Source organism: Cyprinodon tularosa, unplaced genomic scaffold, assembly GCF_016077235.1.
Source record: "Cyprinodon tularosa strain WSP-4 unplaced genomic scaffold, ASM1607723v1 ctg66, whole genome shotgun sequence".
NCBI lineage: Eukaryota > Metazoa > Chordata > Actinopteri > Cyprinodontiformes > Cyprinodontidae > Cyprinodon > Cyprinodon tularosa.
In genome coordinates, this window is record NW_024039407.1 from 3,113,862 (window position 1) to 3,256,939 (window position 143,078).

Consider the following 143,078-nt stretch of genomic DNA (forward strand, 5'->3'; position numbering starts at 1 on the left):
TTGCCACAGTTAAACTGTAGAGGCTCCATTATGCTGTGGGCATTCCGTCTCTTTAACAGTGACTGGGTGGTTGTTCAAAGTTGATAGAACAGATACAACCAAGATGTAGACTAAATGAACAGCAGTCCTCAAAGAAGCAGTTTTGAGGTTGTAGGTTTATTATCAAGCAGGACATACAGTTTGAGCTAAAATGAAGTGTTTAAGAACAAAGAACATCCATTATCTACCTAACTAGAAGTTCATACATTAATCTGGATGTGGAAACTGATTTTCACCATCCAGTCTGACTGATTTAGCTGTTTGTGAAGAAAAACTGGGTAACGCTTTCGGCCGTTAAAAATACCAACGTATCCCCCGCCTCCAAAACACAAACGTTTATCATCCCTGGCCACGTCACTGTTAGGCACTACTTTTTGCATAAATGACTAAATCTATCTGAAATGAATACATAAAAGTCTGATTCTAACGTTACAAAAAGTGTACAAGATATTAACATTATGGAGAGGTGGACTGGATGGAATTGAGTTGAATTGGACGAAGAGGATAAAACGTTAAAACAATGGTTTTAATCTGCGCCTGTGGCCTTCGATCAAATGAAGTGTCCGATTTTTGCGTTTCAAACAGGCCCGACTTAATTGTGTTCTTATAAATTGCAATATATTTGCTTTCGATATTATTATTATCAGGAAGTTTGGATAATATATGTATATTTTTAACATTCGCGTTGTGCGAGCAAAGCATTTCATTAGGAATCCCAGCCATTACGCGCTAGCTAAAGGCTAGCTGCAATGGCGGCTCAAGGGGAAACGTTTATAAGGATTTGCTTAGTTTTAACAAAGCAGATGTAATTTCCAAAGCCCGACGGTCATTTCAGGCATCAGTTAATAGTCTAATGTGATCATTGTAAGAAACCAGATATTTTTAGGGTCTCTTTGGTTAATTTAGCGGGAAAATCTTGTTGAAATATCGCTGTTGGGAAGCGGGAGGGTGCCCTCGGCGGAAGGATACACCTCGGTGTTTTGGGAGTCGGAGGGAGGGAGCGAAGGAGGACCGATCGGCGTGGGTAAGTTTAGCGTGTAGTTTTAAACACGTTTCACAACTTAAGGATTCATTTTTTGTCGTTAGAGGAAATCTTAGCATACGAACTAACAATCTAGCTTGGTAAGGGATGATGGTTGAACCTGCTTCATCGAAAGCGTTGACATCATCCTTTGGTTTAGTTCACTAAGCGTCCGTCCGTATAATAAACTACACATGGGTTAGCATCTCACAGAGTAAATGCTTAATTTACTGTCTTGGTGGTCTCGGGAAAAGCTCTTAAATAAATGCTTAAAGTGACAAACAAGAAAAATAATGTATTACCGATGTGCTACTGAGGTATTTTCGAAATCGTATTCTTAGAAAACGCTCGTTTTTATGTACGTAAATGTAATGGTGAATTGACAAGTTGATTAGGGAAGTTATTATTTTTTTAAGTCGTATAGTGAGCTTAGATAAAACTGGTGCTCATTTAACAATTCTTTCTTTTATTTGTGATCCTCGCCGTTGGTGTTTTAGGCCCTTTCGCAACTATAACGTTAGAATAGTTTAGTTTATCTAAGATTTGGATAGTTTAAAGCCGTGTGAGTGACGAAGGACAGTTGGGCTAACCCGTCATTGTTTAGTTTTGCATTGTTCTGCCCTGAACTCCCAGCTGTCCCATTTCTGTTCCTCTTCGGTTTAAAGCGCTTCATAGAAACGTATTTAAATTATTCGTCTTGGCTGAAAAGCGACCCTCTCCGATTTGATTGGTTGGTGAAAGAATGTGACGCAATTGACTTTTGACCAATCGGAAGCCGACAACCTAAGTACTGTCCTCCTATCCAACATGTCCTCTTATCCAACATAAACAACTTGGCTTGGAAAAGTAGGGATTATGGGTCGTGTATAGGTTTTTTTTTTACTAAACTAAGCTATATTTTTTAAATGGTTTACAAACTGCTGATGATAATTATAGAATAGAAAATCCCTTTATTGTCCCACAATGGGCAAAATCTGGCGTTAAAGCAGCAAAAATATTATAACAAAAGTGGTCATACAAGTGTGGACCTTAGAAAAGTGTATAAAAATATCATAATAGTGAAGAGTAAAAAAAAAAAAAATAAAATACTGTACTGTACAGTACAGTGTTTTACAATTAAAATACTGTGCACCTGGAGAGACATTTTTTTTTTTTACAGTAATGGGTATTTAAGAAATAGCAGCAACATCAGAGATGTGCAAAATGACCGCAGCATGTTATTTACCTGACTAAGACAGAAACTGCAAAAATCAGCATGCATGTAACAACTTATTGAGGTTGTTGGAAATGGTGATGGTTATATTGTCTTACAGCTGCTGGGAGGAAGGATCAGGAATAACGCTCCGTTGTGCATTTAAGGTTTAGCTTCTAATTAGATTAACTTTGCCATCTTTAGCTATCTATGTTTTTCTACTGTTTTAAGGTTTGCATGATGGCCCAGCTAAAAAAGAAGTTAATAAAAATATAAAATAAAAAAACGCAACATTGACTGTACTCTCTAGGTACGTTGCCATTGTTTCACTTAAGCATTTGCTAAATGTTGATGTTTTTACATTAGTTTAACAGTATTCCATTCTGTTAAATTGTCTCTTTGCTTTTTATTCAAAAATATAAATCCATATTTGGTAAATGTTTAAAAGCACTCTCGCAGTTGCACAATTCTTTAAAATTCTTTTATTCTTAATTATTGCCCTGCATTAAATAGTAATGGCCTCAGAACTCATGGGGATTACTTAGACATACATAAATGAAGTGAAATACAGTTTTAGGCATGGTTCTATGAAGAAAAAGCATCATAATATAGTTATAAGGTCAAAAAGTTAATATGTCATGACATAATCCCTTTATATGACTGGTTTTACTGGAAAGTAATGATTTGTTCATGAAGTTGCAGGATGCTCTTTGCATTTGTTTCCTGGACAGAGGTAATGCTGTTTGTGGTTTTAGAATCCATTGATGCCTGTTTTGTTTTTTGTTTTTTTATTATTTCAGGTTATGTTTTTACATCTAACCTGCTGTTGATTATGTCCGAGAAATTTTGGTCAAGTCTACCGATGCAACATTGAATTCATTCAGTAGGTAGTAACAGAGCTGAAAACGGTAACCCTCTGCAGAAACCAAATAAAAGTACAAATTATGTTCTAATAAGACAAAAAAACATCATGTTAGGGCAAAATTTGTATATTGTTAATTCATCACTTTAACAGAGTTGAATTATTGATTAAAAAACAATCCCCACCAAAATATAATAAAACAAACAACAACAAAACCTAGAACATAAATCAAATTTTCCAATCTCATTAGATTTATTACATTGCTTTATCTTTTTCATTCATCTGGGTTCATAGTGATGGCATTATTTGGAAACTCTTAACCTCTGACAAGGCCAACAACATAAAATAAACTGTTACATTTTTTACCATAATTAAAGAGCTGCCTGTTAACTGTCCTTTTATAAATATCATTACAGTCACCAGTTAGATCAATGCAGCTGAGCAGCCTCTTGCTGTTGGATCCTTTTTTATTGAATACCCGTGTAGCAGGTAGTGAATAAATTCTAGGTCACTTTGAATCTTAGCAGCGTTTCCTTCCAACTGAAAGGCGAATTTTAGGGAAACTTAAAAGTTTTGAAAAATAGATGAGGTGAAATTGCAGTTTAGTTTTCATTTGGTTTAAAGCAAATTAACCAAGTGACACAAAACGTAACGCAATCAGAGTACATTGTCCTGCGTGGCTGTAATAAACAGGAAGCAGGGGCCCCAATCTTGCCGCAACCACAGATTGGTGATGGAGGAAAGATTTAATAAATGAGATATTGCTTACAGCCATGTCTACACGCATAATAGGAACATCTCGGAAGCTGCCAACAGCAGAAACAGCTGATTAGTCCCACTTTAAGCCTCAATCCCTTTTTCTCAAAATCCAAAAAAACAGATCAAGTGAGGGTAAAAACCTTTGTAGGAATTTTTGGAAGTTCTTTTTTTTCCCCTGGATTTCAGCATTTTCATCAAGCTTTTCTGATGCAGTGCTTTAAAACTCACATTAGAAAAAAGCTAATGGAAACATGCCCACTGACTTTTAAGGCAGATACAGTGGCTCACTCTCTTTGGAAACTTTTGGGACTTTTTTTGCAAACTAAAATTAAATTTGCTTGTTTAGACTCCTTTGTGCAGGACTTTATAGTTACTGTGGTGTGGAAAGTGTGCAAACTAAAGGCTTGGAGAGAAACAGTAAATGAAACTTGATCAAATTTGAAGAAAGGATTTGAAATTTTTGTTTGCATCTCTTAAGCATCAACCAAACTTAAGAGCAATCCCCACTTCATCCTTTGTCAACATTATTTTCTCTTATCTTCAGTTTTGATTAAAAGAAGCTTGTCTCTGCTGCCTCCTTCACTTTAGCTCTCAGGAACATCTGGTCACTGACTAGATTTCACCGTGGCAATGCGAACAAATGTTCAGATTTTTCTGCTCATATTCAGCAAATAAGATGTAGTTTCACTGTATTCAACAGTCGTGCCATTTGCTTACTCAGGGTTCCCGCGGGTCCTTATGCTACGTTCAGACCGGACGCTGCAAAAGCAGCAAAATCGCGTCTGCTGCTTCATTTTTGTTGCTTGTACCAGTTAGTTCTGACGCGCGTCTGAAGCAGCTTTGCTGCTCTGGCTGCGCGGTGCAAAAGTGTGTCTGACGCGCGTTGGGCGGAGCTTCTCTATCCTTTCTCTGCCTTGCAGCTATATTTGCTGTGATCAGTGGGAGTAAAGTAGTTTTAATATGTTTTTAAGTGAGAAAATACACCTGAAAACTTAATCAGTGCAGTCAGTTCATCCAGATTACAATCCTGTCTCCCGATGTTATTTCTGTCGGAGCCGCTCAGACCCCCACATACCAGCGGTGCGCCGACAGAAGGAATCCCTTCATCAGCAGCCTCTGGCCGGGTCGCCTCCTCGCGGTTTACCGCGGCGGCTGGTAGGTGTTTTTCATCTAAATAATCCGATCTGCAGGCACCAGAATAATAAAAGCGAACATATTCTGCCGGCAGATGTATATATTTTAAGTTAATTATGCTTTAATAAACTGTTTAAGAGGAGTAATCAGAGCGGTCTGTGTCATCAGCGCTGTGTCTCTCTCCCAGCCAGCTCCCAGATCAGCTTCTCTGATTGGTTGACGCGGCGCGTCGAGCAGCAAAAATTCAATTTTTCCATCTCGAGCAGCAACGCGTTTGCGGCGCGTCACGCGCGTCAGATGCCAAAACGCGCCCGACGCGCTGCTTCAGCTGCTCAGACGCGCTGCGTCTGCAGCTCAAAACGTGCCGTGGGACCTTTTGCTGCGCCTTGACGCGCGTCAACCATTGACTTTGCATGTAAACTCGCTGCTTCTGTCGCGCCAGCTGCCCCCGGTGTGAACGCAGCATAAAAGTCTTAAAAGGCATTGAATTCTTCAAAATAAAACTGAGGCCTTAATTGGTATTAAAATGTCTTAAATCAGTCTTTCGTAGGACTTAATTTTTTAAAACCTCATAAATTATTTTTGTAATCTAAATAAAACATTAAAGTTTACAATTTTTTTAAATAAAAAAAAATAACGACTTGCCATTATTGGTTCTGCCCAATAATGGTGGAACCAATAAAAGCGTTGTTGCGGCCGGGACATTTGGGAGATGCGCCATTAACTTTTTGTCTGGAAAATATGAGCAAGTGTAAATGTAACCAAAATTGTCTCCAGCCAAGAGTTTTCTCCATGGCTAAACACAGGGGACATACATGAGGCACAGTGGATTTTGTGCAAGAAGCGATTCAAGCTCGAAACGATGGGAATTAAGGCAGTGGAGTCGCACATGCGAAGTGCGAAACACAAAGCGTCAAAATGGAGTTACGGAGAAACAGCCGGTATTTCTCAGTTTAGTTCCACCCTTGTCTCTGCAACGCCTCCACTTATCACCAAATCAAACATACTAACTACACTGGTTATGTTGTGGCTTTAAAACTGATTTTTTTTTTTTGTTCCCTGCTAAAACAAAGTTTGTGAATTTAGTTAAATAATTGTTAAAATATATCTGTCATTTGTGTGTTTTTAGCTTTCTTCCTGTATGGGAAGCTTTTCAAATTTTGAAACATTAATGCAGTGGTTAATGTTAAAATAAACCTTTAGGTTAAGTTGTTTCTTATGTTTCTTGTGAATTTTGTCTTAAATTTTTATTTCAAGTGGCAATAAAAAGTCTTAACTTGCCTTATGCTGTAGGAACCCTGTTACTATCTTCGCCTCACTGAGCTTTGCACCTGCTGCAAATTCGCCTTCGGTGTGAACGTACCACAACTGTTCTGCATTTATACACACCTCAAAACAGTCCTGTGTGTAGGTGGGAACTGAAATTCCATCTGACTTAAATAAACTAATTTTCTTAAATTCCAGAAATTCTCCTTTTATTTCCCATATGCCCCTAAAAATGATATTACATTTTATTATAAGTTGTATTAAAGGGTCTCAAAAAGTCTTAAATTTCTCCTAGTGAAACTTGTAGAAACCCTGCCATGATGTCGCTTAGCTATTGTTTAAATTAAAGGAAAATCCCTGATGGCCTCCGCTGTACTGTGTAAAAGATCTTTAAACCTTATAATTTAAGAGAAAGCATCTCCCATCTGCATGTCTGATGGTTTGATTATTTATTAGTTCACTGACTGACTTAAGGTTGTTTTTATTCACCTTTGTTTTCTCTGTATTTAGAACCCGGTGAGCGTTCATCCTGCCTCCTTCGCCTGGGAACAAATAGCTGAAAAGAAGTATGGATTTTGAAATGGCGGAAAAACAGAACAGCTCTACTGTGATCTGTTTAACATCTGATGATGAGGAGGAGGATGTGGTGTTTGTGTCAAACGAGCAGGGATCTCAACAGAGCGAGACGTCGATGAAGGAGATGGAAATCCAGATACAGGATATCCGGAGCTTGCAGTCAGAAGACGCTGCTATGGAGGAAAAGAGTCCTGGAAAGGATTTGGTGAATTTCATCAGAACTAACTTCGATCATGAAGTTTACTCTGCAGATCCACAGGATGTGATGCAGGCTGTAACAGACAGGCCTTACTCTGTGTACCTGTATGTAGGGGTGGAGCTGGGGGGAGGGAAGCGCGCTACCTTCCTGCTGATCGGCTACTTTAATGATTGCTCAGGTAGGAGTGTGGTGAAGCTGCTGCACACTCTGCACATGGGCATTGACGGCGCTCAAAACCGGGACATAGACGCCATGGTGCATGTTGTTTATTCTGACGCTTGGCTTCTAGTCGAAGTCTTGAGAAAGTATGAGCTTCCGCTGTACAACATTGCCGCTTTTTACTGCAACGTTCCACAGCCGTACCTAACCCGGGTGATTGTGACCAGGCTCCAGTCTTTCAGCCCAAAGTTATTGTCCCTCTGCAGCATCCCTGAGATAGCAGAGAGAGCCTGCCAAGCTGGAATCACGGCCTCCTTCAGCCAAGTTGTGGACCTGATTACAGACATCCATCGCCATTACACCAGATGCCCTTCCGTTAATGACAGTCTGAAAGAGGTGTTTGCTGACGCTGGGTCATATAACCCCCGTCTTCCACTCTCAGCACACTGTTTCTTCATCACATACAGCGTGCAGAAGATGGCCGCTCACTGGCAGGATTTGCAGGAATATTTTAAATCCCTGAAAGAGACAAAGCCCTTGAACCGAATCAAGATCCAGCTGATGGACGACGCATTCAGACTCCAGTTTTTGTTCCTTTCCCACTCGTTGGAGCCACTCAGAGCCCTCCAAGAGCTACAGCAGGCGGGCAAAGCAGATCTGAGCGGGGAGCTCCAGCTGGCTTTCATTTTGCTGCAGTCCTACATGGCCAGCATCTACAAGCCGTCAGTGTCCATTCCCTTCTTAAAGCAGGAGTTGACTTTGCCTCAAAGTGAGAATCTGCTTCCATTTTACGAGGTGAATATCGGCGTACAGGCTTTGGAACTGATGATGGTCTCTGGTTCCAATATCGAACAACAGGTCAAGATTAGTTTCCTAAAGAATGCCCAGACTTTCTACAAAGCAGCACTGTGGAGTCTGCTGGAGAGCATTCCAGCTCCACTGTGTGATGTCACAGTGAGGAAGATTGGGAACATGCTGAAAAATCCAGAAAGCATCAATGTAAGAACTGTTTTTCTTCCTGTTTTCCCTTTTCTGTCTATACAGGGACTTGGATCAAACCAAAACATTTTCCTTCTTTTCCCATTTGTCAAGTATTTGCAGCTGGAAGAAATATTTGTGAAAACATTTAGAGAAGAAGTAAAGAACCATTAATAGCTTAAAACATTTACCCAGAAAGTTCACCAGCCTTTAGGAGCAATCAGATATGGACATAATTCCCTGACAACAATGATGATATAAAGAATGTTAGTGTCGAGGTATGTCATCACATTTATTTCAAAATGGCCGCGAGCAAAATAAACATACTTGTAATTATGTTAAACAACTTTTGCACATGGTTTATCTACCACCGCTCAACAAAATCACACGTGTGAGAAACTGCCACTTGAAGAAAATCGCTTTCCGTATGCTAGCTCCTCCCATGCACGCTCGGGATCTCACCGCGCACTTGATTTTCTATCCCGGGGCCACGCTCGAGGGCGGCTACGCTCCCTAAAGCGCCTTTTTCCTTGGACTGATTTTCTCCTTGCATGAAGAAAAATGTGTTTTGACAGGTTATGTGGAGACAAACCTCTTCTGTAAGCCTCCTCCTGATTGGGCCTTGCAGAAACGATCAGACGGGAAGTAGTGTCAGGAAGCCTTTGACTGACACTAAAGGGCTGGTTATAATCCTGCAGCAGTGTGTCACAGGGTGGTTGACGCAGTGGTCTGCGCTATACGCGGTGGGTCTAGATACAGCCGAGGCGATGAGGAAGTGGGGGTGAGTTTAGTCCGACAACGGAGGGACATGACGGTGATCCAGGTGGAAAAAGGGTCCCAGCGTTATTGCGCACCTTGATCTTCTAGCTGGTCAAACTTCACGAGTTATTTTCCGCAATTTCAGTCATAAAAACAAAACAAGCCGGCCTCCTGTCTGCTGTCAGTTACAATTTGGGAGAGGTGCAGCAGAGTCTCTGCGGAGGGGGCGGGGACGGCTTTTTGTTTACTGCAACACCTACGCAGAGGACCTGGTTTCGAAGTATAAATCAGCCTTTACCCCTCCTACGGCAAACGTTGGAGAGGCCTCCGCCACTGTCCCACCTCCAGCCGATGCCTTCTCTTATGGATGACGAGCTGTCAGTCCAAGCCTGATTCTAAATGCTGCAAACCACACTTCTTACGAATCCCTCTGACCAGGGGAGATTTCCATCCAGCTGCAATTTAATGGTGAATTCAAGTGTTTTGTAATTAGTTGGAATTAGATAAAGAATAAAAATGGGATAAATTACATCACGTTAGACTGATATAATATGTAACTCAACCTTATGCAAATCCAAAAGCTCCGTCAAATGATGGAAAACCTGTCCAGTTCCTGATCCTCACTTGATATTTTGACAATCAGATTACACTAATGCTACATTAGTAGTTCTACAGCTCATGCCTTTTGGGGTCTATTCTAGGTATTTTTGCTCTATTTTAACAACCATATTAGATATGCACGAATCCAATCGAATATCTGTATGTTGAAGCAAATTGTAGATTACCGGTAACTGTATTCTAGTAAGAGGAACCTGATCAAGAAGAGCAAATCTATCCAGGAAAAAAAAATTTAAGTTGGTTAAAAATCTTTTGAACAGCAGGAAGGTTGAACCCTTCATGCGCATCAGTCTTTTTCAACCTTTTACAATTTTATATTTGTTTACAGGATGCAATTTACCATGCTAACACAATTTAAGCCTTTATGACTTCCTTTTATAACCTTTAACTAAGTAGAAACGTCCTGATCTAATATTGGTATTGGAAGTTGGCCTGATATCAGCTAAAAAATTCATAAGGATTATGGGCAGCATCTAAAATTGCTAATTAAAACATCCTGCTTATGTTAAGTTAAAAGGTTAATGAACCCATTGGTTAATTAACGGATCTACAGTTTTTTCATACCGATTGCTCTTGACTATCTTTCTCTGTTTGAGTAATTCTACTTCATAAACCTTTATGTGTCACATTGAGAAAAGATGAGTAGGTATGTATGATTTCTGCTGCTATCATATCAGATCAATATCTACTCTAAGCTGCAATATCAGTATCGTATCAAAAATAAAACATTTCAATCAGGCCCTGCTTAAAGTTAATCTGTACTTGCTTTTTCAGATGTACTAGTGTGCATTAATGTAAACATACTAGCTTGTAGAGAGGAGTTTATAACAGCAGCTTAAAAAAAATAACATTAAAGCAGCAGAGCTCTGCTATTGAAGAAGTGTCTTGCTGATTGGTAGATCTGTAATTATTACTTGTTTACATCATGTGGACCAAATCAGGGCGCACCTTCTGCTTTTGCCGCTCACACTGAGCCTGGTTCTGCGGGAGGTTTCTTCCTGTTAAAAGGGAGTTTTCCTCTCCACTGTTGCTACAAGCATTGCTGTCAAGTCCTTAGATAGAAAACGTTAAACCAGTCTGACTGGATGATCTGGTTGAATTATCTCTGTTAGGCTGGGCATACACTGTACGATTAATTTTTTATTTATTTTTGCTGTTTTTGGGCCAATAGGCTCTATGCACAGCTCCACTACTTCCTGAATTTAATGCAGCTCCTTTGTTTCCTGTCTTTCATGATTGGATGCACTGATTAATCCAGGTGTGTATGACCTAAGTAACTGGCCAGACACACCTGGATTAATCAGTTCGTCCAGTAATGAAAGACAGGAAACAAAGGAGCTGCATTAAATTCAGGAAGTAGTGGAGCTGTGCATAGAGCCCATTCTCCAGTCGTGCGAGAATTTTTCTATCAGGCTGAGTTTCATTGTGCCTCCTGCATCGTGCAGTCTATAGGGGTAATGAGTAGGGGTTTAAATCACATCCATCATGGCGATTTCCTGACCCAACAATTCGATTATTTTCGATACTCAAGAATACACCACGATTCGATTAATTGGTTCATTTTTTTCTTTTTTTTTTTACACCTTACAGGCTAGACAATGTTTCAAATTTGAAATAAATCAATGAAAGCTGTGATATTGTTATGCATTTTTTTTTTAGAAACAAAACAAATAACAGAAGTAGAGAAGTTGCATTCCACCTATTCCTATTAAAACCTAATTCGCTGAAAAATAATAATACCCCTGCGTTATAGATTCTGAAAGGCCTTGCATCAAAAAAATACTGCACAAAATCAGTGCAATGATTGCAATGCAATAACTCGGCTCCAGACGTCCCCGCACCCTCCACAGACGCTCCGCTGCTCCTCTCCCAAATTGTAGCTCACCGCAGACAGTGCTGCAGACAGGAGGCGGGCTTGTTTTGTTTTTATAACTGAAATTGCGGAAAACAACTCGTGAGCTAGAAGAGCTCTTTTTGGCCCTCATCTCCCTCCATCGTCGGACTAAACTCGCCCCCACTTCCTCATAGCCTCGACCGTATCTAGACCCACAGTGTAGTACAGACCATGCTTCAATATTGAGCATAAATCAAAAATGTCTGTGTCAAGCTTACTGCAACACACTGCTGTCAGAGTATAACCAGGAAGCGAGGTAGGAGGGCAAAATAGGTTTACTGCCACTGCAGCACGGGAGGGAGAATTACACCCAGGAGCAAATGGATAAAAATAAATGGGAGGGAAAAAAAGCATGAAGCGATTATCTTGCGATTAATTTCGATTCGATCTGTTTTTACATTAATGAAAGTGGTTCAACTGTGTTTCAAAATGCTCATGTATTTTGTTTTTCCTGTGACATTAAACACAAAGTGCAAACTTGTAAATCAGACAGTTTAAAAATGAGATGTGAACGAAACTGTCCCATAAGTGCAAACTTGTTTGTGAAAAGTGAAAAAGAGAAGGATCACTCAACCAGGCAGACGTGACACAGCAGACATGCATGAGCTGCATTATCTCCACTGCACAAACCATATTTGCAGCATTGTCTGTAACAAATGGGGGCTGACCAACAACCACCCTGTAGTTGTTAATGTCTTCAATCAACCTATTGGCTATATTTGCAGCTGTCTGGCTTGAAGTAATCCTTGGTGCACCTTTCCTGCTTATTTGAATGTGAACGTCACGCAGGTCACTATAAAATGAATCGATCTCAATCCCTAGACATCGATTTTGCAAAAATGTAAAGGAATCGATTCAAAATCTATTAAATCGATTGTTTTTTTGTTTTTTCTTTACCCAGCCCTACCTCTCACGACTACCTTCCATCATGAATCGTAAGGGCGGGACAAAATCAAACTTTGTGAAACCGTTTGAAATTCAGTCGGTCGTCTTGAGGTGTTTGTGGACAAATCCTGCTGTTTTACCAGAGCTACGAGCCAATTTACCAAAACCTCGAACAAGGGAGTTCTTTGTCTTTCAATTTGACAAGTGCGACCAGCGCCATCTCTTGGCACTCAGTCTAGCGTGAGTTGTTTTTTTTGGACTTGCAGTGTGAGTAGGTAGATGCATCAGAGCGTCGGGCTGCACAGTGTGAGAACATGCATTGTGAGCTGTGACCTTTTAAACCCTGTAGTTTCGTCGTACAGTTTGAGCTGTAGCTGAGTACAAAGATTGAAAATATCGCACAGTGTATGGCCGGCTTAAAGGGCCTTGAGATGACGTGTTTTGAATTGTTGGCGTATAAATAAACTGAATTGATTTCTGAAATGTTTCTCTATGGATTATTGTTCCACTTTTGGGAGCTGACTGTAGGGAATTCTGCTGTAAAGTACTAGGGGTAGTATTTTCTCATCAACACTGTCTCTCCTACAGAAAGATTTTCCTTGGGAAGGGTTGCCAATGATTGGTGCTCAGCTGGGTCTCTGCGCGGTCAGTGCTGCAGAGCAGGAACTGACAGAAGGCTGCAACATTTTAAAGAAGGAACAGAGAAAGCGTGAGGGATGTATTGGCTGGGTTACGGTAAGATTTCTAACTTTTGAACTCCTCTTTTAACTATACTTATGACCTGGAAATCAAAAGGTAAGTGTTCTTTGTAGTAAAGTCGGCGATTGGCCGAATAATCGACCGTCGACGATAGACTCAGCCCTTCAGTGATGTTTTTTTAAGAGCGCTTTTCTTTCCTTTTTGGACCTACATTGCAACACGCAGCAGTGATTTATCAACTTAAACTTGAGACGTAAAGAAAGAACAGATCCAAACCATAAATAAGCAGTTTTTTTTTTTTGATTCTTTTTTTAAAAGCTGAACCAGGACCTGAAAAAGGCATCTTTATTTTAAGCTTGTTTACAGACCGCTCTCTCTGTTACAGATCCGTTTTAATCACAACAAATGCAAAATTTAACAACAGAAAAAAGAAATGAGGAGAATTTTCTCCTCTATTGAAGAAAAAAGGAGAATCTCCACCACAGATTGCAGTCTGTGCTATTTTGTGTGTTCAGATAAACAAATGAATAAAGATCGAATAACTTCATTGTCAGAACAACTGCAAAAGAGGAAACTATTCCCACTGGACGGAGCTAATATATTTCTGACAAGAAAACAATCATGTTTATGGTATATATTGTGTGTTAGTGGTTAACAATTTTACCAGTGAGCAGAAGACACGCTCTGAAGGGGTGCTTGTCTTTGCCCACAGTCACCTGCACAAATATTTTTTGGACTGACGAATATTGGTTGGACATTTATTAGATATTGTTCAACCTTACTTTCTAGTTGTATTTTTTATTTATTTTATTTTTCTTTTGCTTTTGGTTATTGAAAGCTTGCTTGCCCAAAGCCCAATGTAACAGGATTTCAGTGTAACTATGGTGGGAAAAAGTGTTTACTTCCACTTGCATGCATGGATCTGCCTGCTAGATGCTACTCTCTCTACCATTCTGTGTGGCAACAAACCCACTTTAAGGGTTTACTAAGCACCCATAGGGCTGTTGGGAGAAATTCAGTGTCTTGCATGTTCAATATAGTGGGATTAAAAATCAGTGCCTCTGGGATTTGCGATTATATTGCAAATGCAGTTAATTGCCCAGCCCTATTCCTAATCAGGGCTCGATGTTAACCATTGCCCGATCTCCCGGGGCAATTAGTTTTTATTGTCAGGAGAGAACTAATTTCTTTGCATTTGCCCGCCGGGAAAGTGCAATGATCGCAAAAAATTTTTTTTATTTATCACTCAAGATCACTTTAAAATCACTTACATTCGCTGAAAGTGACCCACAAGCGTTGCTATCGCCATTTTTGTTGTTTTGTACACATTCTCGCGTGATTTGAAAAAGCCGCTAGATGGCGTGATTCAGCTCTTGGGGAGAGACTTCTGCAGAGCGGCAGCTGGATGATGAATTTAATCTATACTATAATACATGCTAGATTAAAAACTATCAGTCAGGGATTAGGAAAATAATAACTGTATGCGCACAGTGTAAATATTTCTATCATATGGCAAACTTCTGTACAGTGGTCATACACTAAAAAGTTTTCATAAATTTTTTTTCTCTTAGACATTGTAGTAGTGCATTTAAATGTTATAGAGCTAAACATGTTAAATTGGTGAGTAGTAGTAGTGTAAGTTTTTAACCTGTCAAGTTTTTTTTTTAGATTTTTAACATTACAATTTATATTTTTCCAAGCACACACCAGTTTAAAGCAAAGTTTACTTTGAAAAGAATGTGCAGGAAGGATTGAAAAGCATGTTAACACGGTAATGTAGGCTTGAGTTCATTATCTGACGCATGCATATACACACCAGGAACCTGGAAACTTACTGAATTACAATAAAACATTTAAAAAACAAACATGTTTCATTGATATATATACAAAAATGAATATTAGGAACTATATTTATCAAACATTATACTGGGCAAGTAAAACGAAAGAGCTCAGTTTATTTTGAGTGACGAGGTTTCACAGCTGCTGGTGATCATTAACCCAAAAAGTTTTTGTTTCTGTCTGTGCAGATTTTAGGCAAAGTGAAACGGTGGCCCACTTTGCACAAGCTGTTTCTGACCCTCTTGGCCCTGCCCAGCTCTCTCCACATGAGTCAGGTGTTTGCTCAGGTGAGTTGGAACAGCTGCTCTCATAGGCAGCTCTATAAAGCTCAGGAGATTCAGCTTTGATCACAGGACGGGTTGAAGATGTCCTGAAAGAACACCATGGTGTCATCTGCTCAGGTCGGACCGTCCAGCCTGGTTTTAGTGGGAGACAGACATTTTTTGACTCTTTTGCTGCGCAATCTTCGTTGCTTCAGAGCAGCGGGAGCTTTGAGACACTGGTGTTTCTCATTTTTCAGGAGAGTTTTGTTGCTTTATTAGCTGTAATAAAGAATCCCAGGGTTTCTTCTACCAAAAATTGAAATTGTTGAAAAATTAGATGATGAGCTATACCCCTAAAAGTGAAAAAGATATTTAAGAAGCTTGAAGATGAGAATAATCTCAGAAGTGGCAATGGACAACATTAAGATTAGCAAGCAGTAGCTACACAGAAGAGGTCTACTGCTGATGAATAAGAAATATTCACAGAATCACAACCAGTTTTCTCCTGCTGTGAAAAAGCTTATAGTTTTCTTCTCTTTTCATTTTTCACTTTTTATCTTTCTCTAGATAACCTAAAGCTTCCATCAAGACTTATGATAACTGAGTCTTCTGAGCCTGCTTTGGATAAATACAAAAAAAAAATGTCACTTAAAATTATGAAATGTTAAAGTTTAAAAAGAGACTAACTTATAGTACCCATAAAACTGGTAAGAAATTGTGCAGTCAGGATATAGAATTAAGAACCGTATTGGGGGAAATAAAGTTTTTGAAGAAGAAAACAAAATAGCTTTACCAAACTTCAAAAGTATTAGAAGGAATATGCTGATGAAGGTCCTCAGTCATCCAGGTCATAGTCATTCCTTAAAAATTCAAGAAATATCTCCAGGAAGCTTCCTGGAGAGGTGGCGAAACGTCTTCAAATCTTGGAAACCAAGTCCAAAATTGTGCAGAATGCCCTGATTTGTCTTATATATCAGTGGATATTTTTTGAATTTTTACGGAATATCAGAAGGAACCACTAAAAACACTATGCTGATCTGTTAAAGGAAAGGTCCGGTAAGCACGGAATAACCAATTAGTCATTATTTGTACCTAAAATGAATACGTTTGTGTTGATTTAATGAATTTAGCATTAATCAGTAAATATATAAAAGTTATAATTTTCGTGCCGATCACATAGTCCGAGACCGGACATTATAGTAACGCCTCCCTCTTTACATCTTCCGACAGTGATGTCACAGTGACGTGCGGTAAGCCTAGCGCCATATTACCCGCTTTACAAGCAAAATCAATGGGAACTACTAGACACATCTGCAATCAACAACAATTATTGAAGATTTCCAGAGGACTTCACCATTGAAATTCACCAGAGCTATAGTTAAACTGACAATGCCCACGTGCATGGCAGCTGGATGTTGGAATACATCGGATAAAAGTGAAGAAAAAAGAGTTAATCCACCTTTCTGATTCCTGATCCTCCACGGACGGGTTCGTCGTTGGATCGCCAACTTGAAGAGGGAGGATTTGCCATCGAACTTCTGGCCAGAGAAAAAACACGTAATATGTAGCCAACATTTGGAAGACGAATGTTTTCAAGATGACTTGGATAATAGAGCGTTGTGACAAACACCAGAGACACTACTGGGCCTTGATCAACAGCCGATACCGCACCGTGACGTCACAAACCAGTAGGTGGCAGTAGTGTTCTTTGACAAACATGGATGCCTCCAGTAAAACACATTTAGATGAAAATTACATCATTTATTGAACAGTATGTAATAATTCCTCAGAGAGATGCAATATTTTGCAAACCTTCAGGCGAAAACCTTGTCTGACCCAACAGAAAAGTCATCACTTTTAAAGATTTCCAGGCATCACAATTAAAGATTTCCAGAGGACTTCACCATTGAAATTCACCAGAGCTATAGTTAAACTGACAATGCCCACGTGCGTGGCAGCTGGATGTTGGAATACATCGGGTAAAGGTGAAAAAAAAATTTAGTTACTTCACCTTTCCGATTTATGATCCAACCACGGGTTCGTCGTTGGATTGCCAAAATGAAGAGGCAGGATTTGCCATCGAACTTCTCGCCAGAGAAAAAAAACGCGTTATTAATCCGATACTCTCTGCTTCACATAGTGCACTGGGTGTCGGCTTCATGGATAATAGCGCATTGTGACAAACACCAGATACAGCACATGACAGCCGATACCGCACCGTGACGTCACAAACCAGTAGGTAGCAGTAGTGCTGTTTGACAAACATGGATGTCTCCAGTAAAGCACATTCAAATGAAATTACTCTTAATTAAAAACACTTCTCATTTATTGAAAAGTATTTTATCATTTCATATTTAAAATACTTTCAGTAGTTTGTATTCTGAATGTGACTGGACTTTTCCTTTAAGCATAGTGGTGGAGGTGTTATGGTTTGGGCGTGTTCGGCTTTGCCCGGGAGGCTGATTGCTAATGAAATCAGATGCAGCTTTGTCATTCAAAGGAAAAACTAAACTTCTACCCGCTGTGACTAGAGAGGAAGCTCAGACCCCACCTCTGTCTGGATGCTGAAGCACAGAAACAAACAAGGCTGCTTCTGTACGCCCACCCTTACTTTCTATTGATGCATGTTTTTTTTTTTGCTTCAGAGCCACATTTTCGTAAATCTCTCCTACCTTCTATTTTTTCACTTTCTGACATCATTAGGTATTGATATTAGAGGAATTTTTGTTGTGTTGGTTTTAGCTTGAATTTAGCCAGAACCAGATTACTGTTTAATAACTTTTACAAAGCATCTATGGCTGCAGAGTGCTGGTCTTTGTGTTTTTTTTGTTTTGTTTTTATTAATGTAATGAAGAGAGATGAGACCTGATTTGGTTTTGTTCCTCTCACAAGGCATACAAGAACATCAAAATTAATCCAAATGTGGAGAAAACCCCCGCAGCCTCGCCGCAGGTTGAAAAATTGGGGCAGGACTCGGGCACGGACCGGAGGACGCCACTTTTGCCGGAAAACTCTAACTACCAGAAAAGAAAAGTGACAGTGGATCAGGAATCATCAGAGAAGGAGAGCAGTCCTACAGGGAAGCTTTTAACTCATAAAAAGCTGAAGCATGGAGGAAGCATGGAGAAAACGGACGAGACAGACAACTTCTCAGGTGCGTCTTTCAGGTTCCAGGAGCCTCCTACAGATTTCATAAAACCTACTGTAACTCAATTGGTTTGCACCAACCTATTGAATCATTTCCTGTTTTCTCAGATCTGGTGGATTTTACAGAAGAGTCTAGACAATCCTCTGCAGACCCGCCGATGACCTCAGAAAGTAAGACCAGTTAACTGGAATCAGGGGCGCTGCTAGCAATTTCTGGCAAAGTTGCTTAGGCTCAGTATGTAGTTAAAGGGATAGTTCGGGATTTTTGACATGAATCTGTATGGCATCCCCATCACCAGTGTCATGCAATCACACTGACTTACCCCTGGCAGCATCCTGTGAGCAGAGTTCTCGTCCAGCTTTGGTCAAGCCGAAAGTAGTCCGGCAGGTTTGCTAGACCCAGCGAAATAAAACGTTTCTCTTCCCAAAACATTATGTGTTCAAAAGAGTGATATTTTTGCATCCCAAAAACATTGTAGTGGAAAAAGTCACACGTCGTTATCACTTGGTCCTATTTTCTCTCTGTTCGTATCAGTGCGCGCGACACCATGACCTGACAGCTAGGGCCTACTAACCTGACAACAGCCAGATGCATGTCTCGCTCCGCCTAGCTCCTAGCTGGGCGGAGCGAGGCATGCATCTGGCTGTTGTCAGGTTAAGGGCCTACCTGTTTGATTCGTGATTGTTTACTACTGGGGAAGATGTCTGACTACGAGAGCGACGAGGAAAACATCGACTTCCACTTAGAGCCAAAGGGATATCTTTATGAACCCGAGTACACTGACGATGAACTTCGACAAATGGAGTTAGATCGGGCAGAAAGAGAGAGGGTGGACAGAGAAGTGATGGAAGCTGAAGCCGGAGCCGCAGGAGCCACAGCTGGAGCTGCGATATCCAGGGTGGCCGACAAATCATGGTGCACTTGTTTCAAGTGCGAATTAATGCAGACAGAGGTGGATGCTACTGTTGCCACGAGTGGGATTTAGTAATGCCCGAGATACAGAACCTTTTTGATGAGGATGTCGGAGTTGCAGCAGCTGCTGTCTGCATCACAAACAACAGCGACTTCCCTGCCCTCCTCAAAGTTGAGCTCGCTGTCAGAATAACGGCGCGCACTGATACGAACAGAGAGAAAATAGGACCAAGTGATAACGACGTGTGGCTTTTTCCACTACAATGTTTTTGGGATGCAAAAATATCACTCTTTTGAACACATAATGTTTTGGGAAGAGAAACGTTTTATTTCGCTGGGTCTAGCAAACCTGCCGGACTACTTTCGGCTTGACCAAAGCTGGACGAGAACTCTGCTCACAGGATGCTGCCAGGGGTAAGTCAGTGTGATTGCATGACACTGGTGATGGGGATGCCATACAGATTCATGTCAAAAATCCCGAACTATCCCTTTAAAGACACACAACAGGCTCAAAAAATGCTGGATTAATCCTGGTTTAATTTTTATTGAAAAAGAAAAAAGAAAACAAAATAATACAAAAACTTGCAATCATTTTCTGTTTAAGACGTACAACAGTGCCCGACCGGCTGACATCATGATTTCCCTCCTACCTTGAGTAGGATTAACTAAGTAATTGTTGTAGATAGCAAGCTTATTTTACTCAGCAGGTTAATAATCTACAGGTAATTTGAACTAATCGGGTAACAAACCTTTATTGAAAAACTGAGTCACGAATTTATCCTTGAAGAATGGCAGTCATCCTGCTCATGGGCAATGAGCTGCTTCATAAAACGCCTTTGTGGACAGTTTTTCAACACTGCTGCTTATTTACACATTTTATTAATTTGTTTTATTCATTGACCATTTCTCAATTTACAAGAACGCGAATACGGACTTGTGTCTTCGCCAAGTATGTTTTTGAGAAGAACACAGGAAAGTATGGACTTGGGAGAACGGGAGAACGTAGCATAAGTATCGGTCAATAGGAACAGAAGCGTACTCGTGACGTCGCCACATGCTCTGCTCATCTGGAGCTGCATTTCACCCCCTGGTATTAATAGTCTCTAGATATTAATACATTTTTACAGTTTTTTATTTAGTTGGGGAATAATATGAAAACAGTCAGATAAGCACAAATCCAATGAACATTTTGCCAAAAAACAAACAGGCAATCAGAGCCAGCAGTACTTCACACACGGCTATGCAGAGAGAAACTGCATAGCCGCAGACAGGAGGCATCTGATTGGTCAAATCTACATCTGCTCTACACTATCCGTATTTCCTGTTTGGTACCATACTGGCTTGTTTTGTTTGTATCACTGCCATTGCAGAAAAAAAACAGTTGAAGTTGGACCAGCTAAAAGAGCGAGGTGTGTGAGAACGCTGGGACCCTTTTTCCACTTGGATCCCTGTTCTTTTTTGCTAGGGGTGTGCATTGGCACTGCCCGCACGATTCGATTCGATTACGATTCACCAGGTAACGATTCGATTCAATTCGATTCTACGATGCATTGCGATGCATCAAAATCCCATTGACTTCGTAAAATCCGAAATGTGCCCAGATATCCGCTTTCCAAGCTTTTGGTGCGTTTTTAATTAGGCCTACCCGTCTATCGCGGTCATCTCCCTCCGCCTCAGCCATCTTGATTGTTGTTGGTATGCCCCCAGAAGTAATTGAAACTTGTCCATTTGAGGCCAGAAAATAAACAGTGACATAATAGATTATGGCACGTTGCCGCATCGATGCTGAATCGTGCATGCCCCGCATTGCAATGCATCGCTGAATCGATTATTGTTGACACCCCTATTTTTTGCCCTCATGTCCCTCCGTTGTCGCGCAAAACCACCCCCTTGCGTTTTTCCACTTCCTGACCGCCTCGGCCTATCTAGACCCACAGCTAGTTTGTGATTGTGCATAGAATAACATAGCGTGGTCATGCTTCAAAATTGGGTATAAATAAAAAATATCTGCATCATACCTACTACAAGCTCACTGCGACACACTGCTGCAGGAGTATAACCAACCCTTTAAAGCACTGGTACACACTGCTGCTGACAGACAGGGGACCTGATGCACAAATCAGCAAGAACACAAAGATAATTTATTTTACTGCTGGATGTTCTTATATTTGTAACACATATAGCTGAACGTGTCCTTTCTTATTTCACACACACAAACGAAAAAAACTCAGACTGTATCCACCCTTTTGAAGGAATTGTTCTGTCAACACTGTTTTCAGGAGATGGAATCCAACAAGGAGAGTTTATTTTCATTGTGACAAGTGATGAAGAGGAAGAGGGCTTGGATTCAACAACCATACTACCCGATTCTGAAGAATTTGCAGAAAAATCAGTTGTAAGTCTGTTTCTGGTGAACATGTTTGGGATTAGTGCTCCACATGCTGCATGTACATGTTTCTAAAGCTGAAATGACTGACAGAGCGGACACATAGATCGACAGCTCCTGTAGGAAAATCTCTTGACAGGTTTCAACTTTCACTTCTTATTCTTTGAAAAAGAGAAATAAAAATCCCTAAAGGCTTTAAGCCATAAGTGGACACGGCAAACGTGGAAGGAGGAACTCTGGTCAGAAGAGAATAAATTAAAAGCATTGGGACAAATGCAGTGTGTGGTTAAAAAAAAATCTAACTGTGGACATCCCTGGGAACACATGTTCCCCAGGGTGAAGCACAGTGATGGCAGCATCATGCTGTTTTTTTAGTTAATAAGCTAGATGGAGCAACATGTACAGGATAAATGTGTTAGAATGGCCTAGTCAAAGTCCAGCAACCGGTTGTTGCCTGAACCATAAATGAACTTACCTTTATTGTTCTATGTGTGACTAATGTTAAGCATTTTTTTTATATATATTAAAAAACATTAGAGCAGATCAACATCTTATTAGTTTTTCTATTAAAAAAGCAGAGCAGTTGTCTGCATCTGCAGGGCAATTTCCTCCTTGATTTCTCAGTCTGAGGCCTCTATCGAAGTCTCCAAGGTGGTTGGGCTGTTCAGTGATAGAGATACGAGTCAGAGAGGCATTTTTAAATGGGCCCGAGCAAATTCTAAGCCTATTTAAAAAAAAAAAAAACTCACAAAAAAACGTACGTACATGTGAAAAGCAATATATGCTAAGGATTCATCCTGCCAGTGTTTTCTTACAAATTTTTGAGGCTGAAAAAAATGTTTGCATCAGGCAAAGTAGAGTACATGAGAATAACCAAAGTTAAGGTTGAATATATGAGATGTGGGAAAGTTGTCTGTCTGTTTTCACCAACCCTACTTAACCCCCCTACCTTATGTGTAAAGGGGGACCTGGTCTGGGGTGAGATAGATGGCTTCTCCCCGTGGCCCGGCATCATCGTATCCTACAAAGCACAGAAGCAGTATCCACGCAAGAGGATGGTGGAATGGTACGGCCAGAGGATGTGCTCCCTGGTGAGTCAGTACTGGATCTAAACCTTGTTCTTAACTCACATTTTTTTTCCAAAAGATTTTCTTCCTTACAGTTTTTTCAAATAAGTTAAAGGAATAGTACACCCAAAACATGATTAGCCTTCATTTTCTACTCACCCCCATGCTGAACAACACTCTGGAGTACTTTTTTGATATCTCAAATGCATCTGGAGATCTGGGAGGCTTCTTGCTGTCTGCTGACATTCAAATACTGGAGGTCTATGGTGCCCGAGACAGAAAGGTCCATAAAAGTCCACAAAAAACGTGTCAATATTCCTCCATACTGCTCGTCCAATGTATTCCAAGTGTCCTGAGTGGGTAGCGTCCATAATTTACTCGAAACGAAGTCATTTAGAATGTTTTTAGAGCATAAACAGTAGTGTATAGGATTTCCTAAAAGCGCGTTCACGAGTCTACGGAAACCGCGGCAGACCAAACCAGACGAAAGTGCGCATTCAGCGTCTGCTCTGCCGATAATGCAAGCGTAGAAGAAGAAATGTGCTGTTTACCTGTGCAAAGAAAGAAACAACGAAAGAAAAAATGTCTGAGGACTTCAGTGTTGAGGAAGAGCATGAGTTCTTTGCTGAGCTGAATGCCGCGGTTTCCGTAGACTCGTGAACGCGCTTTTAGGAAATCCTATACACTACTGTTTATGCTCTAAAAACATTCTGAATGACTTAATTTCAAGTAAATTCTGGATGCTACCCACTCAGGACACTTGGAATACATTGGACGAGCAGTATGGAGGAATATTGACACGTTTTTTGTGGACTTTTATGGACCTTTCTGTCTGGGGCACAATAGACCTCCATTATTTGAATGTCAGCAGACAGCAAGAAGCCTCCCAGATCTCCAGATGCATTTGAGATATCAAGAAAGTACTCCAGAGTGTTGTTCAGCATGGGGGTGAGTAGAAAATGAAGGCTAATCATGTTTTGGATGTACTATTCCTTTAAGACATTTCTCTTATAGGTGAATTCTGTCTCTGATTGCAGGTTACTGTGGCGTCTCTGAAGCCATTCGCTGGATTCAGCCAGTACTTCTGTGCACACTCCTTTGCCACTCTGGTCACTTATCGGGAGGCCATCCTCTCATCATTGCAGGTTGGTATGTCAGCCTGTCCTAAAATTATGGAGCCAAATTGGCCTCATTATGCATGAACAGGATAAGCTTCACACACAGCACGATTCACACAAGCATACAAGATCCACACATGCACAGCTCATGATTCGCCAAAGTATTTTTGGCCCATAAACAATTATAAATAGAATGGCTTCAGATTGTACCAGTAGGTTGTTATCACCGAGTTAATCCTAACCCTAAATTATTCCTTTCCCCCGCCGGAATTTATTAATCTATTTATGTGTAATCTGAAAATAATTTCAGTAGTTCTTCATGTGCTGTAAAAATATATAAATAAAATGATCTGCATCTTGCTCATATTAAACAAACTATAAACAAATAAATCTCATATCCTGTCAACTGGGTTTTAGAATCCTCTCTCTGTAAATATTTAATTCTCTGTGAAAAAATGCAGATCATTCTTTAATAAGATCCTCATCTAACGGACAGGGAATGTTTGTTTTTAAAACTAACCTAGAGAATGATGTATTTTTTGTTTTATGCACAAACTACGACAAAAAACCTGAATAAATCGGGAAATAAAATGACATGCTTGGATGTAAGGAGAACGGAGACGGAGGAAACTCTATGTATTTCGTATTACTAAGGATATGCTGGCCTGACGCGAAACTGGACCGAGGCGGAGCAAATAGTCCTCCCACGTGGATTACTTTCTTGTGATTGGTTTATACAAGGGAGCTCTGTGACTGGTTGCAAACCATCCCCTGTATAACAAAATGCATTTGTGTATCGAGCTACGTCAGGAGAGTCTCAAGAAAATTGAGACCGATTTGCTCCATATAAATGCTCTAGATGTCCCAGAAGAAAACTTAGGGCCAAACCTCTGGTCAAACATCAGGGTAGAAAAGAGGAGTTGTTTAAGGTTTGCATGAAATATTAACACACTCTGTCCTTCAGGAGGCGGCACAGCGCTGTGGAAAGCAGTTTTCTGCTTTGCTTGACGACAGCGAAGAGCTCCTGAAGCAGATGCTGGACTGGGCATTCGGTGGCTTCCAACCATCTGGTCCAGCTGGACTCAAACCCAGAATAGGTGTGATCCTGCCTTCTTTCTTGAAGAAAACAATCTTTGCAGATCTTTTTTCAGTAGTAGAACTTTACTCCATCCTCCTCCCTCAAAGTTCACAGTAATTAGTTCAAAAGTACACCCTCTTGAGCTGAGGGCTCTTCATAAAAATTATTTAAACAATATGATCCAGTCTTTTCCAGCTGTTAAAAGATGTTAAACAAAGTGTAAAAAAAAAAAAAAAAAAGAAATGGTCCACACTGTTTTTTTTCTTCTTTTTCTTTTTTTTTTTCTTCATAAACATGATTCGAAAATGGCACAGCCATGCATGAAGAACAAAGTACATCCATGAATTAAAAGAGCTGTCTTTAGGCAGCCATTGTTTTGGCTTTCTTGCATCACTTTGTGCATTTCCACTGCATAAATCAGAACCACTTTAGATAAATTTGTGTAGAGACAACCCTAAAAACCACTGCTTAAAGTTGGAACCCCTTGATGGACCCAGGAGTAAAGCCTTGTGGTTGAAGGCTGGGAAATGTTTCTTATCAAAGGCATCTTAGCTCTGTCATCTAGTTTTCTGCTGGTTATATATGCTATCTTCAAATTCTTCTAGGAGTTCTGCTAGCCAGTTTTCCTTTCTTTTTCATTTTGAGAGGGTTAGGGCAGCTCGTTTTAACCCCCTCTTTTTTGCATTTCCAAACACCTTGGAGTTGCAGTTGGAATCTTTTAAATGGTAATCTGTTGTAGGGCTGCAACTTACCACACTTTTTCTATTTGATTGATCTGTGTGTTCGTTTTTCGATTAATCGATAATGAGATGGCAAAAGGTTCCTTAAAGAAGATTTCACACTGAATTTAAACCAAGTGAAGCTTGTGCCCTTTGTGGACTTCTGGATGAAGCATATTAATGGAAGAAAAAATGTATCTTGAATGCAAAATGTTTATGTATTTTCTTTACAATTTAGGTGTAATAACTGCTTTGAGTATGTTGCACTTTCAGCTCAAGACATGTTTTAGTCTCTATACTCAAACATTAAGCAAAAACTAAAGTATTATTAACAGATTAATCATGATTAATCCCATAACTTTTTTTTTTTTTTAGCCCTAATCTCTATGATATATTCTCATCAAAATCTGTGGATTCTCAGGCTGAAGCAGCAGGAGAAGGAGCGGCCACTCAACTTTTAGTCGTATTCTTAGTCATTTGGAAAAAAATGCTCATTAGTTTTTGTCACAACTACATACATACATAAAACATTTTGTCAACAAAAACTCAACATTTGTCTAGCTTTTGTTGACAAGTAAAGACAAAACGATTAAATGTCTCATTTCTTAAAAATCTTAAATATTAATTATGCACCTCCTTATTTGTTTAAGTAATCCAAATACTTTTATGTTTTTTAGTCATTTGACAGTTGGCAAAATGCATAAACTACTGTATTAGACAAAAAGAACTACAAAAAGGTACCCTGTGACCAAAATTCCAGGAACAGCGTTAATTTTAAGCAATGTTGCTACAAACCTGGGATCTGTTCATCCCTGTTCTTCGTCGTGGTGTTGAAAAAGTCATCAGTTTTTGATTTATCTCTCTCTGTTTCCCAGGCTTTGTTAAAACTTGCACTAAGCCAAAGGTGAAAAAGAAACTTTTTGGGAAATCCAACCAAGCTCTCTCCCCCTCCAAGTCAGCAGTTGCTATTTCAGACATCATCACTAAAGCATGTAGCGTGGTGGTCTCTGTCAACAAAATATCGTTCACTCCCGGAGATACTTCCTCCAGCTCCAAAACTAATGGGGATAATGAACAGAATTCTGCTGAAAAAAGCCTCAAAGAAGTGAATCCAGTGATGGGCAAGCAGGGAAATGGAGGATCCCAGGTGGAGACCGACAGGTTGGATGAAGAGTGGGAGAATGTGAATAGCAGAAAGGAAAGGGGAGTTTCAGAGAGGCAAAGAGCGGCAAAGAGTGTAAAGAAGAGCCACCGCTGGTTAAATGGATTAGACGACGACGACACGTCACCTGACTTTGTTCCATACAGGAAGAGAAGCTGCACCAAGTTGTACAATAAGGTCAACCAGCCAAGCAGCGAGTACACGCAGCCAGACCAGAAGCACAGAGGTAGGAAACGCAATCCGCTCAGTCTCTTCATCTGCTGTTTTAGTCTGCCTGCTCACTGCATCTCACTTCAACACGCATATATTCTTCCTTAAAGAGAGTTAACTGTGTAAAAGTGGTTAGAAATATCCATTTATATTGAATATATTGAACCAATACGTAGAGACAGAAGAGTTTACAGTAATGACTCTGAACCAAGCTCTGGAAATAACACCAATGAGGTTCTCACATTTTTTTACTTCAATTTTTCTTTTATTTACTTTCTCTTGACCAGCTAATGGATGGACCTCAGAAATACAGAGGAAAGGCTTAAATTAGCTGTCAATAGGTTCACAATTTCCCATTCAAACCTACTTCAAAGCTTACAGAGAAGATTTTGGTAAAAATCAGGATCTCTGATCACAATCACAACATTTGACAATTTTTTGCACAAGGATCGGATGCAAGTGGATTCCTTGATGAAAGCATGGTTCCAACGGGTCCTTAAAAAGTCTTAAAAGGCATTGAATTCTTCAAAATAAAACTAAGGCCTTAATTGGTATTAAAATGTCTTAGATCAGTCTTTCGTAGGTCTTAATTTTTTAAACGTCATAAATAGAATTTTTTTTATTAAGATTTAGTTTTGTAATCTAAATAAAACGTTAAAATTGACAATTTTTTTAAATAAAAAAAAAAAAAACGGCTCACCATTATTGGTTCTGTCCCGATAGCGGAACCAATAAAAGCGTTGTTGCGGCCGGGACATTTGGGAGATGCACCATTTACTTTTTGTCTGGAAAATATGAGCAAATGTAAATGTAACCAAAATTGTCTATCCAGCCAAGAGTTTTCTCCATGGCTAAAACCAGGGAACATACATGAGGCACAGTTTATTTTGTGCAAGAAGCGATTCAAGCTCAGAACGATGGAAATTAAGGCAGTGGAGTCGCACATGCGAAGCACCAAACACAAAGCGTCAAATGGAGTTACCGAGAACCAGCCGGTATTTCTCGGTTTTGTTCCACCCTTGTCTCTGCAACGCCTCCACTTATCACCAAATCAAACGTACTAAGAAAACGATACAAAGAAAAATAGCTGCAAAAAAGACTTAGCACTGGTTATGTTGTGGCTTTAAAGCTGATTTGTTTTGTTCCTTGCTAAAGCAAAGTTTGTGAATTACGTTAAATAATTATTAAAATATATATGTCATTTGTGTGTTTTTAGCTTTCTTCCTGTATGGGAAGTTTTTCAAAATTTGAAACATTAGTGCAGTGGTTTATGTTAAAATAAACCTTTGGGTTAAGTTGTCGCAAGCAGGTTTTTCTTGTTTCTTGTGAATTTGGTCTTAAATTTTTATTTCAAGTGGCATTAAAAGGTCTTAAAAAGTCTTGAATTTAACTTGCCTTATGCTGTAGGAACCCTGTGAAAGAGCCTTTTTTTTTTTTTTTTTTTTTTTTTTTTTTAACCAAAGAGTCAAAATAATTTCATGCAAAATTAGAACATAGAGCAAAGGATTGAGTATTTCTAACTGTGGTGTTAAGCTATGGAATGAGTTACTAGATAAAAGCGTACACAAACATAAAACAATTTGAATTTAAATATAAAACACCAACTTATGATGACAAAATAGGAAAAGATTTATGTTCTACGGCTTTATATAAGTGACATGAGTTTATTTAGTATTGAAATGCAGGAAACGGGTAAATAAGCACAGTATGCTCAGAAGATGGGTGGTATGTTTTAACCTCCCGCTCTTCTTGAAATGGTACTGCTGCTTTATTTGTGTCCAAGTGTGTATTTTATCTTTAAATTAAAACCACATTGTTCAATTATAAAGAACATAATAATGTACTTTTAACTCTCCCTGGATCACAGCTTCATGGTTAGCAGCTGTTTCATCTTACTCTTCAAAGGATCTTTGTGAAAAGATAACTGAGCTAAAGCTCTTGGTTAAAATTAACCCTTATTTGTTTTGTTGTTAATTTGGCATTAATGTGTTTTATTTGCACAGTTAATCAGAACTGTAAAGAACAAATCTGCAGAAAGAGTTGCTCTCCTGCTTTATAAACAAAGCGTTTTGTTTCAAATGAAGTAATAATGAATAAAGTTCTGGAGCTTTCCGATAGCCCCGAGCAGCTAACTGAGCTAAAACAGCCATCCAAACAGGGTCCTTTTTGCTGTGTTTTAAATTACTGCAAACCAAAAAAATTGCTGTCTGTTTTTATTCATTACTGACCAAACAAACTCTTTACAGAGATGGTTATCAAGATAATCATGGAATCACAACTCGACATTGAAGGTGAGACTTCTAAATGCAAATGTGCACATTTAGACTTGTCATTGTTCAGCTCGTCTTAATTTTTCAATTATTATTTTTTTTGTCTAAGTAAGATATACCTTAATAATTTTCGTCTCATCTTTTTCAACCTGCCATGCAGATTTCTGTTTGTGTTGTGGGACCAAGGACATCGATATTTTCCATCCCCTTTTCAAAGGCGGCCTCTGCTTGAAGTGTAAAGTAAGAAATGGGCCAACCTGTCTCTCTTTGTGTTGCAGTTGTGTGATTATTTTTCTATAAAAAAAAAAAAAAAAAAAAACGTATATTACATCTAGCTTTAGAGTATGAAGAGATTGCTAAAACAGCAAATCCCAGAATATATTGGAACAGCCGGTACTCTCAGGTCAGAGTAACGTTTGCTGAAGCTGACAAGAGAGAGCTTATCCTCCTCAATGATGTATGTAAAGCTACGATCTTAACCAGGAAGTGTGGAGGGTCCTGTAGCTCTTCAGGATTCACCGTGTTGCTACTGAAATTGGTCTCCTGTGTCATACAGTAGATATTACCACATAGATATGGTCAAACTGATTTTTCATTTTTGTGCGTAATTAGCAAAAATGCCAAATAGAGAACTATTTTCTAGCTGGAGAATTTTATGGTCAGTTTTTTGCTTTTTCAAACAAAGTGGAAGAAAAAGATAATTGGAAAGTGTGACTGACCTTCAGAAAGTCTGGAGATCAGCTGATCATTTTCATGGATTAAAAAAAGGTTTGATTTTAGGGAGGAACCTTCTAGATATGTGGAGTCTATATTTGACAATCAATAATTCTTTTTAAGAGGAAAAAGAAATTAATGCATGGTGAAACACCAGTCCCAATCAGTCCAGGCTAAATCTGTAACCCGTTACATGTCCTGTTGTTATCTCTTTCCGCCTGCAGGATAACTTCACAGAGACCCTGTATCGCTATGATGAAGACGGATACCAGTCCTACTGTACCATCTGTTGCTATGGGATGGAGGTCATACTATGTGGGCATGATGGCTGCCACAGGTTGGTTTGTATTCCTTCTTTCTTAAGCCTGTAGCCCATGGATAAAGGCTACGTTCACATGCTCAATTCCGATTTTTTTGCGAAATCCGATTTTTTTTTGCGTTGCTGTTCATATTTCCAAATGCGACTTGTATGTGATCTCCTGTGTGAACTGCAGTCATACAACGCAAGTGTCCCGCATGCGCAGTCGAGGACGCAATGACGTCACAGGCCAGCGTGCTCTGTGTTTACGGAAGTAAACATGGATGGTAGTGCCGGTGCGCATCTAGCGAACTTTTCCAACCATAAAAACTCAATCTTTTCAAGATGGTTTAACATAAATACTACTCCCTGCATCATCATCTGCCAGGGTTGTTGTTTTTCTTGCCACTTCTGCGTAGCAAGACGCATAATAGTATAATAGCATATTCAGGTCGGATGAATCCGACCTGGCCATTCATACACAGGTCGCATTTGAAAAGATCAGATTCGTATCATATTCAGGAACACATAGCCAAGTGGCCTGGGTCGGGTTGGAAAAAATCGGATCTGTGTTGTTCAGATAGCGATTAAAAGATAAGATCCTTGTCGCATATGGGCAAAAAGAATTGGATTTGGGTCACTTCAGGCTGCAGTGTGAACATAGCCTTAGTTTATTTCCCTTTACACATCTGGTTTATCTGCTGTTTGATTTTCAGGTCTTACTGTGAAGACTGTCTGAACATCCTTGCCGGCCCAGGGACCTTTGACTCACTTAAGGTCGTGGACCCATGGGTCTGCTACCTCTGTCAGCCTCACCAGCCACATGGTGCTCTGGTTCCCAGGGATGACTGGAGATTTCGTGTTCAAGAGTTATTCGCCAACACCAGCGCCATGGAGTTTGTGAGTATTCATCCAATCTTTAAACAGTTACAGCGCCCTCCTTATTTATTGAGAAATTCTTGTGGCATAGTGAGATGCAGACTGCAGCTCATTTTGCAAAGATTCCCTGCACTAACTTCAGAAATCAGCGTCCAAGGGATCGCTGAGTTGGAGAAAAACTTGCAGCTTGGAACTTCATATCGCAGATCAAGAGTGGCGAGCAGCGGTTTAAAGCCAGGCTTTACACCTGCAGCATATCCATCACTATGAACCATGTTACTGTATGATTGATGTCCTTATGCCACTTGGACGCTTTGTTGTTTTTATCACAAAGAAGGAAGCCCAGTTTAGCTAGTTTTGCCTGCTTTGTTTTAACAGAAGTTCCTGAAGATTCCTCCGTCGATGTTGAGCGGCTTACCCGATAAAACAAGTTGGTTGCGTTACCAGACTTTGTTTTTACTGGTTCCTTGCAAATTTTACAAAATCACTGTGGTTTGGTTTCTGTCTGACCTTCTAAAACCAAAATATTGCCTGCTGCGGTATCTTCACATTCTCTGTTTTGTGGTTTGAGAAGGTGGCGCTTTGTGACGGCGTGCCAGGGTCCACGATTGTGATTGGGTTGGAGGAAGTGGTGACTGTAGCATCAACCTTAGGGTTGCCAGCTCCCTGGGGAAAAAAAAAAAAAAAAAAAGGACACCTCATGTGCGTGCCAGCTGACCCGATTGCTTTTACCCCTCCTGGCATAGTGATTCTTTCTTTTTTTTACCATTTGACTCAAATCAGCATTGAATTAGTTACATATGAGCACATGGAAAACAAATTATCCAGCAATTCACTTTAATATTAATATAATAAACAAACTTTGCTGAATAAAATAGGTACCGTAAATTCCGGACTATAAGCCGCTACTTTTTTCCCACTGTTTGAACACTGCGGCCTATAATACACTGTCACAGCCTGATCTGCACGGTGTATCCACCGTGCAGATCAGGCTGAAGGCTAAAGAAATAGCCACCGACATGAAAATTCAAGATTTCAGAGGTGGGCCATCGTGGTGTTTCAGATTTATGAAACGAAAAGGCCTGGTGGTCCGGGCGCGCACGACATTGTGTCAGCAGCTCCCTCCCGACTATGAGGAAAAACTCGCTCTCTTCCGTACTTTCACCCAAACAAAGTTAGCGGAGCATTCCATCGGGCCAAATGAAATTATAAACATGGATGAAGTACCTTTGATTTATGACATGCCTCTCATGCGGACTGTAAATAAAAAAGGTGACCCGTCCATCTCAGTAAAAACCACGGGTCACGAGAGGACGCACTTCACCTGTGTTCTGAGCTGCACAGCATCCGGACTAAAGCTTCCACCCATGGTGATTTTTAAGCGGCTGACAATGCCAAAGGAAAAAATCCCAAAATAAATCGTGGTGAAAGTTAATAAGAAAGGCTGGATGGAAGAAAGCCTAATGAAGGAATGGCTTACGGAGTGCTATGGCAAGCGTCCGGGGGGATTTTTTTCATCAAAAAAAAAAAACACTGCTCGTGATGGACAGCATGAGGGCCCAGGAGGAAGAAGAAAATGATTAAGGACTTTTCCTGGTCGGCTGCAATGTTCTGTTCAATGCGTTGTTCATTCAAAGGTCCCGGCACATGCAGCGTTATTTGCGTGTTACCGACACATGTGTTTTAAAATGTGTTACAGGTAGTTTGAAAAAAAAAAAGCGTTCATAATATGTACCGTATTTGTTTTTTTTATCATATGGATTAAATCAAACGTTAAAAAATGCTCACGTGTAATATCTTTATTTGTAAATATCTCATACAATGTGGGAAACCTGCGGCTTAAAATCCGGTGCGGCTTATAAAAGTACAAAATTGATTTTCTTTCTAAAATTAGAGCGTGCGGCTTGTAATCAGGTGCGCTTTATAGTCCGTGATTTACGGTATTTTAAACTTAAGCCTGTCCTGCTTAACATTAAACTATAAAAATGAATATAAAACGATAAATAAATAGTGCCCATTTTTGGTGCAACAGCAAACTTGTACAAACTTGTAAACATATTTGTGCCTTATATGCAATGACTGTAGGCTGCAGTGGTAAAACAGTTAAAAAAAAAAATCATCATTAGCTCGTTTCCACATTATGTAGCAATAGCCAAATTTTTTTTTCCACTTGTATTTCCTCTGAGCTCTTGCAGCAGTAAGGAGTTGTTTGTCTTTGAGTGCTGCTGCTATGTTGTCTCCCGCTATCTTTTCTGTGAGCAACACTTGGCCTGACCAATGGGATGAGGGTATTCTGCATTACATCTATGTTGTCAGCTCCTCAAAGCAGGACGGAGCCCGGGAACCAGTTTACCGTAAGTTTTATATCTAACGTGTCCTTGTTCTTCATTTCCCCTTAGCTTTTTGTTGACTTTTTTTACTCTCACAGTAATACGGGACAAAGTGCGTTCCATTTTATCTAAATAAGGGACAGGTACTTCTATTTCTAAATAAGTTATTTTTCCTGGTGACTGGTCAAAATAAGTGGTTCTTCTAATTGTCAATCATTCTGGAGATATGTTTACATAAGGCTGTCCTACATGCTTGTCCCCATTTTTACTTACCGGTGGGAAGTTTGACATATTTGGTTAAGTGGCAGCCTAGTAGCTAGGGCATTGTGCTTAGACTCCACAGGTTCTGAGTTTGAGCCCCACTCCCACAGACTGCCACTCTGGGTCCCTGAGCAAGACTCCTAAACCTACACTGCTTCCCGGGCGCCGCACAATGGCAGTTAAATGCAGAGTGTTCATTTTTGGGGAGTGGTGGCCTAGTGATTAGGCCTTAGGGCTTTGAATCCTGCGGTTGTGAGTTCGATCCCCCACTCCCACTGTCCCCACTGCTCCCCAAGGGGATGGGTTAAATGCAGAGAAGTAATTTCCCTCTTGGGATTATTAGAGTATATATATAAAAAAAATAATAATAAAAAAAAATAATAATAATAATATTAAAAAATTGCAAATGTGCTTTTGGAAAGTAAGCTTGTATGAGTCATGCAAACGGCTACTTTTAAACAGTGTGCACGATGAGAAATGGGCTCAATCATGCTTTTGCATGTGTTTAATGTTCCGAATGCTGTTGCCCATCTGTATGCTGGGTTTTGCAGCTCTAAATAAGAACTGCATATGACTGCAGTGGATCATAATCATGATCAAATGACTGCACAGATGTTGCTTTGAGTTGGACTTTCTTGCTTACATTTTTTTTCTATTAATAAAATCATTTTTTTCCAACTCATCAAAGTCAATCAAGCCAAGCTGCTTTCTAGTTTGTAGCTACAGAACAGAGCAGATGAACAACTGGAGCACAGAGTGTCGAAGGGTCATGGCATTATAACCTGTGTTTGACGCAGTGTCAAACATTTCTGTCAGTGCACTATAAAGCTAAAATAAACATTAGTTAGTTCCTCTGTCGCCAGATGTGGTCCCTGTTGCTGTCATAAAATATGTGTGGTGGTCTCGAGGCTTTGCAGCATCACCAGTGAGGCGCTATGAATACTGTCTGTCGTAAAGCCTTTCTGTGCTCCATGCCGGCTTGGCTGGTGCTGCATGCTCCCCGCAGCGCCAGTCGTGTCCCTGGTTTAGTCTCCTTTCCTCATAGTGCCTCTAGTTCCTTTAATATATCCTGATTTTTTTTAGAGTCCATGATGTCAGGCACTTTAACAGGTTTCCCAGGGCCTCTGGGGGACAGGGGAAATAGGAGAGGGGAAATTAATGTTTTATTAACTCAGTGTTCTGTTGACTTAGGAGCCTCATCGTGTCTACCCATCCATTCCCACCAAACTCCGCAGACCTCTCCGAGTTCTGTCCCTGTTCGATGGCATCGGGACGGGTAAGAGTCCAGCTCCAAAGGCTTCTGCACGGTTGTTCTGTTTCTCTCAACTAGTTACTGTCTGTTAGGACTGCTGGTGTTTTTCTTCCACTCTTCACTCCATCCAAACTCTCCACAATCAAACATGCTTTCTGTGCTTTTCTTCTCTGTGCTCGACTGTCAAAGCACTCTTGGAAGAGAGATCAAAACTAAAACACATCCACTGAGTTTCAGTTTCCAAGTGTTGACTTGGGAATTAAGCTATGAATTTTATTTAGAGCTCTCTACTTATTTGTATTTTTCTGATTCATTGGAGCAAATATAAAGTTAGTTGCAGAGGAAATTATGCTGTTGGGTTGTTGTTGTTGTTGTTCAGGAGCTGTGCTTGGCTCTTTGGTCGCATTGAAAGGAGCTCTGAATGCTTCAGAATATGAACGTTTCCCTACTTTGTTTGGGCAGATTGTTGACTTCAACCCAATAGAACAGCTTTGGGATTAGCTAGAGCAGAGGTTTGTTCATCCAGCATCAGCATAAGACCTCTAAAGTGTGTATATATATATATATATATATATATATATATATATATATATATATATATATATATATATATATAAAAAAAATTTCCACTTACACCCTTCTAAACAGGAAGACAGCCTACTTTGGAAAGTTCAAGCTGTCGTAGCTACAACGTGCTAACTGTGTCCTTGTAATAGTTAATTCCATGGATTAGAAATGGAATGCCACTTACCGTATTTTCTGGAATATCAGCCACTACTTTTTCCCCCACACTTTAAAACCATTTAGCTTATAAGAAGGTGCAGCTTTTCTGTGGATTTTTCCTAACCGCCAGAGGGAGAAGTCAAAGTTGGAAATGAAAGAATAAGAGGCTAATTTCATTTAGAACAAGAACATGCTAACAGCAGGAACGAATGTCCCGAATTCCCACATTTGGACATATATTTGCCCCGAATAAAGCTGCGTCTGGCTTTTTCTATTGACTTCTGTATGCTTAACATCTTATTTACAGTAGCAGCCATTCAAAATGCCCCTTCCCAGTCAAACACCAGCCAAATGGAAGCTGACTCCCCTGCAACTCCCAGGAAAATCCCCTCCATTAACCCAGCATATTTTTTTTTTATCGTTACTCCACCCTTTCACTGAATTACAGGGTCTGACCAGGAGATGACGCTTCACGTTAGACCTTAATGTCCACAAATCATGACAGAAAGAATATTGTAGTGTAAAGTTTGATGTTTAAAAAGGGGAACCAGCCAAAGGCTCATCAAGGAAAGTGAGGAAATGTGAGATGTCATTAGATCTGCGAGAAATCAGGAAAAAAGTGCCAACTTTTCACCTTCACAGGCTACCTGGTGCTGAAAGATCTTGGCTTTAAGGTGGAAAAATACGTCGCCTCCGAGATTTGTGAGGATTCCATTGCTGTGGCAAGCATCAACCATGATGGGAAGATCATTCATGTTGGAGATGTTCGATTAATCTCAGATGATGTGGTTTGTTACACCTCCCTCTGCTTTCTTCCTGTTTCCTGAATATGACCAGCCTCATTTTAAAATGGGGATCAAGAAGTGTCTCATTTCACCTGCTTTGTTTATTCAGATCCAGAAGTGGGGTCCGTTTGACTTGCTGATAGGGGGGAGCCCGTGTAACGACCTCTCCATTGTAAATCCACTCAGGAAAGGCCTTTATGGTACGTAGCTGTGTTTTTTTTTGTTTTTTTTTAAGCCTGTAAGTAGGGGTGTAAATCACACCCATCATGGCGATTCGATTCAGTATCTTTATACACCTTACAGGCTAAACAAAGTTTCAAGTTTGAACTAAATCAATAAAAGCTGTAATATCGTTATGCATTTTATTTTTTTTTAGAAACAACAGCAAATAACAGAAGTAGAAAAGTTGCATCAAAAAATACTGCACATAATCGTGTAATGAGTGCGATGCAATTCCTCGGCTCCAGACGTCCCCGCCCCCTCCGCAGACGCTCCGATGCACCTCTCCCAAATTGTAGCTGTGCGCAAACAGTGCCACAGACAGGAGGCCGAAATTGCGGAAAACAACTCGTGAAGTTTGACCAGCTAGAAGAGTGAGGTGCGCTGGGACCCTTTTTCCACCTGGATCTCCGCCCTTTTTGGCCCTCATGTCCCTCTGTCGTCGGACTAAAATTGCCCCCACTTCCTCGCCGCCTCGGCCGTATCTAGACCCACAGCGTGTAGCACAGACCACGCTTCAATATTGAGCATAAATCAAAAATGTCTGTCAAGCTCACTGCAACACACTGCTGTAGGAGTATAACCAGGAAGCGAGGTAGGAGGGCAAAATAGGTTTAGCGCCACCGCAGCACGGGAGGGAGAATAACGCCCAGGAGCAAATGGATAAAAATAGACCGGAGGAAAAAAAAACATGAATCGATTCTCTTGCGGACGTATCGATGCATCGTATCGTCGACTGTTGGATCGATGCATCGGTACAAAACGATTATTATTTACACCCCTACCTGTAAGTAAAATATCCTGTTATATGGCATCACTTTCTTTGTGAATTTACAAGATTCAGTGCTAACAGTTTTTTTGCTGTATTTTTGCATTTTGTATCATGTATTTTAATTCAGTTTATTTCTATAGTGCTAATTCAAAGCAAACCTCAACTAGAGGCATTTTAAAGTCTGTTCAATCAAGTCACTCAGACACATTAATTCCAAAGGTTTTTATCTCACGTAAAATAACAGAAAAAGATTCCTTTCTTTAGTTCAATTCGACTTATTATAAAAAAAGATTATAAAAAGGTCCATTTATGAACAAGCAATAAGGCACCAGAAATCTTTCTCTCATCCGAATGATTTAGTTTTTTTGTCTTTCTGTATGACAGAAGGCACCGGCAGACTCTTTTTTGATTATTACCGCATCCTGCAGCTGCTAAAGCCCAAAGAGGACGACCCTCGGCCTTTCTTCTGGCTCTTTGAGAACGTCGTCTTCATGAACACACACGACAAAGTCAACATTTGCCGTTTCCTAGAGGTTGGCACCCACTTCACTTCTGAGATTAGTTTTTTACTCAAGTTGTTGAACCAGGTGGAACATTTAAGGCGCTGATTGCTGTTGTCTTGTGATTCTGTGCAACAGTGTAACCCTGTGCTGGTGGACGCAGTGAAAGTGAGCCCCGCAAACAGAGCTCGATACTTCTGGGGAAACATTCCTGGAATGAGCCGGTGAGACCTATTACTGTGTTATAACAATTTTCCTGTTATGTTTTGCTTTGATGTTTTTTACTAGTTTGCATTTCGTTCTTTTACTAGATGTTATTATTTATTTATTTTTAGTCAGATCTTCCTCTTAAAAATCCTCCAGAAATCTTTTGTGGCTTGATTGGGAATAATGGGGTGGGAATATTTAAAAATCCCAAGAAATAGCCGTGATCCCACAAGGCATTTTTATCACTTTCCATTTTTGATAAATGTCTCATAAAAAATGCACAAACTAATCTAACTTACATTATATAACTGTTATGTGTTAGAAGGACCTGAGTCTGCAGTGACATCGGGTGACGATCCATGTGGGCATGCATCCACAAATGTCTGCTTGGGGGCTGACACAATTAATCTGATTAATCATGATTAAGCGATCATTAAAATAATTTCATCTAATTTGGTAATCGATTATTAACTGGAGTATAGTGACTGTAAAACATGCCTTTAGTTGACAGAGCAACCCACTTAGAGCAGTAATTCTATCAAATATATATATATATATATATATATATATATATATATATATATATATATATATATATATATATATATATATACATACATACAAAAATTAGTATTAGGAACTATATTTATCAAACATTATACTGGGCAAGTAAAAATTGTTTCTGGGCAAATGAAATGTAAAAGCCACTTGCCCGAAGGGCAAAAAATCCTTAACGTCAACCCCTGGTTTGACTGTTTGTCCCGTATTGATATAAACTGATGCATCCACACATTTGCCTTCAGCAGCCATGACTTGGGATCATGTAGAGAGAATGCATTGCCTCTCCCCTACCTTTGCTTTAAATTGCTGATGTTTTGTTTGATTTAATACATCTTTGTTTTTTTGATTGAATTGAGATCTGTGTAGCATTTGTCTTTTTTTTTCTTTTATCATGTAGCTGGAGGAAGAGCAACCAATGCCAGCTCAAAATATTGGCCTGAGAATATCGGTACCACATAATGTATATTGCAATCGGCCTTGATAAACCTGTATCCGTCAATCTCTGCTGTAATCTCTATAATTACACAAATTGAACAAAAGTTTCCTTATTGTCTGATGGGTCACTGATACGTCTGCGTTTTTCTATTGGTGGGTAAACATCCTCAGACTCGCTGTCAGAATCTGAGCTTCTTCCTACCCACCTCATCGGTCTCTCCCTGTCCGCCCCGAATCTCTATCATCAATATTTTGAAGCTTTTCTAAAGCCTGTTTAGCTGTTAGATTTATACCGAAACGCATTTTTCTGCATTCAATCTTAGTGGGAAGAATTTACAATGGAACTTATAGAGCTGTCAAAATGACGGATGTGGGAGATTGAGGTTAAATGAACAATATTTATTTTTACTTGTTTATTTTATTAGAACAACTATGTGAAAATTAAACAAATATTGAGACAGGAAAAGTCAGTTAAAATGACCAACATATGATTAATGTAAATAAAGTTTTTTCTCTTTAAAATCTCAGAACCGTCAAAATGACGCTTTGGGAGTTCTAGTGTTAAAGCATTTAAGACACAAAAAATCTGTCTGTTGGGAAAATGCCACTTAGGACAGAGAAAAGTCAACATGTGTGTTCCACCCCCAGTTCAAGAATCTGTTAGTTTTAGCTGATGAGGCTTAAATTCTTCTTTTCCTTTGCCTGTCTGATTAAAAGGTTTTGCACTGTGGGACTCATTGAACAAAAGGAGGCCTTTGTTTTCTTCCTGTTTTGTTTGTCAAATTAAAAATGGGTGATTTAAAAAAAATAAAAATGTTCATATGTTCTGTGTCCTGCCTCATCAGGCCCATCACAGCCTCCCAGAAGGACAAGTTGAACCTCCAGGAGTGTTTAGAGCTTGGCAGGGAAGCCAGGGTGAGTAAATAAATCTGCTGCTCATATTTAATAGTGTGATCTCATCAGAAGCTGTGTGCCTGTTTAATACAGTGCAAAACTCACCACTGTTGGAAATGTTATTTCCAGGTAACCAAAGTGAGAACAATCACAACAAAATCAAACTCCCTGAAGCAGGGGAAAAATGTTTCTTTGCTGCCTGTCATGGATAAAGGAAAAGAAGACATCCTCTGGATCACTGAGGTGGAAAAGTACGTGTCTCAATACCTTTTCTTCCGGAGTCTCCAGAATTAGTTTTCCTTTCCCCTCGTATCAAATGATCAATATATTCCTATGAAACGATGGATTAAACAGTGGTGAGCAGAGGCAGATGTTTTTTGTTTGTTTTTTTTCTCCCCAGAATTTTTGGTTTCCCCAAACATTACACCGATGCAAGGAACATGAACCGACAGCAGAGACAGAAGCTGCTGGGCAAGGCGTGGAGCGTACCAGTTATCCGCCACCTCTTCGCCCCCCTTAAGGAGTACTTCGCCTGTGAGGAACTGCCTCCTGTAGCCATGCCGGATGTCTCCACCTCCAGCTCCTCCGCCACCTCCTCGTCTCCTAACTCCCCAGACCTGCAGCAGCTGAGATAAGGGAACTTGGATGGGATTGAGGGATTTCATAGGCACACAGCCTCCCATACGGAGGTCCTAGGGGGGCTTCCAACCTCACTGGTGTGGAGACAAGAGCCCAGACCGCGTAAATATATATATACGGGAGCAGGCAGTGGACAATAGACCTTACATGCATGATACTTCTTGCCCAAAGAGTGATTTCTGTGAAATTCCATTTTATTTTCCACATCACAAAAATCATATGGCCCTAAGCATCCCAACTGGTGCTACCTTTAACAACACTATCTGCTTATTTTGTGCAATGGATTGTTATGCTGCCTCTGATATGCAGCCATTTTACTCAGGAACCTCATTGGGAATTTTTATTAGTTTCTTAAAAATGATCCAGCATCCTGTGGTGTTACGTTATTCAGTGTGAACTTACTGAGATATTTTTAAATATTTTTTCGAAGATATGAATCTAAACTAGTTCAGTATTTTAATAGACTGTTGCTGCTGCTGCAGTTGTAGAAAACATTGAGTTTTATGATTGCTTTTTTTAGAATGTTTTGCCTATTTTAAAGGGGAGAACTTCAGAGTTTGGTTCATATTTTCGTTTAATCATGAAAAAAAAAATCTATTGAATCTGCAATCATGATAGTAAGGGACAACTATTGCCTGATTTTTAACCTGCTGCTGAGTCATCTAAACCTGCAGTGCCTTAAGCAATCTTTTAATCCTTAGTGGTCACCTTTGACAACCAGTTTCCTGTGTTTCGGTATTCGTGCCCACACCAGTTCATACATCAGTACTAATTCCTAAGTGTTTGAAGGGTTTTTTGTAACCACTGCCCAAAATATCCCAAAAATGTATCTACCTCCTTATTTCCTTCTGTTAGTTGTGCTACAAACAAAAACACTGGAATTTAAGGAATTTAAGCCTTAAGTGGATTTAATTCCCATTGGACCAAATATGTGGGCCAAACATGCAGTCTAATAGTTAGTATTCCTTAATACTGAATAATCAAGAGTAACTAATACTTTTTAATGTTACTTTTTTTTAAGAGTACATCCAGTAATTATAAAAAAACACAGCATTTTTAGTTCCTTTTTGTATTAAATATGTTTTTTTTTTAAGATGTCGTTATTGTAACAGTAAGAACTGGTCTGCTTTTAATAAAAGTGATATGATGGTACAAAGTTTACATTTCATACTTTTTTTTTTCTCTTTTTCCTTTTACGTTTACTTTGAAAATTCTTAATGTGACTGTGATTGTCGTCTTGCTGGATCTTTGAATGTTTTGTGAATCATGAGCGGAGTTCTTTTTACACTTTTGCACGTTACCTTAAAGGGATTAATGCATGTGGGTCTGCAATTGTTTCTGAAGGTTCAGCTATTTCTGTATTATAGGAGTTGTGTTCTGCTCTTTTTATCTACTGACCTTATTTTAATTACGTATGTCAAAAGTGATAGAATAAATATTAAAACAATGTATATCAAATTCACTGTTTTCCATTTCTCATTTATATTTCAGTAAACAAACATTTGAAGGTGTTTCACAAGGAAATTTACTAGTTTTGTTTGCATCATTAGACTTGACAGCTTTTACTGTCATTTTGTATACTGTGTATATAAAATGACAGTAAAAGTTGTCAGAAGTCTAATGAGTATAGAGAATAAAAAACCAAATTTTGTTTAGTACAGCTTTCCACACAGAAAATGAACATTTCCTAGCCATGAAGTTCAGAAGTGATCAAATGTGAAGTTTGGGAGAGCCAATATGGTGCAAGATGGAAATTCAGAACATTAATATTTATATATATATATATATATGGAGTATTTTTGCTTTGCTGTGATGCAGAGGTTGTGACATGATTTAGTTTTTTATTTTTTTTGTTCAGCGGTCTGGTGGCAGTGGGGAAGAAACTGTTGCAGAATCTGCTGGACCTGCATTGGATGCTGTGAAACCATTTCCCAGAGGGCAGCAGGGAGAACAGTCCATGATGGGGGTGTGAGGGGTCATTGAGGATGTAACTGGCTTGGGACACAGAGCTGGGATGAAATGTCTTTTATGGAGGGGAGAGGAGCCCTGATCTTCTCTGCTGTTCTCACCATTCTCACTTTCTAGCAATCTGAGATACAGCAGCGCCTCATGCCTCACATTCATCAGTAAGACTAAAATACTTCAGCTAATATCAATTTACATAGAATACAATCAGCAGAGAATGTGCCCTTAGATCACAGGTGTCAAACTGGTTCCATAAAGGGCAGTGTGGCTGCAGGTTTTTCTTCCAACCAAGCAATGGCACACCAGACTCCATTCATCTCAACAAGCGAGTCCAATCTGAACATGATGACTTGATGAGATGACTGGAGTCTGGTGTGTTACAAAAAAGTTATATTTTTTATTAAAGTGCAAGAATACATCAAATACAATCATGAAAGTTGGAGAAGAAAAAAAACAGAAGGACGTGTTACGTCTTGACGTCATCTATTGCGATCTTCCGCCGTGCTCTTCCGCTGCCGGTAGATTGAACGTACAACTGCTTAAAAAAAAGCAGAACTACCAACGACGATCAACAAGCAAGTATTTAGCTTTTGTTGTGGCTCTGAACCACAACAGATAGAACTGAAGACCCCCCGAGTCAACAGAAGAATATATTGTGATCATTTATTGGTGAGTTTAAGTGTTAACTTTGTAAAACGGTGATATGAAGAGGCCGCTAGATTAACAGAGATGAAGAGCTAAAATGCTAACTGGCGGCTTACTGCACGCCGAGGGTGATCCTGGTTAATGCTGAGCTAATTGGTTCAACTAAATTAAGTTTCATTTTCTATATTCACGTTTCAACAAATCATTAACGGTTTCCGTATCTAGGCCCAGGTTCATCAACGGGTCCAGGTTAACAGAAGCTAACAAGGCGGTGCTCCGTCTGGGAGGCTCTAGTTCAGGGCGGGGAAACTGCTTTCATGCTAGGAGAGCTGGACTAGAAATCCTAAACCGGTCCCGGAAACGTGTCTTGGATACACCTAGAGGTTTAATAGCCGTCTGAAAAACGAGATTTGACAAGAAAATATCTTCAGATAATTCCGGTTTAAAATCCATGTAGCTTGTTTAAGTAGCTAACTGCTGCTAACGTTAGCTTTCAAGTTTCTAACGCGTTTGGCTAATGGTTTCCCCGATCTTAAGTATCCCACCAGGAACACCAGTTTTAACCTAAATCAAACCGTTTTCAGTTTACTTATACCATTTAATGGAGCTGGCAGTGAAAACATAGTAATTAGCTAGCAGTCTGTTTGTAAAGCGTAGGGCCTGTGCAGTTCTGGCTTATCATGCGCCCTGGTGAGTCAGATACAAGTGGACAACGGTTGATATGAATTATTTAAAAGAAAAAGATAAAAAAAAAACAATGCTACAGATAATTCGTTTAATCTCAATCAGAAATGTTTATTTATATGGGTAGAAATTCAACAGCAGAACAATGTTGGATTAACAATGATTTTTTTTTTGTATCACTAAACTGCAAATGATCCGCCCCAATTTTGTTTTTTGCAAGTAGTTCATCTCTTGTAAATATCATACTTATGCTTACCTTTGTAGAAGAATTTGTAGAATTTTTACGCCTAAAAGGTTTGATATTAGTTTAATTGTTTAAAATGTATATTAGGTAAATACTGTCAAATCACAATACATGTCATTTTATTTTTATTTCTTTTATCAACTGATTGTATTGAGTCATTTACTCTGTAGGATCCACTCCTCCTGGATGAGCATGTGTTCCCTTGCATTGTGTCACTGGCTCTGCTGCAATTCCTTTACACCAGTTCTTAAACAGGAAAAATCCTCCAACAGAAACAGGCTCATTGTGAGTGGGCTTCTATTGAGGCCGAATGGAGGTTCTAGAGGACAGAATTGGACAAACAAAAGGAACATAGCTGCACTGATCCATAGATACTTTCTAGAATAGCAAACACTTAATAAACAAGCTTCATGTGTGACTGTCTAGGAAAGAAACGGTTAAGCAGACCTATGTTCTGAGCTGGTTTCATCTTAAAAAAAGCTGAAAGAGGGCATAAATTTAGAGTACAAACATTGAAAGACAGGCTTAACTCCATCCTCTATAATTGAAGTTGTTTATGTCCTCCAGGATGATGTCCAGGATGATGATGTAGCTCTGTAATGAAACAGACTGTATCCTTCCCATCAAAAATAAAACGGGAAAGTATCTGTCCAGTTTTACTATAACCACTGGGTCCTTTCACTTAAAAAAAAAAGGATATTTAATAGGTTTATCATTTTGTACAAATAAAGGGAAAAGGGTACTTGGTATTGTTACTTATTTTATTGAATTAACGACTTCAAACTAGAAGTGCATTGATATGAAAATATGAGCCAATATTTTTTGTTATGGCTGAAAAACAATATTTACCTATGCCATATATTTCACAAATCTTTGGAAACCATAAAAAATTTTCCATAGTACTACCATTGCTTCTCGGCTTCAGTTAATAATAGAAATATGTATGTGCTGCAGAGTGATTGGCTAATAGAAAGATGTAGGTGCACATTAAGGTGTATTTAAAACAATAGTTAAATTAAAGCTTTGTGAAACTAACCACTTGTGGCAAACACGTTTGAAGGGATAACACAGTTACTGATTAATCACTAACCTTCTGATATGACAAGTAATGGAAGCTGTGCCCACTTTGATACCATCACACTGACTGTTGTCCACATCTGGTTTAAAAATTTGCCAGCATAATCGGATCTGTTAATCGCTCTTGATGCAAATTTGCACATAGTGATGTCAGTGTTCTATCAGCTGTTTAACTGATGCTTTAGTGAAATCAGTTACTAAACTGGAGTCACTGTTTGCTTGTCAACTAGATTTAGTAAAAAAAAAAAAAGTTAGTCATTGTGGCTCTAGAATTTAAAATACTACAGAGAAACAAAAAAAAATGCACCATCCTCTGAATACAGCGTGACGGTTTGATTATGTGAAGCACTGTTTGGAATTAAGATTATATTAGACAATGTATTTCTAAATGGCAGATATTGGCATGCTGCAATGCAAGAGCATGCTCTACCTGACGGGTGGTGTTTAATTGCAGGAAATTGTTACATCTGATCATCCTCAGGCTATAGAGGGAATAGGGTTAAATATTAGTCCTTCCCATTCTATTGTCTGGAGTTGGTCATTTAAACTCTATCGCTGCAATTATTTACAGTATTGTATTGTGTATTTAATAAAAAAAAAATGCTATACCCCTATCCTATTGTCGCTTTGTTCACTTGCACCTTCTTGTGCCATTGCTCCCAGTCTGTCCTACTGCACGGAAACGGAAATGTGTCCATGATATCCATCAGCAGGAGATGATCCTGCACGGTTAATGGTTCATGTTGCTTTGATAGTCAAATGACCTCCTATTAGAGAAGGACTTGAAAGGGTTTTGGTTTGTTGAGCTGAGTGTTTTGAATCTGTTATGAATGTTACCTTATCCTTGTGGCTGCTGAATTTGTGCCACGCCTTTAGATCAGCACTGTCATCACATTTATTTCTCTTAAGCAGAGCTCCTTACGAATTCAGTAAGCCACTGTCTTATCTGTCTGTAGGTGAGCCACAATGGCTGTGAATGTGTACGCAACGTCAGTGACCAGCGACAACTTAAGTCGACATGATATGCTGGTGTGGATCAACGAGTCTCTCCAGATGAACCTCACAAAGATAGAAATGCTGTGCACAGGTAAGAAATGGTGATTCACTGTAATAGGTGTTTAAAATCAACATTAGTAAGATGGTGGGTGGACTTTAATCGCAACCTGTTTGTTCTCTGTCTTAGAGGAACTCTATAATGAGTTTTAACAACATTAGTCTGGTTGACTTGTCAATATGTCTCTTATTTAGAGTGAAAGAACGAAGTTAACCCACTTTAAAGCTGGGGTGAAGCTTTTTCAGGCCTTGCTAAGACCAAGTTAAAGAAGACGTTTCTGAACGCTTGTTCCATATTGTGGGCGGAATAACATTTAGCCTTGTTTTGACATCTTTTACAAGTTATTTTCTTTTGTAAAAGAAAAGCTGACATGAGGTGACAGCCAAATGACATTAGGTGAACTGAATCTCAAATGCTTTTTCTAGTAAGGGAATGCCACATTTGGATGATGAAGACCATGCAGAGAAGAGGCCTCTTCCAGATCTTCTGCATCTTGTAGAATTGAAGATGGAATTATAAAAAATAATCTATTTAAATAAACTAACACTTTATATTTTGCACGTAGATTTCGCTTTAAATATGTGCAGGTTAATAAGCCTGTTTTGTATATCATCGTTTTTAATGCGTTTTCCTTTTCTAGTTACCACTCCATTTTTCCCACAGTCCCCTTCAGTCTTTATATCCGTTCATCTCTCACAAGGATGTGAAAATAGGTTAATCTTTCAGCATCTCGTTACAGGGGAGTTCTTTTTCATGACCATTTGAACCCATCAGTCTTATTTTAGTTTGGAAGTTTATTATTGTTGCTGACATGAAACAAAGGGAATGCTTCACCGAGTTTTCTTTTATTTCTAGGAACCTGTTAACCTTCAGATAAACAACACTTCCTTTCCAACTCAGTTCCACCGTCACTAAATAATATATTTTTTGTTTATTATTTTCATTTCATTGCCTGGTGAATCAGGTTCTTAAAAAAAGAGGACTAGATTCAGAAGGTAAATGTTTGCAGTGTTAATGTATATTTAAACCAGGTTTTTCTTAATCAATGTAAAGTTCTGCGATGTTCATGTTGCTTTACTTCATGGATGTAACAATGGATGTGCAAAACCTTTCCTCTGGTCCTTGCTTGAACAAAGATTGGAGAGAATCTTTTCAGAGCTGAAGCCCATCAGCCGTCCGGTGACTCATTTTTAGACCTCAGGGGCAGAGAATGCATGTAATCACATGCTACAGCGTGAGTATAAGGCAAGTTAAGGCAAGTTTTATTTGTACAACACCTTTCAGACACAAGGAGCATAGAGGTTAAATGCTGCCTCCTTTGTTCACTTCTGGTTGAACATCAAACAGGTGTTGGATGACCTGTGGCCTCTAAAAGGATCGCACCAGAGGCCTGTTTCATAAAGCAGGTTTAACAAACTCGGACTTCTCAACTCTTAATTGATCTAGCCTAAGGTAGGAAACTCTGAGTTTATGGTTTCACAAAGGCTGCTTGGAGTTAGTTTAATAAACTCTGAGTACATCCAGTCAGAGGCTTAATCCCAAACTGCCTCCTAAATGCTTTCCCAGAGCACTAACCTTCCATTTGCGCATTCCTGCAGAGTGTCCACCATATTGAGGGCCTTCTCAAACCACGTAGTGAGTAGGATGAGTGAACCCTTCAGCCCTCAAACAGCGAGGGACTCTGTGCAGACTCACGGAAATTTGCCTGCGGGTGTAACTGTGACCTAATGGTGGAGGAAGCACTGGCAGGCAGATGTGTGTTTTGCTGGTTTTCTGCATCTTTTTCACACCAAGGAAAGGGGAAAATAGACACGTTTGATCCCAAAAGAGAAGGTACTATTTGAAGCCGTTTTATGATGGGGCAAATGTTTGACTTCACGTGGACTTGCACAGCTACAGCTATGCACATTGGGCAACACTAGGTTGCCATAGCAACAAATGCTTTCCTTTCCCAGTGGAGGGAAGAGGCTGTTCCATTCTATTTTTTTATGTTCTCCCAACTTCAATAAAGGCGAATTCCACAGCTGTGAGTTTGACTTCATTGGGAGTGACGCTTGATCGATAAGGGCTTCTGCTTAGGGGTCAGGTTGGGATTCAGCCAGAGTTGAGCACATGCATAACAAGTCTGAAAAGCCATTATCAGTGGAACACCGATTTAACTGTCAACAGGAATTCCCTACTTCACAACACTGGAATTAGATTTCAATGTAGAAACGAAAATCAAATTTGAGATACTATCAAAAAGACAGCTACAGCTACAAAAGAGGGAGATGACGTTGCATAAGATTGCTGCTCGAGTTAATTCGTAGGTTTATTTGATGTGGGTTATGGCAGGCCATTTTAACATTTATTAAAAGCACAATCCGTGTTCCATTTGTAGATCACTAAAATGGGATTCTTCCTCATCAAAATCACATTCCTAGACAGAACTGTAATAACAGTTTTTCTAAATAAATTTTTTTTGCAGCAGAAGCTGAATTTAGGAAAGTACAAAAACAAGATTGTACCGGTAAGATTAAAAGGGGTCATAGAATAATTGTATAGGGTTTTTGGTGCTGGTTCTTAAGGTCTCTGAATAGGGTGTAGGTTGGGCTCAAAATGGCCTATTTGCTGTTCTATGAACCCTAATGCAAGCCTAGTTTAAAGCCCCAGAATGAAACGACAGGTTTTCTTCCTTTTATGGTATACTAATGAATATTTAGATGAGCTGTGTGCTGATTAGTTGGTTTAGAACGAGGGAAGCTGCTGAGCAAAGACGCATCATAGCAACAAGCACTCACTCACTGAAACATCAAATTGTTTATATGGTAGGGTGAGCAAACGACCTCTTTTTCCTACACATGTCCTACTTTTCATACCTAACAAAGTGTTTGGGAGGAATTTCGAAATTGTCCGGGATTTTGGTCAACTACAGTGCAGAAAGTAGTCGAAACGCACTGGGTATTCGAACTGAGCCGTCAGCTCTAGAGCTAGTCTGGGAACCCCAGCGCACAGGGGCAGGGAGCCAGCAGGGTCAAGTCTTCGGATCCTTGGGAAGACTGTGAAAAAATTTCCCCCCTTCTATGTGCAGCCTGGAACACTGCATTTACTTGTAATTCTTGTAGAAGTAAACCCAACTGTAAAAACTGCTAAACGGCTAAAATGGTGTCTTACATCTCCCTCTATTTATGTTCTTGAATAGAGGTGTTGATGGGGTTTGAACTTCTCTTTCCAGTTCTTCCTGATGGTATTTCATTATATTCAATTTAAATTGATATTATTTTTGTACTGTTTTTTTCCTGATTGGTGATCTTTTATCTGAAGCACAATGTTGGCTCAACAGCTATTCAGGTCCTTTTTTAGGTGTACATTAAGTTTTTTTTTTTTCTACTTTTGAAATGAACTGTGATTATTCTTGGTTGATGGATAAACAGTGTTTTATAAAGGGACACTGTGCAGTAGAATATTGACAGAGGCAGTGTTCACACAGCAGCTTCAAGTGACCCGAACTCAATTTTATTTATTTTTGCCCACATGCAGCCTGTATCTGATCTTTTCATGACAGTCTGAACAACACGGATCCCATTTTTATTGTTTGTTCCCGATAATGAACCTTCTTGAGAATATTGTTTTGTTAAATTAGTGGCTGAGGTTTGGAAGGAAATGTTTGCAAAATGTGCTCCAGCTCTACCATCCATGTTTACTTCAGTAAAGACAGAACACACTTGTTTGTCATGTCTTGCGTCCTCTACTGCGCACTGGAGATCGCATACATTCGGATGTATTTTGGAATGCAAACAACTACGCAAAAGAATCAGATTTTACAACAACAAAAAAATAATAGGATAAATCATTGTTTGGGACTTTGGTTTTCATGCAGGTTAAGGAGGGAAGTGTTCATGCAGATTTTTTACAGTCTTCCAAAACGTCTTGACCGGACAACAATACAAACTGTAATGTTTTGTTTTTGAAAAGGTGCCGTCTACTGCCAGTTTATGGACATGCTGTTTCCTGGCTCAATCCCTCTGAAGAAAGTCAAATTTGGTGCCAAGTTGGAGCATGAATACATCCACAACTTCAAGCTTCTGCAAGTTGGTTTCAAAAAGATGGGGGTTGACAAAGTAAGTACCAGTGCCTAAAGGATTCGATCTCTTCAGAACTGCTTAGCTGTGACTGCTAACTAGAGTAAATCTGTTAACCAGTGATAGAAACCATCAGTAGGTCTGAAGGGATGTTTATTTCATTGCAGATTATTCCAGTTGACAAACTGGTCAAGGGGAAGTTCCAGGACAACTTTGAGTTCGTTCAGTGGTTTAAGAAGTTCTTTGATGCCAACTACGATGGGAGGGAGTATGACCCGGTGGCCATGAGGCAAGGCCAGGATGCCTTGACCAGTCCTCCCACATCAGCCCTCAACAAACTCCCTAAGAAGACCCTCAATCAAGGTCTGTGCTCTGGCCATTTTGATTAGTTAGCTCAGATTTTAGGTTTATTGGTTAATTTATGCATACATTGGGGAAAAAAAGAACAGAATATGTTCAAAATATCCCTGATTCTTCCCACCAGCTACCCAGAAACCCCCAGTTGCAAAAGTTGCACCGAAATTGGCTCCAGCTGCGACAAAGAAACCAGGGATGGGAGGTGGCGATGAAGAGAGGGCGGAGCTCATTAATGAGGTCAGAACTGTGTGGATTTTTCTTTTGATTTTTAGCTTGTTTACTTATTGATATACATTTATTTATGTTGTATCAGCCAGGTATTATTTTTAAGGCTTTATAAATTTAATATGGTGCTTTAAGGTCAAAATTACAGTTTTACTTTTTTTTTTTTTTTATAAAGTCTTAATACCTTTTCTTGTTTTGTTTTTCTTACCAACAGATAGAGATTCTGAAATCCACAATTCAGGATATGGAGAAGGAAAGAGACTTTTATTTTGGTAAGCTGAGGAACATTGAGCTGATTTGCCAGGAGAAAGAAGGAGAGGGCGACCCCACACTGCAGAGGATTGTCGACATTCTCTATGCCACAGACGTGAGTTTTTTCATTAAAATAAATCTTTTTCTGACCGCTTATTTTTCAATAATTGACAGTCGATTCATTAAGGCCTTTTTTCTTTAACTCAATGTAGTCTGTTCCCACGACTTTATTATCTGTCCTGCCTTGGAATTATTGAGGAAGGTTTCAAAACGCAGAGCGAGTAATGAAACAGTAGCTGTAGGAAGTTTCCCCTATAAAGAATATTGTTTTGTATTAGTTTTGTTTCCCATTTCTAAATTTTTCGTTTTTGTATAACTTAATTTAAATTCTAGTTTTTCCTTAAAAAATATATATAATTAGGACTTATGCATTCTGGAATACTATGGAATTTCCCTACACTGTTCTCACGATCTGAATTTAGACATAACATTTTTGAATCTTTGACTCGCTGAACTTGAACAAAAGAACCTTAAAAGATATCTGACAACTACAAATACAGCCTGAACTGGACTTATGGTCCCTTAAAGGGGGTTTTTAACAAGTAAAAGCAGTAAAATTCTCAAAACCAGATGGTTTGTTGGTCTAGATGTCAGATAGGCTCTTGATTTGGTTTATTTCACACCTGGAGAATTGGTAACCATCTTCGGCATTGTGCTGTTTCAATATTCCATGGGACCCATAGATAAGACTACTCTTCTAGCTGCTCAAGGCGAATATTTTTATCTGGCATGTCCAGAATGACATAGAAACAGCTGGGAAACAAATTGCATTTTTCAGAATGGCAATCATGAAGTTTTATTTGCTATGAGCAAATTCTAAAAAAGATTTTAAAAAACAAGTTTGAGTTTGCGCTGAGTTTAAACTGAACACTATTTCTGACATTTTAAATTGAAAAGGCTTGCTTTATAGGAAGCGAAACGTCTTCAAACTTGGAAACAAAGTCCAGTGGCTTTTTTTTTATTTTTTTTTATTTACTTTTTGCAAAGACTATGACCTGGATGATTGAGAATCTTTACCAGCACTTTGAGCAAATGTTAATATTTTGCATCAGGAGATAAGTTTACCAGTTAAGAGTTCCTATAAAACACTTCCACTATCCTAAGTATCCAGTTTGTATCTATTAGCAATTAGCATAATTAGCCTGATTTGCAAAATAAGTTGTAAACAGTTTCCTCTGAATAAGAATTGAGATCCTCTCTTAGATTTCCATAAATCTGTTTTATGACTGAGACCAAAAGGTAAATTAATGTATATATTTAGACTCTAATCCTATGAAAGCTGCCCCTTGTTTAAAAGAAGCATACAGCCGACTGGTCCTGGAACAGTTTTCATGTTACAATGACTCCTTGCATCCTTTTGAATTTACTCTGACTTCTCACTAGATGTGTTTTCAGTGCAATTGTGATATTTCAATTAAATAAATTGAATTAGAGTTGCACTAGAATACATTAGTTCTTCCAATAACTCTTCCTCGGATATATGAAATGTATGCATATTTCAGCCTCAGCTCTAGTCCTCATTGATGCAAACTTAAGTGGTAAAAATACTCCAATGAGTCCAAAGATGGCATGCCATCATCCTTCAACTACTTTTGATCTTTTTTTATTTTATTTATCAAAAAAGGTCGGCAACTTGTGGGTTTAGCTCTGCTTCTATTAAATGAAGCAACAAATCTCATCATAATCTGCAAATTTATGTATTATGTTGGCTGTATCTGCAATATCAGTTAAAGATTTTTCTAACTACTTGTTGAGAATATAAAAGAATTGTTCTGTGATAGAAACTAATGTCAAGATATTTGATAAATTTCACTGACCGATTATAGATGTGCTTGAATAGTTTATTTCCTCCACAGCAAGTAAGATGAGGAGCAAGTAGAGTTCCAGATGAGTGTTTGTGGATGTACTGGGCAAAGGAAGATGAATATAGAGGAAAAGCAGGAGATTTGTGGAGGAAATTTAGGTAGAGATGCAGGGAAGTGGTTTGAAAAGGAAGGTTGTTTAGAATCTGATTTCTAAATGGGTCAGCCAGAGAGGAAGAAATGTTCCTCCTACATCAGAGCAGAGCTATCTCCTCCATCACTTCGAAACGCAGATAAACTCAAAGACAAGGAGGCAGCCTTATGAAAACATTAAGTGCACCATATCAAGAGCTTTTAATATTTATAACTTGATACCAGCTGCCTTAGCCTCCATATCTTCTAACAGATTCTGCCTGTGTCGTCTCTCTGCAGGACGGTTTTGTAATACCAGATGCCGAAGAGCAGGAAGAGTTTTAAATCAAGACTGCGAGCAGATTCTCATCCGATGTCCTGGTATCAACCCACCTCAGAGTCCTTTTTTTTCAGGCCAAGGCGGTTTGGTTTCACACCCTGACACCAAGCCCGCTCTCTATAATCGACAAAGCCTTCAAAAGCCAACCCTAGCGCTGCCCTGTAATCCGGTCCTTCCCAAAACCAGATCTGAGTGGATTAGATCTGGTATCTGTTGTGGACTCCAGTGTAAAAAGCATAAGTGATGTCGTGGCTGTTCTTATGTGCGTGTGTGTGTGTTTGATAACCTGTTTGATGCAAATGAAGAACCTCGTCCTCCTAATGACAGAGCTGGTTTACCAGCCCTTTGTTCCAAACAAACCCTGAATGTTTTGTTTCTGTCACGGTGCTGCAGCCACTCTGTGCCTCTGCTGGTGACCATGAAGAGAAGCACAACACCCGATCAAATACTGAGGGACATACCGTCTTTTTTTCTATATGGTCTTGTTTTTATCATTCATAAATGTTCTGAATTGGTAACTAAATCAGATTAATTAAATAGGAGAGGTTTGTCAGACTAATCTGATTTGGTCCACATGCAGACCAGGGATGCAAATATAAATGGTTTTGATTTCCCTAAAACTTGCATTGCTAAAACAACCACCAGAGGGCAGAAGTGAACGAGTAGTCCAGCAGTATCTGAAGCATCTGACAGTCAGAACAAGACATTGAGGTTGGCAGATATGTAGGATTATCCTTAGACACATTGTTCAGCACCTGATAGAGCTTCACATGGATCCCTGGTCTGGTTTGTGTGAAGCTGGGTGGATGTCCGGAGAGGCTGTCTGTTGCATCGATGCTTTATCCTCTGTCTGCTAACCTCTGCAGTGGTTTGACTAACTGATGCTCTGGTAGCTAGCTCTCTGTAAAACAATCTTTTCATCTTTATTCTGGGACATTGGAACGGTATGGTCTTCTTTTGGCCTTTTACCACCTATGAACAATTATTCTGTGTGAAGTGCTTCTGTCCAGTTATTGTCCCATTTCTGTCTTTTCCCTCCATGTCCTCATCTTTAGGTTCTTCTAAGAAATCTCTTTTTTCCTCTATATTCACAATCCATTGATTCTTACAAAATTGTCAAATTTCAAGCTTTTAAAATGTGCAATTCCCTAATCTAGGAAAAAAGTGTCTAACCCTACCGAGCTTATTTTGTGATTTTTAGAAAGTGCTAAATGCTGTTGCTGATTACCAGTGACTGCTCAGTAAGTTCTGTTCCTGCTGATCAGCAGATCCAATCCCAATTCCCAAATGTAGCCTTTAAGCTGGTTCTTTAGTTTTGAATGTTACAGCTGACCTGACCAGCTGCTTGATGAGCACTGTGAGCCTATGATGATCTCATTAGTCTGCTTTCATTGGTCCCTCATATCTTTCTCCCTTTCCATTCATCTGGGCTGTTAGGGTTCATTAGTCTAACCAATTTTAATCAGAATTATTGTTTGTTCTGGGTTTGGTTGGAGACTTTTTTTTTTAGACGTATGTAACAGTGTCACATTTTTTTTCTAAGTTAACCAAAACACTGATGTTTAGTTCTGTTAGTGGAACGTTTTTCTCAAAGGCCTTATTCATAAAAATGTTTGTCAAAAATCTGTTTGGGTTTTATTTCACTCTTAATAGTCCTTTTTTTAATATATATATAATAGTTTGTACGTCACTGTTTTTCATTAAAATAGTACAGATGTATTTCAGGCACATGCTCAGCCACCCGAACGCGCAGTAGTTCCTGTTTGAGTTGCATCTAAATTTGTGATGCAACTGTTTTTTTTTTTTTTTATGGATTGTGTTTTTCTGAATTATCTCTGTGGTGTTAAAGCTCCATCACTGCCAAGAGTAGAAGGATTGGTTGCGTCCCAGGGGCCTTGGTTTTTCTCTATTGGTACTTGCCTTCACTTAGATCAACCCTTTTTCTTATTTTTACCTTTCTTTTTGAGGATTTTTTTTTTCTTGTTTACTGTCAAAAGTGGGATTTTTTTTTTTAAAGCCCATTTTGTAGGCCAAGTCATGTTTTCATGTTTTTTTTTGGAGGGTTGGGGTTTCTTTCCCTTCCCAAAAATCCTATTTTATTGGATATTTTTTGTAGGACCAAACACTCAACCTGAATCAGAAAAATTTAAAAACAAAACTAGAAACAGTTTAGACTTCACTTTAAGCTCAATAAAGGATGTCAATCTTATACAAAATGACTTTAGTTTGATTTATCCCAGAAATGGTTCAGAAACTTTGTTAAATTTAATGAAGCTGGCAAGTCTAGACCAAACACCATAGTGCATCATAAGTAGAATTAAATGTGGAGCCACAGTATTTTGATATAGTTGCAGACTCTTAGGAGTAGTGATTGTTCATTTACTAATAGTTTGATGTTTGTATCTCCTTTTAGGTGGGACTAGGGGTTGTATCATTCATATACTGTGATTGCGCCTTTAATTCTGGCCATTTGCAAACATGACATGCTTTCTCTACTCATGCTTAGCAGTATGACACTTAACTTCATCCAAACCCACATTGTGACAAATATTAAGCTGCATCATGTGCCTCTAATGCTGTCCAAAAAGCATCTTCTCACTTTCCAAATAGGACGATTCAGCAGCTGCTTGAAAACAATGTCTCTTTAGTTGCAATGCCTCCACCCATGCCCTGTCACGTTCCTAGTTTCTGTAGGGATTCCATTTCCTTTAGGGTCTGCATTTGCACCAAATTTCATACAAATCAAACCTTTCCTTTGAGGTGCTTCAGTTTTTTTTTATCAGCGAGTGTTGTCAGTTCTTTGTGGTTTCGGAAGCACAGCACAAACGAAATATGCAGCTTTTTGTTTTTATTGAATTTTTTCCTGTATTGCTTCTTTGCATCTTTAGTGATGCTTATTACTGCAGGATGAAATATTGAAGCCTTCAACATTCTAAAAGAATTGATTACCCAACTTCTTAAGTAACAGTTTTTCATGACTTAAAAACTATTTTCTCTGGTGAATTGAAAGCCACGGGGTTAAGTTGTATTTAAAACGGCAATAGTGGCTGTTTTTAATTAGCCATTTCTAAGCAGAGGTGCAGACATAGTGCCAGAGTCGGTAGAACAAACCTGTCCTGCTTGTCACTGTGACTTTCTCAAGTCCTTAAATACCTGAAACCGACAGAAGGGAGACTCGTCAGAAGTGCTCTTTGTGATGCAATGTTTTACACTGTGGCCTTTGTACCAAATCATCCAAGTGCTAATGTGAGCTGCTCTTACTGCTGGAAATTCTCCGAATGTTTTCTACTTTGTCAGTTTGAGTTTTTTCTTTGTTTTGAGCTGCATGTCGAGTTCTCCCTACTTTAAATTGTGGTGGATTTTTTTTTCTTTACCCAAACCTGAAAGTGCTCCTGCTTGTTGAGACTTTCTGCTCTCATTGATCCTTAGCTTTTAAAGCTCACATATATTCCTGCTGGTGAGGACAGATCCACATCTTCCAAATGCCTGTTGTAGCAGATCAGAGTTTGGGCTTTTCATTAAAAATTCCTGAGCAGAAAGAAGTGGCTTTAAAGGTTTTGCTGGTACCTACCCCAGACCTTTGTGTTCTCAACAATCAGAGCTGATTAGTTGTTTTACACTGTGAGCCCAGGGCCACCTGACTTCTTCCCTCTCCTTTGCATCAGGCCTCTCTCTGATGATAATTGTTAATCTCTGCTGAAGTTGGATCTTTTAAAAATGCTTTTTGTACAAATAATAAAACAGTATTTCATTGTCAAAGGTTGCCTTTGATTTATGCTGTTCTGTTTTTAGGAAGGGCTAAAAAACATTTTTTAGGGGGGTTCTTTGGAAAAAAAATGAAAATTGATCTCTTTTATCCTTTAATAATCCTTATATAGTGATTTAAAGATAGTTTCCCTAAGTAAAACTTGTGTATGAGTCCTAAATGACCTAAATCTTAATTCATAGATGCAATAGCAGTGCTGCTGGATGTCTAATTTAGGCAGGTCATGCTCAAATAACGGCAAAATATCAGTTTTATCAAAATATTTTTGGAAAAAAATGCTCCTATATTGTCTTGTTTTCCATTTTGTCCTCTTGGAGGTACTATAGTTAGAATGAGCTTGACATGTAGAAATGTTTAACACATCTTGGTGGCAGAGTTGGGATGCTTTTATTCGACAGAGGAAAGGAAGTTGGTATGTTTTAATGTAACAATTAGATGCAGCCAAATACAGAAGTCCCAGAGGAAATCTTTTAAGGGGCCCTAAAAGCCCTGAGAGTGTCCCTGAAGATCACCTCCCTGTAAATAGACTTTCAAAAGTAATACTTAAGCTTTATAAACACTAAAAATAATGCTTTTATTAGACCATGGAAATTGTATACAATTTTTGTAATTATTAGAGATAGAACTTTAAACAACTAATCTGATACTTTTAAATAAAATGTTTCTATTTGTATTGTCATGCACTGGTTTAGGGCGTGCCACTATAACCTGATCCAAGTTTCGACCTCAGATTTGACCCAAACGCGCCATTAGCCCTTTTCACTTTCATGACGCTGTTGGGGATGTCAAGGAAAACTCGACTGATATCTTGACAGTATATATTAAATAGTCTTTTAAGATTTAAATTGTACCAAAACATTTTAAATATGTACTGTTTAGCCACAAATAAAGCGTTTTCGCATTTAATATATGCATATGTCAAACAGTAAATTCCGAGCTGTCACCAGGGACACGTGAACACACCCTGAATTCTGATTGGCTCTGGCTCGGAGCCAAACAGTCCAGCAGCAGCACACACACAATAAACAGTCAAGAGGCGCACAAAGAGTTAGCTCTACGGCTGAAAACACTTTATTACCGTTGTATAGAACTATGCTGGATGAAAGCATGGGCTTATCTGATAATTACACATAACTGGGTTCGGTACGTGTAGAACAGAACATTTGGCGGATGAAGCGAACCTTGACTTCTTTTTCTCCTTAGCTTAGCTTGTTAGCTTCGCGGGTGTCAAACAGTTTCACGTCCGTCTTCAACCAGGAGTGACCAGACGCGGCTGCTGCGCCACAGCTGACCTGGACGTCGTTTTATACATCCAACGGCACGTTTTGGGTCTATTTATAAATATTTTCTTTTACGCCAGGTTTAAATAAAAGTTTAATAAATCACCCTACAGAACAAGGAAGTCTGAATGAAATCTGCAGTTAGCTTTTTCGAATATTTGCCATTCGCGCGAGATTTGACAGTTCATCAGATGAGTTAAAGAACTGAGGAATCAAATCCAGTTGCTTTCTACGAATTAAACAACAAAGTAGATTGCTTAAATTTGGTCCTTAGGTTGCCGTAGAGGACTCTATTAGAAACATCAGGCTGAGCTGTCCATACTTTGGCTTGTGTTTGGATTAACCCTGGAGAAACATGATTCCCGATCAAGCCCCGAAGGAAGACGTCTTCCACTGCAATGAGGACCTAAAGAAAGAGTCCCACATCCCCAGCTTTGAGCGATACAAAGAGCTCTACATCAACTCTATAGAGAATCCAGATGGTGAGTCCTTTGCCCTATTTTATTAACATAAAGCAGCATTTGGTGTTAGAGGCAGTAAATGGCTACTTGAGGAAGCATAAAAGATATAAAACATAGGGATAGACGTGTCGTAACCTGGTGAATTGCGTCTCCACACCCAGCAATGCATCCGCGTTGCTCTGTTGCTACATAGTATCTGTGAAATATTGGAGTTTCTCCAGGAATTTCTCAGATTTTGCAGTAGCAAATATTCCCAATGGAGCAAGACATTGCAGCCAAAGTTCAAACTCAGCAAAAGATGATTTATGAGGAAATGCAGCTTCCATTACTTTAGAAAAAAATAAATAAAATAGAATTGGAGCGTTTGGGATTTGATGCATAGGTTTATGTTTCCTGTTGCATATATAGACCCCATTACAATATGGATAGTTTACCCCCTGGGTTGATCCAGATATTCACTAGATAATTATACATCCCTGAAAAAACAAATGATGCTTAGAAAAATAAAAGTTTAAAAACAGTTTTTTTTTTTTTTCTAAATAATTTCTACATCCAACAATTTATCCATCAGTCCATCCTTTTATTTCATTGTTCCTGGACGAGGCCGCTTTGTACACTTGCTTTTTGTATCTCTGCTTCTGTCTCCTTGAACCCCAGTCGGCCGCTCACACTGAGCCTGGTTCTGCTGGAGGTTTCTTCCTGTTAAAAGGGAGTTTTTCCTCTCCACTGTCGCTACAAGCATGCTTAGTGTGAGGGATTGCATTAGAGTCAATGATTCGATGCAAACAACTGGTTTTCCTTAGATGGAAAATCAATTTGACTGTATGATCTGGTGAACTGTAAAGTGCCTTGAGATGACATGTGTTGTGAATTGGCGATATAGAAATAAACTGAATTGAAACTGAATTGTTCCTCTCATACATCTAAGGCTGAAACAATTCATCAGATTCGTCAATTCTAGAAATAATAATCAACTTATTTAGCATTTGATTGTTAACTGGAGTCTAAATACTCTAAAACATGCCTTTCGCTGACAGAGCAGACCACTCAGACAAGTAATTATACCAAAGTTGTAAAAAAAAAAAAAATTTTTACATTCAAGATAAAAAAGGAAAAAAAAACTTGTTTCCCCTGGTTTTAAGTTCTGCTAAAAATTCTTTACGGAACCTTTTGCTATCTGATAATTAATCAAAAAATCTCAACAGATTAATCAGCAAAATGGTTGTTAGTTGCAGCCCTACATACATACATACATGTAATATTTATCTTTCCATCCTCTTACTTACAGACTTTAGTTACTGTGAGGGCCACATTTAAAGCTTGGCCCATGTAAAAAGACATGTGCTATAATTGAGTAATATTCTAGTATTTAAGATCAAAAGCTGGATTATTTCTTCACCAGTTATAATGACTTAGTTGTCTTTGCATTACACTAAAGGAACTATTGATGATGACCTGCTGAGGAGACCTTAATACCAACTTGTTTCATCATTTTGGAGTTGCACAATCCATCCACCCTTCCTCCTGCAAACCTGTAGTGTGACCCTGTAGTGCTCGCTTGTGATATTGCCTTGCTAAACGTTTAATTTCCCACCAGAATTAAACTTTATGATGCTTTGTCATTTAAAAATACAACTAGTGTGATCATCTATATAAACTTCTTATTTTCCTGCTGTTGCGGTTTTATCCTAATCTTAGTCTGAACTATGGGACACAAGAAATTGTCCTTTTTTTTATTAGTATTTTTTCACCGAGTTACTTCCTGGTAAGAGCTTCCAGAGCTTCAAGGTTCCGTGTGTCTTATCTTCACTAAAGGCAGTTAGATTTGCAGTCATAAGCCAGACATAAAGACAATACGCTTTATTGAAGCACATGGTTTACTATTGTGCAGACATTTACAATGCAGATAACTGCAGGAAGAGAAGGAGTTTGGCCCAGTTTGTAGCAAATAGTACTGAGTTGTAGCTGCATCCTGCTAGGAAGGTATCATAAACTTACAACCGTAATCATAACCCTTTTCGAGGGATCATTTAGCTCAGCCCAAACACATTTTATCCAACCTCCAAGCTCTGATGTAATGCAAATAGTCTGTTAAAAGTAAAGTTGTAAATCATTCTGTACTCTTATAAGATATTAGAGGTTAATCATTGGACTGATTAAAGGTCTAAAAAACAGATATCCATGCTGAAACGGGAGCAGAACTGTTCTACCTCCTTTTTAGTCAGAGGTTAAGTAGGGAATGTTTGTTCAACAACAGAAAAACTCCCAAAATTGGTATTTTTACCCAATTTTTTTATTATCAATATGTCATTTTGTCTTTTTAAATATAGATTATTTAGGAACGTCATGAAGGCAGATGGGCTTTTTTCTAACTACCCCGTTTCTCTTCACTAGAGTTCTGGGGCGCCATTGCTAAAGACTTCTTCTGGAAGACCAAACACACAGGGCGGTTCCTGGACTACAACTTCGATGTTACCAAAGGAGAAATCTTCATCAAGTGTATGGAAGGAGCCACCACAAACATCTGCTACAACCTGCTCGACCGCAACCTCCATGAAAAGAAACTCGGTGATAAAATCGCCTTCTTCTGGTCAGTAGGAAGTTCTGTGGACCTCATCCGATGATGATCTCATGCTTTGTCTTAAAATGTAAACATCTGTTGTTTTAAGTTTTCTAATTGTTTAAAAAATAGATTAATGGGATGCTGAATAATAATAATAAACTGTTTTGAAATGAGGGAGAAACTACCCAAACCTACCTCCAACTTTGTAGTGAAGGTGATGATGTTCACCTACAGAGCAACTCCTGAATGATGACCCTTGATTGCTGTTTTTTTTATCTACTAATGATGGTGGGATGGACACTGGCTCTGTAAGAGATGCAGTGTCTTCATCCTCCAAACATTGTCTCCTGCTTAACCCAAATCAGGTCGCAGGGAAGACAGGAAGGGACCTCCACTTCCCTCTCCCTGGTGACGATCACCATTTCTTTTTCTTCACTATGAAAGGATCTTGTACCAAGTGAAAGATTACTGATTGCAATTTGAAGCCCTTCAGCTTTTTTCAGTGTATAGGTGTCTGATGGAGCTTATCCCGTATCTCTGAGGCAGAGTCTGACTCTCCTGTGAAGGAAGCTCGCTTGGACTTCTTGTATCTTTGGGTTACAAAGGTTACAGTTGGAACTTAAGGAACGTTTTACCTCTGACCCATTTTTTTCACAACCACTACATACCAGAACAACCCCTTCAGTAGTGATGACAGAGCTGAAGTCGGTCCATCCGGCCATCACTCCAGAACAAGTCACCAAGATACTTAAAGTTTTTTTTTTTTTACTGCGAAAGAGACATGAGGTTGACAGTCCAACTCTCTGGACTTCCTCCATAGTTCTACACAGCCAGGGGTAAACAGTTCACAGGAGGGAAGTTGGAACCCATTCACCAATCCTTTTTTTTGTCTTGGAACCACACCTTGATCTACATCTCAACAGGTTCTGATTCTAAGGGTGTATTCACCCCTGTCAGCTTTGATCTACAGGACCAGGCTTTTTCTCACCTTGGTATAGACCTTTTTTATGCAGTTCACTTCAGGTCTATATGCAAATCGTTCTGAAATAAATACAAAAAGCAAATGTCTCTTTGGACTTAGCGTAACTAAATCATACCGGATCTGCCATCTGGTTCTAAACAACATTGTGAAAAAGTGGAACGTTTAGACGAGTCATGTTGCACAACAGAAGTTTTTGTAATTGACTGTGACACACTCTAACCAGAGTAACCAGTTCAAACTCTCAGTTTAACTTTAGAGTGACTAACCAGAACACCCTGTTCTACTCTCTCAATTAAAATCCTCAACCATTTAAAGATGCTTTTTTTTTCTTCCTAGGGTTATCTGAACATGTCTCAGTCTTTAACACTTTTCCCTCTGTTACAGGTTAAAAACAGTTTGGAATCTGTTACATTTCTCATTTAATCATTGGTCTTTGTAAAATTTCCAGTTTTCAAGGTCAGATCTTCTATATGGAACCAACATAGAACTGTGTTAAATAGAAAAGTAACAGAAAAGGATTGAAGGGAATTGTTAGCAGTCATTCTGAGGCTTTTATTTATATTGTCATTATCAGCATCATTAGATTTATCTATAAAGCACTTTACAACAGCCAAAGTGAAACAAAGTGGTGTGCATCATGGATAACAAAACGATAAAGAAATACAGAAAAAAAAACTTACAATGAGTTAATAAAGCTAATATATAACAACATACAAAGAATAAAAACAATAAAATGTGACAGAGTAATAAAATAGATCAAATTAATAATAAAAGAAGGTAAAAGGAAAATAAAGTACAATTATTTTTATTATATTGAACCAACCAAACTTGATATATTAGAGGTTTTTCACCATGTCTGGCCTAAGTCTCATGCATTCATTAGGCTAAGCTCAAAACCTACTATATATAGTTGGAGATCAGTCACCTTTAATGTAATGCACCTTCAGTATAATATTCACAGGTCCTTTTTCTATAATCCTTACTTCTTGTCCTTATATTTTTTTTGTTATAAGAAACTAAACCAGTGGGATTCTTCATAACAAATTGTCTCTTTTTCCAGGGAAGGTAATGAGCCTGGTGATGACCTGACTGTGACCTACAGAGAGCTGCTGCAGAAGGTCTGCCAGTTTGCTAATGTATTAAAATCCCAGGGTAAGTTAGTCTCCCATCCATGAAGTTTTATGTATTATATTTATATGTACAAAGAAAAATCTTTGCCACTTAGCCTTACTTTAAACACCGCATCTGGAGAACTTATGAAAGCGGTGATCATCACAGAGAATACATAAACAAAATAAAGTAAGTCATGTTACCAACTTAACTCTTGGGATTATCAGAATTGCACATTTTTTATATATTTTTATAAACTGTAAAGCCTCGCAGAGTCTAATTAAATTCATTTCTAACTTCTCATATAGAAAAAAAATACTTTTTTTCTGCATAGAGCTGCAGAAAATACAGTCTCAACACAAAAACTCCGACATTTAATATCTACCCAAAGAAATATGAATTTGACGGTTGTTAACACATATGGGGAGAGATATCTTAATTCTCTTTTATCTGATCTAACAGATGCATGTAGATATGGAATTAAAGTGTCCCGAGATCTTAGCCTTGAGGAATTCCAGGTGTTTTTTTGTTTTTTTAATCTTATTGTAAAATAAGATGGGCACCAATTTTTGTAGTTGCTCTGTATTATTTTTACATTTCACATGTTTTAAAACCCTTTTTCTTCACGCAGCCTTACTTTCTTTAGACGTTGTAGCTAATGTTGTGGAGTTGCTACACTAGTTTACACATCTGCACAGAGCCTCATGTAGACCCATAGAAATTTTACTAAATTTACTAAACTCTCTGTATGCTCATAGATGATGAAATCACATGCTTTCAACAGAGTAACAGTATTTTACAGCCTCATCTCCAAATAAGCTGCAGAAGCTGGTGTAAAGAAAAGAGCTGGAGATTAGACTGGCCCCTACTATTGAGAGGCCCCTGTTTTTAGAGCCACACTGGAAATGAACCTAACTGTTGACCAGCTTGGAAGAGCTACTGTTCTCTACACATTCAGAGTTTCTGTGCAGCCCTGGTCAAGCCTGAAATTTAATAGGAAGATGTTTTTGTTGGAGAACATGGACATATTAGTATCTCAGGACTTTTCCTCACCATCATATTGTTTTCATCCGCTTCTCCATATTTGTTGAAAAACCCCTGTAAAATCTGATGGTTAAATTTGGAAATAGGCTCACACATCTGAGTTTTGACACATAACTGAATAATGACTCAACTGCTTCCTTTTACCACTTCTTGACTCTGTTCCTGGGCACAGGAGTGAAAAAGGGGGACCGCGTGTCCATCTACATGCCAATGGTGGTTGAGCTGGTGGTTGCCATGTTGGCGTGTGTCCGTATCGGTGCTGTTCACTCCATCGTGGTGAGTTAGAGGACAGCGTATGTGAAGCTATCCTTTATTTTATCCATGCATGCACATAAACGCCTTGTCCACCACTGTGCCCAGTTTGCAGGTTTCTCTGCCGAGTCTTTGTGTGAGAGGATCATTGACTCTCAGTGCTCTCTGCTCATCACTGCAGGTCAGTTTCATCTCTAAGAAACCAGTTTCTGGAGCTCTGGCCAAAACATGTGTCAGTGGCTGCCTGTTTGGTTCTTGAATAATGCGAAACTTTATCACCTCTTCAGTTGGTGTGATTGGTGCAAGGAGCTGATTGGGAGATGATCCTGAGTCTGTAATCAGTCCTGTTGGACAGATTAGTCTGTGGATGAAAACCTTAATCCAACAAGCTGATGGCTGCCTTTGAATTTAATATATCTTCATTCTTCAGGGCAGTGGGTCTTTTTATTGCAAAGAAAACTGATTTCACACCCAACAGACTTTCATGTTTTGTAGAAAGAAATGATTAAAACTAATTCAAAAATTAATTAAGTTGGATACTGAAAGATGGAATCGGCAGCTTCTTTAGAAATATCAGCCATTGAGTGAAAATAAGGCGCCCTTAGAGCGATAAAAAAAAAAAAGAAACGCTGAATAGTGCCTAACTACCATAACATGCAAAACAGTCTGCCTTAGCAAGGTCATTTTATTTAAATAACACATTTCAGTGAAAGGACAATTCAAAGTAGTTTAAATGTTGAAAAAGAGCCCTTTCTCCAAGACTGCAGCAGTCGGTTATATTTGATCCATATTTGAATGTTTCTGTTCTTCTGCTCCAAATGATGCAGAAATCTTCTGTGTTTTTTTTTTGCTGTTCAGATGGTTTCTATCGAGGAGATAAGCTGATCAACCTGAAGCTCTTAGCTGATGAAGCACTGCAGAAATGTAGAGACAAGTAAGCTTTAAATACCCTTATCTCTCCCCCCCCCCACACACACACACACACACACACACACACACACAAACATACAGACATATCACTTGCTGACAGACACAAACCAAGCCACCAAGAACTGAAATGCATTCAATTGATGCACATTTCATCCTAAATTTTTAACAAAATACTTTTTTTTTGTCTATAGCATTCTGTCATTTAACAATAACTACAACTCTACAATATTCTTTCAGGGGTTTACAGACCTGATGAGCACAGTAACTGAGAAATAGCCTTATTGTAAAGTTACATATTAAAGAAAATTTTAAACTGCCTTATTTTTCTTTAAGTTCCACATAAGTTACTGTATTTAATTTGGATTTTATCCGAGTGACCAACGCAAAACTTACATTCAGTCCTTTACTCTGATTTATTTAAATGAGCTCTCAGATGACGTCTTAAAAATAACAAAACGCACATCTGTTTACTCTTTAAGTCTAGCTTTGCTTTAGGAGTATAGAGTTTGTTTGTTTGTTTTTTTCCCCGATTATTTTTAACCAATTTGTATCATGAAGACGGAGAAACACAGGAGAGAGGTCAGCGAGAAACCTTTAAAACATAAATTAAAGAGCGATACAAGGCAGCCACAGCAAATTCTCAAACTCTTTGGTTCAACTTACATTTTAAAGCATTGGAGAGAAAGTGACTGGTTGCCCAGATCATTCTCTGAATGTGTGCAAATGTTCAGTAGATCACAGAGAAGAGGGAGCTAGAAAACATATAGGTGACCAAAAAAAAACTATAGCCTATGATTATTATATTTAAACTGTGTACAGTGCATACGGATCAACACATTTTTTGTAAATATGACTGATTGAAACCTGAGGCTAGTTTCCAATGCATAGATAAGAAACTCCCACTAAAAAATGAACACCTTCAAAATTATGTAAAACAAAGCGGCACATGAAGGAATGGTTGAAGCAGTAAAATTCACAACTTAGTAAATGATTTATAAATATAGGCCAATGCTGGTTACACGTTTTATGCAGGATTGATGGACTTTTGGACAAAGATCTGTTTAGCAAATCCTCTAAACCAATACAAGCTGTTAAAAGATGCACAAACCATTTACAGGACTTTAGTGCCCTCCTTTTAGCCATCATAGCAAGACTGGTGAGCTCTGAGCCACACCCTTAGTTGTCCTGTAAAAAAAACAATGTATATTAACCTTTATTTTACTAAGGATATCCAATAAAGACAGAGAATCTCTTTTACAAGAGTTACGGCCAAACCTTTAAAACATTCAGCAACAGACCTGCTGATCCATGTAAATGGAGCAGAAAACTTAATTCAGTTCAGTTTATTTATATAGCGCCAATTCACAACACATGTTATCTTATGGCGTCTCACAGAGAGAAATTAATTAGCTCATACAGTTCGATTACTTCAAAGTTTTCTATCTAAGGAAAACCAGCTGATCGATTCAATGACTCGACAGCAATGCATCACACCAAGCATGCATACACAGGCAGACCTGTCACTGCAAAAACGATCTAGAAATAAGTAAAAATGTCTTAAATTAAGTGTATTTATCCTTATTCTAAGTAGATAAATAAGATAGTTTGCCAATGGAATGAGTATTTTTACTCTTAAAATAGGATAATTGGAAAATATGCACTTGAAATAATACAATGCAATTGTGTTTTCTTATTTTAAGTGTAAATTGTCTTGTTCCATTGCCAAAATGTCTCTTTTACCTCCTCAATTCAAGAACAAATGCATTTATTTTAAGAAAAAATTACTTATCTAGAGCCAAGCAGATGAGCTCCGAGCCAGCTCCCATGTCAGAGGATGAAACAGCACATAGTTATATTGAGAGAAACGGGGCTAATTTCTCCATAAAATAATACATTTTATGATAGTAGTCTGATATTTTCTTTATTTACATTTATTATCAAAACTGAAGTGATTTAAATTCAAGATAAAAGGGTTTTTACGACAGGAAAACAAAAGGTTTCATTTAGATATATTACCTAGACTTTTGCTTTCTATCCTATATAATGGATGCAGCTTTACATTTTTGAGATACATCCACTTCCACTTTGATGATAACCTATTAGACTCGGTCCATGCCGTAACAGATGACTTGCGTTTCCTCTGGATATTGGTTAACCACACCCATCAAAGCTCAATGTTAAGAGCATTGCCTTCTCTTTACTCTCTTATCACATTTGTTTTTATATCATTTATCCCCAAAATATACAACCATTGTGGTTGTCTCCTGTGTGAGCAATGAAGTGTTTAAAAAAGAATAATGATAAAAATAATCTGTAGATACAATTGTATGCCACAAGATACTTTTTTTTAGGGATGCACAATATTGGGATTTTGGCCAATATCCGATATGCCGATATTTTAAAACTCATGTAGCCGATAACCGATATCGATACCGATGTTAAAGCTGGACAAAAATAAGTAGTCATTGAAAATAGCAGTTTTGTTATCCATTTCTGACACTTTGAAAAATAATATACTCAAATATATTTTCATATGCTGATATCAAATAGATTTTTAAAAACGCGGTATCGATCTATTTTACTTTCAAAATCTCGTAAAATTTCATCGTTCCGTTGCAAACTCTCGTGATATTTTGCAAATTCTTGTGAGATTTTGTTAGTAAAATAATCGATACTAATTCAATATATATCAACATACAAAAATATGGCAAAATTTCGTTAATTTTTGGGGGATTTCGTAGCATAACGATGACATATAGCAATATTTCATTAGTAAAAGAGATTGATATGGTGTTTTTAAATGGCAATATATCAGCATATGAAGATATTGTGATATTTTAATGTATCAATATTTTTTCCCTCGTCTTTAGAAGTTTTTAAGTCTCTAAAAAAGAAGTTTTTGAGGAAGAAGAAGAAGTAGTATTTTTTTTTTTTTGTTTACCGGTAGACTTTAGAAACTCAGAAGCTGATCAAATATTGGGTTAAATATCGTTGGGGTGGCCGATGTCCGATATTCAGTTTTAAGGCCGATACCGATAGGGGGCCGATTATATTGTGCATCCCTAATTTTTTTTTCTATGTTTTTAGCTCAGTTTGTCCATAAAAACATCTCTGAAAATAAAAACCAGTCATCTATGGTTCATTTAAGCTCAGCCAGTTAAATTCCTTCCACTTCAGATTCACCTGCTTTGTGCTGAACCATCATGTAACCTTCCCCCATCCTAAAAAAAAAAAACAGATTAAGGTCTATGATTGTATTATTAATGCTGTTTCATGGAGATGTATGGAGAAAGTGATGCCTTCTCTTTGCATCTTTGCAGAGGTTTTCCAGTAAAGAAGTCAATCATGCTGAAGCACTTATCAAAAGAACCAGAGGGGGTTTTGGGTTCTCAGTCTCCTCCTGCCAAGCGAGTGTGTCCAGATCTGGAGGTAAAGAACACAAATTGAACACGAGGTGACGCAGAGGCTGCTGGTTTGATTCAGAGCTCTGACAGGTTTGAAACTAGAAGGTTTCTCTGGGGACAGATCTGTAGGACAGTCTACAGAGATGTTTGGACCGAGGATGCAATCAGAAAGTTTATTGGGCCAATATCTTTGAAATAAAGGGGCTGAAGCCTTTCTTGTGTCCTCTCCCTACTTGTGTCCTTCTGCATATTTTGTTTCTACGTCCTGCAAGCTTCTCAGTCTTCATCTACCATAATTTGATTTGATGTTGGTGTCCCTGCTTTTTGATTTTTGTTGATACGTTTCTTTTTGATCAACTTCTTTCCCTCCTTAACCTCTCCTTCCTCCTGTTTTGCCTTCCACTCCCTCACCTCCCATCCAGCAGGAGAAAAGGACAGGAAAAGTAAAGAAAACGCGTCCTGTTCCAAAGGTATTTCCATAATCACCCTTCCTCTCTTAAAGCCTTCATGTCATCTTTGATTTTGCTTTTTGTTTTTAGATAACATGCCCTTATGTACATAATAATTGGTTGTTTGTTTTCCTTTGAATGAGGGGTTTCAATCAGAGACGCTAACAGAATAATATCTACAGTGATTTTGCAGCGTTGGTGTTTTATTCCAGTAGTTTCTGTTTGCAGCCTGAGCTTAGATGGTGTGATCTTAGAAAATTGCAATATTTACAAAATCGATGACATTTCTTTTAAGGTGTTTTTTTTTTAGCTCCAAGTCATCATTATCAAACTAACCAGGAATTAGTACTCTTATCAATCAAACTGAAAATATATCTAGAATCTGATATTCACCTATTTAATAGATTTAAATAGTCAACTGTTGCATTTATTATAGTTCTTCACTTACGATTCATATTTTGGGAAACCAGGTGTGTCCTCATTCTTTATTTTTATACCGTATTTACATTTTCCTGTTTTTATTTTTTTAACTCTGAACCTAAAGCACAATAAAAGGAAGCAAATCCATTATAAATCTTTCGTAAGTCTCAGTATTGCTTCGCAACCTTTGTTTCTATCCCAGTCGCTGTGGCATAAATAAGGTTTACTAAGAAAAAGTGGGGGAAAAAAAGTATCACTTCCACCTCTTCTTGACGGCAATAAAGAGTTCGGTACTGCTGGTGTGAAGTCAGCTTTATTAAAATTCTTCTTATAATTTATTTTCCACTGACACCAAAACCACCGTCGAACTAAAATACAACATAAACTTAAATGAGATGGTTTCATGAGTACAAAATGACATAAAAAATTATATAAATACATATAAACATACCTCGCTGGCTGACTGGTAGAAATGAGAAATAAAGGACCTTTTAAACTAAAATTTCTCTGTAAAACTTCTTGCAAATGTCATGCCTTCATGCTGTGTGCATCCTTTTCTTCTAGTTTTTCAGCGAACATGCTAGATTCCACACTTCCTAAAGAAGCCTTTCAAAATAAGACTCATAACAAAAAATTGCATAATACAAAGTAAAACATGTAAACCAAAAAATATGGCAGTAAAACTCCCACCAAATCACTAACCTATAGTGATTTAACTTCAAACATGTAACATTGCAATAGGAATATATTTACATTTTAACATTTACTGTGCTTCCAGCAACAACACAGTTTTATGAACTGGTCTATCAAGATACACTGGCTTGACAGTCCTTAGTCCATTCTTATCCAAGGTCGAATCACCTAACAACAGTTTCACCTTCCTGATCCTTCCATCTGCGCTTGGATATACATCTGTTACTCTTGCAAGTTTCCACTTGGTCCTTGGAGAATTGTCCTCTTGAAGAATAACAATGTCATTCACCTTTGCATTTCTTTTGTCTCTTTGCCAGATTTGTCTCTGCTGAAGATTAAGAAGATATTCTTTCTTCCACCTTGTCCAGAATTCATTGGCTAAAAACTGAACTTGGCGCCACCTCTTTCTCAAGTACAAGTCCTGGCTCACAAATTCACCAGGAGGGGGCAGAATAACACCAGACTTCATCATGAGAATATGATTTGGTGTAAGAGGCTCTAAACTTGGATCACTTAGGTTTTCTACTGTTAGCGGCCTGCTATTCACAATAGCCATCACCTCATACAAAAACGTTCTGAGGGAAGAACTATCAAGTCTCTTAGAAGTTTTATCAAGAATAGCAGTTAAAACACTTCTAATGGTCCTAATCTGGCTCTCCCAAACACCTCCCATGTGGCTTGAAGATGGGGTGTTCAGAACAAACTCACATCCATATTGTTTCAACTGTTCTTTGTCACAGTCCTTCAGTGCATTCAAAAACTCTCCTTTAGCACCAACAAAATTAGTCCCTTGATCACACCTGATCTGTCTTACATATCCACGAATAGAAATAAAACAACGCAATGCATTAATAAAAGCATCAGCAGTAAGGTCATCTAACATTTCAATATGTATTGCCCTGGAACACATACATGTAAACAAAAGACCATACCTTTTAAGTTCCTTTCTGCCTTCTTTTACATAAAAAGGTCCAAAACAGTCAACACCACAGTAAGAGAATGGGGGTGTTGTTTCCATTCTGTCCTCTGGTAAGTCTGACATCTGTTGATCTTGGGTATGCCTCCTGTACTTCCTGCAGGTTGTGCACTTGAAGATGTGTGAAGCAACTGCACTGCTGCATCCTGTGATCCACAGTCCATTGGAACGCAGCTCATTTACAGTAATTCCTCTTCCTTGATGCTGCACCTTCTCATGGAAGTGTTTAATCAGTAAAGATGACATATGACTTGATTTGGGAATAATGGCAGGATGTTTGATGTATGGGTGCAGACTTGCTCTTGTTAAACGTCCTCCCACCCTGAGTACTCCTTGCTCATCAACAAATGGGTTTAAGCTATACAGCCTGTGTGTCTTATCCTTGAGTTGAATGTCCTTTCCTTGGGTTAAGTCCTTGATTTCCTTGCTGAAAGTGTTTCCTTGTGCAAGTTTTATTATGAACAGTTCTGCTTCTCGTCTGTCCTCAACACATGTGCTTCCACCTTTTGTTTGTGTGTCTCCTTTAAAATCTTTCACAAATTTCCTTAAACGAGCAATAGCTTTAACAGCTCTTCTCCAATCAGAAAATTTGTTGAGACGATCAAGTATTGTTCTCTTTTCTTGTACTTCTGTTTTGAGCACATGTACGGCTTTCAGTTCTGGGTCATTAGAAACAACTTCACTTATCTTGTCAGTTTCAAGGGGTAGTTCATTTTGCCACAAAAACTCTGGTCCTTTAAACCAGTTAGATTTGAGAAGCTGTTGGACACTTAATCCTCTTGATGCATGGTCTGCAGGATTATTCTCAGATGGTACATGATGCCACTGCTGTGGGTCTGTGAGTGATTTTATTATTTGAATCCTATTTGCCACAAACACATGAAATCTTTTGGCATCATTATTCACATATCCTAACACCACTTTAGAATCTGTCCAGAAATGTTCTTGAAGATTGCTGATCTCCAGTTCCCTTCTTAGCATTACACTTGTTCTTGCTGCAACTACTGCAGCTGTTAACTCAAGTCTAGGGACAGTGGTGACTTTGGTTGGAGCAACGCGTGCCTTTCCCATGACTAGCACACAGTGAACATCTCCTTTGGATGTGACTGTTCTTAAGTAGCTACATTGTCCATAGCCTGTCACACTGGCGTCTGAAAAATGATGTAAATCACACTGTGTGATGTCTGTGTTTTCAGGTAGTATGCATCTTTGGATTCTCACCTTTGACAAGTTTTGAAGATCTAGGAGCCAGGATTCCCACTCTCTGTAGAGTTGATCCGAAAGAGGCTCATCCCATCCAACCTTTTCTTGACATAGCTGTTGCAAGATTTGTTTTCCTTTAAGGATGAAGGGTGCCACAAATCCCAGTGGATCATACACTGATGCTACTGTGCACAGGATTCCTCTTCTTGTCATTGGGTGCTCTTTGACTGATATCCTGAACTGAAACTCATCAGAAGAGATGCACCACATAACACCAAGTGCTCTTTCCATCAGTGGCTCTCCAAGTGCTAGATCCAAATCTTTAACACTGTCAGCACACTCCTCTCTGGGCAGCGACTTTAACACATTGTCACTGTTTGAAACAAATTTGTGTAATCTTAATTTGCCTGTGCTACACAGCTCTCTTGCTTCTTTTACTAATTTGATTGCTTCTGCTTCAGATTTAACACTTAAAAGTCCATCATCTACATAAAAATTTCTTTGAATGAACTTCACTGTGTTTGGAGAGAACTTTCCCTCACCTTGTGTGGCTAGATGTTTTAAACCAAAATTGGCACAACCAGGTGAAGAAGCTGCACCAAACAGGTGAACCTTCATGCGATAGACTGAGGGGGGAACACTTAGATCACCATGCTCCCACCATAGGAAGCGTAAATAAGCCTGGTCTTGGGGCGTTACATGGAACTGGTGAAACATACGTTCCACGTCGCACATTACAGCCACTGATCCTTTCCTGAACCTACAGAGTACTCCCACTAAAGTGTTTGCTAGGTCAGGCCCTGTAAGCAGGTGTTCATTTAGCGAAGTGTCTTGATATTGTGCAGAGCAGTCAAAAACTACACGAATCTTGCCAGGCTTTTGAGGGTGGTATACCCCATGGTGGGGAATATACCAGGCAGGGGAATTACAGAGTTCTTTCTGTGGCACTTTCTCTGCGTCACCACTTGCAATAATGTCCTCCATGAACCTTACATAATCAGAGTAGTACCTTTGATCCCTTATGAATCTGCGTTTGAGACTGCTTAAGCGTTGCATTGCACATGACGTGTTGTTGGGAAGATTTGGTCTGTCGTTTTTGAAAGGCAGGGGCATTTCAAAATGTCCATCCTGCTTTTGTTTTATTCCTTCTTGTAGCTTTCTTATGAAGCAGACATCTTCTTGTGAAATGCTTGTTTCTTCCACTGCTTTCTCTGTAAAATCTGCTTCAAGAGCTTTGATTACATCTGGTCCTGTTACTTCTTTTACTTGTGTCTTGCAGATGTAATGAACCTTATTCTTTAGCTTCATGGTTGGCTCAGTCGCTGGTATTACTTGCTTTACAGTGATGCGATGGCTTACTCCAATAACATCGCTGCCTGCATCAACTAAATCACAGTAACTTATGATGCTCCAGCCCAAATCTGTTTTCTGGGCATAAGGTTGGTTTTCTTCACCACATATGACTTCTCTGGGCATTAAAGCTTGTGTACAGTTGTAGCCTAACAGGAGTCCTATCTCACAGTCCAATGGTGGAGCAATGTATTCAGAAAGATGTTCCAAATGTGGCCATGACCTTGCCGTGTCTGGAGTAGGAATATGGCTACGATTGGCAGGTATAAAATCACGTGTGTAAGCAATTGGCACAGTGAGTTTCTTTTTGGAAAACAATCCTCTTATTTGCAGAGCTTCAAGCTTTGTACATGGTACAATTGTTTTCTTGGATGACATCGTAGATAATTTTAGCTTAACCTGGGTTTTAACTGTGTCCAGATTGTTTGCTACTTCATTGAGAATAAAAGATGAATCACTCTGTGTGTCCAGCAGAGCGTAGGTAAGTATTTCTTTGCTTGGCTCATTTTGTGTGGATACATAAACAGGTACTATTGCAGATGTCTGTGTGTTTCTACTTTCATGAGTCACTCTGTTAGATGTAATTTCGTTAACTGCGTCTTGTGACTGTGTTACCTGTTGCTGAGTTTCCTTCCGTTCAGCTGCTTCTTGGTCTTTCGGTTGTTCTTTCTTTGTCTCTTGTCTTTGTCTTTCTTCATGCAGACATGTGGGATGTCGTGCATGTCATTCGGTTGCTGCAGTTCTTGGAGAAATGACCGCTATTTAAACAGCCAAAACATAGTTTTTCACCTTGAATGAACTTGATTCTCTCAGTAACTGGTTTCTCAGTAAACTTACGACATTTGTATAAGCTGTGTCCTGCTCTTTTACAAAACACACAATAACCCATGCTTCTTTCTGTAGAGTTAGTTGTGAAGATTTTTGCTGTATCTTGTTTCTTGTGAATGGGTGTAATTTGAGGTTTTGTCTTTGGTTTGTCAAATTCACTTTGTCTTATAGCTTGATATGATGTAATGGGATTACATGCAATACTTGCCTCCATTGACAGGAATGTTACAAAGTAACTGAAACGGGGGAACTGTCTGTGCTCCAGCTGATACTCTGTAGCCTTTCGGTTCCATCTGTTGCTCAACCAGTCTGGCAGTTTAGCAGCAAGTCTTTGATTCTCTATCCCATCATTGAGGACGTTCAGATTCTCATTAGTAGTCATTGCAGATTGACAGCTTTGTAAAAAATCCACAAACTTTCTCAACTCTGCACTATCTTTACCTTGGAGCCTTGGCCATGTGTGCAACTTGTCCCTAAATGCCTTAGCGATGACAAAAGGCTCTCCATAACGTTCATTGAGCATATTCCATGCTGCTATATAGGAATCTTCAGAGCCAATCAGAAAATAGCCTTCTAAGGCTTCTTTAACACATCCACCTACATACTTCTGTAGGAAAAATATCTTTTCTGCAATGGGGATGTTCTTTCTCTCTATTAGAGTCTGAAAGGATGCTTTCCAATGTTTAAACTTAAGTGGATCCCCACTAAATACTGAGGGTTCTGGAATAGGTAGCCTATTAGCTGACATAGCTTCTGCCAAAACCTTTACAAGCTCACCTGTGCTCTCATGGATGACATTTAACTGTTGTGGTTGCTGTGTGGGTTGATTAGCAGTGTTCTTGAACTCAGTTACCTGTATGTTTGCAGGACTTGGAGTGATGCTTTCTTGCTTTACTGAAAAGTAGTCCTCTTCATAAACTTGTAATTTTGCCTTTGCTGCATTGAGTCCTTTCAGATTTTCCAGTCTTTGAATTTCCCTTTTTAAGTCCTCGACTGACTTTCTCCTTGCAGCACTTTCCTCTTGTTGTCTCTTTATCACAGCTGCCTTTTCTTTTTCTCTTTTCAACTTGCGTTCTGATTCCTCTCTTTCCTCTAGCTGGAGTTGTGACATCACAGCAGCTTGCTGTTCTGCAGTTATGTGTTTGTCTTCTTCTTCTATGGTTTGGATTTTTTCTCTGAATTTCTTTTGTTCAGTCATTATCTTAAGCACAGCCTTTGTGGCTTCATACTCCGCTGCAGCTTCTTGTCTTTTGGCGGAGGAGCCATTAGAAACAGCTGAACATGCTTTAAACAGACTATGAACTGAGACACTAGCTGAGCTAGAAGATGTAAATACAGAACTGGCATCAGGCCAAACAATCTCCTCCTTATTTGTTCCCTCAACATGGCACTGGATGTTTTGCAAAACTACTTTAGTCACTGATGTACATTTGTCTAACTTGGAACGAATATTATGAGGTGGTCCATCCTTTGCTCTGTATTGGTCATAAATATCATTAAGAGCAGCTAGTTCTCTTTGCACAATGTCCATGTGATCTTCAAGGATGTCAACAGGATCTCCTTTAATAACAGATTTTTTAGCAACTTTAATTAATGCTTTCCATCTGTCATAAGTGCTTTCAAAGTGACGTTGTAACACCTGTAGTTTTTCTTTATGGAATTCTCTTCCTTTTCCTGTTAGCATGCGAGGTCTTTCACTCCTACGCAGCTCTTCTTGCCCAGATTGAATTAAAAAGGTTTCATCTACTTGCTCACCTACGGCAGCCTTTTCTGCATCAGCAAGTGTTTCTGTTTCATTTGTTTCTGACATTTTGTTTTACTTGGAATGTTATGGATTTTTACTTGGTGAAAATCTCCTTTTAACTTGACTTAAATTCACTTTGAACTTTGTTGCATTATTTCCCTTCCCGTTACCTTTTGTGCTGTTGTTGTCAGGCTTCACACAGTTCCTTGTTGTTACTCCCTCCTTGTGTCACTTCCCAAACATTAACTTAAATGTCTGGCTTCTGCACGTCTTTATGAAGAAGCAACAGATGAACGTGTGTCCATTAATTTTGCAGCAGCTTGGTCTTTGGTGCAATGACGCGATGTGTCCACCAGAGGGCCGGGAATCATGCAGCTCCGAGTTCGACTATCACTTCCACCTCTTCTTGACGGCAATAAAGAGTTCGGTACTGCTGGTGTGAAGTCAGCTTTATTAAAATTCTTCTTATAATTTATTTTCCACTGACACCAAAACCACCGTCGAACTAAAATACAACATAAACTTAAATGAGATGGTTTCATGAGTACAAAATGACATACAAAATTATATAAATACATATAAACATACCTCGCTGGCTGACCCTTCCTTTTGAGGTAGAAATGAGAAATAAAGGACCTTTTAAACTAAAATTTCTCTGTAAAACTTCTTGCAAATGTCATGCCTTCATGCTGTGTGCATCCTTTTCTTCTAGTTTTTCAGCGAACATGCTAGATTCCACACTTCCTAAAGAAGCCTTTCAAAATAAGACTCATAACAAAAAATTGCATAATACAAAGTAAAACATGTAAACCAAAAAATATGGCAGTAAAAAAAAGAAAAAACCTTAAATAAGGAAATATGTAAATCACCACAAAATAAAAAAAAATCTAAGAAAAAAACAGTTCTGGTTAGAAGATTTACCTTTCTTAGTAATGCTTTTAATTCCTTGTTCTGAAAAACATTCTGAAATAGTTACAACTTTGGTTTAATGCGAGCTCCTCTCATTCATCTGCAAAGCAGTTTTGAAGAATATTGGAGAGAAGCTTTTCTTTCCTAGGTTTCTAGGTTCCGCATATGCAGGGGTATGAATTGGGGCCATAGAGTCAATAATTTCATTTTTCATTAGCATCCGACCTTTTAAAGCAATTCCAATAAATTCATTTTCCCAGCCTGGGAGGAAGAACATGACTGTACCATTAGCAGATTGAAGGAGAGGCTGACTTTGAGAAGTCCCTCTAATGGCTGGACTGAAAGGCGCTACAGAGCCCTGGTGCCATGCAAGGGAAGACAGATCATGACAACAGCATTACTGGATGATTTAAATCTAGAAAGGAAGGGCTTTTTTCCTCTTGATTTATTGAGTTTGACAACTAGAGCTAAATGAGATGAAGCCATAAACTCTGGAACCAACGACGGTTCTTTCCTCTAATGACAAACCAGCTCACTTAAAGTAATTGAAGGAAGGATTGTTGTGCGATGTTTTTTTTTTTTTTTTTTTTTCAATTTGAATCCTTTTTTTCTGTTGTAACATCAGTGGCTGAGCTTAGATATTCACTAACAGAATACTAATGTTTGTAACCTCAGTCACTGATTCAGTTTGAACCTGTGCCTAACCACTTTAAAAGGTTTGTGCTTCAGACTGTAAAAATCAGCTGCACCTAATTTGTAACTTTCGAATGTTTTTTTTTTTTTTATATTTATTTTTAAGTACTTCTTTTCCTGTTCCAGGTCCCCTGGAACCCAGATGTGGACTTGTGTTGGCATTCTCTGATGAAGGAGGCTTCAGACCAGTGTGAACCCGAGTGGTGCGAGTCTGAAGATCCTCTCTTCATTCTCTACACCAGCGGCTCCACCGGCAAACCTAAAGTAAGGAAACTCTCCACTGACAGATGCATTGTTTTTACTCTAAACATCAGGAATGCAGTTAAAAAGATTTCTACCTCTTCCATCCATCCCTGATATCAGAGGAAAGCTTCCTGCTGCAGTTTGTTGATCTATTTTCTCTCTACAGGGGGTTCTTCACACAGTGAGCGGATATTTGCTCTATGCTGCCACCACCTTCAAATTGGTGTTCGACCATCAGAACGACGACGTTTACTGGTGCACAGCAGACATCGGTTGGATCACTGGACACTCCTACATCACCTATGGGCCCCTTGCCAACGGGGCCACCAGTGTCTTGGTGAGTGCAGATGAAGGCTACTCAGCTGTTTAGGTAGAGGTTGGACGATATGCAGGTAAATGTGTGAAATCATTCGTTTTCTACTCATTTTGTTACGAACATTTTGTAGATAAAGTAGCGACAAATTCATGTTCCTGTGAATGAAGCTCGACATATTAGTTATTCTTTTCAGGGCTCAATGTTAACCATTGCCCAATCGCCCGGGGCAAGTAGTTTTTATTGTTGGGAGAGTACAAATTTCATTGCATTTGCAAGTGCAATGATCGCAAAAAAATAATAATTTATCACTCAAAATTACTTTAAAATCACCGACATTCGCTGAAAACGACCCACAAGCGTCCCCGGCGCCATTTTTGTTGTTTTGTACACATTCTCGTGTGATTTTAAAAAAAGCCACGTGATTTTCCGCTAGATGGCGTGATTTTTCTCTCCTTCGGGAGAGAATTCTGCAGAGCAGCAGCTGGATGATGAATTTAATCTATACTATAATACACGCTAGATTAAAAATTATCAGTCAGGAATTAGGAAAATAATAATAACTGTTTGCGCACAGTGCAAATATTTCTATCATATGGCAGTCTTCTGTACAGGGATGCAGGTCATACATTAAAAAATTTTCAAATTTTTTTCTCTTAGACATTGGAGTGGTGCATTTAAATGTTATAGAACTAAACATGTTAAATTGATGAGTAGTAGTGTAAGTTTTTAACCTGTCAAGTTTTTTTTTTTTTTGATTTTTAACATTTCAAGCACTCAACAATTTAAAGCAAAGTTTAATGTGAAAAGAATGTGCAGGAAGGATTGAAAAGCATGTTAACACGGTAATGTAGGCTTGAGTTCATTATCTGACGCATGCATATTCACACCAGGAACCTGGAAACTTACTGAATTACAAAAAAACATTTAAAAAACAAACATGTTTCATTGATATATGTACAAAAATTAATATTAGGAACTATATTTATCAAACATTATACTGGGCAAGTAAAAATTGTTTCTGGGCAAATGAAATGTGAAAGTAACTTGCCCAAAGGGTAAGTGGTAAAAATCCTTAACGTCAACCCCTGCATTTATTATGATGGTATTTTTTAATTTTTGTTTAGAAGTGAATCCACCTGCCCTTCTGCTGACTGCATTAATTTCACCGTAACTTTTAAAATCAGTCTGACAACATAGATTTAAATATATCATAACACTGAAACATCACATTCTTAAGGTAATAACTGTGAATTTTAATTGATTGAAATCTTATTTCCTCTCAGTTTGAGGGTCTGCCTACGTACCCTGATGTGAGCCGCATGTGGGAGATAGTGGACAAATACCGGGTCACCAAGTTCTACACGGCTCCGACGGCCATCAGGCTGCTGATGAAGTATGGCAGCGAACCGGTGCAGAAGTAAGAGATCCACTCATCTGCTTCCATCCACTCTGTTTTCAGTTAAAATGCAAAATGATCATTTCAATTTAAAACACAGTTTTTAAGCTACCCGATTTTTACAATTAAAGGTACAAGCGTAAATCCCTGAAGGTCTTGGGGACAGTGGGAGAACCCATCAACCCTGAGGCCTGGCAGTGGTACTACAGCGTGGTGGGAGACGGCCGATGTCCGATCGTCGACACTTTCTGGCAAACTGAAACTGTTAGTGTAGATGATATAAAAATATATTTGTGATCTGTCTGTGCTTCGCTTGAGGCATCGGGAAGAGCTTCTATGACCCCAACTTCTTTTCTTTGTTGTCTGTTTTCAGGGAGGACATGTCATGACTCCTCTACCAGCAGCCACCCCCATGAAACCCGGATCTGCTGTGAGTAAATGATTGACTAAACACTCGGCTGTGATAAAATAGCTGCTCTGGTTTCCAAAATACAAAGCTCCAGATTTACCAGTCAATCAACCCTCTGCTCCTTATCTATGCTGATAATGTTTGAATCAGAGCTAAAAAAGCTAGAGGCAGGTTGAAATCATCATCCCCCTGATTGGACTGTTTTAGCCAAAGGAGCCTTGAACAAAGGGGTTTGTAGCAGTGGATGCCTTACAATATGGCGAGGGAGACATCTTGCAGTTTACCTGTTCAATTCATTTAACTTGATTTGGACTGAATCAAATTTTTCACATCAATGAAAACCGACAGCCTGAGTTTCTGCTGCATATGTTGCTCCAACATGAGTTACTTAGGGTGGGTCAGTGGAAATGCTGAATGCTTTAAGTCACTGCTTTGTTTATATTGTGCAGCTAGCTTTAGCGCTAGGCAAATATTGCTTTGTTTACGACAGTTTGTTCAGAAAATTGTCACCAGGTGTTCCAGCTGCTCGGCAAGCAGCTCAGTTTCCTGCACAGATAAGAAAGCTGTTGGTGTCTCAGAGCTCAGCAGGTCACATGATGCACACAGGAAGCTGGAGGAACGTGTTTCTCAGTGTGGACATGGATCCCAGTTCTGGTCATTCAGAAATGCTAGATCTAGAAATGATAGATCTACAGGATGCTATGAGGGTTTGTTTTTCACCCTGAAGTGGTTCAGGTCATCCTCCTGAACCCGAACCAAACTTTAGATATGTTAGTTATTTGATAAGAGTTGAAAAAAGGGAAACAAATCAGAAAGTTAGAGTTTGAAAGGTCTGAAAAATGAAGGAAAATAATAAATATACATAATAAAATATATCTGAGGATGCTAGAAGCAAATTATTATAATTTTTTATTTATATTACTATTTATAACAATAACAGAAAATGATGATTTTCTCTCCCCAGACGTTTCCGTTCTTCGGAGTGGTGCCGGCCATTTTAAATGAGTCTGGAGAGGAGCTGGAGGGGCCGAGCGAAGGATACCTGGTCAGGATTGGAGGCATTTTTTTCTTCTCTTTAATATTGTTTCCTCCATCACCCTCTGCTGATCGCCCCTCGCTTCTCTGCCGTCACGCAGGTGTTCAAGCAGCCGTGGCCGGGTGTGATGAGGACCGTGTATGGGAACCACGAGAGATTCGAAACCACCTACTTTAAGAAGTTCCCTGGATACTACGTCACAGGGGACGGTGAGACCTGACGCAAATATCTTTATGCACCTAAACACTGTTGTACAATATAACCAGAAGATTATGCATTTATTAAATAACTAGAACTGGCAGTTATAGTTAATTAATAGGTCATTCAAATCAAGGGTAAAACCAATTAGAAGAAGAATAGAATTCAACTTTATTATCATTACACTGTCAAAAGTACAAAGCAATTAAATTGACCTTCTGCATTTAACCCATCCCCTTGGGGAGCAGTAGGCTGCCATTGTGCATCACCAGGGAGCAGTGTGGGGTTAATCATTACTTATTAACTAATAAGTAATGATTATTAGTTAAATGATTATAACTGATATCTGCTTCCTTACCAAGGTTGTTTAGTATTTTAACAGACAAAAAGACTAAACAATTATAACAACAGAGGCAGATCTGCAGGGCTTACTTTTATCAATTATAGTACATAGCGTAACGTAGCTCCAGCTGAGTAACGGCATGTCTCCCCTGTCAGACCAATGGGTCCCCATGCAAAGACAGAGTGGAATGGGGGTCGGCTGCTTAATTAATCTTTGTCGGGAGGGATGCGACGTCAGGGGGGAGTCGCTCCTGCTTGCGTCATTTAAATTTGATCTTCAACAACCTTAATCTTTGAGATCAGCCTGTGAGTCATGGCAATGTGTTCATCTGTTTCTCCCTTTAGGTTGCCGCAGAGATAAGGATGGATACTACTGGATAACAGGAAGGATTGATGACATGTTAAATGTCTCTGGTAAGAGTCTTTAATCCTATAAATCCAGCTTCATAGCCAGACTCTACATCAGACCTCTGAGCTAAAGATGTGGGAGGAGATCCTACCTGTTCCTATCTAGCTGGTCATAATGATTTGACTGATGTTATTGAAGCAGGGTTCCTATGGAGTCTTCAAATATTTGGAGTTGAAGTCATACATTTTTTACATCATTTTCACTCATTCCAAATGATCTGTTATTAAATGATGCAGCCATGTTTTGATCCGTGAGAGGAAGCAGAAGAACCCATGTATGACCAGAGAGAACGGTCAGCTTTAATCCACAGAAACATTATAGATCACTTTAACAAACCCTTCAGTTTGTTGCTTTTTGCAGGAGATAAGAACATGATTGTTGCCAAGCTTGTGAAATTAAACTAAATGGGGACTGTAAGTTTTGGAAGGCTTTCTCCATTGATGTTTATTTTTCTGGTGTTTCTCCTCCAGGTCACCTGTTAAGCACAGCAGAGGTTGAGTCGGCTTTGGTGGAGCATAAAGCCGTCACCGAAGCTGCCGTAGTGAGCAGACCTCATCCTGTGAAAGGAGAAAGTCTCTACTGCTTCGTCACTCTTACTGACGGTGTGGCGTATAACCAAGCGCTGGAGGCGGAGCTCAGGAAACAAGGTGGGTCAGACAAAAAAACCTCTAAAAAGGTTTTTTTACCAGCTGCTGTCATGTCTCTGTATGCCATGATCTGAGAGATTCTGCTCTTATTGTGTTTGTCTGCAGTGAGAGAGAAGATTGGTGCCATCGCTACACCAGACTACATCCAGAACGCACCAGGACTTCCCAAAACCAGATCTGGTAAACGCAGTTCCCTGACAAGGTTTTTATCTCTACAGTAAAACGGTTCTGCTGTAAGAAAACACAGAACTCTGGGATGTTCTGCAGAGAACTTCACTATCTGATATTTACAGATGGCCAAAGGTTTTAAATGGAAGGAAAAACAAATTCGTCAAATAAAAAAGGAGTTAATGCTTAAAAAATAGATCAGATTCTCAATGAATAATGAAATGTACAATTCAAACATTTAAATATAGATATATTAACCTGGTTGGCAGTTTACCAGCAAAGGAATTACCTCATTGGAAAACAGGTTTTGATGATGAAGCTCAGAGGGAAACTCTGAATATCTGAATTTGATCAAATATATTTAACACAACTTCTGCTTCTCGTGATATTAAAGCCTGAAAGACAAGTTTATCTTTTAGATGATGAGATCAATGTTCAGTACGATTTTGCACGGTCCCTCCTGGAGTATTTTGATCTGGAATGCTCTAGCCTTGTGAGACCATCCTGATCTCGCGAGCTTTCAAGATTTCGCTCGCTAGTCAGTCTGGAGACTCTCCGTTGAAGAAAATTTGGAGCCGTTCACCAAACGAACGTCCAATCAGCGTTGGCTTTGAGGCGGGTTGAGGTGTGACGCAACGAGAAGCGCGACAGTTCAGTCTAAAGAACATGGCGACTTCAGCCGATGAAACCAGCGTTAGCGTGGCTATCGAGCAAGTTTTATCGGAATTACAGAGTATTTCTTCACTGAAAGAAGAGCAAAACACTGCTCTGGAGGCTTTTCTCAGAGGAAAAGATGTTTTTGCTCTTCTCCCGACTGGTTTCGACAAGAGTAGCCTGGCTGTTAGTACGTCATATGCTTCGTTGATCTGATTGGTTTATTTGGCCCATCTATCACCAACATAGGCCAATCAGCTAACCAGTATTTTCGCCCCTTCCCAAAATTACTTCAACCGAAGGATTCCAGATGGATATGCGGAGCAAATCCATCTGGCGGAGTCAGGTTAGGGAGGCTCTGTCATCTCAAACCCTGAATCCCTGGCAGCAGCTTCCTCCAGCATGGCAGGATTAAAATCCCGTAACATGAACATTACCATACAGCCCTTTTTGGGTTTACTGCAACTAAAAACTTTTCTGCACATTGGACCAACTCCCCTGATGGTTCTGGAAAAATAAGAAACCCTCCCATTGGCTGCTTAGCAAGGACAGAAGAACCGGGGGAAAAAAAACAAAAATCTGGTCTGGGTCCTGCTTTACACATCTCATTGCTTTATGTGTCATTTGTGGAGATGCTTATACTCAAATGTATTTTATATTAAAAGCTTCCCCCCTGTTTATGAATAATTGAAACATTTAAATGGATTTATAGTTTTTTTTTCAAATGCTGTATAAAAAACAATAATTTAATATATTTATCATTTATTAAGGAATGTTTTCCATAAATAGAATATTCCACATTTGTTTATCTGGAATATTTTATTTATTAATGTTCATCCCAGCTGCTAAAAAGCAGAACTTGAGTTCCGTGTCCCTGCTGGACCAGAAAGTAGTCCAGAAAGAAATGGAAAAATTGGCAGAAAGTAGTAATATCCTGATCCAGTAAAGGAATCTTATAATAAATGAATAAAATGTTAATAATAAATGGTTTATGTTCCAGTTTCCGTTACGGTTCTCAGGATAATTTAACTTAATCAAACTTTTTCTAATGTTCTAAACTAGTTTTTATTTGATTATAAGATGTCGATATGATTAAAAATAAATGAGAAACAAAAGGAGAAAGAGACGACTGAAGAAAAGTCTTTATTGAAAAGAGTTGGAAGAAGACCATCCTGTATATAAAGATTTTTAGTTATATATATTTTTTTTTTTAGATTTTTAGGCTATAAAAAAAAACCCAATATGCATAACAATACATGCCAGCCGTGATAATGGGAAAATTAACAGTAGTAATAATAACAATAGAAACACCAGCAGTGTTGCCAGATAGTCGAGGTTTTCCAGCCCAAACATCTGTTCAAAACCGCCACATTGCACAACAGCCCGCCCAATTAATATACTGCTATATTTACTGTGTGTACATGAAAAAAAACTTCAGTACAACTTAACTCAACACTACAAATCAAAACGCTACAATCCAACAAAATCTGCAAGAGTTGTTGGTCAGAGTTGTTCTCCATAAAAAACTCTGACCCAGCCACCACAGCGATGTCAGATCCAGTGAGCGTCATGTGACGCATCACGTACCGGAGTCCTAACACAGGGTTCCCGCGGGTCCTTTAAAAAGTCTTAAAAGGCATTGAATTCTTCAAAATAAAACTAAGGCCTTAATTGGTATTAAAATGTCTTAAATCAGTCTTTCGTAGGTCTTGATTTTTAAAACATCATAAATAGGATTATTTTTATTACGATTTATTTTTGTAATCTAAATAAAACATTAAAATTGACCTTTTTTTTTTTATATAAAAAAAAATAACGGCTCGCCATTATTGGTTCCGTCCCGATAGCAGAACCAATAAAAGCGTTGTTACAGCCGGGACATTTGGGAGATGCACCATTAATGTTTTGTCTGGAAAATAGGAGCAAGTGTAAATGTAACGAAAATTGTCTATCCAGCCAAGAGTTTTCTCCATGGCTAAAACCAGGGAACATACATGAGGCACAGTGAATTTTGTGCAAGAAGTCATTCAAGCTCGACACGATGAGAGTTAAAGCAGTGGAGTCACACATGCGAAGCACGAAACACAAAGCGTCAAAATCGAGTTACCGAGAAACAGCCAGTATTTCTCATTTTTGTTCCACCCTTGTCTCTGCAACGCCTCCACTTATCACCAAATCAAACATACTAAGAAAACCATACAAAGAAAAATAGCTGCAAAAAAGACTTAGCACTGGTTATGTTGTGGCTTTAAAACGGATTTGTTTTGTTCCCTTCTAAAACAAAGTTTGTGAATTCAGTTAAATAATTATTCAAATATATCTGTCATTTGTGTGTTTTTAGCTTTCTTCCTGTATGGGAAGCTTTTCAAAATTTGAAACATTAGTGCAGTGGTTTAGGTTATAATAAACCTTTGGGTTAAGTTGTCGCAAGCAGGTTTTTCTTCTGTTTCTTGTGAATTTGGTCTTAAATTTTTATTTCGAGTGGCATTAAAAAGTCTTAAAAAGTCTTGAATTTAACTTGCCTTATGCTGTAGGAACCCTGTAGCATGTTTGCAGATGGATTTATAACCATGTAGACAATTCCTCTTTTACATTTAGAAGACAATCTACGATCAGTGTGCAAACACAAATATACTACCGTATTTTCACGACTATAAGGCGCACATAAACGTCTTTTTTTTCCCTCAAAATGTGCGGTGCGCCCTTTGGTGCGGTGCGCCCTATGTGTGTTGCAAGTGTGACTTTTGAGACCACCTCATCGAGGAGATGATGAAAGAGTGGCTGAATGTAAGGAGACCAGGTGTTTTTTTTCCACTCATCACCACACCATCGCTGTTAATCTCACTCCATGTGTGCCCATCTCACAGCTGATGTGAAAAACATGGTGAAACAAATTAATGCGCTCGCTGTGAACCGGACGCAGCAGGTGCAGCAGAAGCAGCGAGTTTACATGCAAAGTCAACGGTTGACGAGCGTACAGGCGCAGCAAAAGGTCCCGCAGCGCGTTTTGAGCAGCAGGCGTAGCGCTTCGGGAGCGCGACGCCAACGCGCTTCTGCTGCTCGAGATGGAAAAATTGAAGTTTTGCTGCTGGAAGCGCCGCATCAACGAATCAGAGAAGCTGATCTGGGAGCTGGCTGTGAGACGACACATCGCTCTGATGACATATTAAGGCAAATGTATGGAGAGATATTTGTGCCATCGGTTTGAGCGCGCAGGAACCAATCCGAGCGCGCAGTGAGACAACACGCGCGCGCGCAAAACCGGTCTGGCGCGCGCTCAACTCTGAAAAACCCTCTCAACACACTGTTCTCGCGCTCAGTTTCATCTCTGCGCGTGCTCGAATCCGTCTCTGCTCGCGCTCGCTCGACCTGCTCTCTCTCCGCGCTCAACACCAGCTGTGCGCTCGGCTGTTTCTCCGCTCACTCGACTCTCTGCGCTCGCAACTTCAGCAATGTATGTAAATGAACCATACCATCAGCCAATCACACCCAGCTTCTTTTCATCCAATGAAAGCATTCCTTCCTTCTTCTTCTTCTTTTCTATCATGGCGGATCGCAAGCAACTTTAAGGTGCATACCGCCACCTACTGTTCATGAGTGTGTAGCAACATTGTTTTACATCTATTAAATTCTATTTTTTAATTTTGCATTCTGAAGATAACTAAATAATGCTTTCCTTAATCTATAAACATCCTTTATATTTCCTTTATTTCCCAATAATCCTTTAAGACTCCATTCTTGGCCTGTCATTTCAACTACTCTTCTCAATTTTATCCTTTCAGGTTCATATGTTTTACAGTTCATTAATATGTAAGCATTCGTTCCAAATACTCCTCTTCAACGCGGTGGCTGGCAGGTGTTTTTTCATCTAAATAATCTAAATCTTGCAGCTATATTTGCTGTGATCAGTGGGAATAAAGTAGTTTTAATATGTTTTTAAGTGAGAAAGTCCACCTGAAAACTTAATAATTGCAGTCAGTTCATCCAGATTATCTATTTCTGTCAGAGCCGCTCAGACCCCCACATACCAGCGGTGCGCCGACAGCAGAAATCCCTTCAACGGCAGCCTCTAGGCTGGGTAGCCTCCGGGTTCATGCAGTGGCTCGCAGGTGTTTTTCATCTAAATAATTTAAACTGCAGGCACCAGGATACCGGTAATAAAAGCGAACATATTCCGACGGCAGGTTTCAGGATTTTACGTTAATTTAGGAGTAATCACAGCGCTGTGTCATCTGCGATGTGTCTGTCTCATGGCCAGCTCCCAAGTTTGATTAATACTTTGTAATAAATACATGAATAAAGCACAATCATACTCAGTTTTGGGCCCGCTGTATTTTTAAATACGCAGTAGAGGTATTTAAAGGTAGTAGAGGACATGTACCTGTATATAAAAAACGCGCCCTATAGTCCGGTGCGCCTTATGTGTGTGTTAAATACAGAAATGGGACACATAACTGGGACTGCGCCTTTTAGTACGGTGCGCCTTATGGTCGTGAAAATACGGTAAGCTTATTTTTACATAACCATGATAAATGTAATTGTTACAGTTGATTTTGAATTCTTACCTTTAATGCTTATTAGATTGTTGGCTGGAACATTGAACATCTGAACTTTAACTCCTGTGAACTATAATGCAATCACTTGTGATTTTTGATCAGTACGTTGTTAAATGAAATCTCCCCAATAACTGTCGGGGAGGACAGAATTTTGCTGTTGTCATTCCATTCCGAGTTAATCCAGTTCCACATCCATCAAACTTGACAGGAGCTGCAGGCCCATGCGATTTCTGGAGTCGTCTTTAAGCAGAGCAACTTGTGAAAAAGATCGTTCAACTGTTGCATTTTATATAGGGAGGGTGAGGAGTTTAATTGTACCCAGCGCTAAAGCATCTTTAAAAGATTCCTCTGCCAAAGAGAAAGCATCGATCATCAGCTTGAAGTTTGACACAAGAGATCCACCTGCTGTTAAAACAAGCATAATCTGTGGTGCCACTACACTAGTTCTCCGTTGTAAACACCCTGGTGGATGACATTAGCTTCCAGTAATGAACCCGTATTGATGAAGGATTGATGGTAAACTGCCCAATCTGGCCACACTGAGGACCAGTCATCACTCTATAACAATCATTATCATCACACTGCAACTACCAATATTATTATTATTATTATTATTATTAATGCCAACACTTATAAGTAATAAAAGTATGTCAAAATGAGTATTGGTCAATACCTAAGGCTGCAGTATCGGTATCGTATAGAAAAAAATGTGTATCAGGACATCCCCAACATAAAGCATTTCTTTGTGACATTAACACCTTCTTTATTTATTGTTTGTGAGTTTAATGCATCAATGATGGTCATTTAAATTCTGGCTTTAAATCTGAATCCTTTCTGCAGGAAAGATCATGCGGCGGGTGCTTCGGAAAATCGCCTGCGACGAGAAGGACCTGGGCGACGTCTCCACGCTGGCCGACTCGTCCGTTGTCGAAGAGCTCTTCAGGAACAGATGCCGCACCACGGCGTGACGACCTCCATTAGCGTTCTGAAGAGGCTCTGAGCGCCGCTCCGTTAGTCACAGGCAAACAGAGAAGAAGCAAAGCAGCAGATGAAAACCGCTGCTCCGAAACGTCTCTTCCTTCTCATGCAGTAGCTGAACGCAAGCCTCAGTCTTCAGGGTTGAAAATATTTGATTCTCTGAGGATTGAGAAAGGAGATGCTGCATTGATGAAGGCAGCATCCTACTTGTTTTGTTTGTTTTTTTACCAGTGTTCAAGCTGATACACAAAATCCCAACGTAGCTGCTCAGTTGGAACCCACCTGGTCTTCGTTATTCCTCATCTCTACGCTGGTAGAAAAAAGTAAACTCTGTCTAACAGCCAACAGTTAAATGAAGCCATAGCACCATCAATGATCAGATTTATCCCAGACTGATTAACATTTTTAACCAGATTTTATGTTTTTTCTTTTGTTGTTTAAAAAAAAAACCCATCTGCAAGCCCTTGTTTATGTTGATTTTTATTTGTCCTTAGTTTAAATCCTAAGTTTTGTTGGTCCCGTGTGTGAGCATGCTTGTACGTCTGTTTTTATTGTCTGGTAAAAACTTGGGACGGAGTTTAGCTCTAAGAAAGCTTCTGTGTTTGAAACTAACATTAACGATTAAAAATAAACCAAGAAGTTTAATCTTTCCGCCTGGCATCAGACATTGTATTGAAGTAGTGATGGGTTAATGAGGCATCTTGAAGCGTTTGGACACATTACCAAACTGTAGTGATGCTGGGTTGATACTGTCTCACAGAATACTGACACCTGCTGGACCTTTAAAGACACTACAGGCAGCTCATTTGACAGACTAAACTAAATTGATTCGATTTGAGGTTATATTGTATTTTATATTTATGTTTAAATTGAAAATATCTTTGATATTTTTAGATGCAGCCATTAAATAATGTAAACATATAATGTAAGAAATTTAGGGGAAAATGTGAATGAAGAGGCTTGTGGACTAGGATTTAAAATCATATTTTTAAAACAATAAGTACAGTAAAATGGTAAATAAAGTAAGAGTCAATTTGAAATTAACTTTAATTTAGCTAAATTGAGTGATGCCTGAGAGGAAAAGGATGACACTATGAGAAAATTAAAATAATGCAACGGATGAGATGCTTCTTTTCCTTTTAGGCTGCCCCAAAATTCTTGATAATTTTAATGATAAACTGCAAACGATAACACCTCTTTTTAGCAGATGCATCATGTTGACAGATACGTTTTTAAACACAGTTTAGTGAGTTAGGGCATAGAGCTTGGAATCCTGAGGTTCTGAGTTTGAGTCCCACTCCCACAGATTGCCACTCTGGATGTCTGAGCAAAAACCCTTAACCCCCAATTGCTCCCCTTGTGCCCCACGATGGCAGCCCACTGCTCCCCAAGCGGATGGGTTAAATGTATCGGTAAATTTCTCCAATGTGAGATCAATAAAGTTCAATAATTGTTTTATTATTACAATGTTTTGATCAATGGGGTCGACGCATAGTTAAAATTTTTATTAATAAAACATTGCAAGGAAAAAAAACATCTTAAGTTTGACAAAATTAATGTGGCTAATAAAGTTTATTGGTTTAGCATCAACATAAGAAATCTCCAGTAATTATTTAATTGCATCTGTTTGTGTTATCCCTTGGAAACAATTCAAAAGAAGTCATTAATCAGAAAAAATGAAACTACTCGCCACTTCATGAAATCATACGTCTAATAAAACTTCATTCGAAGTATTCATGCAAGACTGTAAACGATATGTCAACTAAGCTGTTTGCTTAAACCAAACAAGCTGTCGTTGATCTTTACAAACTTTAAATTGTTAAACATTAAGTGAAATCTTGTATCCAAGGTAAACTAGTAATGGCCTCCTTTTGCAACTCATTAACTTTGTATACTCTTGGTTTATTATCTGTTAGATTTGATCAGCAACACCCCAAAGACTGCTAGATCTATAGAATCAAGAGTTTACCTAAATAGAAGCTGTCTGATGGCATGACAAGGACTAAAATCAACACACCAGCCCCAGCGTAAAGAAATGAGAAACAAAGTCCATCATCTTTAAGACAACATAAAACTAGAAGCTTCACGGAAGAGGCTGGTTTACTACATTTACTCAGAGCTCATGGAAAGCTCATTCAGGAAAACACAAAAATGGCATCTAGATCTCTGCAGGCCTCGCTGCCGCATTTAAGGTAAGATTTCATGACTTGACAATAAGAGACACTGGACAACAGTGGCCTCTATGGGAGAAATCCAGGTCAAGAACCAATGTTGACCCAAAAAGGACTTATTCAGATATATAAAAAAAAAAGTAAAAGCATGTTAATGATAAAGTATACCGAACAATGTACTTTTAGTGTACTTGGAAGTATTACCGGTACTAAACTTATACTTCTTCGAACTAAATTGGGATATTTTTAAGTTTACTAAAGTATACTAAGAGTATAATAATAATATAGTCAAGTACACTTGACTATATTATTAAGTGTATTAAATATAGTTTAGAATAGGTAAACTCTAAGTGCACTGCCTGATTTTAAGTATGAAATTAGTGCACTTTTAGAATACTTGAATAAACTACTTTTTGCTAAGGGAATGACGCCTCAGACTTATCTGTTGTGTAATTTTACCAGAGGATTGTGAATATAACTAAATGAATAGAACTGGAAGTGTAGTTAAGTGGTTTTTTAAATTGAGGGATAAACCAATTATTATTACTTAAATGATTATAACTGAAATCTGCTAATTTACCAAGGCTGTTTGGTCTTCTACCCAAGGTCGGAATTCTGGAGGAGCTGTTAAAATCCAGTTGTATTTTACTAATTTAGTGATTTATACTATGATTATCAGCAGGGTTGATGCTTTCTCTAAGTAATAAACAAAAAGAGTGGATTTGGCTCTAAGTGATAAAATCATTCACTCTATAAAAAAATTTCGTGTTCATAAATGTAGGTTTGCAAAAGAAGAACTGAAATACACAGTAATGGATACAATTTCTGCAGAAAGGAGAGACAGTTGAACCCCAGACTCAAACACACTGTCTCCCACTGGACCTCCTCCACAGAGTGTTTTATTAACAGAACATGACACATGGTTACAAACAGAGTATTGTTCTGACAGAACAATTGATCAGTTCATAAAGACAGAATGCTCCATCAGAATGACAAGGCAGGATGGTCTCCTGACTGAATCATGAGACAGGAGGAGCATCCCCTCGTACAAATGTTTTATAAGCACACATTCATTTTATAATCATCATTGAATAAACCTAACAATAATCACAGACTACCATAGGTGGACATATTTGTACCTTTATTGGCTAATAATCCCTGTTACAGTATTAATCTGTCAAATTACTGCAAAGACTACTGAAAATAAGCAGGAGTAAATGAATAGCTAACAAAACGGGAGCCCAAGGGTCCGTTGAGAGCCTCTTCAGGTTGTTAAAGGTTAATGCATTTAAAGTGTCCTTTAAAATAGAAGATAAATGTGAATAAAAACTGATGCAGAGATCTGTTTTTAAACTGTAGCTTAATTCGGTTTGCAGTGAATAATTAACAATGAGTCAGAGATGCATTAAAATGTAGCAGCACTGGAGTGAAATGGGTTATCTAAAAAAAACGCCAGGGTTGAATCCCAAACTGCCCCTCAACCACTAACCCTTAACTATCAAGTATCACTCCCCATGAAGTCACACTCACAGCGGTGGAAGATGCCTGGATTGTATGCGGGGGAATAAACATGAATGGGACCTTGCAACGGAAAGGTAAAGCAGTCGTTCCTATGGCAACACAGTGCCCCTGCATGTGCCTGGCTGTAACATAAACATTTCCATTTTCTTAAAAACAAATCTATTCAGTCAAATAAAAATACTTCAAAGAGGAGCTTCCCTTTAGGGATCAACGACACATTTCATTTTCCTAACTTGTGGATTTCTGTCCGTGTGATGAAATTCACTCTCACTTTGTCATTGACCTTTGATCTTCAACATGGACAAAAGTTAAACTTTCGGAAATTCATGAATCTTACTTCATATGGTCTTAACCCTTTGAAGCCTGATCCAAGAATAAAACAAAACAGGAAATTACTTTTTTTTGGTTTGAAGTCCTTATTTGCCCTTTTAACAAAATATGTATAAAGAAAAAAACAGAAATACATTTTTGATATTAATAATTTATTACTATGCGATAAGTCAAGATTTTTTTTGTGTAGTCTTCTGCCCTCTGTTATCAGGTATATCTGATTGTGTAAAATAGAATTTTGAGCAAAGTTTTTACCATTAAATTATGCAAAAGTTGTCAGACGCAAAACATTTCAGAAACCGTATGTATCAAATATGATACATTTGGCATTATAGGGTTAAACCACCACAGAATCAAACCTACAGCTATATATGGAGGTGGTGGTGTGATGATCAAGGTCTGCACGACTGCTGTTGTAGATGAAACCAGGAATTCTCTCGAAAACAGCCAATAAAAGAAAATTTACAACAACAAGACAACATCTGAAGCTGTATGGGTCAAAAAAGTCTAAATGGCCTAGTCAAAGTTTGACATGTACTGCCCTGACCTCTAACATGCTGGGTTTTTAAAGGCCACAGATCATGAAATAATATGTTTGCAGAGGCTGGAAGATGTAAAATAAGATAAACAGAGACTTTCTTCTCCACTTAATACATAACAGGAATAGATTATAATTTGGGAGTTGCCACTTTTTGCTCTTGTTTGGACTGGATAGACAGCTATGTACTGCAGCAGGAGACAGACTGGAAGTAAACAAAAAAAATATTTTAATCCCCAAATGTGGTTAAACCTCAATCTCTAAAGTTAATTCAATTTAATTGTATATTAATTGTGTGATATTAGGTTTCAGATTAATTTACAGTTATATAAATCTGCAAATCCATATTAAACCTAAACAGTTTTTTTTTCAAAAGCTGAAAAGGAAAAAAATGCAAATACATTCAGGTGGTGTGACTTCCTTCCACACTGCTGTGTTTACTGTAAAGGCAGGGCAAGTGTATTTAGACATTACATTTCATAAAAGGATCCCCTTAAGTCATTAACATGAGAAAGAAAACAGATATAGATATCCTTCAGTTGACAGTTTAAATAGAATACTCCTACTACTAAAACAACTACAGCTGCAACCAGTTCCTGCACATGTAGGCTTAAAATATAACACAATTAAAAAAGACAAACAAAGAGATCTACGAAACAATATAATAAAGTGCTTTTAAAAGTGAACTATCTAATCAAACAGGTTTATAAACCTAATTTAAATTATTTTAGGGATTTTGCTTTTTTTTTCTCCAGATATGTAAAGCAAAATAAATGAATTCTACCTTTTGTTCTAGTTGTGGGATGCAGGGTAGATTTGATGCAGAACACATAGCTCCATATCTAAAGAACAGCTGCGAGGTTAATCTGTGACAATTTTACACCAAACGAAAATTTTTTTAATTAAAATGACAAAAATTACAACCTGTGATGAACCATTTATGCATTAAACTGCATTTCTCCTTCCAGAGGATCCTAATATTTTTCTAATATTTTTTATTTATCTTTTATATTTTTTCCCCTGAAACTCTGGGAAAAGAAGAAAATATATTTTAAGAAAGTTTAATGAAGAATAATTATAATGGCAAAAAGCTTGTTCTGATGCCAAAATACAGAAATTACAAAGTGCTTGATAAGAAAACAATGAAACAAGTTGGGTCACATGGATGTTCCTTGTATTTATTACATAAATAAATATTAAGATATTCACAAAGTAAAATGTAAATTCGTTTTTCCTCTCTGTACAAACTAAAGGTCCATTTAAAACTCTTCAGGGAGGCTCCCTGGTGGATTTTTAAAATGTTTTTCTGATCCTCTCATTGCGATTTTACCACTTCCACAGGTGTGGAGAACTTTGCAGAGTTGCAGCAAAGCATCCTTTTCTATTCCCATTGAGTTTACACCTGTACCTGGTGATGAAAGCAGATATGTGGCTTTGGAAATGGTACTTAAAACAACAGCAAGCTACTGCGTGTCATCTCAGATTAACCGAGAAGTTTGTTTTGGTGGAGTGAGTGACGCATGGTGACTGGATGGATTTCATCCTACAGGCCTGGGTTTATTTTTTTCCTATGGGTTCCCAGTTGGCGCAGCAAACAGCATAAATATCCTCTTCCAGAGTCATCCAGCATCTATTTCGCACTTCATCATGCTTGGCTCCACGTTCTGTAAGTACTCAACCAATTTAAACCTGTCTCTTTCTTTGAAGTCTTTGCAGTTCTTGCTTTGCTGGGACGAAACCCTTTACTAATTAATTTAAGGTGCTCAAAAAAAGCAAATTATTTACCAGATAGAAAATAGTTTGGCAGCCAAATCAACCAAAAACAGAGTGTTTATCGTAATTTGATCGTACCCTGCTGCTTATCTACACTGTTTTCCCTCTAAAGTTTCTTTATTTATATTTAAAAATGATTTTTTTTTTTTTACAATTTGAGGGATAGAAACTAAGGTTAAATTCCAAGTTTCTGTACCAGTCTTTGACCAATAAAGATTCTGATTCACAGTCTTGATTAAAAAAAAAAAATGTTTATGTGCAGTGGTACAAGTTCACAACCCTGTTGAATTCAAACTAAATTCTTTAATAAATAAATACATTTAAACCTACTCAATAACAACAGTGGTACAATTGTAGGGATCAGTTGTCAACAAAACCAGATGAAAAACAAAATAATTAACAACTTTAATTAGCTTTTTTGGTCCCAAATGAAACTCTTTTGGTCAGAAATGGTTCATAGTTTTTAGTCATTACACCAAACAAAAGGATTTTAGCAGCAGACTTTATGCACTCAACCATAAATATATATTTTCTGGAGTAAAGCCTGAATGAAGATAAAATAGTATTTATCATATCAGAAACTATTTCCACTAAATGCTGCAAAACATTGAGCTTGTTAGAAAAACCAGACACATTTTATTAAATGTGAAAGTTTTTTATTTATTTTTTTTTTTTCTCAGATTTAAGGGTTTTTCTCTCTTTCAGTTTTGGCAGTAACCTGTTTGCTGATAAATTCAGGTAAAAAGACGTTTTAGTGTGCAAAAAATTGAAAATGAATCATGACACAACCTTTCATCATCGTGATCAGATCTAAATACACTTAAACATGTTTTCACCTAATAAATAAGCCTTTAAATTGCAGCCGGCTCCCAGAAGATTCAAAGTGTGGCGTGTGAAGGATCAGAGGCTCAGCTTAAGTGCGGTAAGATCACTGGGTTTGTTGTCTCTGCTTCATTGGAGCATTAAAACCCATAGAGGTGTTTTAATTTCCCAGCATCTCCTTTCTTCTCTGTCAGGCAAAGGTCAGGTTATTTCTGTGAGCAGAGCCACATATGGACGCCTTGACAGAAACACATGTTCCTCTGGAAAACCTGCCAACCAGATAAGCAACATCAAATGCTCCAGGAGCTCAGACAAAGTGGCTGAGAGGTAAAGATGCTCAGTCTTTTATAAAGTGTCTCACAAAAGTATTTGCCCCCCAACTTGGTATTTGTCTCCTGGATTTGGGTCTGTAAGGTTACATCACTGCAAAAAGAATCTAGAAATAAGTGAAGAATTCTTAAATTAAGGGTATTTACCCTTAATTTATGTAGGTAAATAAGATAATTTTCCATTGGAACGAGTATTGTTACATTTAAAACAAGATAATTAAATAATATGCCCTTGAAATAAGACAATGCAATTGTTTTTTATTTCTCATTTTAAAAGTAAACTGTCTTGTTCCATTGGCAATCTGTCTCACCTCATCAATTTAAGACAAAATGCACTTATTTTAAGAAAAATTACCTATTATGTTTTTATAAATCTTCACATTGATGCATTTTTTAATTTTTCATGAAGAACAATAAGACCAAAGACACAAACTTCACTCTGCATTACTCTTCACCCCCCATCCCCCCCACATCAGTACTTTGTAAAGTCTCGCTTTGCAGCAATTAGAGCTGCAGTCACTTTGCATCGCTCTCAGTGACGTCAACACTTCTGGCCACTGGGATTTTTCCCCTTTGCTTAAGAAAAAAGTCCTCCAGCTCCTTCATGTTGGTGGTCTTATTTGGTAAAACTATGATCCATAAATCTAACCACAGATTCTCATTTGGACTCAGGTCTGGACTTTGACTTGGCCATTCCAACATATTCTAAAATGTTTGTAATTATTCCACTGGAGTTGAGTTAATAGTTTGGAGTGGGATTCTAATCCCACCCTGGCTTGTACATTTCAACATTTTTTACTATGACTTGTTTGGAGAGCTTCTGGATTATTATGGTGTGGTGCTTCTTGCTGAGAGGCGGTGCACTCTCTGGGATCTTTCAGAAAGGATGAGTTTCTACAGACATATCATGTAACTCTTAAACTTTATCTTCATTACACTAATGATGTGATTATTGAAGGTAATCAGCTTAACCAGAAAGTATTAATGGCTCCATAGCCATTGTTTTACCTTTCTTTTTGTTTTATATATATATATATATTCCTTTTCTTATATGATCTCATTTTACCTCAAAACATTGTTTTTTGTATAGATCATATATTTTAAGATTAGGAAATTGTTAACTTACAGGCTGGGATCTAGAAAAAAAAACAATTATTCACCCTGTTAACTACTCTCTAGATCAACTAGATAGTAAGTAAATGTGTGTGAGTGAATAAGGGAGTCCAGGTCCTCAAGGAAAGGCCTGATCAGATTTTATAGAAACTTTGATCTGAAACATTGATCTGAATCCACAGATGCAACGGGAAGCAGGAATGTGTTTTTAAAGCTGTCAACTCTGAGTTTGGAGATCCCTGTTTTGGAACCTACAAGTACCTGGAGGTGGAGTACACATGTGAAGGTAATTTATCATCTTTATTTTTGTTTAGAAATCTTAATGAGAACAAAAAAGATAATTAAATGATGGTTGAAAACTCTCCAACCCGCTCCATGTAGCTTTGCTTATTAGATTGATTTACCTCCATCTGCTCTCCAAATCATCCCAAACCATCTCAGTGAGGTTTGGCTCAGCGACGGTGGAGATCATGTGATGCAACATTGGTTTATTAACAAACATTACCTGAGAATAGCAACAAGGGCTTTCATTATTTTGGAAAGTTAATACAAATGCAGGAATCATAAAAGACTTGTAGAGCTGAAAGTGCTGCTGAACCTGCTCCACTTTCCCCCTCAGTGTTTTAAACACTAATGAAACCACGCAGGGCAGGGCTTTCCCTCTCAGGTCCATCGCTAAGCTGATATGAGCTGTTCAGGGTCCTGAAAGAGTCATTAATGTATCTGAATCTCTCATATGACAGAACCTAAAAAGAGCTCTCCGCAAAAATCTCCCACTGTTGCATGTGAGGGATCAGTGGCTCAACTCCAATGTGGTAAGATCTCTGGGTGTATTGGTTGGTTGTGGAGCATTACACCATCAACAGACTTTGCCTCTCCAACATCTCCTTTCTTCCCTGTCAGGCAAAGATGAGTTTATATCTGTGAGCACAGCCACATATGGACGCCGTGACCAGAAAACCTGCTCCGCTGGGCGACCTGAAGGGCAGTTACAGAACATCAAATGCTCCAGCAGCTCAGGCAAAGTGGCTGAGAGGTAAAGATGCTCAGTCTTTTTCAAAGGCTAGCCATACAGTGCTTTGCAAACATGATTGCCTCCTTTTGGCTTTCACCATATTTTCTTGCGTTACATTCTGGATTTAAAGTGGATTGTTTTGGGTAGGGATGCACGATATAATCGGCCCCCTATCGGTATCGGCCTGTATCGGCCTTAAAACTGAATATCGGACATCGGCCACCCCACTGATATTTAACCCGATATTTGATCAGCTTCTGAGTTTCTAAAGTCTAAAAAAAATAAATAAATAAATACTACTTCTTCTTCTTCCTCAAAAACTTATTTTTTACAGACTTAAAAACTTCTAAAGACGAGGGAAAAAATATTGATACATTAAAATATCACAATATCTTCATATGCTGATATATTGCCATTTAAAAACACCATATCAATCTCTTTTACTAATGAAATATTGCTGTATGTCATCGTTATGCTACGAATCCCCCGAAAATTCACGAAATTTTGCCATATTTTTATATGTTGATATATTGACGCGGTATCGATCTATTTTACTAACAAAATCTCACAAGAATTTGCAAAATATCACGAGAGTTTGTAACAGAACGATGAAATTTCACGAGATTTTGAAAGTAAAATAGATCGATACGGCGTTTTTAAAAATCAATTTGATATCAGCATATGAAAATATATTTGAGTATATTATTTTAAAAAGTGTCAGAAATGGATAACAAAACTGCTATTTTCAATGACTACTTGTTTTTGTCCAGCTTTAACATCGGTATCGATATCGGTTATCGGCTACATGAGTTTTAAAATATCGGCATATCGGATATCGGCCAAAATCCCAATATCGTGCATCCCTAGTTTTGGGGTTTGATTGGTCTCATTTACACAACATGTCTACAACTTTATACTGACATTGATCTGAATCCACAGATGCAACGGGAAGCAGCAATGTGATTTTAAAGCTGACAACTCTGAGTTTGGAGATCCCTGTTTTGGAACCTACAAGTACCTGGAGGTGGAGTACACGTGTGAAGGTAATTTATCATCTTTATTTTTGTTTAGAAATCTTAATGAGAACAAAAAAGATAATTAAATGATGGTTGAAAACTCTCCAACCCGCTCCATGTAGCTTTGCTTATTAGATTGATTTACCTCCATCTGCTCTCCAAATCATCCCAAACCATCTCAGTGAGGTTTAGCTCAGCTACGGTGGATATCATGTGATGCAACATTGGTTTATTGACAAACATTACCTGAGAAAAGCAACAAGGGCTTTCATTATTTTGGAAAGTTAATAAAAATGCAGAAATCGTGAAATACTTGTAGAGCTGAAAGTGCTGCTGAACCTGCTCCACTTTCCCCCTCAGTGTTTTAAACACTAATGAAACCACGCAGGGCAGGGCTTTCCCTCTCAGGTCCATCGCTAAGCTGATATGAGCTGTTCAGGGTCCTGAAACAGTCATTAATGTATCTGAATCTCTCATATGACAGAACCTAAAAAGAGCTCTCCGCAAAAATCTCCCACTGTTGCATGTGAGGGATCAGTGGCTCAACTCCAATGTGGTAAGATCTCTGGGTTTATTGGTTGGTTGTGGAGCATTACACCATCAAGAGACTTTGCCTCTCCAACATCTCCTTTATTCCCTGTCAGGCAAAGATGAGTTTATATCTGTGAGCAGAGCCATATATGGACGCCGTGACCAGAAAACCTGCTCCGCTGGGCGACCTGAAGGGCAGTTACAGAACATCAAATGCTCCAGCAGCTCAGACAAAGTGGCTGAGAGGTAAAGATGCTCAGTCTTTTTCAAAGGCTAGCCATACAGTGCTTTGCAAACATGATTGCCTCCTTTTGGCTTTCACCATATTTTCTTGCCTCACATCCTGGATTTAAAGTGGATTGTTTTGGGGTTTGATTAATCTCATTTACAGAACATGTCTACAACTTTAAACTGACATTGATCTGAATCCACAGATGCAACGGGAAGCAGCAATGTGATTTTAAAGCTGACAACTCTGAGTTTGGAGATCCCTGTCAGGGAACCTACAAGTACCTGGAGGTGGAGTACACATGTGAGAAGAAGACAGGTAAATGATGATTTTCATTTTGTTAACAAATTCAATCAGAGAATTACGATTGTATTATCAAGTAGAGGTGAAAAACTTTAGATTGACCAAACTGGAAACTTCCCTCTCCAAGCAGCTCCATGCAGCTTTTAAGGAGTTTCCAAAAGCACTGAGAGCTCATCAGGTGGATTTACCTCCATCGAATCTCCAAATCATCCCCGACCATCTCAGTGAGGTTTACCTCAGTGATAGTGGAGATCATGTGATGCAACATTGGTTTATTAACAAACATTACCTGAGAAAAACAGAAAGAGTTATTATTTTAGAAAGATGTTACAGATGACAAAAGCTAAAAGATGCTCTCTGCAGGATCCCCTCTGAGTAAAGCCAATCCTAGTAGGCAAAGTTATTTTTTTCATCACAGCTTTTCTGTTGAATAAAAGTGCCTTTACTGTAAAACAGCCTGTTACTAGAAATATGGCAAGCTGGTTTGTAATAAAGAAAAGTTAGAACAAATTTCCAACACATATTTTTGTCATTTATTTTCTTTTAATTAAAAGAAAACAAATTATACATGTGTACATCACTGCTTTATTTGAAGAATATTATCGATATCTATGCAGGATTAACTGAATATCAGACTTCCATCTCATTTCTTACAATATAAAAAGGGCTAAAACATATTGTCACACGAGTCTAGCAGAGGGGCCACATGTCCCTGTTAGCCCCTGGCCTTGGTAGGATCTGATCCAACCCTGTAGCCTCGGTGATTCTCAGAAAAGAAACCAAGTTTGTGGAGATCAGGTTTTCCAGGATAATCAAAGCTGCCTCCAGCTATCATTTAGTTATTTTACCTCCTCTTTTATATTAGACATATTCTAAAAGCTGCCAATAGACTACAGGGAAAAATTGCACATATCTAATAAGCTAATGTGGGTTATTGTTGATCACCTTTCTAAAACTATGACCAAATGAACTGCTTTAGTTCCAACAGTTTTAATGTCAGAGTTGTACAATATGAGCAGAGGACTTAGTGATGTTTACAGACCATAGTATGTTTTCTTTGCTGTTAGAAAACATGTCAGCCATGGTCCTCATCAGGATCCATGTTTTATTTGCAGCTGGAGACATCCGCCTTCAACCAATAAACCAAGATAAACATGAAAATCACACACGACTTGTAGAGCTGAAAGTGCTGCTGAACCTGCTCCACTTTCCCCCTCAGTGTTTTAAACACTAATGAAACCATGCAGGGCAGGGCTTTCCCTCTCAGGTCCATCGCTAAGCTGATATGAGCTGTTCAGGGTCCTGAAAGAGTCATTAATGAATCTGAATCTCTCATATGACAGAACCTGAAAGAAGCTCCCCGCAAAAATCTCCCACTGTTGCATGTGAGGGATCAGTGGCTCAACTCCAATGTGGTAAGATCTCTGGGTTTATTGGTTGGTTGTGGAGCATTACACATTCAACAGATCCAGAACTATCTCTGCCTCTCCAACATCTCCTTTCTTCTCTGTCAGGCAAAGATGAGTTTATATCTGTGAGCACAGCCACATATGGACGCCGTGACCAGAAAACCTGCTCCGCTGGGCGACCTGAAGGGCAGTTACAGAACATCAAATGCTCCAGCAGCTCAGGCAAAGTGGCTGAGAGGTAAAGATGCTCAGTCTTTTTCAAAGGCTAGCCATACAGTGCTTTGCAAACATGATTGCCTCCTTTTGGCTTTCACCATATTTTCTTTCCTCACATCCTGGATTTAAAGTGGATTGTTTTGGGGTTTGATTAATCTCATTTGCAGAACATGTCTACAACTTAAACTGACATTGATCTGAATCCACAGATGCAACGGGAAGCAGCAATGTGATTTTAAAGCTGACAACTCTGAGTTTGGAGATCCCTGTCAGGGAACCTACAAGTACCTGGAGGTGGAGTACACATGTGAGAAGAAGACAGGTAAATTATGATTTTCATTTTGTTAACAAATTCAATGAGAGAATAGTTGGATCATCAGGTGGATTTACCTGCATCTGCTCTCCAAATCATCCCAGACCACCTCAGTGAGGTTTAGCTCAGTGACAGTTGAGATCATGTGATGCAACATTGGTTTATTAACATACATTTCCTGAGGAAAAAAAAAAGATTGTTACCATATTAGAAAGTTGTTACAGCAGCTCCTCCCTGCATGATCCCCTCTGTGAGCAAAGGTATTGATAGCGGGGATAGTTTTTAATTCTGTTACCGCTTTTCTGTTGAATAAAAGTGCCTTTTTATAATAAGAACATACTGGAAATATGGCAAGCTGGTTTCTCTTAAAAATTGTTTAGACATCTATACTATACTATACTACTATACTGTACTTTTACAATGCTGCATTTTTATGTTAAATTTTAATGTGAACATTTCAAAAATATTATTAGGGAGAGCTGGAAATTATTTGAATTATATGTGAAAGATAAAAGGATTATATTTAAAAATAAATGTTTAAATTTTTTCATATTTAATTTAATAATTATTACTTTATTAGCCTTAAAATTTTAATTTTTTGAGCATTTTTTTTTTAACTAGGCCGTTGTTTAAATGTTTCTGTTAACCAATACACCAAATCAAACATGAAAAACACACACGACTTGTAGAGCTGAAAGTGCTGCTGAACCTGCTCCACTTTCCCCCTCAGTGTTTTAAACACTAATGAAACCACGCAGGGCAGGGCTTTCCCTCTCAGGTCCATCGCTAAGCTGATATGAGCTGTTCAGGGTCCTGAAAGAGTCATTAATGTATCTGAATCTCTCATATGACAGAACCGGAATGCATCTCCCAGAAAGACTCGGCCTTGGCATGTGAGGGAAGAGTAGCTAAACTCCGATGTGGTAAGATCTCTGGGTTTATTGGTTGGCTGGGGAACATTACACCATAAACAGATTGAAAACTATCTCTGCCTCTTCAACATCTCCTTTCTTCTCTGTCAGGCAAAGGGGAGGTCATATCTGTGAGTGGAGCCACATATGGACGCCGTGACCAGAAAACCTGCTCCATTAGGCGACCTGAAGGGCAGTTAAAGAACACCCAGTGCTCCATGAGCTCAGACAAAGTGGCTAAGAGGTACAGATGCTCAATATTTTCTAAAGGTGGGCTGAATGATCATTAATTTGCCCAAATTGGAAGTATAGAAACGAGATAATGAGAAACTCTAAGAAAGGGCCTGATCACAGTTTAAACATAATTCATCTAAATCCTCAGTTGCAACGGGAGGCGGTGGTGTAATTTTAAAGCATCCAACTCTGTGTTCGGAGATCCGTGCGTTGGAACCTACAAGTACCTGGAGGTGGAGTATACATGTGAAGGTAATCAGAAGTGGAAAAACTTTACAATGCTTAAAGTGGATTTAAACACTTTGCAAAATATGCATACTGTCTGAATTTCTGTGCATTGTTTCCTATTACTACCAGAATTAAATGTTTTCTCTTTGGACTTTTTATAAAATGTAACATTTTAAGTCTAAGTCTATTCCATTAGAAATTAGCGATTGTTAGCACTTGGCTTAACTTACTTTAGTAGTTTTATAGTAAAGGGGGCTAAAAAGAAACGCAGCCAAACATGAAGAAATAGAACATTCATGGCTCTTAATGCTGATAAGGGCTGCTGTAGAGAAAAAAACAAGACTTTATAGGAAGCACCCTGATGATGGAAGTATTCAACCGAAAAAGATTTGTTAGAGAACAAAAATGTAATTTTTTTCTCACAGTAGAAACCATATTAGTTATTACATCAGGTGATTTAATGAAAATAATGTTTTAGATTTTTGGTTATTTAGATAAAAATAGCTCCATTTCTCTCTAGAAAATAGTGATTTATAAAACAAATCCGGATTACGGTGGTCAACAGGTGCAAACATTAATTAATTAAAAGCACAGCACATGGATGATACAAACTCAAAAACACACAAAAATAAAAAGCCATACAGAAAAGTCATGCAAAAAAGAAAAAATGCTGCAAAAAACAAGATAAAAATTGCTCCTAACTCACTTAACCAGAAATGTACAAAACCAGTAGGGAGGATCAAGCTCCATGTCAGATTTAGTCAGTTTAGGTTAAAAAAAAAAGCAACCATACATTTTCCTTTGTGTCTTCTTTTAACACATGGCTCTAGATAATCTGACAGAACAGCAGGATTCCGGTGGGTAAATATGTCGAAGTCCCATCTGACCTGTTGGTTGACACCCCATAATGGTGAATTTGAGCTCTGAGCCAGCTCCCATGTCAGAGGATGAAGGAGAGCACATACAGTTAGTCACAGTCATAGAAACAGGACTACACTGAAAAAACAGGTCAAGCTCCAACATCTATAAACAAAGGTGTTAAAGGCAGCAGCACAGCTGATATTTCAATCCAAGGTGGTGTCAAAGCCAAACAGGAGTAGACCAGATAAAGCTACTGTAATGAGAAAAAGCAGAGAGAACATAATGGAAGAGATTGAACTAACAAATTCTGCAGAGTGGGAGAATGGGGGTAGAATGAAGCACAGTGATGAAAAGAGGTCTCTATGTCCTCCAGCAGTCTAAGCCTATAGCAGCATAACTATAGAAGGTTAGGTAAATGTATTCTATATTTAAGGAGAGGAATAAAGGATATAAACAAAACATTTGTTTGTTTTTTTTGCTGATATGACAGTGCCTGAAAGAAGACTCCAGAATGCAACCGCTGTGGTATGTGAGGGAAAAGGGGCTAAACTCCTATGTGGTAAGATCACTGGGTTTATTGGTTTCTTGTGGAGCATTACACCATCAACAGATTGAGAACTGTCTCTGCCTCTCCATCATCTCATTTATTCTCCTTCAGGTAAAGGTGAGGGTATATATGTGAGCAGAGCCACATATGGACGCCGTGACCAGAAAACCTGCTCCACTGGGCGACCTGAAGGGCAGTTAAAGAACACCCAGTGCTCCAGCAGCTCAGACAAAGTGGCTAAGAGGTATAGATGCTCAGTCTTTTCTAAAAGACAGCTGCATTACCCATTATTCCTTTCACCATATTGGATGCATATAAATTAGAGAATAAGGGTGTCTCAAAAAGGGCTGATGTATATTTTTTTTGAAATGACATTGATCTGAATCCACAGATGCAACGGGAGGCGGGCGTGTAAGCTTAGAGCAACCAATTCTGTATTTGGAGATCCCTGTGTTGGAACCTACAAGTACCTGGAGGTGGATTATTTATGTTATGGTGAGTTCAACAACATTGAAAACTTTGTGTAGCTCAAACATTGCCACCTTATGAGCTCATTTAGGAGAGATGTTCTTTCAGTACATTCTGATTTTTTTACCACTATCTGAAAACACATCTCTGAGTGGCATGGTGGGTGAAAGCAGACAAAGAGCTCTGTAGTTTTAATGTATGACCTATAAAAGAGACCTAAATGATTTAAAAAAGAATGATGATATTGGAGATAATCAGAAACTGTACAGGTAACTGTCAAACCTCTTATGGATCTTATAGCCTGGTAACTGTGCATGATAAACAAAAATCAACACAGGCTTTTGGTAAAATACAATAAACTGTATTCTAATGAACATTAGACAGTTACAAAAAGAAATAGGAATCACTGATCACTTTGTATCTATCGGGTACTTTTTTTCTGTGCCCAGAGCTCACAGTAAAAACCTCTGTTTCAATGGCAGGTCCAACTATCATTTATTTCTTTATCCTTGCCTGGGTTGGGGGGGCCAGTGCCCCTATCTAGGCGGTTATTAAGTGAGATGTGGGGTGCGCCCTGGACAGCTCTCTAAACCATCACAAGAAAACACAGACTGAAATGTTAAAGACACTAAGGAAAAGTTAGAGAGCAGTTAACCTAACAGTCATGTTTTGAACTGTGGGAAGTAGTGGGAGTACCCAGAGGGAACACCCGCATGCATGAGGAGAACATGTAAACTTCAGGCAGAAAAAACACAAGCTGAGAATCAAACGAAGGACTTTCTTGCTGCAAGGCAGCAGCCTACCCCTGTGCAGCCCAACAACAACATAATAAATAATTTTAGGTGTTCCTGTCATAAAATGCAAACTTGATCCTGCATGATATTAAATGAGCAAAAGGAAGAATATAAACAAGCCATTCAAACCTTGGGTCGCTTTGCAAACTTCATTGTGGTATGCTTTGATTTACATTTAAGCATACGAAGCAGAGTGGGGAAAAAATATCAACTTAAAATATTTGATGAGTAATACTTCTAAAGAAGATTCAGAGCTGAAACTCTGCTTCAAAAAAGCTGCTTCAATACAATTCCAGGTTCAGGGTGGGCGACCAGCTTCTTATGACTTTTATTTCTTACCTTGAGGCTTTTTCTTTTTCTTAGTTAAATAAAACAACATAAATGTGCCATAAAACAGGCATCTTTGTTCTTTATCTATCCTCAGAGGTGGGTAGTAACTAGTTACATTTACTCAGTTACATTAACATGAGCAACTTTTGTTTATGTACTTTAAGGAGTAGATTTAAAGCCTTGTACTTTTTTTTTTTTTTTTACATGAGCAAACATTCGATAAATGATCACTATTCTTGCTTGAGTAAAAATTCTGGCTACTCCACCCTTTGTGAGTTTAATGAAAACAAGCTTATTTTCACCAAATATGCACCATTGCACCATATGCACCACAAAGATACACTTTCTTATTTTCCTATTTCTTATTAGTGATAAGACAGCAAACAGTATACTGTAATTTAAACTTTTCTACATACTGTAACTATTGATTTTTTTATTGTTTTATAACTCAAATCTTAAATCTGTTGTTATGATCATGAGTAATAAGTAGATCAGTTACTCAGTACTTGAGTAGCCATTTTACAATTATTTTTTTCCCTCTTGCATAAGTAATTTCTTAAAAGGCTACTTTTTACTTGAATAAAAATATGATAAATTAATTGTTATACCGGTATATTTACTTAAGTAAGATTTTTGTGTGCTCTACTCACCTCTGTCTATCCATTATTTTAAAATCTTTGTGTCAAGAGTTCACAGTAAAAAGCTACTGTGTGACATCATCTTATCCCCAGAAAACAATCCTAAGATGGACTTCTTCAGATAAAGAAAAAACAAAGTTTGTTTGTTTTTCTAACTTTTTTTTGTTTCTCGTAGAGTTTAGCTGAAATATGAGCTTTACCCGCTCCTTGTACCAAAATCCATATTCAATCAGTTGGAAGTTCTCTGCAGTATTTTTTGCATGAATATGATTTAATCCACTCTGAAAGTCATGGATCTTTTCTGCAGATCATGTGTTTCATGTGCGAGTTATTATTTAAACACTATGAAAGGCTAAAAAGCTGCATTATCTTCATCAGATGCTCTTCATGGAGCCACATGTAATTAAAATCAAGGTTGATACAGCAATACAATTGCAGGATTGTATAATGAAATAATTTCCATGCTAGACTTTGAATGTCCCACTTATGTCCACAAGGCTCTGTACTAGTAAGTCCAACTGTTACATAAACTGAAGAAAAAATCATTCAGGTCTTAATTTCATTTTACAGAACAAAATTGTTTATTGGAATGTTCATTCCTCCATTAATTTAACAAAAAATGAAATGTTTTTAAATGGATTTTACTATTCAGCCTAACAGTTTGAGTTAATAAATGGTTTAAGGCAGTCGGCTTCCTCAAATCATTTCAGTTCAACTAACTCATCAAGTTTTACAGTAAGCCAAAGTTGTGACATCTTACATTTTTTCATTGTGAGGCATAAAATGACTCACTAGTACCAAGATATAAGAGGTCAAACACTGCATTTTGCACAACAGATCATCCAGCAGAACCAATCAGTGTCAGTTTAGGTCCTTCTGTAAATAGTTACATTTAAATAAATTCGATTAACTACCCTTTACCACACTGTAGGAACCCTGAAATTACAGATTTAGCAAGTTTATCCATTTAGAAAGAGGAATGAGAAAACTATCCCTTTTTTCTATTGGGATCTTTTTACAGTCTTAGAATTTTAAAGGAGTGAATTGTTGATATTTTGTCTTCTTCAGTCGGAAAGTTTTGCTGCTAGAGTTTAATGACTTTTCTGTGACCTTCTTATTGCAGCTACTATGACTGGATAAAGCTCCAACCATCATCAGATTTCCTGTGCTCTGTATGAAGTGCATCATAATCAGAAATGTCTACAGAGTGACTAAATGCATTTTTTCAACTTCATCTCTCTTTGTTTACTTCTGTTTTCTTAACTTCTACTTCACACGTAGCTTCAATTTCATTCATTTGTAACTCCAACGTTTTCATTTTGGTGCCTTAATAAACCTAATTTGCATGTAAATGTTGTCTCAACCTGGATTCACCTGTTTTTTTCTGTGCTATAAGCAGTTGCAGCCATTTTGGGGCCAGATGGGCTTTAGTCAGAGGGCCCGCCTCAGAGGCCGCCATTAGAACCTGAGTGTGACAGATTGCGTGGAGCCTCCACAGTGTTCATACGGTAGAGCTGTGAACCAAAGAGCAGCGTAACTGTGGCTTTTACTCCTGGCCTCCACACCTGAAAAATTAGATGCTGATCCTACAGCGCTCAACAACAAACATAGATGTTGGTCTGTAGGAAGCTGTCATTCAATTGACATGCACCACAGTGCTTAATAGAAAATGGGTAATATGTCTAAATCAGCAGCACTGCTGCACTTTGTAAGAGGCGTAGCTTTTAGCTCCTTTAAGGAGGGGATGAAGGAGGTAAAATATTCCTCCATACTTTTTATAAGAAAAATTGATACAAAAAAAAATAATAATCCTTGTTTCAGTAATAAATACTTTGCTGTTAACTGATGTTGATCAAACAAAAAAGTTGTGCAATAATGTTACTATTAATTTTTTCCTTTTATTTTTTAGGTAGCTTTAAGATGAAAAAGCATTGAACTAAAGATAATAAGGATTCTGAGTTATTTAGAAAAAGCTTTATCTGGATTTTTGATCTCATAAACAGATCCAAGGTTGATTTTCTATTAAAATATATTTGATGAATTTATTCATGATGTTAGATTTCTAGATATTTAATTAATACTAAATATACTAATCTGATCCTTCTTTCATTTGCACTGAGCGTTTGTAGCAACTATAAAATACTTTCAGTAGAGAAAAACGTGTCGACCTTTGGGCCTTAAATATAAGAGTATCTTCCTGGACTTTTCTAGAAATCTCTATCTTTAATTATGTTTCTTTTTATCAGTATTTATTTTTCAGATATCAAGCACTAAATACATATTTATGTTATACTTTGAGTAAAACTGTATCTTTGTTTAATTAGATCATAATTTTACATATAACACATATTGTTCAGAAAAATAACCCTGCAAACAAATGCAGGAACTGATTAATTGCTATTAGGCTACTTTTTTCTTTTTATTACTCACCTTAAACAACCCAGAGCTGAATGATGATAAAAAGTATGGAAAATAAGGCACCAGCAGGTACGTTTATTTCTAGGGATGCACAATATTGGGATTTTGGCCGATATCCGATATGCCGATATTTTAAAACTCATGTAGCCGATAACCGATATCGATACTGATTTTAAAGCTGGACAAAAATAAGTAGTCATTGAAAATAGCAGTTTTGTTATCCATTTCTGACACTTTGAAAAATAATATAGTCAAATATATTTTCATATGCTGATATCAAATAGATTTTTAAAAACGCGGTATTAATCTATTTTACTTTCAAAATCTCGTGAAATTTCATCGTTCTGTTACAAACTCTCGTGATATTTTGCAAATTCTTGTGAGATTTTGTTAGTAAAATAGATCGATACCGCGTCAATATATCAACAAATAAAAATATGGCAAAATGTTGTGAATTTTCGGGGGATTTCGTAGCATAACGATGACGATGAAATATAGCAATATTTCATTAGTAAAAGAGATTGATAGGGTGTTTTTAAATGGCGATATATCAGCATATGAAGATATTGTGATATTTTAATGTATCAATATTTTTTCCCTCGTCTTTAGAAGTTTGTAAAAACGAAGTTTTTGAGGAAGAAGAAGAAGTAGTATTTTTTTTTTTTTAGACTTCAGAAATTCAGAAGCTGATCAAATATCGGGTTAAATATTGGTGGGGGGGCCGATGTCCGATACCGATAGGGGGCCGATTATATCGTGCATCCCCATTTATTTCCCTAGTTTACTGATCAACAATTATGTCTGCATCATATAGATATTGTCTGACTGCAGCCACGTGATGATCTAAAGAACCGTTTAATTTGTTTAACTGACTGATTTGTCAGATATTGTTATGCCTGGATGCAAATCCAACTAGAAGCTCCCAGAGACAAACAGAGCACACAGTGATGCTTTGCAGAGCAAACATCCACCTGACGTCATGTTGGGTTGATAGATAATTAGCTTTAACTAGCATCTTTTTCTGGTCTGAGTCATTATTAAAGTTTAATTGCTATCATTGGTCTGGGTTTATCCATTGATTTCTGTTCCTTGTGCGTAAAGACGCACCAGGCCGTCCAGCACAGCTGCTCTGAAATCAGGCATGCAATTGCAGTGGCACATGTACACAACTACTATTTCCTCATGTCTTATTTTTCTACCCATTAAATGCCAGGTAATGATGGAGAGGGTAGGCAAATATGAAATAAAGCAATATTTTTTGATACATTATTAAAATTTGATATAACGGGGCCTAATTCATCTTTTCAAACAGACAAATTGGACATGTTTCGTGAGAGTAGTGTTTAAGCCAATATTGGTATTATACATTTTTTTTCTTAATTATTCAAGTCTGCTTCCATAGCTCTGCCTCATCTCTCTTGATGCTCCTCCTGCATCTCTGGATGTTTTATGTGATGGGAAGGATCGGTCTATTCCTGTATAAAGGGGAGGACAGTAGTTTTGTATTGTAACAATGTCTGTCATTTTTTTTATGCTAAATCAAAATAATTTAATTTCAAACATCAATATCCAAAGGGTGCTGTTAGAGGATTCTGCAACCAGCAGTCCCCAATCCAAGTGGGGCCCCAGGTAGTTGCCTATTTCGCAACAATAAGGAGTGATAGACACATCCAATCCAATATGTCGAATGAAACAGTGAGATTCTTGCTAAATTCTGAAAATCTTTGGATTTAAAAACTTCTTCTGAACTTTCTGTATCAAAATTTAAACAATAAATATCGTCAAAGTCTGAACTGAACCAGAAACCAAGCGTTAAAGTTGACTGAAATAACCAGAAGTAAAACCTTTAATGTGTTTTATTGGAGTCACGTCAACATTACAACACAAAAATGGAATTTCATGAACATAATTCAAAATGAAATATTTCCATAAATAATCTCGCATATCTAAAACAAACCAAATGCAAACAAAACTTCACGGTAACCACAACAGTATCAACAATAAATAGCATATAATCCATTTAATAAATAAGCATCAGTTATCTCTGTATGTCTCCCTTTATAGGGGTCACATATTAACCCATGGTGGTCTGAAAGGACCCAGATTGTGTGGCTGTTTAACCACTTTATCAGACACTTCAGTGTCAGGATTCACATTTAAGGTTACACTCATACGTTTGTTCAGTGATGGAGGGACAACGACATGGAATGATCTGCATGTTAGGAATGGAATGAGAGAGGCGGGGATGAAAGGAGGGGTTCAGTGCAGAGACTGGAGGACGGATGGAGTCAGGAAACACACCGGCAGATGTGTTACTCCGTCTGCGGCACCGAGATGCCGGGACCTTTGGGGTCATCGAAGCGGTCCATGGTGAGCAGCTGCATGATCATGTGCAAGCCGTAGGTCAGCACCAGCACCATGAGCAGGCTGGTCAGCAGACCCATCCAGATCCCAGGGGAGAAGAACCCGGCGCAGTCGCTGGCGTAAGCAAATTCACTGCCGCTCAAGTTAAAGCCCTGGATCTGTTCAAAAATAAAAACAATTTAAAGTTAATTTACTGCAGAGGTCAGGATTTAAAGACGGAAACAGGAACAACCAGAGGAAGTGATGCTGGATGTATGGATGAAACAGGTGGAGGGATTTACAAATAGATCAAAGGATTGATTGTTGGATAGAGGAATGATAAGACAAGAAAGCAGGTCTGGAAAAGTCAAAGCAGAAATCCCGTCACATCCTTTATTGGTCTCATCATATCTGGGCTAAATTTTTGGCCAAAATTTGAAATATTCATTATCTACATTAGAAAAATGGCTTTAAGAATAAAACATAATACTGTTTTTTTAATAATAAACCCTAAAAGAAATTCCACTTTTTAGGAGATTGAAGGATGGAGGTAGAGTTCAGGCATCACAACATAAGAACCTTTTTTATTTTCCCAAACAGGCAGTTCTTCAGCCCAATGGTCTCAAACTACAGTCCTTGAGGGGCTGGAACCTTAAAAATATAGATCATCTAAATAAGAGGTCTTCCTAATCGTCAATCATTCTGGTGATAATTTTACGTAAAGCCGTTCTACATGCTCGTCCCGTTAGCTATGCTTTTTCTGCGCATTTTCAGGTGTATATATGCTGCGAGCTACGCTTTCAGATAGCCACTGAAGTTCACCTTTCTCAACACGGTTCTTTAAAAACAGCCGAGGGTGGTAAGAAAAATAAGTGTTTATGAAGTGTATAAGAAAAGAAAGGCCTCTTGTATATATGCTTTTTTTTTTGAAAGTGGAGAGGGTGGGTCTTTTAAAAAATCTGTGAATATCTTTCACTATACCATTAAGATGCATCTGTTTCAACAGACCTAATTCAAATACAAGCTAGTGAGATAGTGAAGCCATTTGATTCAGTCATGTAGAGAAAGGGACTCAGAGAAACAGCAGGACAGCATTTTGAAAACGACTGCTTTAGAGACTACATAAAGAGGCTGCAAGAAGGGCTTTACAAGAAAGCATTAACATTAGCTATATGAGGTTTGAGTGCATTTGCATGTATACTATGGATGCTTGATCCCCCTGCACTGCCAGGGGTACAGGCCGATGTTAGATATTCTTTGACACTTTGGTCCCTGGTTTGGCCTAAATTCTGATACTGGTGTATCCTGGATACTGTGTCAGTGTTTATGTAGTTTTTCCATCATGTATTTATCTCCTGTTTGTATGAAAGTAGGGCTGCAACAACGGATCGATAAAATCGATAAAAATCGACTTTTAAAAGCGTTGGCAACGAATTTCATCATCTATTAGTTGTGTCGCGCGATTAATGCGTCATCCGCCGCCGTTGTCATTGCCGTGGGGCGCCTCCCCCATCCCAACCCTGTTCTCCCGCAGCGCTCCCGCAGGAGTCCCTCTCAGCGCTGCAGTCAGAGCCGCGGGATTGCAAATGAAGCGCACATGCGCCGGGATTGACGGCGCAAATTGATCACAATAATTAAAATAGCCTGCGCTTTGTAAAGCGAAAAAAGTCGTAACAGGCAACTTTTGTAAAAACAAATGAACATGGCACGGAAGCACCGCTGTTATGACGCAGCACCTGAAAAGAAAACAGTGAAGAGAGCTGATCAGCAGGGTGAGCGACCATGTTTGTTTGGTTTTAAAGTGGGGAAACGTAACGTTAGTTTCTCAGGTAGCTCATCTGATGCTTTCCTTACCGTGTTAGTAGGTTACAGACAGTGATAAGGTTGGCTACTTATTTTACTTTTAATTTCATTTGAATTAGCTTAAGCAGCGTTTATATTTACTTTATAAATAAATTAACTTGCAAATTATGAGGGCAAGGCTTTTAAAGTTTAAATCTTCTGGCAAAGATAAAGAAAAGAAGATCCTGCAATTTATGGAAGTAAAGCAGAATAAAATCCAGCAAGATCAGTAATATGTCAATTCATTATTACCACATTTCCATGTAAATATCTGTCTTTGGAGGATGTGTTTTTTAGCACCCCTAGTTCTCTCATTTTTACTCCAAATACAATTTATAATTTGAATCACAGGGCTATTTTTATCTCTATGGTTAAGTATTTTCTCAAGTAGCAACTTTAACTGCTATACTTTCCTGTCTTAAAAGGCAGAACTAAAAAAACCTCATTTGTTGAAATAGGGGGGCCTATTGTTTGAACCCCTTAGGGGCTTTTAAAAACAAAAATGCCTGTCTTTTTTTGCGCTTTATGAAAAAAACTACCCTATATTTTGTGGATGTACAGCTACATTTCTCATGTAAGTTTGCGTAGTTTTTACACAAACATTTATTTTTCATATTGCACCAGTACAGTTAATGAGCAACCTGTACTTGTGTGCTTGTTTGTTCTGTCTATAATGTTTATTTTGCAATAAAGAGGTTAATATAAAAAATATTTTTTGTCCGATTCATCAATTAATCGAAAAAATAATCGGCTGATTCATCGATTTTTAAAATAATCGTTAGTTGCAGCCCTATATGAATGCATGTGAATATTATCCCTTATGTTACTGGGAATTGAGATACTAGCTATAAAAAAGGTTTCTGATTGGTTAGTCTAAACAGGAAGTTAAAAACTTATTAAAATATTCATATTAACCCTATAATGCCAAATGTATCATATTTGATACATACGGTTTCTGAAATGTTTTGCATCTGACACCTTTTGCATAATTTAATGGTAAAAACTTTGCTCAAAATCCTATTGTACACAATCAGATATACCTGATAACAGCCCGTAGAAGACTACACAAAAAATGATCTTGACTTATCGCATAGTAATAAATTATTAATGTCAAAAATGTATTTCTGTTTTTTCTTTTTACATATTTTGTTAAAAGGGCAAATAAGGAATTCAAACCAAAAAAAAAGTAATTTTCTGTTTTGTTTTATTCTTGGATCAGGCTTTAAAGGGTTAAAATTGGTAAATAGACTGTTTGCAGTTAAATAGATTCCTCTTCTCATTATTACTCTTAATTTCTACTATAATGCTCACATTCCATTTTATTTTCATAAATGTCCAAAAAGACTCATTAAAACTTTTGTAAATGTTTATATTTTAAATTAATCTCAACAGAAAAAACATTTCTGAGGAGTACATTTGAATATGTTGCAGTCAGCTCTGAGGGAATCATCTTGAAATGTTTTTCAAACTCTTCCATCAAATCAAAACCACAACATTAGCAGCTGACAGAGTAGAGGTGAACTTACCTGGAAATCCTCAAAGGAGACCCTCCACTGATTAGCAGGGTCTTTGTCGGAGCGCGGGACCAGCAGTGGCCAGGCGAAGTTGGTGACGGACTTGCAGCGGAACGAGTACTCAGCGGGGGCGTAGATGTTCCTGCTTCCATTAAATGTGGCCTTAGTGCCGTCATATTCCAGCTCCACGGCATCCAGAGTGAACCAGCGGCGTGCAGATACCTTGTAGTGGCGCTGGCTCATTGCGAAGCTGGAATCAAATCAACAAAAACTGCTTTGGACCCATCAGCATCGCTGACTCTTTGCATAAACACACACGTCTGTATAATACATACATCAATTTGAAGCTACGGTGGCCGAGGACGTTGTCATAGTTCAGAACCAACCTGCAAAAAAATCAAATTAAAATTAAACAGAAGCAGTTCTTGAGAAAATCAATTATAAAAAAAAAAAAAAATGCATATACACTATATTGCCAAAAGTATTTGCTCACCCATCCAAATTATTGGAATCAGGTGTTCCAATCACTTCCATGGCCACAGGTGTATAAATTCAAGCACCTAGGCATGCAGACTGTTTTTACAAACATTTGTGAAAGAATGGGTCGCTCTCAGGAGCTCAGTGAATTCCAGCGTGGAACTGTGATAGGATGCCACCTGTGCAACAAATCCAGTCGTGAAATTTCCTCGCTCCTAAATATTCCACAGTCAACTGTCAGCTGTATTATTAGAAAATGGAAGTGTTTGGGAACGACAGCAACTCAGCCACGAAGTGGTAGGCCACGTAAACTGACGGAGCGGGGTCAGCGGATGCTGACGCGCATAGTGCGAAGAGGTCGCCAACTTTCTGCAGAGTCAATCACTACAGACCTCCAAACTTCATGTGGCCTTCAGATTAGCTCAAGAACAGTGCGCATAGAGCTTCATGGAATGGGTTTCCATGGTCGAGCAGCTGCATCCAAGCCATACATCACCAAGTGCAATGCAAAGCGTCGGATGCGGTGGTGTAAAGCACGCCGCCACTGGACTCTAGAGCAGTGGAGACGCGTTCTCTGGAGTGACGAATCGCGCTTCTCCATCTGGCAATCTGATGGACGGGTCTGGGTTTGGCGGTTGCCAGGAGAACGGTACTTGTCTGACTGCATTGTGCCAAGTGTAAAGTTTGGTGGAGGGGGGATTATGGTGTGAGGTTGTTTTTCAGGAGCTGGGCTTGGCCCCTTAGTTCCAGTGAAAGGAACTCTGAATGCTTCAGCATACCAAGACATTTTGGACAATTCCATGCTCCCAACTTTGTGGGAACAGTTTGGAGCTGGCCCCTTCCTCTTCCAACATGACTGTGCACCAGTGCACAAAGCAAGGTCCATAAAGACATGGATGACAGAGTCTGGTGTGGATGAACTTGACTGGCCTGCACAGAGTCCTGACCTCAACCCGATAGAACACCTTTGGGATGAATTAGAGCGGAGACTGAGAGCCAGGCCTTCTCGTCCAACATCAGTGTGCGACCTCACAAATGCGCTTCTGGAAGAATGGTCAAAAATTCCCATAAACACACTCCTAAACCTTGTGGACAGCCTTCCCAGAAGAGTTGAAGCTGTTCTAGCTGCAAAGGGTGGACCGACGTCATATTGAACCCTATGGATTAGGAACGGGATGTCACTTAAGCTCATATGTGAGTCAAGGCAGGTGAGCAAATACTTTTGGCAATATAGTGTATATGGATGTTGTGATGGTTAGCTTCTCTTTTTGTAGGTCAAACTGCTTTTAGCTTGCTGTGCTCGGAGATCAGATTCAGATGAATTCACAGTAAACTGCCCAAGTCTTTATGATAAAAACCTAATGCAACTATTTCCCCCTAAAACACCCTTCTAACATCCGATTAAGTAGATGGGGATGAAAGTCTGAGGACCAGGTGCTGAAGTCATTAGGTGTGTTTCTATCAGCTTTTTCTAATGCACATTTTGAGGTATCAGATAAGCTTGATGGAATCCGGCAAAATTCGAAAAACAAATGTCCCCAAATTCCCAACAAAGTTTTCACCTGGGGTGGCTGGCTGTAACCTGACTCCGCCGGATGGAAACCTTCCGTAGAAGTAATTTTGGGGAGGGGCGAAAATACTGGTTAGCTGATTGGCCTATGTTGGTGATAGACGGGCAAAATAAACCAATCAGATCAACGAAGCATATGACGTAACAGAGCGACGACGAAGAGGAGCCAATTGATAGATCAAACTCTTGCCGAAACCAGTCGGGAGAAGAGCAAAAACATCTTTTCCTCTGAGAAAAGCCTCCAGAGCAGTGTTTTGCTCTTCTTTCAGTGAAGAAATACTCTGTAATTCCGATAAAACTTGCTCGATAGCCACGCTAACGCTAGTTTCAGTGGCTGAAGCCGCCATGTTCTTTAGACTGAACTGTCGCGCTTCTCGTTGCGTCACACCTCAACCCGCCTCAAAGCCAACGCTAATTGGACGTTCGTTTGGTGAACGGCTCCAAATTTTCTTCAACGGAGAGTCTCCAGACTGATTAGCGAGTGAAACCTTGAAAGCTTGCGAGATCAGGATGGTCTCACGAGGCTAGGCTGGCTGGTCTTTGCGGAAAAAAAAGGTTGGATGGGCAAAACGGGGGATGGAAACTCTTTTCCTAATTAGTTCTGACATTAACTTTTTCCCCACGACTGACCAGCTGCTTCTGCTGTCGGCGTCTTAACGAAAGTAAAAATGGCTGGTAGCCACAATTCCATTGCTAATAGACACGTTCATGTTCAAAAAATAAATAAACTTACGATGGCAAGACGTTCATTAAAACTTTCCTCTGTTACTGATCTGTGGTCAGTGTTAGATTGTTGCCTCTACGTCCTGTTTACTACAGCCATGCGTGACGATGTAATGTAGAAGATGACATGTGAGGGCAACACACTTTTTGGCGCTTGATTAATTAACTTCAAACCGAAATGGAAACACCTCAAATTTGCATTTCATTTGGATGGAAACACGGCCATTGCCTTCTGTCAGCAGCGGTTACCTGCACAAAAACATGTACAGCTCTCATAAAAATGACCTCATAAAGGAGATTGCTGCTGGAAGAAATGAAGCTATAGTTTCTGGATCATCAGAACAACCGTTTACAGGCGAGGAGAGTACTATTGATTAATGCTGGCACGATTTTAAAACAGAGTGAACACACAAACCAGACTGTTCCAGCTTTGAAGGACACTTTAGGGTAAAAGATCCCCAGGAACCCTAGTATAGTTTACCTTGGTCTGATTAACAAAGATGTTATTCTGAATCAGGCATCTACCCATTAAAAAAGCCTGAAAAGAAATCCCGGAATGTTTCACTATCCAATAAGTTTTAATTACTACAACAATATTTTTCACTCAGTTTTTCCTACTTTGCTTTGCTTTTGTCACAGTCAGATCCATGCAGTTTGAGGTCTTTATCCTCAAAGGTGGCCTTGGTCAGGTCATGCTCTTCCCAACGATTGTTCCGAAGAATGCTCACAGTCAGGCCTTTAGCCCACAGCATCATGCATGTTTTGCCTTCCTCCTGCAGAAAACCAAGGAAAACAAAAAACAATCACTGGAAACAGCAGGAGGAAAGGAGCGGGGCAGACAACCACAGACTAGACACCAGTTTTAAACCATTTCATTGCCTCTATAGTGCTGCCTGGAGGCAGGAACACAGAAGCTGTGTCTCCAAATATGTCCAGAAAACTTATCCCTGTTTAGATAACAAAAAAATAAATAAAAATAAAATAGCTTGATTTGCTGTAGGGAAATTTGTGGGGATAGAAAATCAGCACTATGGCGGCAGCATCATGCTGTGGGAGGATTTTCTTTGTCAAGGAAAGGAAACTTGGTTAAAGAAAACACATTTATATAAATAAATCCTGGAATAATCTCTGTTGCTTTTGGTTGTCACATAAAATCTTGATAAAAAATTCTCCACTTTATTTTTATAACCTGATAAAATATGAAAAAATTCAGTGGTATTAAAACGAACACAAAGCATTGTGCTCATGATAACCTGTTAGCCATCCAAAAAAAACTTTGGACTATCTGAACTACTACTGAAAAAAATAAAAACACCTTAAACTCCACAGGAGGGTAGACTTCAGGCCTTTCCTTGGCCGGCTGACGTCCCCTTTCTCTGTCCCTGTATCTGCCTCTGGCCTGCAGCAGCGAGCGTCCTCCACCCAGCCCGGCCTCCATAGCCAGGGACGCTGCCTCCTTCTGTGGACACACACAATACAGGATCCACAGCTGGTCTAAAAATCAGGAGGATTCACACTAACCATGCTCCCTGTGACTCACCCTGGACGGCTGCAGGCCCGTGTAAACGGCCGTGTAAGGAACTGACTGGGACTTCATGATGCTCATCACCTGACCCATCACCTCATCTAAAAAACAAGAAAATGTGTTTCAAATGTTACCTTTGATTCACCGAGACATTCATCCACAACAAAAATAAATGAAGCAACAGAGACATGATCATAAAGTCTCACCATTTCCACTGAGAATTTCTTTAGCAGACAACAGATCTGACCTGCCAGACAGGTTAAAAAAAACTATAAGATACAGCTAAAAAAAAGGAGGATAATGACATGGTGATCTAACAAACATGTTTGAATTAGTCACATTGAATTGCTGGGGAATAAAAACAGCATTTCAGAAACAACTGAGTGCTGTGGTCTGGGAATGCTCACCCAGTTCCATAAGGCAGCCTGAACACCAGCAGAGCCGGCGATGAGGCGTTCAGTCTCAGCTGACTCAGGGTTTCGGGGTCCATATACAGAGGGGACGTCTCCAACTGGTCCTGCAGCTGACCAATCACAGCGTTGGAGGCTGGCCAGGATACAGCAGGTAAAACCAGAGAAGAGGAGGACTGAAGGGCTCCCTGTGATAAACAGGAGACATATTAAAAGATCTGAATGTAATGGCTTGAAAAAGATCCATATCATGTATTCGAGAATAACAGCTTCTTATAAACAGTATTGATCTGCTGGGATTCTGCCTCTAAATAAAACCTTTAACACTCATGCAGTTTTTTCCTCTTAATTTACTTTAATGCAAAATAAAATGTATACTAACCTGTATTTTGTTTAGAGTTAAACGAAGCAAAGCGCAATGAATCATCACAGAAAAATTTCACTTGATAATGATTTTTAACCCTTAACCCCACACTGCTACCTGGGCACCGCACAATGGCAGCCCGCTGCTACTCAAGGGGATGGGTTAAAGCTGCAGTGTGTAACATTGAGAAGAGAGCAGACTTCGACTGAAAATTTGAAGAAAAACAGGTTTCACGCCACTCCCCCACCCTCTCTGCTTCACTCAAGCTCCACCCCTCTCACAGCATCTGCGCGGCTACCGCATGCGACCAGAAGGGTGGGGGGGGGGGGGGGGGGGGGGGGGTTCAGCGTGTGTGAGCTGTGATTGACACTCCATCAGACGCTCCTCTGGCTGTGATTGGTTGTTTTGACTCGTCCCGAATTATTCTTTCCAGATTGAAATACAGGCAGTAGGCGGTACCAATTGAAGCAGTTTTTTTCACAGGTTACATATCACATGTACTGCTGTCTGGGCATAGGGACAGTTTTAGCCAATATGACAAAAAAGTGATTTTTAAAAACTTACAGACTTCAGCTTTAAATACAGAGAGGTCATTTCATTGCTGTGTACTTGTGACAGTGTAATGACAATAAAACTCTTGGGGGAAAAAAGCAGTATAAAAGCAATGAGAATTTCATTCATAATAAAATTAAAGAACACAAAAAAAAAAAAATAATAATTACTTTAAACTTAAAAAATTATAATAGCTTTCATTTTTAGGCTAAAAAGAATTTTACCGTTCTGTGGACTTAGACGTTGTTATACGATGTCGCCATCTGCTGGTGGTACCTAGTATCACATCCATCAACAGGGCAGCTTTTGCTGCTGCTTCAGTGAACAACAATGTTCAAATAATATTCTCATCCCTCTTGTTACCCAATATTTTTTTGCTTCTTCACCTCTGATCTTGAACTTTTCCTCTTTTCTTTTACACCTCAGCTGGACAATTCTTGACTCCATTACCTCCTTGTTTACACATACAAGAAACTGTACATCCCATCTTGCTATAATAACTACAAAGGTACATTTAAGTTTATTAACAAAATGAGACAAAAAAAAAAACAAGTGAAAAACACAGGAATAAAGCATAATACGCCAACAAAGCACCATAGTTTAATTAGAAAGGCTTTGTATGAGGTACTAGTGTAGAAATACCTAAAGTCATACGTATATGTGGCCAGGCCTTTTTAAATATGATCATGACGGTAGTTTTAAAAACTTACCTCAAGGTTAGGAAAAACACCATCTTGTTTGTTTCCAAAGGCGCCTCCATACATGGTAAAGTCTTCAATACTCATCTAGAGGGAAAAACATGAAAACCAGAAAATAAAGAAACAGAAGCCATACGGAAACTGCTTTGATTGAAAGCTTTGGATCGATACATTAGGAGAGCAGAATAAAAAAATAAAAAATTACAAAAAAACCCCCAAAAAAACTATCTGATGAAACTATAACAATAGTCTTTGAAATTTTACCAAAATTATTAAAAAAGAAATTTATAAATATCTCTATAAAAAAATAAACTTTGTGCATTTAAGATTAAAAAAATACTTTTTCATCTGTCAATATGCTCTATCCAGAACTCCTCAAGTGGAAAGGTTTTAGTTTCACCTTGTTTAATTTAGTAAAAACTTCTTCTTTAAAAACATTTGGCTACTTGATTATTAATCAAACAAATATTCAACAGATTAATAAATTTGTAAAATTAGCATTAGCTGTAGCCCTAGTAGAGTAATTTTATTTTTTTGATGACTTTGCACATCAGAAGGATTCCTTTCTAACAGAGGTAAGAATCTGGTGTGCTGAATACCTTATCTTGAAGGAAAAGCACAACATTTCGGGGACCAACGTTCAAAGCCTTTTCCAGGTAGGAGGCGAGCTGCTGGTGCCCGACGATGTGACCTGCAGCAGGTGGAGGCTGACGGGGAACGGCAGAGCTTCAAAGGAAAGGGAGACATCAGGATGTTATTACAATCCTTCAACACAGGAAGAGGTCACAAAATATTCAGTTATTTTGTAACTGGAAGATAAAAGTATTGTGTGAAGATGCTGACTAATGTAAAGCTATTGTGTTCCAGAGGAAGAATAATTTTTATATCTCAAAGCTTCTCTACAATGTTTTTCTGTTTGAACCCAATTATGAAGACATTACTATTTTTCTCACAACACAGCTCCATTTCTGTTCTCTTTAAACATAAATGGCAGAAGAATGTGTCACTGGAGTAACACAGCTGTTAGCATCAGAGGCGGACAGCAATAATTTACATTTATAAGAGTTACTTCTGAAAAAAAAACAACAAAAAAAAGTACTTCATAGGGCAGCTTTTTGCAATATCAATTTGCATAGTTAAAGTTTGATTAGTTCTTTCCAGTGGAAGAAATAAGCCATAACATCATAAGATAATATATCAATTAATAATGTAATCAAATATCTATATTTTTCATTCAAAATCATTTACTAAAAAAATAAAAACAATTAAGTTTTAATATAAATTTTAGATCAAATTTAAGATAGCTTTAAAAAAAAAATTAAACTGGTTAAAGTTAAACTTTTAATTTTTGGATAACAGATTCTTCCAAATATCGGGATCATTAATTCAGTTTAAAATAAACCGGATAGTTTAATATCTCCAACCTCCTCCCACCTCATTTGGGGATTTGTGAAGAGTAAAGGCTCGTCTGTCTGTATAATCTATCATTATCAAATGTTGTTTTTGAAGCTCTATCGCTGATGTGAATTTTAACCAAAACGGTTTGCCGTATACCTAAAATAAATTGTGCTTATTCCATGCATCCTCTTTGATTTTAAAGCTTGACTATACTAGATGCAAACAAACAAAAACCACCACATTGAATTTAGCTGTTAGCGACTCTAAAATCTAATAATTTAAAGGTAAATTGAGACAAACCGCGGAGATCCATGACACCGCTAAGGGTTAGCGGACGGGTCTAAACCCAGAACCGTCGGCCTCACTCACCCTTCACTTGTCCACATGATGACGGGGACCTGCTCATCGCACCGAGCCGGGATGAGAACACTAAGCAGGCCTAGAAACACGGCCATGGTGCCAGGGGTCCGTAGGAGGAGGTTAGCTCTCCCTGACGACGCCATCTTTCCTCCTGTCTGACAGCAGGTGCCTGACTTGACGTAAAGAGATCACGTGACTTCTGAGGAGCATCAGTGGAGTATGGAAGGCGGTCTACTACTCGGCTCAGTGTAACGCTTTCACCAGGCACAGAATCAATTTTAGTCAACTATAACTCGCTTTATATTGAACTAAATTTCACATTGTTTTTTTTCTGAAAACTTTAAAACTATAGCTATTATGCCAAATGGTTCAGTACATTAAAATATTTTTAGTGTGGTTAAAAGTAATATAATATTCAGACAGGATGTATGTATGTTGCAAATAGCAGACACTCAAACATTTAAATATTTTTTTTTTTACTAACATATACAAATACACAGTTGTACCCAAACATATACACACACACACACACACATATATGTATATATATATGTATTTAGTTATATGTATATATATATATATATATATATATGTATATACATCTCTCTAATATTAGCTAACAGCCCTGAAAAAGGACTGTTTTGCAAAGCTTTTTTCTTGTGTCAGCGGGATAGGGTAGAAGTTCAACCGCCCCAAGATGGCCCCCGTAATTCCAATGCAGGGTCTACTCTTCTTCTTCTTTGTTGTTAGATTGACGGATTGCAAACAACTTATAGGTTCATACCGCCATCTACTGTACAGTAGGTGTACACTGTATCTGATACAGCGTGTAGCTCTATAGTTCCACCTAATATATTCTATTTTTTATTTTGTGTTATGTAAAAATAAAAAAAAAGCTTAATTAATAACCAAATTTTCCTCCCTATCTCCATCTGTCCCTAAAATTAATTTAATACTCAATTCTCTCCCTTTTCCATAATTACTTTCTTTATCCTCTCTCTTTCACTTGCATATTTAATGCAATCCATCAAAACATGATCCACATTTTCTTTTCTTTCACAACCCTCACATATATCATTATTTCTCTTCGCTAGTACAAACCAAAACTCATTCAAGTAGGTATGTCCAGTTCTTAATCTATTATAAATTATATCTTCCCTTCTGCTTCTTTCTCCATAATTTTTAACAAGTACAGATTTTTGAACCCTATTTAATCTTCTTCCTTTCTCATCTTCATCCCAGCACTATTGCTATCTATTCAATCCTAATATATCTATTCCTTAAATTCTCAAGGGATTTAAGGCTAATTCGTCTATTTTAAATCATATCTTTTTTCTTTTTTTTTACTTCTTGGTTAGGGATCTGCTTTAAAAATAGCCCACGTCACTTCCTGTTTCCCATTGGGGGCGTGGTATTTACAAATTTTTACATGTTTATTGGTTAAGCGCGATGTTTAAATAGTTGTTCGTAGCGGGTAGGAAGCTAGCGAGTAACAAATGAAATGTACAGAGTAAACTTAACTCTGGTGACATAAAAGCTAAATAAAACAACTCCAAATAAAGTTTATTTTATGTTTAGGGAGTCGGGAAACTTTTTTGAGCCGAACTGAGATGGATATCAGTTCGTATTTACGGTAAGTGAATGAAAGCCTTTAGGCGTTGTTAGCTTCCTGCAGCAGCGCTTCATTTAATAAGAGTCTAAAAGGTTGAGATTTGTCCATATATTTTCCATTTTAGGAGTTTTGAGGACAGCTTGGCTTCGTACAGTGGAGATGACCCTCTGGATCAGTGGGACAAGTGAGTTCAGCTAATTCTGTAACCGATAGTGACCAGTGTGATAGATGAACTGGTGCTGGCTGAAATCTATGCGCCCCGCAGATGTTCCTGAAGCGTAGGCGACCGTGTTGACGCCTGATGAAAAATCATTCCTAACGTCACAAAACTGTTCGCAAAACTCAACCAGACATATCTTACAAATATTTTTTTTTCTTCAGATTAGAACGATGTGGCAAAGACCCTTGTATCCACACAAAAGCAGTTAGTGCAAAGAATAGTGTCGTTCACAAGTGTACAGAAAAATGAAAATACAAACAAAATCGTGTCTCACAGTTGAGTGGAATTTCTCCTGCTTAACCATAAGTTATAAATCAAAACCTGCAGCTTGGAGGAGCAGGTCCACCCCAGATCTATATACCTGAATGTAAATATAAATCCATGTAGGCCTGTCATTCAGAAAGCAGCACATCTGTAAGCACCTTTTCTAGAATAACTTGATAGCTGACTGCAAAGAGGAAAAATTGGGCTCTTCATCCTTCTTTCCAGCTATTCCCACTTTATTTTGGTAAAATGGTAAAAGTTAGATTTCATGCTCTCCCTTTCTGTGATTTTTTTGTTTGGACACAGATACAAGTCTCTGCAAAGGTGGCTGTTTTAGTGTTTTTTCTAAGAGACCCCAAAACTCTGTCATGTATGATGAACTTTATCAGGTCACACAAACAGTAGTTTGAGAAAAGAAACAACTATATTTGTATTGCTATTGTGTTCAATCTGCATGCAATTTAAAGTTATGAGACCATAACAGGCTGCTTCTGAACTGGTTGTACTGCACCATATGTATGGAGGGGGTAAAATGTATTTATTTAGGTGCATCTAATCTGAATGATGTACCTGCTGACGCAGAAATACTTACAAACTTACTTTTTATGTTTTCACAGTAGAATCTAAATCCAAGATTTAGCAGCTACAACTTCAATGTGGGTATCACACATCGTGGCTGTTTGATCTTTTTTAATGTAGAAAAAGGCAGATAAGAAATCAGTTAACAATCAACTAGATTAATTTGTGACAAACACAGCTTTTTTTTCCTTTGGGCTTTGTATTGTAATTACACTGTTACAAGCACAGAGCAATGAAATTAACTTTCTGCATTTAACCCATCCCCTTGGGGAGCAGTGGGCTGCCATTGTGCGATGCTTGGGGAGCAGTGTGGGCTTCAGGGTCCTTGCTCAGGGACCCAGAGTGACAGCCTGTCGGAGTTGGGCTTGAACTCAAGACCTCAGGATTCCAAGCTCTATGTCCTGATCACTATGCCGCCACTCCCTAGCTCTCTCTCCAGCTGTTTGGAGAGATTAGGTAAACAAACAGGCTAGAATAAATGTTATAATTTATAAATGTTATAATTTATTCTGTCCTAAGATCTATCCAACACGCGTTGTTCACTGTTGTCTGTGGAGAATGTTAAATATTATGAGAAATTGAAGTTGGGTCAAATAAACGCATCATGAGTCAGCATCATCTGAAAGCCTCTGAGTCTGCAGAGTTCTCACATATTAAATTTTGATCCACAGGGATATGGAGGAATACGGACTATAAAACACTCCATCACCTGGGATGTTGGTTCGATCTTGGGATGATGCTTTTCCTCAAATTATGATTGTAGTACTTTAAATTTGGAATAATTATGGTTGATGTTTTCATGTCGCAATTATCATCGTGCCATGATCTGTAACCATGTTTTATTAAGTCAGCTGTCATTTCTTCTGTTTTTCTGTTTCATTTGGATGCAGAACAAAATTGGAGCATTCACGTTTTTAAAGTTACTGGCAATTAAGTAGTATTTGATTAACTTTTTACTGTGTGCCTATGTCGAGCCAAGATACTTATCCCCGGGATTTTTACCCCCTCGCCCTGAGATGGAGCCTCTTGAGTGTCGAGCAGTGATCCAGTTTTTGTATTTGAAAGGACGCACACCACAGGAGAATTTTGATTAACTAAAATTAACTTATGTTGATGTAAAATGTTTTGATAGGGCATCATATAGCCTTTTCGTCAAAAGTCTCCCATGGTGTGCGGATCACTGCTCTAGACTTAGACAACTTTTATTGTCATTTTGTTTAGTCAGAGTGTATACAACATATAATTTCATTTTGTACAGCTTTCAGACAGTAAATGAACAGCAGCTTGGCGGTGAAGTGAACATTTCCATTCCATAAAGTGCAGCAGTGATCGAATGTAAACGGTGTGGGAGGAAAAACACGGTGCAAAATGCATCGACATGGAAGTTCAGAGCAGCGCAAAGACAAATATATATGGTATAAAATGGAGCAGAAAAACATTTTTGAGTTGAGTTCTATTTAGTATAATATCAGTGTGTAGCAGGGTCTCGATTTGTGCTGATGCAGAATCTGGTGGACCTGCAGTGGATGCTGCAAAGCCTCTTCTCAGCGGCAGTGAGAACAGTCCATTGTGGGGGTGTGAGGGGTTGCTGATCATGTTACGGGCTTGGGACACGCAGTGCTGGGATGAAATGTCTTTAACATTTAATGTATACGCTCAACAGGCTCCATTTCAGACTTAACTTGACTCAGTTCAGAAACCTGTAAATCAGAAACCCCAATCAGTTCAGAGCTGCAATTTTGCAATTATTCTATAGAGAGATAAGTAATTGCACACGCAAAATTTCAGCTAGCTCAAACAACTGGAAGTGGGTCTGGGGCATTACTTGTTAATCGCCCCTCATAACTGTCAATAGAACTGTACGTGTAGCTTAATAAAGTAATAAATGCAAATATAACTTCAGGTGAGTTCCGCAGGTGTTCCTTGTCAGCTGAATCGTTCAGTTAGTGTCCATATTTGAGCTCTGTCCTTCCGCCCGTCTCTGCAGGTTTGTGGATTTCCTGGAGAAAAGGGGGGCTGGCAGCGAGATGTCGCCGGTGTTCGATGCCATCGTCCAAAGGTTCCTGAAGGTGGATCGATATGCAAACGACATCCGATACGTGAACTACTGCATCAGATGTGTAAGTTGGGCTCCCATCCCCCCCGCCCTGTCCCTTGATCAGTGCAAATCCTCACCTGAACCGTATCCTCCAGGCCAGACATTACTCTGACCCTGTGGAGCTTTACAGCCGCGTGTTCAGTAAAGGCGTGGGCAGCAGGACGGCAGAGCTGTACGTGGCCTGGGCTAAGCAGCTGGAGAAGAAGGGGATGAACCAGGAGGCTGATGGCGTCTACCAGAAGGCTCTGGAGAACCAGGCCCAGCCTGCAGACCTGCTTCTCAATGAATACAGGTGATCCCAGCAGAAACAGTCCGATTATCTGTCTGCAGTTTTAGAGGGTTTCAGTTTAAAATGAGGAACCATGCTGGTTCTGACTGGAGGGAGCTGAACACAACAGATGAGTGGATGTTCAAGCTCCTTCTAAAGGAGCATGTTCATTTAAAAGGTGATTAATATCAACTCTGACCTGCAGCCAGTTCCAGAGCCGAACTAGAACCCAGCCTCCGCCGCCCGGTAAGGTCCGACTCGCTTCGCTAGATGGACCAAGGTCGTGTTTGATCTGCTGCTGATGGGCTTTTGTTCTGTTTTTTGGGACAGGAGGTCCGCTCCCTCTGCAGAACTCACAGCAGACCAACCAGATCCAGGTGCCCTCCCACAGACAGGGACAGAACAAGGTCCCTGGGAACTTCTTTCATTGTCAACCACCATTAACACCAGTATAAACTTACTAACCCATCCCTGGTTCCCTGCAGGCACCTACTGTCTCTCCATCACAACCAGCTGCACACAGAACCATCGTCACGTAAGTCTGATGGGCCTTTGTGAAGTTAGCCCCGCCCACCTTCTTTAAAACTGTTGTCGACTCATTCAGCTTGGCTTGGTTTGAAGGTATGAGCCAAAGGTCAACCAAATTTAGAAAAACTATAAGTCAATGGAACAAAAAAGGAAAAAGAGAAAGCGAAATCCAGATCTATACTTTGAAAAACTTTTTCTTTTTCAATGTTTCTATTAACTTTCTCTTTTTCAGATCGCATTCTCTTCACTTCCGGTCCATTCCAAACACTCGCTCTTGACCAATGAAAATGCTGTTGCTAACATCTATGGTACACATAGTCAAATCTTACAACTAAAAGTAAAAGTTACTCTGTCAAAAATCTACTCAAGTGAAAGTATTGGAGGACTCACTTTTGAAAATACTTTAGTATTTAAAAGTACATGTTACATCATCTGATATCAGTACATTTCCGTATAATTTTGAGTTATTTTAAAGTACCTGGAAGTTTCAGAAACGACCTGATGTATTGATGCGTAGAACCACCTGGTATAGATTCTACACCACCTGGAAAGAACTTCGGCATAAAAAAAAGTAGGACAGCAATTTTGATTTACTATTTGATTACTATCAATATTTATGACTTCATTCTCGTATTTTAAAAGAAATCTTTAGCCCGACCAGTATAAGCTGTCGTAGATGTTAGACCATACAAATCTTTAACAAAAAAATAGTCAATTTGATCAAAGTAAGAATTGAAAAATAATTTTTGATATTTGTTTGGTTTTTGAAACTTAGCTTAGACAAAAAAAGCAGTTACCCCCAAAACTTTTTTTTTTTTTTTTATCGATTTTTGGTGAGAGGTTTTATTTCTGGATTCATTTTTTATTTTTTTTTTCATAATGTACACAATTATTTATTATTGTGAATATTATGATGCTATTATTTAAAAAACAGCAGATTAAGATTCAGTTCTTTTGGTTTTTTTTAAACTGTGGATGAAAGTTTAAACCTTTCAGCTTATCGAAAAACATGGTTGAGTTTTTAAAACAAAGTTTGTAAAATTTTGAATAAGGAGGGTTGACCTTTGACCTCTGAAAGATTGCATTCATATATCTTCAAAACAATTAAGTCCTTAATTTTCTGCACAATCATTTGACAGCAGTTTAGTTATTTTGGGGCGGGGCTGACCTCTTTGCTGAACCGGTTCAAGTCCGTTATTACCAATGAAGCTCCAACAGAACCAGATTGGACCGGTCTCGCTGTCTGTGTCCTCCACAGGGTGTCTCGCTCCGAGGTTTCCAGAACGCTCCCCTCTAGCGCCGCCGTCCCGACTTTGTCTGCCTACGACAAGGACAAGCTGGTCTGTGACGGGTCCGAGTTATGCTTTGAAGAGGTCCGAGCGGCGAATTACTTCCTGATGATCAAGGAGAAGAGAGAGAAGGAGCAGAGAGAAAGCAGTAAGATAGCTCCCTCATAGCAGAGACCCGGTCCGGTCCGATTCGCTCAGCTTATCTTCTCTGCTCTCGTTTCAGTGGAGAGGAAGCTGGGGGAGGAAGAGGAAGCCCAGAGACTCAAAACTGTGTTGGACCGAGTCAACCAGGACCTCGAGGCTCGTTTAGGATGCCCCAGCTGGGTTCTGGCCCAACAGGTCCAGTCCTCTGCTGTTGCTCGCCCCCCTCCTTCAGACCATCAGGGTGGCCTGTCGTGCCCCCTGGTTCTGGGAACGCACAACAGGCCCAGCTCAGACCAACAGGCTGCTCCAGGCCCAGAGTCGTCCCAGAGTGGTGCAGCAGCTCTGCATGGCTCAGACCGCCAGCAAAGCGACGGCCTTGGGGCCTTTTCTCTGTGAGTATCAACTGATCATCCCCTGCTTTTAAATCCTGATCTGTTCTCCAGAGGAGCCCTGTGAGTCCACATCTGGATCTCCATCCAACCTTCAGCACACCAGATGCAACTTCACACTAGTGTGGAGGTCAGGATGTTGCTAAGAAACCAGAGGATAAACAGACGTACTGGTGGTCTCGTTCCCCTGGTAACCAAGCCTCCAGAACCTAGCAGATGGTTATGGGACATGGTTTCTGGTCAGGAATCGACAGAACTCTCCTCCGGTTCTTTTCTCTTCTCATTTAGGTTCAGACTAAGGTGTGAGTCTCCATTAGGGGGCATCAGGCCCCTCTCCATCTTATTTTCTTCTCTCCTCCCACCAGGAGCAGCAGTCTGGTACCAGAACCAGAGCACAAACTGGACGGTGAGTCCTGCTGTTGGCTTCGGACCCGGTTGTCTGCCCAGCACACATGGAACTTCTCAAACCTCCTCTTCTCCTTCCAGGGTCCCGTGGAGGAGCCGCTAACCTCTCCCACATCACCCCTAACTCCTCCCTAGGCTTCGTCCAGGCCACACCAACCAGGGTTCTGCCGTCGCCCACCGTTAACACCCAGGAGGCCCTAGGTGAGTTCCGCCTGCTGCGTGTGGGCGGTCCGGATTCTGTCCAGGTTCTGGTGGTGATGCTTCCTGGTTGTCTTCCTCAGACGTCATCATGGACATGTTTCACGCTCCCACCTTCCTGGAAGGCCCATGTCAGGGAGACTCCATGCTCCACCGCGCCCCTGAGACGGACCCGAAACCATGTGGTAAATACGCTGCAGATTGAGTGCCCCTCAGAACCATGTCACCTGAGGTTCTGACCCGTTTTCTCTTTTACACTTTTACAGCCGTCTCCTCAATACCGAACCCCCCCGCTTCCACCCCGTTCACTATCTTCCAGGACGAGGACGACAGCAGGTAAAGCAGGACATTCCTTCCTGGGTCAGCGGTTCTGGAAAAACCTGGCAACATAAATGAGTTCACTTTAAATTCTGGATCAGAACACCTTCTGACCCAAACGGTTTCCTCCCAGTTCAAAACGGTTCTGTTTCACTTTGTCTCCTTCAGCCCGGCAGCTCCGCCTGAGAAATCCAAACCCGTGAATGTTCTGGCCGACCTCAGCGGCCCCAAAACAGACCGACCCATCGTGAGTAGAAAGTCTCTGTGGTTCTGGGGATTCTGCTTTGTGGTCTGACCCGGTGCCGTCCCCCAGGAGACCGCATCAGAATCGATCCCAGATGAGACCGCCACCTGGGGGGGCTGCTACAACTCGCTGCGGCAGCTAGACGCCTGTCCCAACAGCACCACCGACTTCGCCCCGCTGGCTCAGTGTGTCTCCACCCCCTTCACACACAAGATTGTGTTTAGCAGCAGCTTCCAGACCCAAGGTACGCGTCCAACCCGCTGGTCCTCAGGAGCAGAATCTCAGATCCCAGGTTCTAAAGGCTGGTTCTATTTGTTTCCTGCAGAGAACAGTGGTTCCGCTGAGGAGAACTTCTACCTCCGACAACAGACGAAAAAACTCAGGTAATTCCTGGTTCTGCTCCTTCAGAATTTAGATATAAAGATGCTGGTTCTGAGCACTGAACCCTGCAGACCTCCATGACCCAAATGGGAATCTGGTTCTGAGGGAGGATCTAACAGCAGGTTCTGTTTTCTCTCAGCCCCATCATGGAGCAAAGTCCGAGTGCCGACTCGGCCGATGCCGGACCACTGCCCTCCTCCTCCAGACAGGGAACAATCATGGCCGATGGCTTCACCTCCTCCTGCGCCTCCTCCTCTCTCGGCATAATTCAGCCTCCTGCCATGCTCTCCTTCAGAGACCAGACGCTCTGCCCAACCCAGTCAGACGGTTCTGGATGGGAGGTCTGCCCCAGCTCTGAGCGGCGCCCTGAACCCGCCTCCCAGAGCCAATCCTTTAAGATTCTGGAAGACCCGGAGTCGGTCAGCCCAGAACGGGTCCAGAACCGGAACTTTGAGGTCCCCATGAGCCCAGAGTCTGCTCCCAGTGCCACCTGTCTGGACATCAGGAGTCATGAAGCCACAGCCAAGCCAGATCTGGACTCCTTCCTGACCCCCCCTCCACTCGTTCCAGCTGAACCCAGAACCCCGGATGTTCCCATTATTCCGGAACCTCAACCCAGCTGTGCCGATGCCCCCGTGACACCAAAGGGGCCTGGAGTTCTGGATGAACCCATGCAGAGTCCCGACATAGGGCGGGGCGGCCAGATCCAGCCCGAGTCCGATCCCTGGGATTTAGAACTGATTTCGGACCTGCTGGGCCGGCTAAACCCGCCTCTGACCTCTCACCCCCGCTGCAAGAGCTGGCCCTGCAGAGTCCCCTGCATTGAGCCCAAGATTACCCTCAGCGTGGGTAAGAAAAGACGCAGGTTTCTGTTTTCAGCTAAATCAGGATAAAGTTCTAATTTCAGAACCAGGAAAAACATCCAGAGCAAACCAAATTAATTCTAAAGATGGAGGCAGCAGAGATTCCTCCCCCCTAATGTGATCTCAGGCCATTGCTGCTGGAAGCACTGATGGATCAAAAAGCGCAGTTAGTACTGTGACAATCCCCTACTGTCCAGTAGGTGTCTCTATTCCACTATTTGTCTGTTTTGTTCTTTTAAGGAAGCAAGTAGATGTTAACTGTTAATTGAAAGCACTTGGTGGCTGATAAATAGTGACATCCAGTCAGTCATCCACCCTGCTTGATTTGGCTTCTGGACCAGACTGGAACAAGCAGCATTGGTCCGCGCTTCTCTCTGACTGGCTGAGCAGTTTTCCCATCTCATATTTTGGATAAAATAAATGATTGTTTCTATGGATCTGCTCATCTGTCTCCCATTTTTGCAATGCTGTGAGTGCCGCGTGACAGTACCAACCTTAAGTATTGGCCACTTCTCGCTTAAACACCTCCTGCAGTCAGGCACGGTGGTGGCAGTATCATGCAGAGAACCTCCCTGAGCATCCAGATTCATAGGTTAGCATGGCCTAGTCAAAGTCTAAAGCTTCTTAGAAGTTGTGGAAAGAGACAGGCTGAAGATGTTGCTAAATACCTGCACCCAGGTGAGGTTCTGCCTCAGAGGGAACAAAGCTAGAGGCTTTCCTCACCTTTCAGTTCCTTTAGTCGATCAGAAGGTTTGGTGGAGATGATGCTGGAGCTCCTAGGAGAGGCGGCCTGGTTGGAGCAGAGCACTCGGTGTAGGAAGCCTGCAGATCTGCTGCACCAGGCCGCCACCCTCAGCAGCAGGTCTAGCAGAACCAAATGTTCTAGATCATCTTGGTTACTCACAGGGTTCTACCGGGTCTTCTGTCCCTGCAGGGAACTCGTCCCTCAGGGTGGACTGCATTATCGAGAAGGGAGCCTCCACCACGGTTTACCTAGCGACGGATCCCCGGACCGCTGAGATGATGGTGTTAAAGGTAAGGTGGAAACAAGTTCAGCAAGTGGGAAACATGAGAAACCAAAACCGGCTGCTCCGGGCCACTGGGTCTGTTATCCGGATCAGAAAAGCCTGCAGCTTCAGAGGCGTTTCAGAGAAACACGACAACGTGCTAGAGCTGCTAGATATAGAGGAAGGAATCAGTATGAAGCTGATCCAGTTTTTTATTGATTAATTGATGACAAGAATTTCCCATCAAGAGAATCTTTTTTTCTTATAAAAGATCAGCTGAATTTAAAAAGTAATCCATCTTTATTTACTATTTGTTTTCCCAGCTGAGTTGAATATGTTCTTGGCTGTGTCCGACCTTTCAGACATTTCAACATCTTTTTCTGAATCCAACATTGTAGCATGGCATAGACAATTTGCATTTGCAGATTGAATATGTGGATGGCGCCAATGATCTGCATTGGATGGCGCACATGCAGTGAAATAAATATTTATAAACATTAAACTGAAGCCAAGAGTAACGATTAACATTTGTTTTTAAAATTTAAGGAATAGAAAGTACGGTACAGATACTTGTGTGAAAATGTAATGAGTAGAAATCAGAAGTAGGAAGATAAATAAGCAATGGAGTAAAGTATAGATACCTAAAAAGTGTACTTAAGTACAGTAACAAAGTTACTTTGTTACTTGACACCTCTGCCATGAAGGTCATTCCATCATAAAGCTTCTCCAGGTAGCACGCTAACTAGGAGTATATTAGACTTTCTATTTATCAACAGAGCCGCAGAAAGTATATTCCTCAATCCATGAATCCGGACCGTGTTCCAGTTCCAGAAACCAACAGCACAGATTCCCTCTGCTGACATGTGGTTCTGCCTGCAGGTCCAGAAACCAGCCAATCCCTGGGAGTTTTACATCAACACCTGCCTGGATGCTCGACTGCAGCCCGCCGTCCGCCACCTGTTCAGCAGGATCCACTCTGCACACCTCTTCCAGGACGGGAGCGTCATGCTGGGGGAGCTGCACAAGTACGGCACCCTGCTGGTCCGTCTGTCGAGTTCGCCGATCTGTTCCATGGTGGCGGCTGCTGCTGGTCCTAACCGCCTCTGCTTGCTCCTTCCAGAACGCTGTGAACATCTACAGAACCATGAGCGAGAAGGTTATGCCTCAGCCCCTGGTCCTGTACTTCAGCGTCTGCATCCTACACATGGTGGAGCAGCTGCACAGCGTGGGCATCATCCAAGCCAACATCAAGCCTGACAACTTGATGCTGGGAAAGAGGTTGGGCGCCGCAAGTTCCACTGGGCTGTTCTAGGTTCCGTCTTTAACGGGATGAACATGGTTTTTCTGTCCCTTAAGGTTCCTGGACGACAGCGGCTTCAATGCGGACAGCGTGGACCACGGCCTCGTCCTCATCGACCTCAGCAAGAGCATCGACATGCAGCTCTTACCAGAAGGCACGGCGTTCACCGCACGATGTCTGACCTCAGGCCTCCAGGGCACCGAGATGCTCAGCAGGAAACCGTGGACCTACCAGGTAACCGGCCCCTTCTGGTCATCACCATGGCGATCAGATGAGGGGGAAGCCAAAGCGGCTTATTGTTCCTGTTGTTGGTTGGAAAGCAACCAGAACTAGCAGCAGGTATGAAAGCTGCAGGTCTCAGCTGGCTCCTCTGTGCCTCCATGTTTCCAGGCGGATTACTTTGGGGTGGCAGGGACGGTCTACTACATGCTGTTTGGGAGCTACATGCAGGTCAGCAACCACGGCGGCGTGTGGAAGACCAATGCCGTCTTTAGAAGGTAGGTCATGGAACCTCCGGGTCTGGCCTTTGTTCCTCACCTACAGCCTGTTGAGATCTTCTCCTCCCTGCAGGAACCCCCACAGCGACCTGTGGCTGGACTTCTTCCACACGATGCTGAACGTGCCGGACTGCGGCTCCCTGCCGCGCCTGCAGGCGCTGCGCTGCAGGATGGCCTCCGTGCTGCAGCAGAACTACGGCAGCAGGCTGCGGACGCTGAAGAACCGGCTGCTGTTGAAGCTGCTGGACTGGACCCATATAGTCTGAAACAAACAGGAAACAAGCCGCTCAAGCTGGGAGTCATTTCTTTTTGTTGTCATTTCATTTTATTTTTCCATATTTTAGCTATGAAATTTGTAAAATATTTATCTTGTTCATAATAAAATGTTGTTTTTTTAAGGGGTTGTGACATGTAAGAGATTATTGTAATATTATCTTTGACTCCTCTTTCATGTGATTAAAGGAGCCTCCTATGTATTCTCACAGCAGCTGTCTGAACTTTGGTCTGATTCAAGATGGCTGCCTTCTAGGCACGTCGCCCTCGCTTCCGACAGCGTCCAATGAGGCGTCTACGCATATAGAGTATGTTTGATTTTAAAGGCTGCATCGTCCAAGGACCCGGTCTATCTGGACTGGATCCTTCAAAGTCCATGAAAATAAGACTGGAATAGTTTTGGCTGCGGATTCAAACAGGTCCAACCATCTTTGCCTGCACTTTGTCACTTAGCAGCCATGACTGTTGGCACACAAAGCAGGAAAAGAATGAATACCGAACTTTTCACTACTGTTTAGATTTTTTTTTTATTGTAAAGTGAACAAAGACTACACTAATGAAAATAAAGAGTGGAATAATAGTGGCAACCACTGGCAGCTTAAACAAATAAAAGCACTGTTTAAAGTCTTGACCATTTGACAAAAGACTCCTTGCATTCTATTGTAAGACTGAAATTATCCTTTTTGAATTGCTTGACTACATTATTCTCCCCTTATATCTTTCCATCGAATATTCTTCAAATCCTAATCATGATATGCTGCCTGAACAATAATCTGAATCCTTTCCGTCTTTGATTTCACATCTAAGGTTGCATTTATTACTCCTGCAATAAAAGTCACCATTTTTTCCCCTCTTCTGTTTGCCTTTCAAACATTTCCATAACCTATTGAATTATCTGTTTTTCTCCACCATTTTACCTGCTTCTGCATATGTTACAACAGTCTACTCCACCACTACAGCACTTTACTCCACATTTTTCCATATTCATGAAACATCAGGCACATCTAATTTTTTCCTTTACACATTTTTGCCACATGACCAAATTCCTGAAGATTGAAACATCTTACTGGTTTAGGCATGAAATCCCTGAAACCAAATCTCATCAAACCAAAGAAAACCTTCAGCAGTTCTTTTATTTCAAACTCCACTAAGACAGTTTCTGTTTCAACTTTCTCTGTAGTTTTATTGGGCCTCCAGGAACTTGGGATCTTAGGCAACTGCCTAGTATTGCCTAATAGTAAATTTGTAATTCCCCCCCTGCCAGTCTGAAGTGGTCCTCTGGATGCAGGTGCCTGATGGTGCAGGTGGACCGACTTATACCGTGATGGGGGAACCTCTGAGTGACCATGGAGAATGGAATATAGGACGCACACTTTCAAATCTTTACTATGGGAGAGTGTCTTTACTATGTAGTGTGCGCTGATATATACGAGAAACAAGAATTTGGTGTTTTGCCCGACGTCATGGAGGTTGATGTACAGTGTGTTCCGGCTACAGAAACAGCTGGACCAGCGGAAGGGCATCCTGTTACATCCTTGCAGGGAGAGGGGCAGATTCCAGGTCAACAGACGGAATTAACTGCTCCTCCATAGGTGAACAAGTATGTTTGCTATGATGAGGATTTGAGGATGATAAGGATTTTGGGTGCACGGGGATTATCAAGCATCAGATACCAACGGGGTCTGCACCCCCCAGCCGTGGTCGTTATCGGCCTCTCCCACCCAGTCTATATAAGGATCTAGGACACCTCCTGGTATTCTACCCCAGACCTTGCAAGAGGATATTGGCAGATGGAGGTGGATCAAGTTGGTATGGAAAAGACTGCTTTCATCATACCATTTGGCTTCAACCAAGTTTGAACGTATGCCTTTTGTTTGGTGCAACAAGGTTACCTTTCTCTGGTATCCTTTCCTTCAAACCTCTTTATTGGTCCTTTTACCTCCAAACATCATCAGTTTGGATTTGCTTTCATTTAACGATGGCTTATTTAACACAAACCCTTGTTTAACTTCATCAGTTCTTTTTCTACAGTTACAATCCATTTATGAAATTAGTATCACCTGCAAACATAAGATATGTCAATGTATCACCTACTCTAATGTAGGTTTATGATTTCTTTTTTATTTTTTTCCTTTTAGACACACCTTTTAACGTAACACTAATGCTTTTAGGACTGTGGGAGGAAGCCGGTGTTCTGTCAGATCAGCATACATAACTGTCCTGTCAGAACAATACTCTCTTTTGTAACCATGTGTTATGTTCTGTTAATAAATAAGGCATTGCAAGGAGGTGGGTTGGGGAGAGAGAGTGTTGGATTTGGCTCTTTCTCCCCTCCTGCAGGAAGCTGTTGTTGAAAATCCCTCTCTGTGTATTCAGTCCTTCTTTTATCTACATTTTTGAACCTAACAATACACATAGTCAACACGCATGTGCAAGACATCAGATTTATGTTTATCCCTTTAGTTTTTTTTTACAGGAAAATAGACTTTAAAATGCCTCAACTGGCCTGTATCTCTTTAGTCATGTACAAAAAAAACAATTGAGGTTGCCATACATAAAAAAAAAAAACAACAAAAAAAACACCAATAAGTGCAAGCCTTCTTGGCAATAAATCTGATTCTGATTGCAATGCACTTATAGACCACTAGGGGTACGAGTTCCCCTCTGTTGGGAATCACTGACATAAAGTATAAAGGAGAAATGACAATTACAGCTTAAGAAGCCAGGTGCTTTATTCAAAGCATACAGCTGGAAGGAGTGGCAATGGCAGAAAGGTGACAGTGAAGGCAAATGAATGTTTTTCTTTCCCTTATGAGAAGCCAGAGAAGTCATACAAATTCCGCATCAAAGCTACGGCAGATTTTAAAAAGTTGATAGATTTAAAGAATATCCAACATTTTCCATATTGGCATTATTATCCTTAAACTTTATATAATGTTTATAAAACACCAAAAAGAATGTCACGGATCAGTGCTTGGTGTTCAGTTGTCAGGCTGTAAAGGCAAGAACACCAGAGCTGTGATAGTGATGACTGCAGCAACATGGAGTTAAATAGATATCTGCATTCAGACAGAAACACAGACGAGAAAAGTATCGATCACTGTGTAAAAACAGCAAACCAAACGAAACATAATTCCTTAACCCATAAGTGGAACAACCATTCCCTTAATGTTGCATTTTAAGTTGCATTCTCTGCTGTGCTTTACGTGGATCAAAAGCAGGTAAAAGAGATCCTGGTTTATGAGCTTTCACTGAAAAATTCAGGTCGCGATATAAAAAAGAAAAGAGAAATACAGTTTAATGTGTTTAGATTGGTTGTGATTTGACAGAAAACATATATTTTATAAGTGGTAGGTTAGGCAAGGAATTAACTTAAAATAAAAAGATGCTTTGACGTATACATTTACATGAGATTAAATCAACATAAAACTAACACATGAATGCAAAAGCATATATTATCCCACTCTAAACTGAAACTGCTGCATTAAAATAAAAATAAAAAGTTGTAGTAAATTCAGACGTTTAAAAACGGTTAGAAGCATATAAAGGGAAAAACCTTAAAGACAAAGTACAACTTTTGGTGTAAACTGAATGTCTGAACCATCAATTCAAATTCATAACACTTTACTCCTGGTCAAACTACTCATGTTGCAGTGTTTTATTATTTTTTTATTGGGAAGAGGGAAGAGAATTTAGCAGAAAATCTAAATTATATTGGTAAATATAAATAACACGCCTTGAATAGTAATAAGTGATGCTTTGGCACGCTGGTAAAGCAGGACGCTGTCCTCGCTTCATGGATGCTTCAAATACCTATTGGTGTCTTAAAGAGCAGCTTAATGTAAAGTTCTCCAACTTTATCATCCAAACAAACATAAATGAATTAAGCAGGATAAAATAAGATTGAATCATCGTCTTTATAAAGGTCTGTAATGAACTGGTTCCATTAGTCTGACATCAGTTGTTTGACTCCCTCAAAGTTTTAAAACCTGCAGAGTTTAATATGTTCCAATCATGTCTAAATACTGACAGCTAAATCAAGACTGAAATGGTTTAAAATCAATTATTAGAAAAAAAAATCTGATGACAAAGAAATGTAAAAATGTCTCAGAGGCACAGGTTAGGTTTGAGCTGGGAACCACCGGTTCATAAAGAGGTAAGTGCTGAAAATAAAAAGAACAAATAATTCATAATCTGCTGCAGAAACAATGTCTGGATCCAACATTCACCCAAAATATTCAGTCATCATAACAATTACATTTGCTAAATTACTTTAAAACATTTTTTCTTAAACAGTTGGGTTTATGTATAATAAAACGTACAGAAAACACTCATTCAAGAAAGGTGTTCTTTTCACATTTTAACACAAAATCCAGCGTGTCACGGAGCTCATCCGAAGTAAAAGTTCAGGTGTCCAAACTCATCCTGTATTGAAGGTTTTACCCTCTGATGCAGGTTAAGGGCCGCTCGGTGTTTGCAGGTAAACTGGATCTCAGGATCTGGTCTCTATCTGTCTGTGAAGAACCTCAGCCTGGGCTTTCAGGTTCCTGAACTCCTCCTGAATGAAATCGGTCAACGTCTTTCTCATTTCCATCTAAAAGAAAAGTTCAGTAAAAGTAGAAGGTATTATTATGATCAGAAGTAATTTAAAATGGACAATATCTGTGGCTCATTGCAGCTGTAAGAGAGAGCAAAACTTTACGCATTTAACAGGAAGGCTAGAGTGCAGCATGGAATGCATCTATGTCCCACAATAAGGGCCCCTCCATTCTAGTACAGCTAGCAATGCTAATGGCTAATATAGATTGCTAAAGACTATTTCCAATGATAACCGCATATTAATTTCAACTTTATAAATATCCTGTCAAATACGGGACTCGTTTTAACTTTTTTCCAGTGTTTTTGTTGTCATTACATTGTCACACGTTAGAGACTGACATTTTTTCGGGAATCCAACGGGTCACGGGATTCCCGTGGGATGGGAGTCAGTATTAGTAACGATCACGTGATTGGGACGGTACAGGATTAAACATTAGCGGGAGCAAACCAATAGTAACTAAAAAAAACTAGGATCGATGCCATAAAATAAAATAGAAAGAAAAAAAATCCATCACTGGCGCCGCCATTTTGTAGTTTTTTTTCCTTGAAGCCTACACTATAATGCGAGTCAAAAAAACTACACGACCCAAGAACCAACAGTGCTTCCGCTCTGAGTTTTTCACCCGCGCTCAAAAACAACAAGAATGGGAGTGGTGCAGGAGCGGGAGTCATTCTGAATGGGAGTGGGAGTAATTTCACCAGGAGTGAGACGGGACAGGATTTAGATTTCTACTCTGCCCCGGGATCGGGATGGGACACAATTTTTTTCTGTGGGAGTGG

At 39.2% G+C, this 143,078-nt stretch overlaps 7 protein-coding genes across 11 annotated transcripts in view; 5 read left to right on the forward strand and 2 right to left on the reverse strand.

Moving 5' to 3' along the window:
* Positions 1–907: 907 nt before the first annotated feature.
* On the forward strand, positions 908–42,139 carry LOC119799454 (DNA (cytosine-5)-methyltransferase 3B-like). The gene is made up of 23 exons (XM_038309355.1): positions 908–1,063; positions 6,784–8,206; positions 12,930–13,076; positions 15,068–15,166; positions 18,035–18,296; positions 18,398–18,460; positions 21,482–21,597; positions 22,551–22,679; positions 23,693–23,800; positions 24,738–24,870; positions 26,446–26,958; positions 29,189–29,233; positions 29,373–29,452; positions 30,151–30,263; positions 30,941–31,124; positions 34,886–34,970; positions 36,312–36,457; positions 36,564–36,654; positions 37,830–37,978; positions 38,084–38,169; positions 39,994–40,063; positions 40,172–40,293; positions 40,443–42,139. Exons 2-23 carry the CDS (start codon positions 6,842–6,844, stop codon positions 40,675–40,677), a joined length of 4,341 nt encoding a protein of 1,446 aa, XP_038165283.1. The 5' UTR covers positions 908–1,063; positions 6,784–6,841; the 3' UTR covers positions 40,678–42,139.
* A 1,002-nt stretch (positions 42,140–43,141) lies between these two features.
* LOC119799389 (microtubule-associated protein RP/EB family member 1-like) lies at positions 43,142–57,338 on the forward strand. The gene is made up of 7 exons (XM_038309242.1): positions 43,142–43,315; positions 46,253–46,383; positions 50,305–50,450; positions 50,579–50,774; positions 50,896–51,005; positions 51,208–51,360; positions 53,540–57,338. The coding sequence occupies exons 2-7, from the start codon at positions 46,263–46,265 to the stop codon at positions 53,582–53,584; spliced, it is 771 nt and encodes a 256-aa protein (XP_038165170.1). The 5' UTR covers positions 43,142–43,315; positions 46,253–46,262; the 3' UTR covers positions 53,585–57,338.
* A 997-nt stretch (positions 57,339–58,335) lies between these two features.
* On the forward strand, positions 58,336–90,639 carry acss2 (acyl-CoA synthetase short chain family member 2). Of its 3 annotated transcripts, none has more exons than XM_038309311.1 (19): positions 58,336–59,107; positions 61,481–61,676; positions 63,692–63,783; positions 64,958–65,061; positions 65,146–65,218; positions 65,896–65,971; positions 69,288–69,396; positions 69,794–69,841; positions 78,763–78,900; positions 79,046–79,216; positions 80,479–80,612; positions 80,723–80,855; positions 80,965–81,021; positions 81,965–82,045; positions 82,137–82,245; positions 82,922–82,990; positions 83,456–83,632; positions 83,738–83,812; positions 89,851–90,639. In XM_038309311.1, exons 1-19 carry the CDS (start codon positions 58,981–58,983, stop codon positions 89,976–89,978), a joined length of 2,097 nt encoding a protein of 698 aa, XP_038165239.1. In that variant the 5' UTR covers positions 58,336–58,980; the 3' UTR covers positions 89,979–90,639. The 3 variants fall into 3 exon arrangements, with proteins under 3 accessions (XP_038165239.1, XP_038165240.1, XP_038165241.1); XM_038309312.1 differs by having other exon boundaries at positions 69,797–69,841; XM_038309313.1 differs by lacking the exon at positions 69,794–69,841.
* A 5,477-nt stretch (positions 90,640–96,116) lies between these two features.
* LOC119799348 (rhamnose-binding lectin-like) lies at positions 96,117–109,980 on the forward strand. The gene is made up of 15 exons (XM_038309190.1): positions 96,117–96,214; positions 97,027–97,059; positions 97,184–97,243; positions 97,338–97,470; positions 101,582–101,694; positions 103,023–103,094; positions 103,194–103,326; positions 103,514–103,626; positions 104,472–104,540; positions 104,640–104,772; positions 104,911–105,014; positions 106,342–106,410; positions 106,510–106,642; positions 106,790–106,893; positions 109,752–109,980. The coding sequence occupies exons 1-15, from the start codon at positions 96,196–96,198 to the stop codon at positions 109,766–109,768; spliced, it is 1,305 nt and encodes a 434-aa protein (XP_038165118.1). The 5' UTR covers positions 96,117–96,195; the 3' UTR covers positions 109,769–109,980.
* A 2,904-nt stretch (positions 109,981–112,884) lies between these two features.
* On the reverse strand, positions 112,885–125,010 carry atp6ap1a (ATPase H+ transporting accessory protein 1a). The gene is made up of 11 exons (XM_038309333.1): positions 124,832–125,010; positions 123,664–123,790; positions 123,077–123,151; positions 121,448–121,638; positions 121,247–121,287; positions 121,056–121,141; positions 120,831–120,974; positions 120,134–120,288; positions 117,081–117,131; positions 116,758–116,995; positions 112,885–113,568 (listed from the first exon to the last, which is right to left on the reverse strand). The coding sequence occupies exons 1-11, from the start codon at positions 124,963–124,965 to the stop codon at positions 113,359–113,361; spliced, it is 1,452 nt and encodes a 483-aa protein (XP_038165261.1). The 5' UTR covers positions 124,966–125,010; the 3' UTR covers positions 112,885–113,358.
* A 1,225-nt stretch (positions 125,011–126,235) lies between these two features.
* On the forward strand, positions 126,236–137,908 carry LOC119799436 (mitotic checkpoint serine/threonine-protein kinase BUB1-like). Of its 3 annotated transcripts, none has more exons than XM_038309331.1 (22): positions 126,236–126,455; positions 126,559–126,618; positions 129,485–129,617; positions 129,691–129,887; positions 130,069–130,109; positions 130,194–130,240; positions 130,349–130,398; positions 131,650–131,828; positions 131,904–132,216; positions 132,579–132,619; positions 132,700–132,819; positions 132,900–133,001; positions 133,083–133,152; positions 133,303–133,381; positions 133,448–133,622; positions 133,704–133,761; positions 133,899–134,608; positions 135,557–135,657; positions 136,509–136,670; positions 136,750–136,907; positions 136,986–137,163; positions 137,320–137,908. In XM_038309331.1, the coding sequence occupies exons 1-22, from the start codon at positions 126,433–126,435 to the stop codon at positions 137,428–137,430; spliced, it is 3,108 nt and encodes a 1,035-aa protein (XP_038165259.1). In that variant the 5' UTR covers positions 126,236–126,432; the 3' UTR covers positions 137,431–137,908. The 3 variants fall into 3 exon arrangements, with proteins under 3 accessions (XP_038165259.1, XP_038165260.1, XP_038165258.1); XM_038309330.1 differs by having other exon boundaries at positions 126,237–126,455; positions 130,194–130,270; XM_038309332.1 differs by lacking the exons at positions 136,986–137,163; positions 137,320–137,908 and having other exon boundaries at positions 130,194–130,270; positions 136,509–136,654; positions 136,750–136,893.
* A 2,498-nt stretch (positions 137,909–140,406) lies between these two features.
* Positions 140,407–143,078, reverse strand: part of taz (tafazzin) — a 10,833-nt gene continuing 8,161 nt past the window's right edge. The window contains exon 11 of the mRNA XM_038309167.1: positions 140,407–142,293. Coding sequence (XP_038165095.1) covers positions 142,192–142,293 — 102 coding nt within the window. The 3' untranslated portion in view covers positions 140,407–142,191. The remainder of the gene's footprint in view (positions 142,294–143,078) is intronic.

Bases quoted from the DNA above. Each gene is read 5' to 3' on its own strand.
- LOC119799454 (XM_038309355.1), top strand. From the start codon at position 6,842: ATGGATTTTGAAATGGCGGAAAAACAGAACAGCTCTACTGTGATCTGT. The intron at 13,077-15,067 runs GTAAGATTTCTA...CTGTCTGTGCAG, and splicing joins GATGTATTGGCTGGGTTACG to ATTTTAGGCAAAGTGAAACG. The intron at 23,801-24,737 runs GTTGGTATGTCA...TCTGTCCTTCAG, and splicing joins CCATCCTCTCATCATTGCAG to GAGGCGGCACAGCGCTGTGG.
- LOC119799436 (XM_038309330.1), top strand. From the start codon at position 126,433: ATGGATATCAGTTCGTATTTACG. The intron at 133,153-133,302 runs GTAAAGCAGGAC...TGTCTCCTTCAG, and splicing joins CAGGACGAGGACGACAGCAG to CCCGGCAGCTCCGCCTGAGA. The intron at 136,908-136,985 runs GTTGGGCGCCGC...CTGTCCCTTAAG, and splicing joins AACTTGATGCTGGGAAAGAG to GTTCCTGGACGACAGCGGCT.
- LOC119799348 (XM_038309190.1), top strand. The intron at 103,095-103,193 runs GTAAGATCTCTG...CTTCTCTGTCAG, and splicing joins AGTGGCTCAACTCCAATGTG to GCAAAGATGAGTTTATATCT. The intron at 104,541-104,639 runs GTAAGATCTCTG...CTTCTCTGTCAG, and splicing joins AGTAGCTAAACTCCGATGTG to GCAAAGGGGAGGTCATATCT.
- LOC119799389 (XM_038309242.1), top strand. From the start codon at position 46,263: ATGGCTGTGAATGTGTACGCAACGTCAGTGACCAGCGACAACTTAAGT. The intron at 46,384-50,304 runs GTAAGAAATGGT...GTTTTTGAAAAG, and splicing joins GATAGAAATGCTGTGCACAG to GTGCCGTCTACTGCCAGTTT. The intron at 50,775-50,895 runs GTCTGTGCTCTG...TCTTCCCACCAG, and splicing joins TAAGAAGACCCTCAATCAAG to CTACCCAGAAACCCCCAGTT.
- atp6ap1a (XM_038309333.1), bottom strand. From the start codon at position 124,965: ATGGCGTCGTCAGGGAGAGCTAACCTCCTCCTACGGACCCCTGGCACC. The intron at 123,152-123,663 runs GTATTCAGCACA...TTTTCCCTCTAG, and splicing joins TGCTTTTCCTTCAAGATAAG to ATGAGTATTGAAGACTTTAC. The intron at 121,288-121,447 runs GTGAGCATTCCC...CCTGTCTGGCAG, and splicing joins AGGCTGCCTTATGGAACTGG to GTCAGATCTGTTGTCTGCTA.
- acss2 (XM_038309311.1), top strand. From the start codon at position 58,981: ATGATTCCCGATCAAGCCCCGAAGGAAGACGTCTTCCACTGCAATGAG. The intron at 65,972-69,287 runs GTAAGCTTTAAA...GCATCTTTGCAG, and splicing joins CTGCAGAAATGTAGAGACAA to AGGTTTTCCAGTAAAGAAGT. The intron at 80,856-80,964 runs GTTAGTGTAGAT...GTCTGTTTTCAG, and splicing joins CTTTCTGGCAAACTGAAACT to GGAGGACATGTCATGACTCC.